General features: G+C 38.4%; 1 protein-coding gene across 3 annotated transcripts; it reads left to right on the top strand.

Moving 5' to 3' along the window:
• The first annotated feature begins 59,830 nt into the window (after positions 1-59,830).
• Positions 59,831-119,582, top strand: ACVR2A (activin A receptor type 2A). Of its 3 annotated transcripts, XM_081312589.1 has the most exons (12): positions 59,837-59,919; positions 61,507-61,780; positions 84,986-85,193; positions 86,213-86,322; positions 91,292-91,446; positions 99,431-99,574; positions 100,950-101,093; positions 102,895-103,040; positions 104,770-104,884; positions 107,243-107,381; positions 111,214-111,344; positions 115,682-119,582. In XM_081312589.1, the coding sequence occupies exons 2-12, from the start codon at positions 61,726-61,728 to the stop codon at positions 115,874-115,876; spliced, it is 1,542 nt and encodes a 513-aa protein (XP_081168715.1). In that variant the 5' UTR covers positions 59,837-59,919; positions 61,507-61,725; the 3' UTR covers positions 115,877-119,582. The 3 variants fall into 3 exon arrangements, with proteins under 3 accessions (XP_081168714.1, XP_081168715.1, XP_081168716.1); XM_081312588.1 differs by having other exon boundaries at positions 59,831-61,780; XM_081312590.1 differs by lacking the exons at positions 59,837-59,919; positions 61,507-61,780 and adding an exon at positions 84,548-84,583.
• Positions 119,583-121,896: the final 2,314 nt, after the last annotated feature.

The raw sequence follows: 121,896 nt of genomic DNA on the forward strand, positions 1-121,896 counted from the left end.
TGTGAAACAAGTTTACATGTATGGTGAACAGATGGTACAGGGAGATGATGGTGAAGATTCTGTATGGCTCTTCAGATATTGTTGAACTGCAGCTCGCAGCCACCTGAAAACCCAAAGAATTTCCTCCGGGAAATAAATCTTATGTTTGGAAATGTCAACTAGAATGCAACTGAAGGAGGAGATTTCTGCGAGTCTGTGATGGCAAAAAAAATCTGATTACACTTTTCCCGCCCAACAACTTTTATGAAAAGGCATAAGCTTTTGTGGGCCACAGCTCACTTCATCACATGATATTATATATGATTCTGTTAGTTGCTTCATAATTATTAATGAAGCAAGAATATATGCCTTAATGATTTCAATCGAATTTCAAATACCTGAAGAAATGCAAAATCTGTCTGCATGCATTTCAAAATGTCTGCCTATGTACACATTAGAATAGGACTGTTATACTTTTTTTACAACCGGGTTGGACTTTGATATTCCACAATTATAACTCATGTATTATATGTCTTGCACAGTCCAATATGCCAGAAAAAAGTGTTGTTTTATTTTATTTTTTCTAAAAAAGAAACAGAATTAATCTGAAATATGACCCCTTTGAATATCCAGTAAACTAACAATGGATATAAACTTTAGCCGAGAACTTGGGTGCTTTAACTGTCACATATCATTGCTTAGATGATGCTGGACAAGGCATCTGATTGTATGAATTATGGCAACTCCAAAATTTTGTTTCAGATTGAAATCCAAAGCACGTGGTAGAGATGTTTGGCTGTTTAGTGTTGTGGGGTTTTTTTTCCCTCTCATGTCTGACACTTTTCTGAAATGTAAGATAATAAGAAACACAGACTGACACATTGCAGTCAACAAAGGACCAATGTTTGCTTACAAAGATTGCATTCATTAATGTCCTAAAATAATGGAGATACTATTTCCAACCACTTAAAAATAACTCATGGAGCAGTCTTTTCTTGTTCCTGTTGTGGGATGTGAACAAATATAGACTCTCAAAGGAAAGTTTGTCATCAGACCAGTATGCTACATTATTTTTAAAATTCATGACAAATCTGTGGTTGTCCGGGTCATCTGAAGGAAACTTCAGCAACTCAAGAAAATGACTACCAGTGCACAATATGGAAGATACGTTGTATTTCTATTAATAGTATTAAAATTCACATCAGACTTCCAAGAAGGAGCTTGATCATCTGAGAAATGCTTGTGATAAGGATGAAAGATAAGTAAATAAATACAAATACCAAATTACTAATCAAATTGAACTTAAATATTCAAATTCAGTACAAAAGCAAAGAGAGAGAGCAGTTTGCTGTGTTTAAATAACTTCCTATAAAGCAGGACCAGTTTTAGGCTAAGGCCCAGCAGGCACTAGCCTAGGGCAAAAGCTTAGGAGACACCAATGCCATCCCTCCTTCTGAAAACAAAGCCTATTCTATAAATGTAAATCATTGCCTTAACAGGTGGTGGTTCCATCAGTCAATGTGGCCTGGTGCACCATGTACCCATGAGCTGACACCACCCATGAGCTGACACCATGTACCCATGAGCTGACACCACCACTTTGTAGTCTACAGCTCTTTCACTGAAAGCACATAGTGGTTAAACTCTTTTAGGATTTAAATTGGGATTAGGTGGGGAGAGAAGGAAGAAGACAGGAAGGTTATGCAAGTTACATGTGATCCAGATTGCAAGTACGTTATCAATTAACGTCAATAGCTCTAATGTATTAAAAACCCATTGTGCTTGCTGATCTGAGATGGCCTGAAACCTTTTGATATATATGAGTTCAGCAATGTTTTGTTCAATTGGGCTAGTAAAGGTTCTCTGTTCCCAAACAGATACTCTGAGATTCATAATTGAATGTATAAAATATAATTTATAGTATAGTATAGTATAGTATAGTATAGTATAGTATAGTATAGTATAGTATAGTATAGTAATATAACGTAACATAACAATGTAATATAATGTAAAATATAAAATAAAATGTCAATTTGGTGTAGTGGTTAAAGTGCTGATTAGAAAATGAGAGACCATGAATACTAGTCCCCTTATAGACTTGGAAACCAGCTGTTTGATTTGGGGGCAGTCACTTTCTTAGCCAACTAGCCAACCATCCTCAGAGGTGCGTTGCTGTGGGAAAAGAGAAGGAGGCAGCATTATGCACACCTTGAATCGTACAAAATAAAAGTGGCACCAGACATCTTCTGATATCTGGCAATTATCTACTAATCAGCTTGCCTCCTACAATGTCTTTAAAGTGTTTTCATATGTTGCTGTACCCTATTTTCAATTGCATTCAATGAATTTTTAACACATTTCAGTTTTATTTTTGCATTTGAATACTGTATTGACACTTGCAGGTAAGATGCAGATGCTTCAAAGAACTCCAAATATCTCGCTTTAAAAACATCACATCCACAATTTAATTATTTAACTTAGTTATTGCCTTGCATCACAGGAGATATTACAGAGTTAGTTAAGCATCTTTAAATCTTGTTGAGTTCCTAGTGAATTCATGCACAGATCCTCACCACCTTTAGCATTACAGTAAGTGGCAGCTCTGCTATTATTTAGTTTTTCTAAAACAAAGTTATAGGATAGGGTAAAGTGATAGCAACTCTTCTTTTTAACAGAATAATAGAGTTCTGTAAAGTCGCAGATGTTTCATAAGTAGGGGATGGATGGATGGATAAACAGATAATTTACTACTGGTTCAGACTCCTATTAATCAGCCACGGAAACCCCATCTTAATGATAACGATGCTCCCCGAGCGGCTGCTGGCCGTCATTCATTCACTCCATTTTTGGAGGGTTCTCTTTGTGTCTATGAGATAAATAGCATGGTATGGACACCTCCCCTAAATTGCACCATTTAAAGTGCCTTCCTGGGTTAAAGGATTCAAACTAGGACAGCAGCAAAATGCAGTAAACAACCGGTCACATGGCAGCACACTGTAAACTCAGAGGTCATTTCTGGAGGGGGAGTGCAAAGCTTTAAAAAGATCTCAGAAGAAACGAGAGACTGAACCAATCTCAAATGCAAGGGATGATCTCATCCCTCGTTTTGAGCCACCGACTGTAGTAGAGGGGGAAAAAGGGAGCATGGAGACTATTTTGGCTGCAGGTATGCTCACATGATTGGCTCGCTGTCTAGAGAGGAATGTGCTTCTTTTATAAATGGCCACCCAGCTTTTGAAGTGAAATTATATCACAGGCAGCAAGTGACTAGGCTTACCCAGATCCCATATTTCAGGTTTCTGAGCTTCCACTCCACATTGTATTTGAAATGGAGCACATGCCAAGCATTTATGAGCAGGCAAGTGACTATACAGTCAGTAAAAACAAGACCAGGAGCTGACTGTGGCTCAGATCATGAGCTTCTCATTGCAAAATTTAGGCTTAAACTGAAAAAGTAAGGAAAAGCACTAGGCCACTCAGGTATGAATTAAATCATATCCCTGTTGAATATACAGTAGAGGTGACAAATAGATTTAAGGAATTAGATCTGATAGACAAAGTGCCTGAAGAACTATGGACAGAGGTTCACAACATTGTACAACAGGTAGCAACCAAAACCATCCCAAAGAAAAAGAAATGCAAGAAAGCAAAATGGCTGTCTGAGGAAGCTTTGCAAATAGCTGAGGAAAGGAGGGAAGTGAAAGGCAAGGGGAAAAAAGAAAGATACGTCCAATTGAATGCAGAATTCCAGAGAATAGCTAGAAGAGATAAGAACGCCTTCTTAAATGAACAGTGCAAAGAAATAGAAGAAAACAATAGAATAGGCAGGACCAGAGATCTTTTCAAGAAAATTGGAGAGATGAAGGGAACGTTTCATGCAAAAATGGGCATGATAAAGGACCAAAATGGCAGGGACCTAACAGAGGCAGAAGAGATTAAGAAGAGGTGGCAAAATTACACAGAAGAACTATACAAGAATGAGCTTAACATCCCTGATAATCACAATGAGGTGGTCACTGACCTCGAGCCAGACATTCTAGAATGTGAAGTGAAGTGGGCCTTAGAAAAGCTGAGCAACAACAAAGCTAGTGGAGGTGACAGTATTCCAGCTGAGCTATTCAAAATCTTAAAAGACGATGCAGTAAAAGTGCTACACTCAATTTGCCAGCAAATTTGGAAAACTCAACAGTGGCCACAGGATTGGAAAAGATCAGTTTACATTCCAATTCCAAAGAAAGGCAGTGCCAAAGAATGTTCAAACTATCGCACCATTGCACTCATTTCTCATATTAGTAAAGTTATGCTTAAAATCCTACAAGCTAGACTCCAGCAGTATGTGGATCGAGAACTACCAGAAGTACAGGCAGGATTTCGAAGAGGCAGAGGAACTAGAGATCAAATTGCCAACGTACGCTGGATCATGGAGAAAGCTAGAGAGTTCCAGAAAAACATCTACTTCTCCTTCATTGACTATGCTAAAGCCTTTGATTGTGTGGATCATAACAAACTGTGGCAAGTTCTTAAAGAGATGGGCGTACCAGACCATCTTATTTGTCTCTTGAGAAACCTATATGCGGGTCAAGAAGCAACAGTGAGAACTGGACATGGAACCACTGATTGGTTCAAAATTGGGAAAGGAGTCCGGCAAGGCTGTATACTGTCGCCCTGCCTATTTAACTTATATGCAGAGCACATCATGAGAAAGGCATCACCCTGTCAACAAAAGTGCGTATAGTCAAGGCTATGGTCTTCCCAGTTGCAATGTATGGCAGTGAAAGTTGGACCATAAAAAAGGCTGAGTGCCAAAGAATTGAGGCCTTTCAACTATGGTGCTGGAGAAGAATCCTGCAAGTGCCTTGGACTGCAAGGCGATCAAACCGGTCAGTCCTAGAGGAGATCAACCCTGACTGCTCTTTAGAAGGCTAGATCCTGAAGCTAAAACTCAAATACTTTGGCCACCTAATGAGAAGGAAGGACTCACTGGAGAAGAGCCTAATGCTGGGAAAGATTGAGGGCAAGAGAAGAAGGGGACGACAGAGAATGAGGTGGCTGGATGGAGTCACTGAAGCAGTAGGCATGAGCTTAAATGGACTCCAGAAGATGGTAGAGGACAGGAAGGCCTGGAGGAACGTTGTCCATAGGGTCGCGATGGGTTGGACACGACTTCGCAGCTAACAACAACAAGTGACTTGGAAAGGCGTGTCTCTCTTCACTCTAGCAAAGGGTCCAACTAGTTGCAAAATACTGCAGCCCAGGGATGCAGCTAAACAATTTAGAAAACTGAACTTAATATAACTTGGATGTGTATACATACAAGCATACACACTTAAGTTGCTTAATTCACACAACTTTCATTTCTTGCTTGTCCCGTGCCCCTATGATCCCCTGTTTTATAACTGGTTCACATACCCACAGGGTTGCATGCCCTAGTTTAAAGCAAAAAGGAAACATTCAGAAGAAAAATATATATACAGCAAGTGCCACATTTTTATATTTTAAAGTCAGTTAGGGATAAAAAGGACTTTTTGTTTCTGCCACCCTAAAATATATGAACCGGGGGAGGGCAGCAGGGGGGAATCTACTGTATGTAGATTTCGTTTTGTTTCATTTTAGCAGAACAGGGTAAATAGGGTAGTTCTTAATTCATCATCTGTGGCACTTCAGCAGAAAAGACACTCAAGATGCTGACAGTTTCAAGGTTGCAAGAGTGAACCATAACTGGTTGGTGTTCACACCATATAACTCCAATTTATATATTCAGAAATATAGACTTTTTGTTCATTATTAAACATATACCTTCACTCCTCCGCATGCATTTATCAGATGCACTCAAGGTCAGACTACCTTAATTCAAAACTATTATATCCATCCCCTTTCTCTTAGGTTTATCGACATGCAACATATCTATTGTTATTTCATTGCTTATTTTCTGCTTTTCCCCACTTCCCACTCCTATATTCCAAGTCACAATATCCCATGTGCCATAGTGGGTACCAAATGAACCATATAGATTTCCTCATACCTCCCATCATGGCTTTGGTTAACTGTGGGTTTTACAAAATACATTTTAATAAGATATAGAGCAGACTTGGTTTCTGGTATCAGTAACACTTTGTAATCAGTAATCTCTGCTAATGGTAACAATAGTATTTATTTATGTATTTATTTAATATGGCCAACATCTATCCACTGAAACTCTGGGCCAAGGGCCTATCAGATGTCACTGTTTCAGCAAACAGACTTTGAACATGCCCACTATGCCAGATCCGGTGGGACACTAGTACCAATCTCCTTTAATACATTTTGACCAATATGCTGAAACACAACCAAAGTCCTATGTTTCCCCCCCCCCCAGCATGCTTTCTTGCTGTTCTACACAAGATACAGTCTCCAGTTGGAAGATGGCCTTGCAAATCTACATCTACATACTGTCTGATCAGCTAACGAGTACGTGCAGTGTATTAACACACATCTTTGCTAATGGAGGCTTTTCTGCTGTAGCTGAATCCAATCCTAACAATGTTTTCCCATATAAGCTATAAGTTATAAGATAAGAAGATAGGATAACTTTTATTGTCACTTTTTTCTGTGAACACACTGGCACACGTTAGAAAAGAAATGTTTGGGGCCTGAGTCTAGAAGAGCATGGGCCCATTGATGGACCCACTTTCATTAAGAAAGCAGCAGAGGGAGGTGAGATGGCGAAAGACAAGACAAAAAAAGAGGAATAAAGACAGGGAAGGAGCAGACAGATGGGACGGGTGGGAGGTTAGTTGCACCTTCATCTCTGCTCAATTTTTTTCCATTCCCATCTGGGGTAGGCTTCCAATATGGCTGGCTTTTATCTTGATTTTTTAAAAAATTAAAAATCAGGTCAACAACCATCACATTAAGTGCCAGAGGGTGAAACTGCTCTGTATAAAGAATGGTATGCTCTCAGTATCACAAGCCTTTTCAATATTAAGTTGAAAAACGTTTGCTCATATCATTAATATTCTAGAAGAGAGTTCCCCAATCATTGTGAATCGTCTGGAAGGGGGAAGAGGGGATGGTTCCACGCGAGTGGTGGACAAACACGCACCCGCAGCTCCATTTGTGCGAGGGGCGAGCAAGCATGCCTGTTGCTTGCCCGTTGCTCACGCAAGTGGGGATGCACATGCACATTCGCCCACCACTTCTGTGGCCTGGTTCCGAAGAGGCCTAGTAGTGGGTTGCAGCCCAGGGTTTGGGAACCCCTGTTCTAGAATAAGAAAAATACCATCCTATCATCAACATAGAGGGATGAATGGACACTCACTAAAATTAATGCTGCCTTGTATTCATCCCACCCTAAATCTTGTGAAAGTAAAAATATAAAATTTCATTTCCATCCCTGCCTACAAGGTTTCTCAATTAAAATTGAAGAGGGAGGGGGGGAGGGAGGGAGGGAGGGAGAAAGGAAGGGAGGGAGGGAGGAAGGAAGGAAGGAAGGAAGGAAGGAAGGAAGGAAGGAAGGAAGGAAGGAAGGAAGGAAGGAAGGAAGGAAGGAAGATCACAATAATATTTATTTCATTTTATTTTTCCTGAAGAATTATTGCATGTTATAAATTAATTATAATTGTAGCATTTTGATGCAGGATTCATCTCCAGCCCAGTGATTACTAATAGGTTAAATATTAGACCTGCTAATAATGAACTGTAATGATATCATTAGTGATACATGAAATATCAATATGGCTTCCAGGTTTGTAAAGGTCTTGTAGTACATTCCAAAGTCAGCAGAATTCTAATGCACAAAATTACTCATGATACTGTATATCGTATACTAACTTACAATATACAATATACTTACTTTCCAGCACTGAAGTATAACAAAGCATCCCCCCACCACCAAAGGAAGACAAATTATCAGGCTGTCAAATATTTGGCTGCATAGTATGGCTGCTAACACCTGTTGGCCTGCTATTTTTGGCAACAGGCAGAAGAATCTGATTTAAGAGCATATTTTACTTCTGTTGCTTGGATGGTAAGCTCATTCAGAACAAGCCTAACTAAGTTTAGAATCCTGATATTACACTTTGTGAAATGCATTACAGAAATGTGGACAACATCATAAGCCATCACAGTGCTACTGCTGAAGCAACTGTTTTTTTAACTGAATTCTGTGACAGAAGAAGGTAGTTTGTATCTGTGGTTAATTTCTCTGCACTTCCTGAAATGTGTCTTGCAACCCGAGAGATCTATAACAGGGGTCTTCAAACCCGGCCCTTTTATGACTCATGGACTTCAACTCCCAGAATTCCTCAGCCAGTGTGCCTGCCTGAGGAATTCTGGGAGTTGAAGTCCATGAGTCATAAAAGGGCCAGGTTTGAAGACCCCTACTCTAGAATATTTCTTAACATGACCTTACATATTATAAAGGAATGTGTTAGAATATATTTACATCCTTTTGTTTAAAGACCATTCAAAGTTACAACAGCATTGGGGAAAAATGACTTATCACAATTTTTCACACTTACAACCTTTGCAGCATCCCCATGCTCACGTGATCAAAATTTGGACCCTTAACAACTGATTCATATTTATGAATGGTTGCAATGTCCCGGGGTCATGCGTGATCTCCTTTTGCAACTTTCTGACAAGCAAAATCAGTGGGGAAGCCAGATTCACTTAACAACTGAGTGATTACCTTAACAATTGCAGTGATTCACTTAACAACCGTGGCAAAACAGGATGTAAAATAGGCTAAAACTCACTTAACAAATGTCTTACTTAGCAGCAGAAATTTTGGACTCAATTGTGGTCATAAGACGAGGACTACCGGTATGAGCTTGAAGTCTTCTCACTGAAAGACAAATGCTATTTGATAGGCCTGTCTGAGAACCAATGGGAGGAGAGCATAGCAGACAGGGAAAACAAGCTGTTTAGAAGGGGAAAAAGTAATAACAGAAGGGCACTCTGTGGAATAAAAAAAAAGACAGTGGGGAGCTCAAGAGTGAGCAAACAGGAAGGCAAGGAGGAATAGGAGGTTTTGCTGCGAACCTTAGTAGGAAACCATGTGTGAAAAAGATCTACATTAACCATTCATCTGCAGATACTGTGTATCAAGGATATATCTACTAAATGAAGTAGGCAAGGCTCCCCACTCTGTAAAAGCACAAAGCCATATCGCATTCAACAAAAAAAAGTGAAGTTACCAAAAAATGTGAAGTTACCAAATTCACAGCTTTTCTGAAGGAATATTTAAACTAAACAACGGGGACAGTGAGTTAATTGATACAGAACATCACTGTCCCCGGCAATCTAAGAAAATAGGGGAACTTAGGCACCACACAAGTTATGTAGCAAGTAAACACAGGGTCAGTCATAAAGGACTCAAATGTCTGTACACCAATGCACAGAGTATGAACAGTAAGCAGGGTGAACTAGAAATTCAGGTAAATGAGGGCGGATATGATATTGTTGCCATTACGGAAACATGGTGGGACGAAACCCACAAATGGAACACACAGCTACAGGGATTTAAATTATTTAAAAGAAACAGACTAAACAAAAGAGGAGGTGGAGTTGCTCTCTATATAAGAAATAACTTTATCTCTACAGAAATAGAGCACAACAATGATGAAAACTGCAAACCTGAATGTATTTGGGTCAATATAAAAGGGGGGGAAAATGACATTGCCATAGGTGTATACTATAGGCCGCCCAACCAAGCAGAGGAAATAGATGAACTTTTTGCTAGTCAGTTAACTAAGGTATGTAGGAAGCGCATCAGAATAGTAATGGGGGACTTTAATTACCCTGATATCAACTGGGAGACAAATTCTGCACCAAGTGGAAGATCTAACAGATTCCTGACAAACCTAGCAGACAACTTTCTCTCCCAAAAAGTAGAGAAGGGAACTAGGGGATTAGCCATATTGGATTTAATTCTCACTAACAGAGATGAAATGATAGAAAGTGTCAAAGCCACAGGAACCTTGGGGGGAAGTGATCATGCAATATTGGAATTCAACATTATAGAAGCACAAGCAATAGAATACAGCCAAACTAGAGTCTTGGACTTTAAAAGAGCTAATTTCAATAAACTTAGAGAGACCATGGGAAGAATTCCATGGATGAGAATCCTAAAGGGGAAAACAACTCAAGAAGCTTGGGAAATTTTGAAAAGTGAGATAATAAAGGCCCAGTCTAGCACAATACCAACAAAGAAAAAAAATAACAGCTTTCAAAAGAAACCAGCATGGCTGCATAAAGAACTCTCTGATAAACTGAAAGATTAAAAGGATAAGTATAAGAAGTGGAAAGAGGGGCACATAACTAAGGCAGAATATCAGCAAACAGCCCGTGCCTGCAAAGATGAAGTGAGGGAAGCTAAGGCTCAAAATGAACTAAGGCTTGCGACCAAAGTAAAAAATAACAAAAAAGCTTCTTTCAACATATAAGAAACAAGAAAAAAGTTAAGGAAATGATTGGTCCATTAGTGGGGGAAAGTGGCAAGAAGGTGACAAGCAACAGGGAGAAAGCAGAACTATTTAACTTTTTTTTTGCATCTGTCTTTACACAAAGGGAAAAAATAGTCCAACCTACCAAAACCAGTGCCATAAAAAACAGAATAGAAACGCAAGTTAAGATAGGCAAGAAAATGGTAAGTGAGCACCTGTCCAGCCTAGACGAGTTCAAATCACCAGGACCAGATGGATTACACCCCAAGGTTCTCAAGGAACTGGCAGACGTGATCTCAGAACCACTGAACTATATTTTTCAAAGATCCTGGAGCACTGGGGAACTACCAGAGGACTGGAAGAGAGCTGATGTAGTTCCCATATTCAAAAAAGGGGAAAAAATAGATCCAGGAAACTACAGACCTATCAGCCTGACCTCAATACCTGGGAAGATTCTGGAAAAGATAATCAAACAACAAATCAGCGAACACCTTGATGCGAACAAAGTTATCACTAAAAGCCAACATGGGTTTGTCAAAAACAGATCATGCCAGACAAACCTTATTGCATTCTTTGATCAAGTGACAAAACTAGTGGACCAGAGGAATGCTGTAGATATAATTTACTTGGACTTCAGTAAGGCATTTGATAAAGTAGATCACAACCTACTACTTGATAAGATAGAAAAATGTGGGTAAGATAGCATCACCACCAGATGGATTCGTAGCTGGCTGACAGGCCGTACTCAGCGTGTGGTCCTCAATGGAACTGCATCTACATGGAAGGAAGTATGTAGTGGGGTGCCCAAGGGCTCTGTTCTGGGCCCAGTGCTCTTCAACATCTTCATCAACGATTTGGATGAGGGGATAGATGGGGAACTCATCAAATTTGCAGATGACACCAAGCTGGCAGGAATAGCCAGAAGATAGGCTTAAGATACAGGAGGATCTGGACAGACTCAAACACTGGGCACTATCTAACAAAATGAAATTCAATTGTGAAAAAAGTAAGGTTCTACATTTAGGCAGGAAAAAACAAATGCACAGGTATAGTATAGGTCAGGGGTAGGCAACCTCGGCTCTTTTATGACTCATGGACTTCAACTCCCAGAATTCCTAAGCCAGCCAAGCTGGCTCAGGAATTCTGGGAGTTGAAGTCCATGAGTCATAAAAGAGCCGAGGTTGCCTACCCCTGGTATAGGTGGTACCTTGCTCGATAGTAGTAACTGTGAGAGAGATCTCGGAGTCCTAGTGGACAATCACTTAAATATGAGCCAGCAGTGTGCTGCAGCTGCCAAAAAAGCCAACACAGTGCTAGGCTGCATTAACAGAGGGATAGAATCAAGATCACGTAAAGTACTAATACCACTTTACAATGCCTTCATAAGGCCACACCTGGAATACTGCATCCAGTTTTCGTCACCACGATGTAAAAAAGATGTTGAGACTCTAGAAAAAGTACAGAGAAGGGCAACAAAGATGATTGGGGGACTGGAGGCTAAAACATATAGGGAACGGTTGCTGGAATTAGGTATGTGTAGTTTAATGAAGAGAAGGGTGAGGGGTGACATGATAGCAGTGTTCCAATATCTCAGGGGCTGCCACAAAGAAGAGGGAGTCAAGCTATTCTCCAAAGCACCTGAAAGCAGGACAAGAAGCAATGGATGGAAACTAGTCAAGGAGAGAAGCAACCTAGAACTAAGGAGAAACTTCCTGACAGTTAGAACAACTAACCAATGGAACAACCTGCCTCCAGAAGTGGTGAATGCTCCAACACTGGAAGTTTTTAAGAAGAGACTGGACAGCCATTTGTCTGAAATGGTATAGGGTTTCCTGCCTTAGTAGGGGGTTGGACTAGATGACCTCCAAGGTCCCTTCCAACTTATTATTATTATTATTATTATTATTATTATTATTATTATTATTATTATTATTATTATTATTATTATTATTATTATTATTATTATTACCGTAGCTTTGTAAGCTGTCCAGAATTGCCGTGTGGCGAGGTGGATGGCAAACAAATTTAATAAATCAATAAAAATAAGTTGGAAGGTGGAAAAAAACACCAAGGCAATGGTGTTTTCTAGTTCACTGCATAATAGCACCAAACGGACAATTAGCCACTTCTTGGACATAAAAGGCGAGTTGGTGAAGAAGAAGAATTCTTTATTGGCCAATTGCGATTGGACATAAGGACTTTGTCTTCAGGGCATAAGCTCTCAGCATACATACCGTGTTTTCCCGAAAATAAGACCTATCCCGAAAATAAGCCTTAGCTTGATTTTTGGGGGTGAGCCTAATATAAGCCCTACCCCCAAAATAAGCCCTAGTTAAGGCCCCTCCCACCCACCTGCCTCTTCCCTTTCGCTCCTCTTCTGAGCCCCCTGACTGCTGGCACTTTCGGCCCCCTGGCCCCTTTCGCAGCTCTGCCCACACAACCACTGAATCGGCAGGCAGAGGCTGGAGGGTCAGGGAGGGTGCTGAAGCGAGTGGGCCTCCTGCCTGCAGTGCCCATGCCAGCTGCCCCTTTCCCACCAGAGGCGGAATGCCACCGCATTTCAGTAGACGCTGGCCTTTCCTCCAGCGGGCCTGGGCAGCTGCTGGAGAGAGACGGGCCCATTTCAGCGCCTGGTGCCCTTGGGGGGGTTTGCCTTGCCACCTGCTTTCCAGCTCCATCACATTACTCCATGACCGCAGAGCTGGAGAGCTTGTCCCCCACCCCCAGATACCTTTGCTTCCTTCAAGTGTTTCTTTGCTAACCTGGTTTTCATCTCCGTCGCATTTTTCCATTGCGCTTCAACATCACATTTCTCCGCTGCCACATGCAGGGAAACAAAAGAAGTTTTTGGGACTAAAAAAGAAAGTTGAATCAGACCTTCCAACTTGGTGAGACCTGAAACACAGCACCATTCTGGCTCTGGCAGGGAAAGGGCAGCTGGCATGGGTGCTGCAGGCAGGATGCCCGCTCGCTTCAGCACTCTCCCCGACCCTCCGGGGCTCTGCTGGCACTTTGACCTTGGGCTGCTGTCTCCCTGCTCACCTCTTGGATCAGACGGGCCAGGCCAGGAAGAAGGCCCCCAGCATCCGGGGGCAAAGGCCCCCTGGTCTGCCCGGAGGAGTGTCAGCCTGGCCTCCCCTCCTTCATTGCTCTTCCTGCCACTGCCCAGCATGGCCGCCTCAGAGCTGCAGGGGCTGGCCTGGCATGGAAAGGGTACGTGTGCCTCCCCACACCTTTAGTTATACCTTTAGTTGGTCTGCCCTCCCATGCTCTGAGGTTGGCCCATCGTTGCCGCACTTCGAAGCTCTGCATCTCCATCCCATACGCAGGCCACGCCATGTCCCCATGCACTCATCGCCTGCTGTAAGTAAGACATTCCCTGAAAATAAGACCTAATGGGTCTTTTGCTCCAAAAAATATAGAAGACCAGGTCTTATTTTGGGGGAAACACAGTACGAGGAACAAGTGATAAATCATGATCATAATCATAAAACACAATCATCATAAATCATAAGATACAACACTCAGTGATCACCATAGGTCACTAAATAACATAAATCATAATAGGATACTAAACAAAAGCAATCAACATAAATCATGAGATACAACAAAGTTGAAGTCATAACTTCGTTCGATTCATTATGCTCACTGCAATAAATTTTCAACTGTCGAGAAACAAGTCTATTTCCTTGAAACCATGGTGGCTTCAATTGAGGTGTCCAGACAGGCAACTATGTAGATCATGGCTAGCTGGTAAATTCTGGGAGTTGAAGTTTACAAGTCTTAAGGCTGCCACGTTTGGAAACCCCTGATGCAGATGAAGCCTTCTTTGTCTCACTCATAGGATGACACTTTCTGTAGGAGAGAACGGGGTTCGTTTTGAAGGAGAGATTCATTTTGAGAATAGGGGAGATGTTTCCATGGGAAGGACCAAGCTCTTGTGTCATGAATCCATATCTTATGCCGAGGCTGTTCTTCTGAGTGATGTAAAACTTTTAATTATAAATAATGCAATCATTAGAAACACAGACATGTAGGTGGTGATGGGCATGTAGATCTCATGTTGATTTGCTTATGTAATGGAAAGGATGCAGATTAAGCACACCCTCTAGATAAGCTGTTAGATAGTGTTGGGGAAGAGGCAGACAGCATGGTTCATATGGGTGCCAAATGAATCATCCTCATTAGGACTGTAGTCAGCCAGTCCTGGAAACCAAATTTATTTAGCAGGCTGAAATCCAGAATGGTCAAGGTAGCATTCTCAGAAAAGGGATGAAAATAAAATAAATCAAATCAAAATGAAATATGTAGCTAGGAGAGACACATAGTTTAAAAACAATATACTGTATGTAAAAATATATGTATGAGGGGAACCTTGGAGTCCTACTGGACAATCTTAAATATGAGCTAGCAGTGTGCGGCAGCAGCCAAAACAGCTAATACAATCATTGATTGTATAAACAGAGTCATAGAATCAACATCATGTGAAGTATTAGTACCACTTTATAAAACCTTAGTAAGACCACACCTGGAATACTGCATCCAGTTTTGGTCACCACATTATAAAAAAGATGTTGGGCCTTTGGAAAAAGTGCAGAGAAGGGCAACTAAGATGATTGAGGGCCAGGAAGACTAAAACATATGAAGAATGGTTACAGGATTTGAGTATGGGCAGTCCAGAGAAAAGAAGGACTAGGAGTGACATGATAGCAGTATTCCAGTATTTGAGAGGCTGCCACAAAAAAGAGAAGGTCAACTTATTTTCCAAAACACCAGAAGACAGGACAAGAAACAGTGGATGAAAACTCATCAAGGAGAGAAGCAACCTGGAATTAAGGAGAAGCTTCTTAACAGTGAGAACAATTAACCAGCTTGCCTTCAGAAGTTGTGGGTGCTTCATCATTGGAAGTTTTTTTTAAAAAAAAGACTGGACAGTGACCTTTCTAAAAGGGTATAGGATCTCCTGCTTGGGCAAGGGGTTGGACTAGAACACAGGTCCCCAACCTATGATCTGCGGCCTGGTACTGGGGCGTGGCCTGTTGGGAATAGCCTGGTGAGTTCCCCACTCACAGAAGCGCTGCTGCACGGGTACTAACAGCCCCGTCTGGACATGTGCGTGAGCGCCAGCACACTGCCAGGGGTGCGCACAGCCTGCTTGCGCATGCTCCTCCCTTTTCATAAGTCTTTTTAAAAAAAATTTCATTGTAATTTTGAACAGTCACTAAACAGGTTTATAATTTCCAGTTCTAGACTCTAGTATCTTTTGTACTGGCCGGAAGCCAGCTTCAGAACTTTGTTCATTTCTTGGTGGCATATTTTAAGAAAGATCCAGAGAAACATGGGCAGAGAAAAGGAGGGCAAAATTGACTACAAACTAAGCCTTGCAGGGAGAGATTGAGGGGATTGAGTAGGCTTAGCGATAAGAAAAGTTGACTGATACAGTAGCGCTTTTCAAGTTTCTGATGTCGTACAAAAGAAGGTCAAGACCCATCCTCCATCATTCAGGAATGCAGGACGTGGAACAATAGCTTTAAGTTACAGGAAGCCAGATTCCAATTGAACGTTAAATAAAACTTCCTGACAGCAAGAACAAGTTGACAGTGGAACTAATTATCTAGAGAGGTGATATGCTTCCTTTCATTGGATGTGTTGAAGCAGAGACTGAATGACCCCTTATTGGAGGTGCCTTAATATGAATTTGTGCGTGAAGCAGGTGACTGGATTTGATGGACCAATAGCTTATTGAAACTCGATGATTCTTTCTTTTAAAACATGAGGAATTGCTTGGCCAAAACACTCCCTTGTCTTCAAAACTTAACCTAGTATGAAGATCCTCATCATGTAGGAACACGATGTGCTTAGAGTCCAGGCCTACTGGACCTGCATTCCAAGAATAGCACAGTTCAAACTGAAGGCCGGGAGAGATTGCAGCTCTTTCAGTGGCATTCACTGTCAGAAATTAGGAAGCTCTCCATAGAGGCAGGCCAGAGAATATCTGAATGGTAAGTAACCATTCACGATGTCACGTGAGATCAGTAGGGAACTCATCTTAGACCTTTATCGTATTTGTATCATGCCTTGTTACTGACTTGAGAACTGCAGTGATTCACTTCATAACAGTGACAAGAAAGGTCACAAAATGGGACAAAGCTCACTTAACAACTGCCTTGCTTAGCAACGGACATTTTAGGCTGGGTTGTATAGCTACAAAAACTCTCTCTGAGCAAATAGCTCTGAGCAATTTTCAGATCTGTTGTCTCGGTTAGTAGCATTTCTGATGGATTAGAAATCATTTTAAGGCCTTAACAAGGGTTGGTTTGGGGTTTGGGTGCAGGTGTGAATACAATCCAAGAAAGTAACCATGAATAGAACCAATGGTTTACAGAACACTGGGGAGAAATTCACATAAAAATATAATCATCAATAAGATTCATCAGAGAGTATTCCTGAAGTAGCAATTGTTAGAGATCTGTGTTTCTGGCTGGGATTTATATCAGGAGGGGCTGCTGCATGCGGTTTTATGAAGTGAGTGAGTTCAGTAGGCCTTTGTTTTGAAGAAACTTGACTCCACTGAAAATAAAATTCTAATTGATCAAAGTTTATTGTGTCAATTTATATCACTACCACCTCCACCCCTTTTATACCCAGGCTGCTCGAGTTGGCTAAGAATCAGTAATAACCCAACAGAAATAGCTAAATCAATTATGAATGTAACTCATAAAGGGCTTAGTTGAAACCAAGTTTTAACTTCATCGAAATTCTCTTTAGAGAATAAGAAAAATAAAATTCGGTTTAGAGAATATGTTGCATTTGATATGCAGTCAGGATCAAAGGTTTTCTTCTCCTTTATTCTAGCACTGAAGTAGAGGTGGTGTTCAATGTGTGACCACAATTGAGCCCAAAATTTCTATCGCTCAGCAAGACAGTTGTTAAGTAAGCTTTGTCCCCTATTTTATGACCTTTCTTACCACAGTTATTAAGTGGATCACTGCAGTTGTTAAGTTAGTCACATGGTTGTTAAGTGGATCTGGCTTCCCCCATTGACTTTGCATGTCAGAAGGTCGCAAAAGGGGATGAGCTGATCCCCAGGATGCTGCAACCATCATAAATATGAGTCAGTTGCCAAGCATCCAAATTCTGATCACATGACCATGGGGATGCTGCAATGGACGTAATTGTGAAAAATGATAACTCATTTCTTCCCCATGCTGTTGTAACTTTGAACAGTCACTAAACAAAAAAAAAGTAAAATCAATCAAACACCATCTTGGAAGGCATCTAGAAAAAGAGGGAATCTATTGATAAGGCAGTAGAACTATACATGTTTCCTCTATGGCAGACATGTCAAACACAAGGCCCGGGGGCCAGATCCGGCCTGCAAAGTGGTTTCATGCGGCCCACGAAGCCATCCTGGAAACAGTGAGGGAACGGCCCCCACTACCTTGGCCCTGGCTCAGAGACCCTCCTCCTGCCAGAGACCCTCAGATCTGTCCCACTCCTGCCCAGGCCCCCCTTGATGCAAACGATGTAGAGCTGGCCATGCCCACCCAGTAGGCCATATGCACTCTAGCCACGCCCACCCAGTAGGCCACGCCCACCCAGGCCATACCCACCCGGCCCCCTGAGGGCAACCGCAATGCTGATGTGGCCCTCAATGAAATTGAGTTTGACACCCCCGCTCTATGGGATCTATTTGTACCTAGCACTGAGCAGTGAATATTAAATATGGTTTATTAAATAAATCATAATTCGGTAGAATGTCACAGGGTAAGGCTGGTTTGTCTGGTTTTGGCTTATCATGCTATACGATAAAACCACTATAAATTCAAAAACACTGCCTAATAGTTAAGTATGGAACTGTGGCCTAGATCTGATTAGGCTAATTTTACATTGATTTACATTTTACATTTACATTATGCTAATTTTACAAGATAGAAAGCTACTTTGGTGTCACAGTTAAAGGCACCAGGCTAGAAACCCTAGAGATTGTGAGTTCCAATTCTGCCTTAGGCAAAAAGCCAGCTCGGGTAACTTTGGACCGGTCATTCTCTCCCAAACCTAGGAAAGATAAACCACTTCCTAAAAACTTGCAAGAAAACCACAGGGACCGATTCAGGTGTTTTCCAGGAGTCAAGACTGACTCAAAGGCACACGCTCATACAAACTGTAATAACCATGCTCCAAAAGAAAGTACAGCATAGGGATAATCTGGGGAAGTGAAGAGTATCTGCTAAGATGATATTCTCCAAATGTGTTGGACTAAAACTCACGTGGTGTACAGTCATCTGATTTTGACTTTCAGTTCTGACATTTTAGCCTGCCAGATCCAGAGAGCATCGGGGTGGGAAAAGCAGTTGGAGGTTATCCCAGGTATGCACAGAAAGTAGAACAAAAAAAAACCTTGGCAGACTGGGAAGTTCAGTTACTTTCCTTTTGACATGTTTATTTTTTTAAAGGAGATCATCTAATTAAAACTCCCACTTTGTTGTATTTTCCCAGAGAAAAGAGTAGGTGAACGGCATTCGCAGATCTGCCTAGTTTTCCGGAACAAACAAATATTCAGATCATTTGGAGGAATATAATGATGTGATTGCCTAGAACAGGGGCATCCAACATGCTGGCTGGGGAATTCTGGGAGATGAAGTCCACAAATCTTTAAATTGCCAAGGTTGGACATCTTTGACCTAGAACAAAGGTAGGCAACCTTGGCTCTTTTATGACTAGTGGACTTCAACTCCCAGAATTCCTGAGCTGGCTGGCTCAGGAATTCTGGGAGTTGAAGTTCATGAGTCATAAAAGAGCCAAGGTTGCCTACCCCTGCCCTAGAAGAAACAGGGGTTGAAAACAATCCCCAATTTCCAAAGCTATTTTGCCAGGAATAATGACAGAACCAGATACAAAGAAAAGATCTCTGACTTAAGGGAAGGGCAGGAAGATGAGCTTTCCTAGGCATGGGAACCAGGGTGTGAAGGGAACCTTCCCTTTGGGTGAGTACATCTACCAAAGATCAATCCGCAACAAGCTGCTTATGTAGACAGAGTAACCTGCTGTCAAATAGAGAGTACAAGCCTCACGTGGCAACACCATTTTAGAGAATCACTTGGAAACAGAAGCCTGTGGAATAACACTGAAGAGAGAAATGTTAAATGCAAAATACCCAGTGTGGGAGCAAAATAAGCAGAGGAGATAAAAAATCAATCCTACTTCAGCTCCTGTATATGAAGGCCATCCATCTTTTATAAGTAAGGCTCAAGAATAGCACATTATAGGTACATGATATCCAGAGTGAAAGTTAGCTTGCAAATCAATCCTCTCAAGCTATAAACAAAGATGAAGATAAAACGGAAAGGATGCTTGCAAAACCAAGCAAGGAAGACAATTAAATTTCATGAAAGTCTAACTGGATTTAGAAATATATATATTTATATTTTTGCAGCATCTTAATAGCCAAGGGACTCGCAGGAGTCTTCTCCAGCACCATAGTTCAAAGGCCTCAATTCTTTGGCGCTCAGCCTTTCTTATGGTCCAACTTTCACTGCCATACATTGCAACTGGGAAGACCATAGCCTTGACTATACGCACTTTTGTTGACAGGGTGATGTCTCTGCTTTTTAGTGTGCTGTCTAGATTTGCCATGGCTTTCCTCCCCAGGAGCAAGCGTCTTTTAATTTCTTGGCTACAGTCCCCATCTGCAGTGATCTTGGAGCCCAGGAAAACAAAATCTGTCACTACCTCCATTTCTTCCCCATCTATTTGCCAAGAATTGAGAGGGCCAGATGCCATGATCTTGGTTTTCTTAATGTTAAGTTTCAACCCAAGTTTTGCACTCTCCTTCTTCACCCGCAACAAGAGGCTCTTTAGTTCCTCTTCACTTTCTGCCATTAGAGTGGTATCATCTGCGTATCTTAGGTTGTTGATATTTCTTCCGGCAATCTTAATTCCAACTTTTGATTCATCTAGCCCTGCCTTTCTCATGATGTGCTCTGCGTATAAGTTAAATAGGCAGGGCGACAGTATACAGCCTTGCCGGACTCCTTTCCCAATTTTGAACCAATCAGTGGTTCCGTGTCCAGTTCTCACTGTTGCTTCTTGACCCGCATATAGGTTTCTCAAGAGACAAATAAGATGGTCTGGTACACCCATCTCTTTAAGAACTTGCCACAGTTTGTTATGATCCACACAATCAAAGGCTTTAGCATAGTCAATGAAGCAGAAGTAGATGTTTTTCTGGAACTCCCTAGCTTTCTCCATGATCCAGCGTATGTTGGCAATTTGATCTCTAGTTCCTCTGCCTCTTCGAAATCCTGCCTGTACTTCTGGTAGTTCTCGATCCACATACTGCTGAAGTCTAGCTTGTAGGATTTTAAGCATGACTTTACTAGCATGAGAAATGAGTGCAATGGTGCGATAGTTTGAACATTCTTTGGCACTGCCTTTCTTTGGAATTGGAATGTAAACTGATCTTTTCCAATCCTGTGGCCACTGTTGAGTTTTCCAAATTTGCTGGCAAATTGAGTGTAGCACTTTTACTGCATCGTCTTTTAAGATTTTGAATAGCTCAGCTGGAATACTGTCACCTCCACTAGCTTTGTTGTTACTCAGCTTTTCTAAGGCCCACTTCACCTCACATTCTAGGATGTCTGGCTCGAGGTCAGTGACCACCACCTCATTGTGATTATCAGGGACGTTAAGTTCATTCCTGTATAGTTCTTCTGTGTAATTTTGCCACCTCTTCTTAATCTCTTCTGCCTCTGTTAGGTCCCTGCCATTTTGGTCCTTTATCATGCCCATTTTTGCATTAAACGTTCCCTTCATCTCTCCAATTTTCTTGAAAAGATCTCTGGTCCTCCCTATTCTATTGTTTTCTTCTATTTCTTTGCACTGTTCATTTAAGAAGGCATTCTTATCTCTTCTAGCTATTCTCTGGAATTCTGCATTCAATTGGGCATATCTATGTTTTTCTCCCTTGCCTTTCGCTTCCCTCCTTTCCTCAGCTATTTGCAAAGCTTCCTCAGACAGCCATTTTGCTTTCTTGCATTTCTTTTTCTTTGGGATGGTTTTGGTTGCTACCTGTTGTACAATGTCGCGAACCTCTGTCCATAGTTCTTCAGGCACTCTGTCTATCAGATCTAATTCCTTAAATCTATTTGTCACCTCTACTGTATATTCAACAGGGATATGATTTAATTCATACCTGAGTGGCCTAGTGCTTTTCCCTACTTTCTTCAGTTTAAGCCTAAACTTTGCGAGGAGAAGCTCATGGTCTGAGCCACAGTCAGCTCCTGGTCTTGTTTTTACCGACTGTATAGAGCTTCTCCATCTTTGGCTGCAGAGCATATAGTCAATCTGATTTCTGTGTTGACCGTCTGGTGATGTCCATGTGTAGAGCCGTCTCTTGGGTTGTTGGAAAAGAGTGTTTGCTATGACCATTGTATTCTCTTGACAAAATTCTATCAGCCTGTGCCCTGCTTCATTTTGTACTCCAAGGCCAAACTTGCCTGTTATTCCAGTTATCTTTTGGCTTCCTACTTTAGCATTCCAATCCCCCATGATGATAAGGACATCATTTTTTGGTGTTACTTCTATAAGGTGCTGTAGGGCTTCATAGAACCGGTCAATTTCATCCTCTTCAGCACTGGTGGTTGGGGCATAGACTTGGACTACTGTGATATTGAATGGTTTGCCTTGGATTCGAACTGAGATCATTCTGTCATTTTGAGGATTGTATCCCAGTATTGATTTTCCTACTCTTATGGCTATAATCCCCCAAAATAAATATTGTCAGCACAGTTTGAATGGTTTCATTACTAGGAAAGGAATGGGGTGCATTTTTTCTTTTTTTGTTTTGGGCAATAAGATGTACCTATATGCGTACCTTTTGGAGTGTATAGATACCTCTTTGATTTTGCTGCCTCATATACATCAACATTTGAATTTAGGCTAACAGTTGCATTTACATCCCTAGCTATCCTCTCACATATTGGAGAATACTATAAAAATAAAACTTCACATTATCTATGATGCACATATATATCAACATCAGTTGTGGCAAACATGAAGGAAGGAAGGAAGGAAGGAAGGAAGGAAGGAAGGAAGGAAGGAAGGAAGGAAGGAAGGAAGGAAGGAAGGAAGGAAGGTATTGGATAGGTTGCTAAGTTGTTGGTTGTTTCTAGAACTGATACAGAATTTCTAGTAGATGAAAATTTCGAACAAACCCGTTTATAAAACTTCAAGCAATGTCTCTAAATTGATGGTCTCCAGTTATTGACTCTGCCTTATCCAAGCAGCCAAAAATGATAGGATTGGATAGGAAGATTGAAGGTCAATATGCTAGCATTATATAAATACACAGAGACATTTCCTTTTCCTTTCTTCAGATATTTCTTTTTATGCATCTTCATAAATAGGCAGCAAAACCAATTCCTAGTCCAAAAGCTGTGCTTGTTTCAAACAAATGCATTTCATTCTCCAACCAATTAGAACGAATAGCCAGAAACACACCTCTGTTTTACCTATAAATTTATTAATCCATACTTAGACCTGCCAACGCAGATTTTCAAAATGGTGGGTTTTTTTTTTATATCTGCAACATAGTTGAAATAGGTAATACTCATGATTAATTCTTCCAAACACTGCGTTCCATTCCCATTTCCCCCTCCTATTCCTCCTTCAATAATTTTTGGAGAGGATTTTCTGCACATTTCCCTTCCACTCAGCCTCCTGATACCTTCCTCTTCACCTGAATATAGCTTTTTAAAAATTATAATTAGGAGCCCCACTTAGAGAAAATCAGTTCTAGGTCTTGTGCTATATCTGTCTTCAGAAGAATGCAGAAAATCAGTATCTGACATAGTACTGATTTTGCTAAAATTCAGGGAACTCATTATTCTGATAATAATACAGGCAGTCCTGGATGTTTCCCCGAAAATAAGACCGGGTCTTATATTAATTTTTGCTCCAGAAGACACATTAGGGCTTATTTTCCAGTTAGGTCTTATTTTGGGGAAAATACGGTACTAAATGAACCCATCTGGCTGACAATCTTAACTGGGGCTTATTTTTGAAGTGGGGCTTATATTATGAGCATCCTGAAAAGTCATGCTATGGCTTATTTTCTGGTTGGTTCTTACTTTCAGGGAAACAATACAACAGTTCATTAAGTGACCGTTCAAAGTTACAATGTCACTGAAAAAAAGTGACATGACTATTTTTCACACTTACAACCATCGTAGCATCTCCATGGTCCTGTGATCAGAATTCAGGCGCATGGCGACTGACTCATATTTGTGACGGTTGCAGTATCCAGGGGATTATGTGATCCCCTTTTGCAACCTCCTGACAAAGTCAATGGGGAAGCAATAGTCACTTAACTGCGTGACTACCTGAACAATTGCAGTGATTCACTTAACAACTGTGGCAAGAAAGCTCGTAAAGTGGGGCAAAGCTCACTTAGCAAATGTCTTGCTTAGCAACAAAAAATTGGGGGCTCATTATGGTCATAAGCTGAGAACTACCTGTATAGCTTTTTTTTTTAGTTATAATTGGGAGCCCTATTTGGAGAAAATCAGTTGTAGGTCTTCTGCTATTTCTGGCTTCAGACAGAAGATACTGATTTTGCCAATTCCATGCTACTGGAATGGAGCCTTGGTGGAGCAGTGGGCTAATGCCTCCTTAAGTAACACCAGCTGCCTGCAATTAGTGCAGGTTCGCGTCCCACCAGGCTCAAGGTTGACTCAGCCTTCCATCCTTCCGAGGTAGGTAAAATGAGGACCCAGATTGTTGGGGGCAATTAAGCTGACTTTGTAATAATGCCGCTTGGGGGTGTGTGAAAGCCCTAATAAGCAGGCATATACATAGAATGAAGGCTACTGCTAAGCTTGTAAGCCGCCCTGAGTCTTCAGAGAAGGGCGGGATATAAATGGAATTAAAAATAAAAAAAAATACTGCCGAAATCAGGGATCTCATTACTCTGACACTATTAATGGTATCTATTACAATCAAGTGGTCCTTCCACATTTCGTATCTTAGAAAACTTAACTCAATCAACCAGTTTGTTGTAAGTAAAAAGACAGAGACAAGGAATTCTGTATTGCTATTCATTCTCCCAATTGAAGTAGGTTCTAACCCAAGGGGATTTCTGAGACAAGTGGGAATTATAGCTTGCCAGCTTATGGTGGAAATGGTTTTATGCTAACTTTCCTACCCTCAGGAAAATGGCTTTAGTATTCACTGTGGTTAATTTGGAAGTACAAGGCCTGAAGATAAGATCTTGCTTAATTATTTTATCCAGGATTATACCCTGTTCTTTTGAAAGGGCAGTGACTCAGCCTTAACTCTCAATTGCACCTTGAAAACCAGATCGGTCTAGTGGTTAAGGCATTGAATGGGAGCAAGCAAATTTTCTAGTGCTGCCTTAGGCACCGGGCCAGCTGGGTGACTTTGGGCCAATCGTTCTCTCTCAACCCTAGGAAATAGGAAATGGCAAACCACTACCAAAGCAACCTTGCCAGGAAAAGTACAGGGACCTGTCTAGACAGGAATCAAGACTGACTCAAGGGCACCCAAAAGGTGGGGGGGTGGGGGGAGAGAGAGAAAGCAAGTTTAGCATCATTTTTGGCTGCTTTCCTGAATTCACCACCAACTTGCTATTTGTAGTGGAAATTTAAAAAAAAACAAAAACAAATTTTTAAAAAACCTGCAATCCAAAAGGTGGCTTACCTAAACTATTGAAATGAAAAGCTTGAGGAAGCAAAGCTTTGTCAAGTAGAGCATGAGGGGCTGCTTGTAAATGTGTATGGGGAATCACCCTAGGAAACAGGAGGAAGAGCTATAGATTAGACAAAGATTAGATAAGAGGCAGATTAGCCCAGAGAAGCAATGCATGTGGGAATGGGAAACAGCTCAGAAGGGACTTTCCCTAGTTTTTTTGGACTGTAAAGGGAAGGGAAGGGAGGGGGAGAGATAATTTCAGACGTGCAAGATTCTGTTAATATAGCCATACAAAAAAATTACAATTAGTAGTTCTAGGTGTTCTTCTTGTCTGGGCTATCTTGCCAGGATAATACTGTTAATGATTAAGTCTCTCTTATATATTTGCAGGAATGCTTCACCCATGATTATCTTAAATCCATGTGTCAAGGTTATCTCTTCATGCGGAACCATAAATTACTTAAGATGTTCTGAGTTGGTACGACACATTAGGCTAAAATGTTGGTACTACACGCTAGGCTAAAATGTAGATGGCTAATTTATAATTTTGTTGGGAACTGCAATTCTGTCTCTCAGAATGTGCTTCATTTAATAGCTGAAAATTTTTTGCCTAGGCCCTAGAGTGATTCAAAGAACAATCAGAGCGAAGGCTTAGGGAAATAGGAAGACAAGGTGTAATATAAAGTAAAGACAAGTAAGCAAGAGATGTTACAAAGCTGCAGTGATTGACCCCCAAATGCTCAGTCATCAAAGTCAGCTGATAAGGATGATAAGGATGTTGTTGTTGTTAGTTGCGAAGTCGTGTCCGACCCATTGCGACCCTATGGACAACGTTCCTCCAGGCTTTCCTGTCCTCTACCATCTTCTGGAGTCCATTTAAGCTCACGCCTACTGCTTCAGTGACTCCATCCAGCCACCTCATGCTCTGTCGGCCCCTTCTTCTCTTGCCCTCAATCTTTCCCAGCATTAGGCTCTTCTCCAGTGAGTCCTTCCTTCTCATTAGGTGGCCAAAGTATTTGAGTTTCAACTTCAGGATCTGGCCTTCTAAAGAGCAGTCAGGGTTGATCTCCTCTAGGACTGACCGGTTTGATCGCCTTGCAGTCCAAGGGACTCGCAGGAGTCTTCTCCAGCACCAGAGCTCAAAGGCCTCAATTCTTTGGCGCTCAGCCTTTCTTATGGTCCAACTTTCACTGCCATACATTGCAACTGGGAAGACCATAGCCTTGACTATACGCACTTTTGTTGACAGGGTGATGTCTCTGCTTTTTAGTGTGCTGTCTAGATTTGCCATGGCTTTCCTCCCGAGGAGCAAGCATCTTTTAATTTCTTGACTACAGTCCCCATCTGCAGTGATCTTGGAGCCCAGGAAAATAATGATAAGGATACTTAGCTGCTTAAGTTCAGCCCATGGCTGAAGCTGATCAGGCCCATCAAGATTTGAGCAAGAAACCAAATTTTTGCCTGCTGTATCACAGATGCAATTCTATATGTTGCAATCCAGATTTCAGCAGAAGTTAATTAGGCTATAAAATAAAAGCATTCATATTGGCTTCTCTCTAAACTCCATACAGTATAACACCAGTATTCTTAAGGACCTGCTTTTAAGGGGAAATAATCACTTCAAAATGGGCACCTTGCAATTAACTATGCAATTACCAATGTTTTTTTTAAAAAATATTTTAGAACCTTATCATGAATCTTAACCTTTTGCAGAAACACATACCCTGAACAGTGAAATGACTTCACAGTGGTAGAACAATCCCAAAAAAAATTTGGAATATCACCTGCTTTTTAGTTTGGTCTGGCTTACGTTCTGAATTCCACTGTTATTTTTGCAATATGTCCATATTATGCAACAGTAATTACAGTAGCAATTTTTGTCTGTTTATTTTGACAAAACATGGTATCACCTAGCACAAATTTAATTCTGAACTGTTATGTTTTTTTGCTAAATTATTATCTTATTTCTTAGCACTTCCAACAAGTGCTAGATTTGTAAGAAGGCTGGTTTTATTCTTTCTGTGTTGCTGTAGCATATAATCTTAGAAGCTGACTCTGAACCAAGATTCAGAATGTGCTATTCTGCTAACATAACCTTCTATTTTAAAAAAAAGTTATTGTACAATTTCCTCTTCCAGATGATCACAAACCTGATCATTTATGTGGAAAAATTGGTGTTTCATTGATAGTCCTCGCATATTAACATACTAAACACAATGGCATACACACATCTCTAAGCATATTTTCATCTCTTTAAACATCTGCATGACAGCTATAAAATTTGAATGTTATTTTTACAAGACTATATACCTTAGAATGGGTCAACAATCCATACTTTAGAAGTTGCTGCCTCTAAAATTTATTTCAATTCCTGATGTACTTCTTAACCACATATGAAATAAGAAACTGTAGATGAAATTACATGTATTTATCTCCAATCTACTAACTCTATAAATAGGTACAGGTATCCTTGACGTGTACCCACAATTAAGCCCAAAATTTCCATTGCTAAGCAGGACAGATGTTAAGTGAGTTTTGCCCCATTATATGACCTTTCTTGTTGTTGTTAAGTGAACTACTGCAGTTGTTAGGTTAGAATGCCAAGCATTCTAATTTTGATCGCATCACCAAGGATGCATCAGTCATAAGTGTGAAAAACGGTCATAAGTCATTTTTTTAGTGCCATTGTAACTTTGAACGGTAACTGAATGAATGATTATACATTGAGGATTATCTGCAGATGTATTTTAAAATTGTGTTTAAAAGACTTGTCCTGTATTCCTCCATCGCTCTGAAAGTTTGGGGGGATATTTTCATAGTTAAAAAGAACAGAATGAGATTAGGCTGGGAGCCAGCAAATCAACCCAATAGATCTTTTAAATTCTAATTAGAAAATGTCATTGTTATTAGGTTTCCATGTTTGTAATAAATTTGGAATGCATTATTTTTCTTTCTACATCAGCAAGATAATTAACTTTTTTCAGCATATATTTCACAATGATAACAATTAAAAATTACAATAGCTAAAGAGCCGTAGAAACATCCTACCCTAAAGTTCTTCATAGCAGCATCTAATTATGTGAGCAAGTTCAAAAATTAGTCATTAAAATATATACTGAAATGATTTACAAGTAACCAAAAGGGCATTAATTTATTTATGTTTTCTAGCTCAAAATGACTTCTTGATTAGTGTTAGGAAATTTGATGAGGGTTTTCTGTTTGTTTGCTCCTGGAGTAGATCAATAAGTGATAGAAAAGATAAAAATCTCTTTAGCGATATGACTACACATTGATACATACAGGCTAAGAAAGAAAGAAAAAGATTGAGATATTTAATCAGAACCTATGTTTCTGTGCTAATAACAGGCAGGAACCGTTGGCAAATTTAACAGAGCCAAGTTCTGAAACCTTGTTTTTAAAGACGCCCGTGTCACTTGATCCTTAGATCCACGGGGCTTTGACTGAAACTTTGACTCAATAAGAATGTACCAAATACAAAAAATGGAAGGACATAATTTCACATAAACAGACATTACAGGCAAATAGCAGCATTTTAGATAATGCCCACAAAGAGAAAAAAATAAATTAATACTTGATCTACCATAGAGACTGAAGGTTATTATTGGTCATATTGATACACAAGATGCTTGACCACGTGAGTTGAAAGTCTACCAGCCACAAGCACATATGTGAAGCTTACTTAATTTTAACTTTAAATGTGTGTATGTATATGTGTGCGTGTGAATTAGCAAGTTATGTGAGCCCTATTAATTTATGGCAAAATTAATTAATTTATCCATATACCTAATAACAAGGTGGAAAACCAGAAAAAGAAGCTAATTCAATTTTTAAAAAGGGCTGTGCTGCATGAAAACAATCATAAACATTTAATGGTTAATATTCCATATGCAAAACTAGGTCTCCTTGGCTGTTTTCACAAGACATGCTGAGAACCTGCAAGCTTTCCAGCTTTACCGGATCCTCCTGCATTGCAATGAGTAGAAACCAAGTGATGAGTTAATGTAAACACGGCAATTGTGTTCATGTGCAAATATGGTAAATGTTGAAATACCACCCACTCTATGAAGGGGAAACTAACAGATGACTTCTCAAATTATTAAAAAGAAGAATGTTTACTGAGGGGGCTCACCTCGGTTCCAGACCTAATTATTACCTATTTGGTATGCACGTTACTTAATAGTTCAATGGGCTCAAGCCAGCTGGCTTTTCTGATCTTGTATGCTGTATAAAGTACGGGTAGTCCTCGACGTACGACAATCGAGCCCAAAATTGATGTTGCTAAGTGAGACAGCTGTTAAGTGAGCTTTCTTGCCACAGTTGTTAAGTGAATCACTGCAGTAGTTAAGTTAGCAACATCGTTGTTAAGTAAATCTGGCTTCCCCGTTGACTTTACTTGTCAGGTCACAAAAGATGATCACATGACCCCAGGACACTGCAACCGTCATCAGTATGAGTCGGTTGCCAAGCATCTGAATTTTGATCATATATGCTGCAATGGTTACAAGTGTGAAAAGTGATTGTAAGTCCCTTTTTTCGATGCCATTGGAACTTTGAACCATCACTAAGTTGTAAATCGAGGACTGCTTGTATGTGGTGCAGGCTGAAGGCTTGTGAATTACAGAGGGGTGTTATTTGAAAGATTGCATTTTTGGTACGTATTCAACCTGGGTATTATTCTGAATGTTCCCTAAATTATTACTTTACTGGATTCATTCCGTTGCATGCTCTTTCCACATTAAGATACGGTGTGTTCTCTGTTGTCCCAGAATAAAGGACCCAGAGCAATGGACTTCCATCTGTCTGGAAGGCAGATAGTGACTGAATTTTAGGGGGAGGGGATGGGGTGGAACCTGTCCAGCCACAAGAGCCATATGACAGAATTTATGGGTTCCCTTTCATGCAGTGGTTCAATAGCCATCTATCTGGGATGTTATAATCTGGATTTCTGTACTGAGCAGGGGATTGGGCAAAATAGTGGTCCCATTCAACTCAATGATTCTGTGACCTAGCATGTCGTAGTTTTGGGCATTTCTTCCTTCAGATAAAACGAAATCATCATTTGGCAATGAAAACATGGGGTTCTCAGAAATTTCAAGTGATTTTAACAGAATAACAGAGTTAGAAGAGACCTTGGAGGTCTTCTACTCCAACCCACTGGTCAAGCAAGAAGCCCTATATCATTCCTTACAAATGATTGTCCAATCTCCTCTTAAAAACTTCCAGTGTTGGAGCATTCACAACTTCTGGAGGCAAGTTATTCCACTGATTAATTGTTCTAACTGTCAGGAAGTTTCTCCTTAGTTCTAGGTTGCTTCTCTCCTTGATTAGTTACCATCCATTGTTTCTTGCCCTGCTTTCAGGTGCTTTGGAGAATAGCTTGGCTCCCTCTTCTTTGTGGCAAGATATTGGAATACGGCTATCATGTCACCCCTAGTCCTTCTTTTCATTAAACAATTCCTGCAACCCGTATGGTATTTAGCCTCTGATCCCCTAATCATCTTTGTTGCTCTTCTCTGCCCTCTTTCTAGTCTCAATGTATTTTTTTACATTGTGGCGACCAAAACTGGATGTAGTATTCCAAGTATGGCCTTACCAAGGCATTTTAAAGTGGTATTGACACTTCACGTGACCACATGACTCTATTTATTTGTTTGTTTGCTGATCAAAGACTTCTGAAGACTGGTTGGTATCTTGGACTGGTTTTCTGATCCTATTAGTGCTAATTTAATTTCTGCCTTTTCTCCCACAGGCTGTTGTTCTTCAGGGAGTGATTTGGCAAATGCTTTCAAATACTAACACATGGTTTCAGAGGTGTGTCCAGGTTCCATGGAAAAGTGGAAGCACTCAGCAGTAACTAAATAACACAGTAATTGCATGCTGTAATTAGGGCAGAGAGTTCAGCCTCTATTTGTGCTGGAATTTAATACAGTATAGTAAAAGGAACATATTCATATGACAAGAGCATTTGCATTTTCGCAATATACGAGGGAATGTGTTTTTTCCTTTTTCCCAGAACAATGGAAACAACATTACAGATGGTTATGCAATGCTTAAAGTTCTAGCTGATCTAGCAAACAACAGAACAGAAATGAGGATTTGATGTAAAAAGGCTGTATCAGTGAAGCAGTATGAAAATAGGAATGTGTGCTCTGATTAATCAGGTTTCATGTGTAATCTCTTTGCTCCATGATTGTGTCATGAACTTTGATTTGACTGACATGGGAGGGGGGGAGGGGAGAGAGAGAGAGAGAGAGAGAGAGAGAGAGCACTTTTGGGCAAAAATTGAATAAAGGCAATCACATATCTTAAGATAACCCATTTCAATCTAATTCTTAACAGTTAGCAAGCTATACTAGGGTTAAGTAAGAATATCTCAAAGTAACAGCTGTGTGTGTGTGTGTGTGTGTGTGTGTGTGTGTGTGTGAGAGAGAGAGAGAGAGAGAGAGAGAGAGAGAGAGAGAGAGAGAGAGAGAGAGAGAGAGAGAGAGAGAGAGAGAGAGAGAGAGAGAGAGAGAGAGAGAGAGAGAGAGAGAGAGAGAGAGACTAGGTTGGAGATTGACTATAGCTCAGTGGTCTTCAAACCTGCCCTTTTAAGACTTGTGGACTTCAACTGGCTGAGGAATTCTGGGAGTTGAAGTCCATAAGTCATAAAAGGGCCAAGTTTGAAGACCGCTGCTATAGCCAGTAAATAAGTGAAGTTCATCCTCAATGGATTGTATAGTTCAGCAGCCAAGTATATATAACATTCATATCAATGATGGTTAATATATTGTCCTTACTGCATTATTTCTGCTCACCTTTGTATCATTTTTCATTAATAGCATGCTTGTACATCAAGGCCTGCATTCATTCAACTTTCAAGACTCTCTCCATATCTTAAGCCTTCAGTTCTCAAGATGGTGTCTGGGGTGAAATACATTCACTAAGTTCCCTGCTCTTACTGTACTTTTATTTTTTTTAATTAAAAGTAATGATAGGAAGCTAGCACATAATAAAGCAAAGCAGCAGCAGCAAGCCTAATCAATATTTCCAAAAACACCTTGGTGATTGCAGCACAATACTTTGCTTGCCTTCTGCTGTGTGAGCCTTTTGTGATTGGCCACATCCACTATTAGGATAATCACTTGGAGACAGTGCATATAACACATCTGCAGAACTCCGAATGTGCCCACTGATTTTAAATCCTTGAAGATTCCTGAACTTATGTCATAGGACTGATGACATTTTATATGAATGAAATGTTGCTGAGTTAAGGTAGTCCTTGAATTAGTGACTGTTTAAAATTACAGTGGCATTGAAAAAGGTGACTTATGACTGTTTTTCACACTTACGACCATTACAGCTTCGCCAGGGTCACGTGATCCAAATTGGAGCACTTGGCAACTGGCGTGTATTTGTGACAGTTGCACTGTCCCAGGGTCACATGATCATCCTCCAAGCTGTCTTCCCACAAGCCAAGTCAATTGGGGAATTCAGATTCACTTAATGACTGCATGATTCACTTAAGAACTGCAGTGATTGACTTAACTTTACCTGTGGCTGAAAAGGTTGCAAAGTAAGGCACAACTCCCTTAACAGCCTGCCTTGTTTAGCAATGGAAATTTTGGGCTCAACTGTGACCGTAAATCAAGGGCTACATGTAATTAGAATCTCTGATCTCCCTGGCAATATCCAGGCTCAATTTCTGGAATCTCCAGACAGAACCGAGAAAGTCACCATGCAGAATCTGCAAGGCAATGAATCCAGCATTGTGTTTGTATGTTCAATTACACGATTCAGCGAATGGGAAGTTTCTCATTTTCTGAAGTAGAACTTTGTAAGATGGTTTTGTGCTTGGATCAAGAAGAGATGAAAATGTTGGCTATTTTGGAATAAAGGTTGTTGTTGTTGATGATGATGATGATGATTTTAAAAAGAATTGTTGACTTCTAGTAATGATCCTGTTCCATTAGCATTGGCAGTTAGGGGAAATGATGAGTAGCAATGGGTATGAGTTCACTATAAAAATCTATAGGGTTGAAGGCCATGACACAAGGAGAAAGATGCATTTATGTTTCAAGGGCAGGGCGAAATAGCTTGGAAACCTGATTTGGGCCACTTTCCCATTAGTGGCATGTGTCTCCACAGCATCACCCAGCCAAGTGGCATTAAAGCCTGTCCTCATTACTACTATTTGACACATGGGTGCTTGGATGACTGTAGACAATGCTGTGCTTCTGGCGGAGAAATGACCTTGGATTCAGCACACAAGTATTCAGTGACAGTTCTGAAAAAGCAAAGTTATGCAATCTCACTGTTCTCTAATCCACTCTCTCTGAAGCACTGGCCACTTCTACGCAACTACAGCCTTCAGCGCTGTATACTTGTTAATCTCATTCTTTCGGAAGAAACTGTTGATGAAGCTTAAAGAACTGTTTAGAACTAAATTGTAATGAGCCAAACGACGAGTTTATCTATTATTTTCTGTCATTTTCACAAAAAAATAAATATGATTTTTTTTCTTCTAGAACTGGTACCCAGCCATTTGATAGGAGGCTTTTTAATGCACTCCTGAATAAGGAAGGGAGGGGGAGAGAAATTGTTACAGTGCCAATAATTGCATTTCAGCAAATGCACCTATTATAGTATTTTTTTCCAGAAAAGAGACATCTAACTTAAAATCCTTTTGGTTCTTCACACATTAACTTTGACAAATTTAACATAAAGATATTTTTATGTGATTGACAGTTCAGTTTTAAAGTGTGTTTATGCTGTGTTTCCTATGAAAGTATAAATCGATTTTCACTACACATAGTTCTTGATGTACAATCTTTGTTTAGTGACCATTCAAATGGCATGAAAAAAGTGACTTATGACCATTCTCCACACTTACGACAGTTGGAGCATCTCCACGGTGATCAAAATTCAGATTCTCGGCAACTGGTTCATATTTATGACGATTGCAGTGTCCCATGGTCATGTGATCGTCTTTTGTGACCTTCTGACAAGCAAAGTCAAGGAGGAAACCTTGTTTCACTTAACAACCAGGTAACAACTGTGGCAAGAAAGGTCATAAAATGGGGCAAAACTCAATAGCTGTCATGTTTAACAATAGAAATGATGGGCTTAACTGTGGTTGTCAGTCAAGGGCTACCTGCACACAGTGATCTGGCAAGAGTAAGGCCATTAGGTGATGTGAGATTATTTTAAAGCCAAAGTGGTAAATGCACAGCTATGGACCTACTGGAAGTACAGAACACAAATTCTTGGCTGTCTATCTTTATGAGAGTTTCTCAACCAGTCACTAGCTGGATCGTCATCTGGCCACAGTGTGGAGTCCATACTGTTGCTACTCTTCTTTACCTTCCTATTGTACCCATTGTGTTTCCTAATACATCTGTCAGCTATTATTCCATCTGCTTTGAGAGCTGAGAGTTTCACTCTTTCAGAATGATGCTAAAACTCATTCAAAAGACCAAAACTTTTAACAGCCTTTTGGATGAAGGGCAAATCCACCTTCAAAAACAGCTCAGGCAAGGGTCATTTTGCTGTGAAGCGGCAGAGAGCCAGCTACATGCAATTCTCCACCCATGTCAGCTGTTGTTCGGGCTTTCAACTCATCAACCTGATCCAGATCTCCAAAGGGAGTTTTAGCTAGGGGCTAACCTGGGGGCTAAACGGCTTCTTCTCCCCCTCTGCCTGCCACTTCCTGGCCTGGTAGCAGAATCAAGCCTGGAAGAAATGGTAGCTGTGGCGGATTGCTTCTGACATATGATTAAATCCAGGGGTCTGGCCACTTGTCAAAACTTCTTTACAGCACAGCTGAGGCTGGCAAGTGTTACACCGAAAAGCATAAGGAGGGCAGCCTTCTCTGCATGTGAGGTGAAGAAAGCCACTGTCTGGCCAACTGGGGTTGACATTGGGGACAGTGAATCTACCTTGGTTTTAGCTTTTTGCTGAGAAAAAATGAAGAGCACTTTAACTGAGTCACAGCAAAGAGCTCTAACACTTCTGCACTCCAGCCCAGAAGAGAAGAACATTTGTGCTTTCCATAAGAACAAGACGTAAGGAAACTGAAAAGCCCATCTGACCCCAAAAGGACCAGTGGTCACAACTGTAACCACAGCATGAAGTTTCACTGCATAAGAAAGCAGCAGGAAAAGGGAACTTTTAAACGAAAATTACACGATGAATCAGTAAGAAACCCATCTGCCTGTGAAAGCCTTTCTTTTCAGTTTGCAGTCTCTGCAACTGAATTGTAAAAATAAAAAAATAAAGTAAAAAAATCCATGTTTAAGTAGTGGTCTCTCTTAGGATGTTCTCTTCACAACTGGGTGCTTCCAGCCTTCAGCATGCCATCTCCAAGAACTTACAAGTTTCCTGTGTTCAGTAAACGTTACTGGGTTTTGTTTTGGGTTGTTCATCTTCTAGCCCATTATAGAGGCTATTTCAGAGCTAAATTGAGTTCTGATTGCCTTTTCAGAAGTAAACTGTTAAGTGAAAATTCACTTTTGAGCATCCATTCTCTCGGAGAATGTTTCTGAATACTCCAAAATATTATCATACAGAATCGTTTCTTCAGTGCAAGATTCTTTAGAAGAGTGTATCTCTCCACCGGCATTCTACCTAGATAATTCTGGAAGATGAAGTTCACACATCTTAAAGCTGCCAAGCCTACAAATCACTACTCTAAACTATAGTCCCTTTTGAGTGCTTTTTAAGCAGAAAAGCAGATGAAAATATGTCACATGAATAATGGTATTAGGCCCCCTAAGCATGATAAAACAAATACATAAACCACTGGAGAAATTCTGCCATACTGACTCTAGCATTCAACTTTGAAAACACTAGATGGTTCACTCCAGTAGAGCCAGTTTGATCCAGTGATTAAGGCACCAGGCTAGAAATCGGGAGACTGGGAGTTCTAGTTCTGATTCTAGTTCCGCCTTAAGCGTGAAAGCTGGCTGGGTGATGCTGTCTCAGCCCAACCCACCTCTGAGGAGAACAGGATGGGATTTTCACTGAGTTATTTATAAAAACAATGGAGATAAACAAATAAACAAAAATAAAACAAATGGTTCTATTTTTCCTTGTCATCAGATGAGGTGTGCTCAAATATCTGGATGCTGAATAAGAGCCAATAAATGGATATTGAATCTCAGAAAAATGCATTGGGCCCCGAATTAGGAAAATCTCCAATTCTAGTTTCAGTGGCCTTCACCCCGAAGAAGCAGACACTCAGCTTTGGTATATTCCTATATTTATTTTCATTGTTATTTGAGGCACAGTTAAATATCAGTGTCCTGGTATCTGATGACTGACTCTTTCTGGAGTGGAATGGGCTGACCAGAACATCCTCTTCTTCCTAACATCTGACTTTGTCAGGATAGACTCTACATGAGTCTGTCTTTGAAGGCAACTGTGAAATTACATCTAGAGTAGAATGCAGCAGTTACACTGTTATACAAGACATCTTCAGAAAATATGACACTGATAATAAAAGAACTGGCCTGACTGGCTTATATTACCAGCTGAACTTCTATGTTATGCTTAAGGTCCATAGCAGTTTAGGATCCTGCCGCTGGAGAGAGTTGCTATCCTAAGGTTAACATCTGCAGGAGGATCTCCTCAATGAACCATGGTTGGCAATGCTCATTATATGGAAGTGCAAGAGAAATCTTCTATGTTATGGCAGCCTATTTTAGGAACGGAGACCAGGCTGATGCAACCTTACCTGCTTGGAACTTTACTCTTACATATGGAACTTAATATCCATAGCCTGACCATTCTTTTTGTCCTTTAATCATTACGCCTCTTACTGTTTTATTTGCTTTCTCTTGGTTTCTGCTTTTTTGAGTGGCAACCCACCACAAGGCTCTGTGGATAGTGGAAGCAGAAGTAGTGGATTATAAATATTTATTTTAAAACAAATGCACCTAGCATGTAGTAAGAATGGAAGGGGCATGGACTTAAAAAAGAAATCTTCGCAGTTTAAGTAGGGTGAAGGAGAAGGGATTTTTGTTTTTCTAGGATCTGAGGCAGATTGGGATCAGCAGAAATTCTCTACCATCACTTCTGTCTGTTGATGGCAGTGACAGTTCTTCTTTTGAGGACTTGAGAAGTCGGGGTGGAAAGGACAGAGTGGTAGAAATGCCTCCAGAGTTGCCAATTAAAGTTTCCACTCCACTGAAGGAGCATGAGAAACAAGCGAAAAATCGCAGACATCCTTTTGAAGACATATCTTATTTCATCCCCTTTTCCCTTCTTTGTGACCTTCAGCCTATTGTGAAGCAAGAGCATAAGGAAAAGTGAACAGAGATACAGCCAGTTGTCATACATAGACAATCGTTCCCGTGATGGACTGCACAATATGTCATAATGATGTTCATGAGATAGCAACGAAGGTGCATTAGCATTTAATTTCATGTATTGCTTCTGGGCATCACCTGAATACTAATGATCAAGTAACCCATTGAAAGAGATGTGAGGCTACACATCTTGAGCAAATCTGCCCTAGCTGCATTCTGGAAACATCAATAATACAATTTGCAAGGCAAGGATACGTAATGTACTTTTAAACGAGAGTATCTGTCAGAAGTGTTTTAATGGATACGTTTCAGGGGTGGGGGAGAGAGAAAGGGTTAGATTTGTGTGTGGATTTCAGATTACTTGGGGGTAGGAATCAGGTTTGATATTGGAAGGACATAACTTAAGTGAAATTAGTCAGCGAGATGTCCCTAATTCTTCATTTTCACTTTTTCAGGCAAACCCTGGAAGCCCTGATCTATACTTTATAAACAACTTGCATATTTATTTATTTGAAATGAAGCACCAGATCTGATGGTTCAATGAAACCTCTTTCTTTCTTCTTTTAGTAAAGGAAACAATAGAGCAGTAGTGATTGTTGAAGCAGACTTTTAAACTACACTTTTAAACTACATATATGACTGCTCTTCTTCCTTGCAAGCAGTAAAGAGGTTAGATATACTAGATATAATATGAGTATTTGTATTTTTTTATTCTCTTTTTTATTTTTTTTATTTCTCTTTTACCGTGCCTATGGCTTCACTGGTGTTTACTTTGCATAAAGGAGAACTGGGTGAGAATAAAAAAAATGCGAAGGAATCTCCCTTTTCTAACCTGTTCCTTTCTCAAAAACAAACAGGTGCAGAACGAATCATTAGTTTGCATGACCTTGCTAAAAGACTAGGAGAAAATAGGATAAAAATTTCTGTTTTAATGAAAGCTAAATAATGAATAGCTTCTCTTCTAAAGGGGGGGAAAATGGCTAAAACCTTTGGCTACAATATATAAATGGAACAATGGGAGAAGGTATAGTTGAAAGGACTGCAATGTTATAATCTTAAAGAGAATTTTATAAAATGATGTATCATTGGTATGTCACCAGAGAAATTACCTAGAATGTATAAAGGCACTTCAAATATACGTTGGAAATGTACAAATAAAAACAACAAGAAGGGACATCTTATCATGATTGATGTATAAGTAAAAAATCCAGAAAGTTTTGGATTCTAATTCATACACTAATTCAGAAGATTTTAAAGATTAATATACAGTTAACAACAGAGGCTTTTCTTTAGGGACTGATGGAAAAACTGATGGAAAAAAAAGTCATGAAACTTTGTTTTTATACATGAAAATGCAATAAGATTAATATATGCACAACAGTGGAAAGATTCGACACTGCCCTCAATGGATGAATGGATTGTAAAGATGTAGGAATTGGCTAATACGGTCAAGTTTGACTTCTTTGATTCAAGAAAAGATATTTTCTTATGTTTATTGCTGACTGGAAAACATTTATAGATTTTTTTTTGCATGAAACAAAAAACAAACAAACTTCTGATTGATGGATTTAATGATTTTAAAAAGTAGATTATAGAAAAAAGTGAGTTATGTTGTAGCCATAGAATAAATTTAGACTTATGACTTCTGTAAAGAAAATTGGAAGCTGCTACTTTACATTATCTTTCTCTTTTTATTGCATTTTTGACTTTATCTTTTTTTCTTTCCTTACTTTTATTCTATATAAATTTCTGTTAGTTTTTATCTTTCTTATAAAAACTTTTAATTGTGTGTGTGTGTGTGTGTGTGTGTGTAAATTTTTTGGCTTGCTAACAAGCCAAAAAATTTACACAAATATGAGCTGCCACTGCTGTGGCTACTGCCTGTAGATGGCCTTGGGCTAGGAAATAAGATTTGTCCCGTGTCTGGGACCAAGCAAGTGTATTCTGAATGCTTAACAAACATTTTATATATATATAGGCAGCGCTTGGGACCCCACCTGCACCCCCTGCTCACAACTCGGCGGATGCCTTAGTGGAAGCCTGGGAAAGGGCAGCCACGGAGGCACTTGACCGAGTTGTACCCTTGCGGCCCTTGACCCGGCGCAGATCCCAGCGAGCCCCATGGTTCTCTGCGGAGCTCCGGGAGATGAAGCATCAGAGATGGGGCCTAGAGAGCCTTTGGAGGTCCAGTCAATCCGAATCCGACCGGTTGCGACTAAGAACCCATATTAGGTCTTATCTCGCAGCGATAAGAGCGGCGAGAGCCAATTACTTCTCCGCCCTCATCGCGTCCGCAGATAATCGCCCGGCTGCCCTGTTTAGAGTGACCCGCTCCCTTCTCAATCAGGAGGTGAGGGAGGAGCCCTTACAGGGTCGAGCTGAGGAATTTGGTCAATATCTGTTGGATAAAATCACTCGGATTCGAACCGGCCTGGACTCCAACTGGGCAGAGTCTGATGAACAGGACACGGGCGGTCTTGTCGACGTCATCTGGGAGGAGTTTGATCCTGTGACTCCGAAGGAAGTGGACAGGATTATGAGGAGGTTGAGCTCCACCACATGCTTATTGGACCCGTGCCCTTCCTGGCTGGTTTATGCAGCTCGGGAGGGGACACGAGGCTGGTTCCAAGCGGTCATATCTGCTTCTTTGAGTGAGGGTAACTTCCCCGCCGCCTTGAAGGAGGCGGTGGTGAGACCTCTCCTCAAGAAGCCCACCTTGGACCCAGCTACATTAAATAACTTTCGTCCGGTCTCCAACCTTCGCTTTCTTGCAAAGGTTGTTGAGAGTGTGGTGGTGCATCAGCTCCCTCTGGTCCTGGATGAAGCGGATTATCTAGACCCGTGCCAATCGGGTTTCAGGCCCAGCTACAGCACGGAGACGGCATTGGTCGCTCTGGTGAATGATCTCTGGAGGGCCCGGGACAGGGGATACTCCTCTGTCCTAGTCTTATTAGACCTCTCGGCGGCTTTCGATACCATCGACCATGGTATCCTGCTGCGGCGACTCAGGGGACTGGGAGTGGGAGGCACAGTTCTTCGGTGGTTCTCCTCCTATCTCCTGGGACGCTCGCAGTCGAGTTCCTCAGTGGTCGGTCCTCTCGCCTCTCTTGTTCAACATCTACATGAAACCGCTGGGTGAGATCATTCATGGTTTTGGAGTGGGTTACCATCAGTATGCTGATGACACCCAGCTTTTCATCTCAACCCCAAACCACATCAGTGATGCCCTCGACGTGATGTCCCGTTGCCTGGAAGCGGTCCGGGAATGGATGGGGAGGAACAGGCTTCAACTCAACCCGGACAAGACTGAATGGCTGTACATACCGGCATGCCAGGATATTCAGAATATTCCATCCCTTAATATTGGGGGCGAGTTATTGCCCCCCGTAGATAGGGCTCGCAACCTGGGTGTCCTCCTAGATTCACAGCTCTCCTTAGAAGATCACATAGGAGCTGTGACTAGGGGGGCTTTCACTCAGGTTCGCCTGGTGCGCCAGCTACGACCCTATCTGGACCTGGATGCCTTGCGTACAGTCACCCATGCACTTGTGACCTCTCGTCTTGACTACTGCAACGCTCTTTACATGGGGCTGCCCTTGAGAACCACTCGGAAGCTTCAGCTGGTACAGAGTGCAGCTGCACGAACACTTTTGGGGGCTTCCCGATACTCCCATATTACACCTCTCCTCCGTGAGCTGCACTGGCTTCCAGTTGCCTTCCAAGTGAAATTCAAGGTGCTAGTGATGACATACAAAGCCCTACATGGCATGGGTCCGGATTACCTACAGGAACACCTACTGCCAGCGTCAACACCCCTCCGTCCTGTGCGCTCTCACAGAGAGGGCCTCCTCAGGGTGCCACCGGTCAGAGAATGCCGGCTGGTGACCCCCAGGGGGAGAGCATTCTCGGTGGGTGCGCCAACCCTTTGGAACTGCTTGCCAGCCGAAATCCGGATGGCCCCCGACCTTCGCACCTTCCGGAGTGACTTAAAAACCTATCTATTCCAGCAAGCCGGCCTGGCCTGATAGATTTGGGGTTTTATTTGTTTTATTATTGCTTTATTGTATACTTACTTTGCTCTGTACACCGCCCTGAGTCCTCTGGGAGAAGGGCGGTATATAAAACAAATATGTATATATATATATATATATATATGTGTGTGTGTGTGTGTGTGTGTGTGTGTGTGTGTGTGTGTGTGTGTGTGTATGGTGGAGCAGTGGACTAATGCCTCCTTAAGTAACACCACCTGCCTGCAATTAGTGCAGGTTCGCATCCCACCAGGCTCAAAGTTGACTCAGCCTTCCATCCTTCCGAGGTAGGTAAAATGAGGACCCAGATTGTTGGGGGCAATTAAGCTGACTTTGTAATAATGCCGCTTGGGGGTGTGTGTGAAAGCCCTAATAAGCAGGCATATACATAGAATGAAGGTAAGCTTGTAAGCCGCCCTGAGTCTTCAGAGAAGGGCGGGATATAAATGGAATTAAAATAAATAATAAAAAAATATGTATATGTATATGTATATGTATATGTATATGTATATGTATATGTATATGTATATGTATATGTATATGTATATGTATATGTATGTGTATGTATATGTAACTATTATATAAATATTACCTCTACAGTATTTTTTTTTCACATTGATTATGTGTGAAATAGGTAAGTAAGCTTTTTTGCTTGTATATCTAATTTTAACATGCATTCAGATCTTTCAAGTTGTAAACTTATTAGATCAGTGTAAGGCTGCATACTTTTTTCCCCCGTACTGTAGGGAATTTCCATGATTAAAGAGGCAAACCCTAATTTATCTTATATTCTGATTTGAGAGTTTGTTTCTGTTTCGCACTCCATCCAGGCATTCTGACAAACTAACTGATAATAGTCTTTTTCCTGATATGCTTGAAAATATGGCGAGTCTAGTTAAATCCATTGTTGTCTTTCCATGGGGTAGAGTATTTTCAATATGCATCTTTCTTTTCCCTACTGATTTAGCATTTTATTCCAAACCCTTATTTTTCTTCTTTTCTTCCTGTAAGAGAAAATAGTTTACCTAATTAGTTATCTAGTTGTCAGACAAAACTGTTTGACTCTGTGTTGGAAAAAATAATTTTAGCGGTTAATCTAGTTTATTAAATAATTTAAATCTGGTGGGTTTTTTTTAAAAAAAGAGTAACTGTAGCATGCTCAAAAAGTGGAAGAACATTCAGAAAACCTCAGCAGAGAGTCTTACTTGCTATTTTATTCTTCATTTTCAGTTGGGTTACTTTTTGAAGTTTTAGTTTGCCTTTGATGATTAATTTTGGATATTTGCAAACCAAAACAATCTACAGTCAACAGACCAAATGGAAGAGTTTACATGGTCAGTGAGGAAAAAAACAGGAGAAATAAGATTCTGGATGTATTAAAACCAGAAAAAAATGAAAGTGGAATTAAAATGTTATTTAGGGATATGATCAGCAGACTATTTCTGTATGAAAGAATCTTTAGGAAGTCACAAACAAAACTCATAAAACATGTTGGCTGAGAAATTCTGGGAGTTGAAGTTTACAAGTCTTAAAGTTGCCAAGTTTAGAGACCCCTGTACTTGTTAAGGGGAAATTACACTTTGGCTCGTAACATTTAGGAACCTGGTAACTAGCCTATCATATATTTGACATATAATGCCTCTTCCAAAGTTTGCCTGTCTTAGTCATGGGTTTCATCCATTCTTTGCCCAGATTTTTAGGAGAGTGGCCCTATTCATTCAACCCAAATTGAAAGCAAGCAACTGCTTAGTTGGAATGAACTCTTCTAACTATGAGATTTTCTCTCCTGAGAGCTGCATAAGCTTTCCTAATACACTTTAATCCAGCTTGATATTGAAACACTAGACACTCTGGCACCCTTCTTCTGATTGCCAAATAAGATAAATAGTTGTTTTAAATGGCTGAGTGCACATGTTAAGATAAAGCTATCATCAGGCAATGAAAAAACATTGTTCAAACAGAGTGTCATTTCTACATCTCAGATTGAGGAAATATTAAGGAATCTTCAGGCAGCTGAGTTCCTGGCTTTGTGAGAAAAAGAACATCTGTCTGCCAAAACAACACCAGGATCTAATGAGTTGCTAATTAACTTCCAGGAAAATCCAGATTATCAGGAATCTGAGGATTCCATGTCCATATTGTTATCACAGGGTGGGAACTTCATTGCAGAATAGACTGCTTGTGTTTTAGAGAGTGTTACCATTTTAATTATATAATTGTTTGCTTATGAATTGGAAGATACCTCTTTTTGGTTGTGGGAAAGAATTATCCTCCCAGTGGCTTTAAAACATTGAAAGATTTGTAAATATTCCAAACAAAAGCTTTCCATCAGTCCTAAAGCTGGTTCCAGCCATTCAATTATAAATGTCTTTAGATAACCAATTCCATTCTTATTTTCCATAGAACTTCAGAGTAGACCTAAAGAGCTTTTATAACAAATTGTTTAAGTGGGACGTACTCGCTTAGATACAGAAAGCTGTTTTGAACTAACAATTTCCTAAATGTCTATTTGCATAGCACCCAGAGTTGCTCTATGAGGGACATGGGCAGTTTCTAAATGTGATTAGATAGATAGATAGATAGATAGATAGATAGATAGATAGATAGATAGATAGATAGATAGATAGATAGATAGATAGATAGATAGATAGATAGATAGATAGATAGATAGATAGATCTTTTCCTTGGTATATGATGTGATTTGTGTCAAGGTTAGCTTTTTACTATAAGGCATGTGACCCAATGTGTATAAATAATTGAGTCTAAAGGATAGGTCTGATTCAACCACTTGCGTTATTCAGCTACCATATGTAAAATACAGATACATACCCACAAACCCACTAATGTAGCCTATGTGAAATACCTCAATTATTTATTGTAAAATAGATGTGTTTACTGTGTGGTGATAATTATATTTAACACAATACTCATCAGTGAAAAGAATTACACAAAATCCTTAGCAAGCTTATATCATAATTTTTATTAAGAGCATGTTGATAAAGATATCCCAAATGTTAGGATATTTCAATCAGGGGTTGCAAGCCTGTATGTCATATGGAGACCCACACTCCAATATGGCCACACCCAATTTTGTGGAGCAAGATTTAAGGTCCTGTTTTGTCCTTCAACTTCCTCATCTAGATTCAAAAAATGTAAGAGAAGGGATGAAGGCATGCCACACCTTTTCTGTCCTACCCGTTTGTGGTATCATCTAAATTTTAGATTCTAAAATTCTTCTGCTAAGAAGAAGTCTAAATTCCACTTTCAACAAGACAAAGCAAATCTAAAGTATAATTACACTGTGGAGATGCTATCTTTCAGTGATGTTTTGTCATTTTAAGGTCACATTTTGCTGATTATATTCTAGCACCAAAGTAAGTCTTTGTACCTTTCAGTTTTCCATATGATCAATATTTCATTCTGTTCACTGAGATACTGTGGACAGACATGCATTATTCAAACATGCAGGATTGTCTTGGTTTTTGATGAAGATTATCGCATTTGCTTCATTCACTTGCACGAGTCACTTGTTTGCCCCTAAGGATTAATATGCCATTAAAAAAATCTTTTGTCATTGCCATCCTGTCTTTTAAATATTACATTTAACTTCCACAGCAACAAACTTTTGAGAAACAAACCAGGAAAAGGGATGGGGAAACCAACAGCAACACATTGAGAGGTGCTTCCAGGAAAAAGAGATTCAAACCTTCCATGTGCTGAAATGCTGCTTATTTTTGTTGTTTTGCTTTTGCTTAAAGGTGATTTCTTAATAAGGACATACCTGTGGGCATTGCAGCATTTTTTTTTCTTACAGAAGCCCCTTGCTCCTTTGTCTCTTATTCCCCATTACCACTTATGAGCATGTACATCCCACAACGGATTTGTGTACTGAAATCCAAAAAGTAGTGAGGAATGACACTACTGTGTACTCCTCATGTTTGTTCCTATAAATGGTTGGCCAGACTACTGCCAGACTAAACCAAAAGTCACGGAGCAGTTTCTGGGGGAACGAAATGAGTGCTGCACATACAGTCTCCATAGCAGGGATCAGAAGGGTTGTCCAGACACCTCATGTTTTCAGCAGTTTTGTTGTTGAATGAATAACCTTCTTGGCTTTTGTTGGGGAAAATGTTCTAATAGAATGGTAAGACATTCTGGTAAGAAAGTTAGGGAAGCAGGCAGACGTATATGAGAGTATGTATTTTTATAGGTTTTCTTGTGATTGAAACAAAACTTGGAATAAACTGCTTATTCCTGTCCATGTACCTTCCCAGCTTCAGGGTTGTCACCATTTCACGAGCCGTGGTGGCACAGTGGTTAGAATGGAGTATTGCAGGCTAACTTTGTCCACTGCCAGTAGTCAACTAATTTACTTAATTCATTTTCTTCTATGATTTATTTACTAACTGGAGTAAATAGTAAAATATTTGAACTATACCCCCTTTTTTTCTTAAGCAGCCTAACATCTTGCAAGTATTTTCATAGTAATCCAAAATTAGATTTATTATTGCATTATTTGAGCCGTGGTGGTGCAGTGAATACAGTGAATGCAGTATTGCAGGTGACTCTGCTCATTGCCAGCAGTTCGATCCTGACTGGCTCAAGGTTGACTCAGCCTTCCATCCTTCCAAGGTCTGTAAAATGAGGACCCAGAGTGTTGGTGGCAATAGGCTGACTCTGTAAACCACTTAGAGAGGGCTGTAAAGTGGTATATAAGTCTAAGTACTATTGCTATTTCTATTTCTATTGGGCTTGTGCATCCTTCTTGTTGGAACTGCAAAAAAGCCAGAAGGTTTGAGATAATTTTTAATATGCTGATCACCCACTAAACCTTCTGTACAGAAGTGTTGGAACTTGAGGTTTGCTTCTCAGTTGGCCTTTCCTAGGCAGTGGGTGACTGCTTTGTATCCTAATTGTTGTTGTTTTTTCCTTTGTAAGTTTTTGTTTTGTTCCAAACAATAACTACCTTAAATACCTTTCCAAGCCCCATTTTAACTAGTTTCTCAGTAGCACTCTTATACTTTTCATTCACCAAAAAAAGGGTTTCAAATCAGTGTGCAAATCAGTTTGCGATTATTAGTGATAAGCCTTATCACTATGGAAGGGGAAGGTTTTATTTTTTTGAGAAGCATTATTTTTAAACCAGAAGCTATGCTTCTGAAAATGCTGCAGCTGAATTCCTTGTTCTAAGGATTAGTCTACCTAATTGTACATTAAAAAGGTCAGAGGTGATAAATGTCATACACTTTCTCAGTAAAGGACTGTTTTAAGGAAAAGTAAAGATTAGTTGGGCTCCATCTACAGTAACTTCACTCTACTGTGACTTCGCAATTCTACCTATTAAAGAACTATCTTCTGCCCACCAGGGTCATTGGGCACTAGTCATCAATGGGGATAAAGCTGTAATTTTCCCCAACATCACTGGCCTTCTGTATTCTCTCTAGTCTTTTTTCCTTCCCCTCCACTCGGCTGGCAGGCTCATTGAGCTCCTAACAGCTGACATGGATTGGAAAGCGAAGCGATAGCCAAGGCTATCGCTGTGAGCCACGTTCACTGATTTTCCCCATAGCGAGAATAGTTCATTGTAGCTTCTCTCTTATATTTGTCATCTTCCCCTCTCTGCAATCAGTCCTGTGAAATATCCAGTCTATTTCAGAGGAAACAGCACTCTTGCCTTTTGTCATTAGATGCTTGTGAGAGAAGGAAGATGTGAATGGGTATGCATGCGTGCAGTTTATTTCTCAGTGAACAAGTCCTTCTGTTCAATTCAAAGTTTATTACAATCAAAGACCATTATAGAACAAAACAATCGACAGATTGCTTAAAAGTAGAGAGAGGAAGGTCAGACATGAAGCACAACAAAAAGGGTAAAAACAGAATATTATTACTACTATTGTTAGCAGTAGAAATTAACTAGCAAACAGAATGTCAGTTCTTAACATAAAACTAAGATTGAAAGGCAAACGTTGGAAGAAAGTAAAATCTATCTGATGTTGCTCTCTGCTGAAGAAGTGGATCAGTTAAGATCCAGTTCAAGATCTGGCTATTCTTCTTTACATACTAGCTGAAGGTATATTTTCCCCGGACTGTTGAGACCTTCTCCCTGACCTAGCAGATAATTGTAATGCTACATGGAAGAAATATCTTCTAGACAAATTGCACTTTTATGGCCTTTTGCAGAAGGCCCTCTTCCCTTAGGGATATGAACAAGCCAACAGTACTCTTGATACAATGCAGTCTGGACATGGGAAGACCACAAAACCAGTCTCTCCTGCCCAGGAAGGTTTTTCCAAGCAGTGAACAATTCTTGTTCATATGTGGTAGGAATGCAGGATAAAACCTCAGACCTGCATTCACTTCCTCAAATTTTCAACATGAATCATGAGCTTGTGGGTGTAAACAGTTATGCAACATCCATGCTGTCTGTCATAAGTTCTCCTTTAATTCAGTGTTGAGCAAATCACACGAATCCAGGTATCCAGATTAACAAATTGGTTCATGTCACCTGAATTAGAATAGGTACTTCAGCACTGCTTTTTGTTTTCTATTATGCAATTCTCCTCTAGAATTTGAATTCTAATGAAGGAACACTTCAAAAATTGCTGTCCAATTATTCAAATCATCTTCAGATGTTCTTCTGAAAGTAAACTCCTATTTTTTATCTTTACAGAAGACAATAGGCAGATTCCAACTTAATATTATTGAAAAGGTCCTAACAGTAAAAACTGTTCAATATTGAAAAGAATTATTATGAGAAGTGTTAATTTCCTTCACTGATTATGCCCAAGCAGAGGCTTGATACCTTTTTGGGATGGTTTGAGTTCATGCACTCAGCAGAAAATGGCCTAAAATGACCCTTTTCCAACTCTGTCATTTTTGGGTATCACACAATCACACAAAGAACATTATCTAGTTTCTTCCTCTCTACAGAATAGCCTTCTTATGGAAATTGACCTAATCTCACCTATGCAGACAGATACACATTTTTCCAACAGGTATTACAAACCAGTATTATAAAGAAATGACAGTCCCATTTGTGACTATTGCTGTTAGAACAAGATGAAATAAACTAAATAAATTGTATGGATTATATTATTTAAAGTAAATATTTTATAAATTGTTGATTTTATAATTTGTGAGCTAGAAGAGTATTACGTTGACACTTGCTTTTTGAGTTTTTAGTTTTGGCTTAAAAAGAACGTTGCCTCTATTATTGTCTAAGTTTTTAATTGTTTTTTTGCTGGCAAACATTCCAAGGGCATTTGCTAGTTGGGTGATATAAAAGATTGACTTAAATATGAAGTAGGAACACAGATATAAATTTAATCTAGTACAAGCTAAAGAAATTGTGTATTTATCCTCTGATTGTAGGACATCGGAAATAATATGTAAAATACTTTTCTTCTAATGATCTCTTTTAAGTGTGGGTAAGTTATCAATCTCAAAAACAGACAACAATGGGTATACATCAATCAAGGAACTAGATGTAATGAGAAAGATTCTTGGAGCTCATGCATATAAAGTGTGCTGTTCAATGCATCACTGAATCATGGGTCCTTATTGGGCAAGTTAATGTTACTAGCAATTAAGATACTCCAAAATACATTGAAACAAGCCTGGAAAACTGTCTTAGTCATTTGTGCAACAAAAATGTATATTAAATATACAAATAAAATATGCACTGGTTTCCTCCATCCCAGAAATGTTGAGAACGTTGATTTCATCAAAATTCTATCAATAGATTCATTAGCAAGGAAGCAGTTTAAAAACTAAGCCTATTTAAATACATCAATAGACAAAATATAAATTTGTTTAGAGATTCAAGGTATTGATTACTTCTGTTCCAAAAACAGATTGGACATAAGATTTTAATTTTTAAAAACAAGTGGGTAGCTGCATGACTGAGTTCTACATTCAATGGATTCTTTGCATGTTCAAGGTAAGGAAAGCAACAGACTTTACAGTATCACATACGTATAGCTGTAACATGAAGCAATTGTATGTCTATTTTAAACAATTCCCCCTTTTACATTGTTTAAATACTGTGTCACTGCACATTTTTATGCATTTCGCTATTAACAAAAAGATGTACAGAGGGCAATTCATTATGTGGTAACATAGGAATATAGATAAATGATTCTAAATGTTACAGTGAATTGGAAGTAGATGCATACCTACTATTTCTCCATTTCCCTGAGTTGAGAGTTGGGCAGTGTACAAACTGAATAAAATAAATACATTTTTCTTTAGCAATTCCATACAAAACAGCCTTGTGATGATAAGCGAATACACGTACCTCTGGATTGGACTGTTGGGTTGCAGGAATTCTGTTGGCTTGGTTTGTCATTTGCAGATTATTTCATTACCTGCACAGGTATGATCTTCTGGGCTATAGCTATAGTGCACTGTAATGAAATGTCAGCAAATGCACTGTAATGAAATGTCAGCAAATGAAATCAAGCACACAGATAACACTTACAATCCTACATAAGTCTTTCCAAATCACTGCTCTATGTGTCTTAGCTAAAATCGCCAGAATTCCTGCCAAACATGATTAAAAAAAATAACCAAATGGTATTAGATTGGGGAAAGCTATTATAACTTCTACTTAAGCCTTCTTCCATTTTAATGCTCTTTAGGGTTATGGTGTATATCCTGCCAAGTGACACATTTTAAAAACTATGCATTCATACAGTATTTGCCAATGTTACAAATCATTATGAGCAGTAAACAAAATCTGTAAAAAAAAACCACACCAATGTGGTATCTGTAAAAGTCTTTTACAATAATTTCTTAACAATTTAAGAGGGTCTGCGTTCAAATTTTCTTCAAACAGAAATGAACACACAATGAAGCCACCTTTACTGAAAACAGTTTGTCGTTATTTAAATGCTGCAGGCAAATATATACATACCTCTTTTGAGGCAAAAAGAAGTCAGTCCTGCAAATAAGCAATCCTCTTAGAAATAAACCACAGAAAAATCTGCCTGGTGGAAAAGTTAATATTTACAAGTTTTTCTGAAAGTAATCAGACCGCATGTACACTGAAGGCGTTTTACACTAAATTTGGCAATTAAAGTGGTCACTGACTACAGGAAAATCAGTTAACCTGGCTGTTAACTCCATTCCACATTGGCAACCCTCTGGAGTCCAGGGATGTGTAGCTATTTGAATTTAACAGAGAAATGAGCCTTTGGAATGGCTGCAGATATCCTTGCTGTATCTTTTGGAATGTCTTTTAAAAAGCTGCACCTTTATTCTTGCCCTGAAGAGAACAAGTAATAGTATTTCTGATTCATTATTGTAACAACAATCTTTTGAGTAAAAATTCAGGATTTAAATCCAATAAATAAGGTATGGCTTTGAAATTTCTAAAGCGTGGCTTTAAAAATTGTTTTGAAACTTATTCATTAATACATTCATCCAGAGGTATCATAACAAGACAGATATCCAATCATAGTGCCTTCCAGATGTGCCAAAATTACAGCTTTGAAAGTTCGCAAGAATTGTGAATTGCAGTCCTAACACATTTTAGAGGGCAGGAGAGGAGGGTAAGCTAATCAAAAATAATTTGTGATTTTTCCAAGCGATGACACAAACGTAAACACCATTCTGACATTTAGGGCTATTTTTTTCTCCAGCTAAAGATTCTTTTTAGATGTCACATTTTATCTGCCTTGGTTAAATTCTTGCATCAATCCATGCATGTTTCTCAAATCAACTTTTTTTTTTAACCAGACAGAAAATAACTGCCTTTTTTTTCATCATGTGCCAGAAAAATGTTCTTCTTTTTAATTGCTCGGAACAAAATGTAAGCACAGAGTAAAATCTGGCAGCATTTTTTTCTTTTTGTTCAGGCAGATCTAAAACTGTGCGCCCACGTGTGTGTCTGTGCATGATAATGTTTATTCTTCTAGTGTCTTCCCTGCGACCGATGAAGCAGAAGCCGGATCTGAACAACAGGAGGGTTCAAGATAATTGGTAAGGGAGGTGAGAATTTTATGGTTATGGTTATGGCAAGAAGCTGCTCAGCAAGGCTGTGTTGACCTTACATTCCTATCTTCAGCGTCCTCGGGCCTTTTGTTCCTTCTCATGGGGAAATCAGTTCTAATGGCCTCTGTGAGATGGGCAGAGGCATCCCAAGACCAGTTTATAACAGTGACCTGGAGCAGAGATGTTCTACCCTAACATCCTGGCTGTAATACAGGTAGTCCTCAATGTATGTCTAGTCGCTTAGTGACCGATTGAAGTTACCATGGATCCCAAAAAGGGTACTTATGACCTGGATTCGAAGTACCAACGATGCCCCCCCATGGCCATGTGACTGCAATTTGGGTGCTCAGCAATCGGTCCATATTTAACAGAATAACAGAGTTGTAAGGGAACTTGGAGGTCATCTAGTCCAACCTCTTGCTCAGGCAGGAAACCCTATACAATTTCAGACAAATAGTTATCCAATCTCTTCTTAAAAACTTCCAGCATTGGAGCATTCACTGCTTCTGGAGGGAGGTTGTTCCACTATTTATTCTAATGGTCAGGAAGTTTCTCCTTAGTTCTAGGTTGCTTCTCTCCTTGATTAGTTTCCATCCATTGCTTCTTGTCCTGCCTTCAGGTGCTTTGGAGAATAGCTTGACTCCCTCTTCTTTGTGGCAGCCCCTGAGATATTGGAACACTGCTATCATGTCACCCCTCGTCTTTCTCTTCATTAAACTAGACATACCCAATAAAATTTATGACTGTTTGCAGTTTCGCATGGTCATGTGATTTATAACATTTTTCTCGGAAACTGGAATTTACTTTCTGGCAAAAACCACCCCATAGTTAAGAGCAGATTCATTTAATTAATGCCACAAAAAGGTCATAAAATCAGGTGTAGTCATGTGATATCCCACTTAATGACCATGACTTACAGCCATAAGTGCAAACTCAGCAAGATACTGTCACTTTCCACCACAGACTTCTAATTAAAGTTGAAAGTCACAAAATATATTTATTTGAAATGCAAATCCAAAACTCTCATTTAGAAAATGGCTGGAGTTATTTTCTCTTAACCCAAAGATGTTCTGGAACAATGGCTGAAATTGAAATGCAAAGCATATAATCACTCTAGGCTTCAACTAATTCAGCTGGAGGAGAAAGAGGGACAGAGAGAAATTGAACTATCTTAAGCAAGATCAAATATAAACATTGCATTTCCAGGAAGGAAAAAAATTTATGTGGATGGACTCGGTGTCCACCAAAAATTAAATCCATGATCTCTTAAATAATAAAGCTAATTATTACACCAACTTCAGCAGAAATTAGTTAAGAATGAGATCATATAAACCACATTTCTCCCATACTGCACATGGGTTTGCAATCTGATGATGACATGTTACCTGAATGTCACCCCACCACTATTTATTTTTAAATAGGCATTACTATTTAGCAGCTATTTGGCATCAGCAGTTGATATTCAGCAAATTTGCAATACTGTTTTGCAGTGTCTGACTGCAGGTACAATAGCAACTTTTTAAGGGGAAAAGATCCACTCGGAGTTGCATATGTTGTGAATAACTACAAAACAGTAGCTGGCACTTGGTAATTTCTGTTTATGGCCATGAAATGCTATCCAACAGATACTCTGCCAGGCATCTGAGAATATCTGCTATGGCCATATAGTAGCAAGTAAGTTTACCTTACACAATAGCCGGTTTGTGAAAGAATTCACTGTGCCTGTTCATTCATCAAATGAAACCATTTTATTTAAAAAAATATTTCCTTGGGTTTAGGTAGATTTATTCTAATAATGGAAAATTATGTCTACATCTGTAGGTGGACATACCGTACATATGAAAAGAAAATGCAGATATTTGTGCATGCAACCACTGGTTATATGATCTATGTTTCAGCATCTTTTAAAGAGACAGGAATAGCTGAAATGTGAGGGGGGGAAATCAAGGTACAAATGTGGCAAAAAATGTTAAGACAGAAAAATCCAATTCCTATTGGAAACAATGAAAATAAGCAAGAATTTAATACTTTATTACTCTAGACATATGGATGGCATGCAATTCGTTGTATGCCACTTCCATGACATACAGGAAATCCTTATTGCACAATCATTTACACAACTGCTTAGAATTAATCTTTAATCAAAATATTTACTATTGCTAAAGGAAGTATTTCCATTAAAATAGATTTGAATATAATTTACTGAAGGTATCTTATATATAACACAACCAGTTTGGTGTAGTGGTTAAGGCATCAGATTAGAAACTGGAAGACAGTGAGTTCTAGTTGCACTTTGAACACAAAGCCAGCTGAGTGTTCTTGCACCAGGCTCTTTTACTCAGCCCTAAGAAGGATACAATGGTAAACTATTTTTGAAAAACTTGCCAAGAAAACTGCAGGGATTTGTCTGAGAGTTGAACAAGACTGAATGGAAAGTAAAAAGTGTTTTAATTTACAGAACATATGTTATATAAAATTGTATTGTTTCTGCAACACAAATATCAGATACTCTTATAATGAACATATATTTTATATTGGCAGCAACTAAAAAAAACAAGTTTATTGACAAGAATGAATTGTGAAAAAGCCAAGCTTTGCATTTTTAGGATCTAGAATAAGTCTGTTTCAGTATAATTCAAATACATCATACCTATTTTTAAACTGCATCTTCACTTTTTCTTTTTAATACATGTGTATCAAACAAACATTAAAGGGATCAAAATACTATGTGGCAAAAATAATATATGGCAGCTGAGGCTTCCTCAATATGTTTCTCTCTCTCTCTCTCTCTCTCTCTCTCTCTCTCTATCTATCTATCTATCTATATATATATATATATACATACATACATACATACATATATATAAATGTAAATTTTTTAGATTATATATATATATCCTAATCAGTGTAAACCATGTTCTGACCATGCAGGCTGAAGATCTCCCAGGATTTCCACACTATTTGTAAAGTATAAGAGTTGAAGTTAATATGTTTAGATCATACCTGAGATTGATAATAACTATAAATCTGTTTGTAATTTTAAATGTGTCATGGTTATTCAGAAGTAGCTGGACCTGATGTAGTTATATATAAACTTGTAGAACATGTTGGGATAAAGTATATTAAAACTGCAGGTTAAACAAGGTGTTGCAAGATTTAATTAATATTTATAAGTCAATTCAAATTAGCTGGCACAAATGGCAGCTGCCAAAGTATTTCAGTATATCCTATCATTTTTTTTGTACTATATAACAAAATGTCAAATATCCCAAGTTAAAGGAAAGGGAAGGTACAGCTCTTTAAACTTGGCCAACCTGGGATTGCAGAATATTTTTATTTATTATATACATTTTAATTAGGAAGAAATGACCAGTATTTGATATGTTCATTTGTTCTGAGCATGATCGTGGATTAAAATACTATTGTGCCATTAACATACGCTAATGGTTGTGATTAAGGGCACAAAAATATAAAAGTTCCATTTTATATTAACACGTTCCAAGGACAGATTTAATAATGATAAAATGGGAAAAAAGCCTATGAATTGCTTGACATTTTGATTTTCACTAGATCAAGTACAGGATGTTATATTTACAGTGTAATAAAGTTAAAGCCTTCAAGCAAATTTTTGTAGCAAAACCCAGAATTGAGACATAAAGGTAGACCATGACAAGAAAGAAAAAAGAACAAAAAACCCAGTGAAATATTCCTACTACTGACCCAACTCTTCACTAAAGTGACTTTGCTGTCACTTTAAACCCTACATTAAAAAATCCCAACTGCAAATAATAGGAGCAGGGTTGTTGGTTTTTTTAGAGCTTTTGGAAATATGGTTGCATTCCAAGTTTGGAATACTATGATAATGAAATAGGCCATGCCCAAATCCTTAACATTTGAAATCTTGTGACATGTTTGCAAATGTGAATGCAAACATTAGGTTTAAATTATCTTAACTGCAATAAAGGTATAGTACTTAATGTTGCACTTTTAAAAAATCTTAAGTTGTTTTGAGCCAGTTCTGACAAGTCTAAATACATACAAAATAAGTTAACATCTTCCTATATATTTTCAATCCTTCCCTTCCTTTTTACACAGAATTTTTCCTCAGAGATATTTAGTCTGCCATCCTTTCCTCATTGTAATACCTCACTAATCCGTCTTTCAACATATGTCAATATTTTGGAGGCAAGCATCTATATTTTAAAAACACACACACAAACATAGTAATGATGGATTCTATTCTGTTTTCACAAGGTCACAGTTAGAAACATTATTTTGTCAAAGGAGAAAAGGAATTTTTTTCATGATACATAAGTATATAGATATCCAAAGCAAATGCAGGTGTCAAGATGATATATGTATGGTGACAGCACAATACAATCTATCTGTTACATACTTGCACCTCAGTGTCTGCCTAAATACATAAATTTGCTTTTTTCATTTCACGGTACATATTTTGTAATGCACTCCCACCCACAATATGCCTATGGAAAATGCAATTAAGTCTGATTGTTGCACCATTTGATCATTGGGGTTTTGTTTTTTGTTTTTGGCTAAGATTATTTGTGTTGCAACATCCATGGAAGATTGTCAAAAGCTTTTTGAATTAAAATTAATTTTCTGATGCACTATCTCTGAAATATTGTACTGTGTGTTCTATCATAAAAAATGAATGCTGTAGGAAAAGGGAAAATCAGCTGAAAATAATTAGTATTTTGTGTGATTGTATCTTTGAGGTATTTGTCAAGACATCAACCACTGTTCAGTGTGGATATTTACTTTGCATTACCACATGGAAAGTTTATGAGTCCTTGTTGAACCTTTTAAAGGACTTATATGAAATGGCTATTCCATCTGGTTTTATTATTTGCACTATCCACCTGATGAATAACTCATATTACTTAGAAAGTTTCTGTAGTATTTCCATATGCCTGCATATAAAATACAGATCTCAAAAGTAATGTTGAGACTAATATCAACCAGAACATCTCCAAAATATTGATTACATCTGCAGCAAAGTACAGAATGGACTTTTCATTTGTCATTATTTAGCTGGGAAAGGCCATAACCATTTTTCAAGTAATGGTCTCAAAAACAAAAGGTTCAGCAAGAACTCAAACTTTCAACACAAGTGCAGTTGAAGAGAAAGATAATTTGGAGTTCACATTTTAAATTCAGGAAACCTTGTCTTTGCTGTCAACTTCTTGTTTACAGAACATATGTTATATAAAATTGTATTGTTTCTGCAACACAAATATCAGATACTCTTATAATGAACATATATTTTATATTGGCAGCAACTAAAAAAAACGAGTTTATTGACAAGAATGAATTGTGAAAAAGCCAAGCTTTGCATTTTTAGGATCCAGAATAAGTCTGTTTCAGTATAATTCAAATACATCATACCTATTTTTAAACTGCATCTTCACTTTTTCTTTTTAATACATGTGTATCAAACAAACATTAAAGGGATCAAAATACTATGTGGCAAAAATAATATATGGCAGCTGAGGCTTCCTCAATATGTTTCTCTCTCTCTCTCTCTCTCTCTCTCTCTCTCTCTCTCTCTCTCTCTCTCATTTTAAATTCAGGAAACCTTGTCTTTGCTGTCAACTTCTTGTTTGGAATGGATCTCTTAGTCTATTGTCTCAACATGATTATAATCTTGCATGTTCATGGAGGTGGTAATAATGTAAATGTGGTTAGAAATATTGAGTATATATTAGTTGATTTTTTTTCTTAAGAGCAGTTGTAAAATGATTCGAAAATCTATGTGCCAGTTCAAAAGCCTAGGCATAGCTTTAAGAGCCCAATTCAGATATCATGTGCCAAAAGGGCATTTTGTTTATAAAAGACTCTAGGTAAGATTATACATTTAACTCCTCCCTAAGATTGCATAACATCTCAGGCCCCTTTATATTCAGAATGAAAACTTCTGTCTTAGGATTTATTTCTACTTATTGAGGTTTACCCCATGATGTATTACTCTGACATGAAGATATAGACAAAAGATCTACAATCACACAGAAAACTGAAACTAAGACTCCTTCTTTTACTCTTAAAGGTATGACATTACAAATCAGATAAATGGATCTTGTTCTGTAACTTTGTTTTTTCTACTTTTCTTGATTATTTTTTGTTGTTCCTGAAAAAAAAATCAGTGTATTAATGACTGGTTTTATGGTTTCTAGGGGAAAAGGTATTATTTCTGTCTCAGTTCCAATGATAAAGAAAAAATAGATTTAATGCATATAATAGTGGGAAGAAAGCATTTTGATCCTTAATCACAGAAGGAAGTTAATGAACAGATTCTGACCTCAAATGACAGATTATTAGAGCTAACTGTTTTGTATTTGTTAATTGCATACCAAGTGCAAACAGATGTTTGGTCACAGATTATCTTTTTTAAAAAACATGAAATGGTTCTCTAAACAGAACCATTCTATAGCAAAACATTACAGTCCAATCCCATCAACTATTAGGGTTGAACCCAATTATTCTAATTTAATAGGCATAATATCAAATAATGGCCTGCTGGATATATTTATTCAGTCTCAATGCTTTAAAAAATCACTCATGAAATTATGCTCTAATCTTATTGTCTACTTGAAAAGTGTAACAAAATTTAACACTTTTCAAAACTGTACACTTAGTTTTATTTATAAAAGTTACATAATAAATATATTAAAATTCTGATAAGATACAGGTTAAGGAATAATAGTAATCTGTACAGGCCTGGGTTCATCACAGTAACTTGGACACTCATTTATATTGTAGCATTTGCATTAATCAACCCAGAACATTCTGGAGTAGTTAACCACTTCTGAAACAAAACAAACTTCCCCCTTACAAGCAGATTTAAGCACCTAATCCTAATAGGACCTGTGGCTATATCCAAAAGGTACATCTGCTACCCTTTCATATTGTAATCTTGCTTTTCAAAACACTTGATTATCCCCACCAGCATCACCCAAGCCAAAATAAAAGCTCTGTTGGAACAACACAAAGCTCTGCAAATCAGAATCCTGAGAGCATGCAGTGTTCAAACCGGTCAGTCCTAGAGGAGATCAACCCTGACTGCTCTTTAGAAGGCCAGATCCTGAAGTTGAAACTGAAATACTTTGGCCACCTAATGAGAAGGAAGGACTCACTGGAGAAGAGCCTAATGGTGGGAAAGATTGAGGGTAATAGAAGAAGGGGACGACAGAGGATGAGGTGGCTGGATGGAGTCACTGAAGCAGTAGGCGTGAGCTTAAATGGACTCCAGAAGATGGTAGAGGACAGGAAGGCCTGGAGGAACGTTGTCCACGGGGTTGAGATGGGTCAGACAAGACTTTGCAACTAACAACAACAATAATTCCATAGTTCAAATAATGTAAGCAGACAAGTCTGTTTTCACCTCCAGTTAATTGAGCCAAATGAAGTAGCATCCAACTGTTTCTCTATTTCTGGTTGGAAAGACAATAGCCCCGAGGTCGGGACGACTTCTTCCAAGAGTTTAAAAAATAAATACATCACAATTCGACCTTCTCAAGCGACCTGCGTTCTCGGAAGCCATTCCCAAGGAACTCAAAGACATTCTAAGGAAGTGGTCCCAAAGGTGTTTGTTTTTTTCAAAAGGCAACTGGACTTTCTTAGTTGAACTGAAGAAGCTTCTTGGATGCGAAGCTAAAAGTTTAAAAACCCAAGAAAGTCTAGTTGCTCTTTTGGGGGGAAAAAAAACACCTTTCAGACAACCATGACATTCCAAGGAAGCGCGAGGAGCAATTGTCCTCTTCACCCGATTCCCCCAGCAAGACTAAACGTCATACCTATCGTACGCATGTCTGTGTGTATAAACACATATGTACACATAGACGCACACATGCGCCTATGTGTCTGCGTGCGAGTGCGAGCGTATGCATACGCACATACGCACACCTTTCAGCACGTCCGCTCTGCTCTTAAAGCTAACATATGCAGATTGTTGCTCTGACGGAAAGATCCGAAGGAGTTCAAATCGCGTTTGCACTGCGCAGAAAACTGGGCTGCTTAGTTAGCTACGCGCTCGACCCGCCCTCCGCCACACCTGGAGCGTCGTACAAGCGGGAGAATGGCGTCTCCTAAACCCCGCGAGGCGCGGGAAAGGCCCTGAGCGAAACCCCACCCACCCTTCGGCCCCGTCCTTCTTTCAAATGGCTTAGCGCAGCCTGCCAATCAAGAGAAATCCCGGCCCATAAACGCGCGCACGCCCCTGGAAGGGCAGCGGTTAAGATTAGCGGACTGGGGGGGCGGGGCGGGGGGGGGGAGAAGAAGAGTGGGTCCGCGCGTGCGCTAGGAGGGAGCTGTTGGGGGGTGGGGGCAGATTAAGAAAAAAAAAGGGGGGGGAGAGGTGGAGGAGAAACAAAAACAATCGCTCGAGCGCCGCCATCTTGGCTCGCTTCTCTCCACCACGCAAGTGAATGGGTAGCTATGAAATTACCACAGGGGAGCAGCAAGGTACGGAGGGCTACTCAGCGCTCCCAGCCGGGCCTGCGCGACGATAAAAGCGGTGCTTTCCCCTTCCTTCTCTTCGTCTTGGGTTGCCGCCGCCGCCTCCTCGAGGGAAAATCTCGGCAGGGCCCTTTCTGGCCGTCGGCTCTTCAACTTTGCTACCCGGAGCTCAAAGTTGGGCATAGCCGCCTTTTCGCCTCCGCCAGCCAAGAGACCGCAGGGTTGGATCTCGGAGCAGCAGGCTTTTCGCAGTCTGGGAGGAAGAGTTAGGAGGAGGAGGAGGAGGAGGAAAAAAAAAGGCGAGGGGGCTGCTCGACCGACCGCCCGACCGCCTTCCCTTATTCTCGCTGCACGGGCTCCTCTGGTCTACGCTGCATGGGAGGCACAACGAGAGGGAGAGCCAAAGGCGAGCAAGGATTGACCGGGCTCCGTGCCCTCACCCGCCCCGTTCTCATCCACTCGCTGCGGGCGTGAAGAAAAGGGAGGAGGAAGAGGAGAAGGAGAAGAGAGGGGGGGGGAAAGGGAGGAGACGCAAACAAAAAAACCCAAATTGGACCGCGGACGGAAAAAAAAAACCAAAACCAAACCAACCCCGCCTGCCTCCGAACCGAGATCGAAGGGGTAAAAAAAACCCGGGGGTAAAACGGTGAATTGCTGAAGGTTGAGAGCGGAAGGCGAAACGAGAGGTGCCCGCCGACAAACGCGCCTCGGAAGAGCTTGAAGCGGGTTTTGTTGCTCGGGAGAGAAAAGGATCTTTTCTTTACCCACCGAGCCCGGCCGCTTATAAAAGACCGATATACCCGTATTTGACTTCCCGTGTTAAGAGCATCGCTTCACCTCTTTTATTGGAGACCTTTTTTTTATGCTACTACTTCTGCAAACCTCTCGGAAGGCTCTTGAGTCATTTTTTTAGATATTTTTTTTTTAAGAATCGTGGAAAAAAAATTCACCTTTTAACATCTGGAAAGAGCATCGTCTCCTTCCCACCCTCATTTTCATGTGATTTCAGATAACCAAATACAAAGGCGGTTTTTAAGTCTAGTCTGGGCACTTGAATGGGGGACTTCTTGTAAGAGTTGGGGAGTGCCTGAAATTTGTCGGGCAAATGAGAAAAGATCGTAAAAACGGATGGAATAAAGAAGTGGAAGTATTTTCCTTGTCTAGATAAGGACTCTCCATTCCTTCCTTAGATGTGTGATTTTACAGAGGACTGATTACCTCTTGTTTCTGCCCTCTTGTTTGCAAACATTTGTTAATAGGAAACTTGTTTTACGAATTGGTTTCCTATTGGTTGTTACATCGAAGGCATATTTATTTTGACACTTTGAAACGAAGACGAAACTGTTTCTCATCCAGATACTACATTGTGTAAAAGCAGCGTGAAGACAGTATTGTTTACTAATATTTGTGCGTTTTGCCTGTTTCCAGGACACATGGGAAATGCCGTTTGACACTAAAGAAAATACATTGTGTGCTTCAGGACAATTATTAGTTTAACATTCGGCTACTTCATTGTTGAATGTTAATTGTTATTTTTTAACCTGGATAGTTACATCCTCTTATGAATTGGATTTTTTGCCATTGCTAGGACAGAAGCCAAATGATGTATGTGTTTCCAAATGTACTGGAGGGTTAATTGAAAAAGAGCTAGAGAGACTATATTATAGAAGCTGGATTTTATTCTTATGGATGCATTATTTTCCAAATACATTATTATCACTTTGAGGAAGTGAGGGACGGATTTTCGTGTTTGTAAGATCTCAGAAGCTGGATATAGCATTTTTCCCCCTGTTGATTCTAACTATTTGGAAAATGGGAGCTGCTACAAAGCTGGTGTTTGCTGTTTTTCTTATATCTTGTTCTTCAGGCAAGTATATGCTTTTTTCATTATTAGTTCATAACAATATAACGATTCAAATGCAGTTTTACATTTTTCATAGTACTTTTAACAAAGTAATTGTTGAAATATAATTGAGTATTACTTCAAGCAAAGTATTGAAACAGGGTTTTTAAGCCACCTTTGCAACCTAGTAATTTGAAGGATTATACAATAAAGCCAAAAATTTTCCAGTTTTATAATAATTAACAGATTTTTTATATTTATAAATTTTTTAAATGAGATATGAAAATGTGTAACATTAGAATAGTTTCATTTAGGTTTAGAATTTTTTAAAAGCCTCTTTAATATTGGGAAGTGTATATAGTAGTAAACGCTGAGTTGTGCAGCAGAAAATCCACATTTTAAATTTGTAGTTTCAGGGAAGTACTTTTCTGGATAGCAACTAGTTGATAGACTTACTGTTATCTGGACAAAGCTATTCATGGATATGATCACCTGGGTTGTCTCTTCATTATTTAGAATGTAATATATGTTCTGTTTTTATTTCATTTCCAGAACAGTGCTGAGATAATAGAAAATTATAAATGAATTGATATGCAGAGTTATGGTTTCATATTACATATCTACTAGTGAAAGCTCTCTAAGATTCTGCTGAATGGTACACTTTTCTTGTGGTTATTAAATGGATGCAGTCTAGTCTTGTGTCTGTAATGTTATTGATTTGTTCTGTGTGGCCTGACTGCTGTGAAATGGCGATCACTAAGAGATTGTACAGGCTGAAGTTTGCTTAAAAGAGAAAAATGGGTAATCTTAGTTTTGGATAATAATTCTGACAAAAGTTATAATGGATTTTAAATAAAGTGCTATTAGTAAACTTGCAACCCCTCTGATACTAGTAAACTTGTAACCATTTTACCTTTCTGATAAAATATCTGTTGGGATATACAGTACTGTAGTTAGAGTCTTCAGTTGCTTTTTGACAGTAAGATTTGAAGAGGTTTCCTATGTACTTTATTTCTTATATTTGCATTTTATTTCAGTCAAGATCTACTCTTAATATGTGTTTTTAAGTATTGACAAAGCAGTTCAAGCCAACTAGGAATTTTAAGATTGATAGTAAAAAATAATTATCAGAGATGATAAAGATAATAAGTACCTTTAAATATACCTTACAAGTTTTTATAACTCGTATGGAAACTCATACATTTGCATAAATAATACAATATATTCATATTAGCTTTGTTATAAAGTTAGTCATATGTTAATTTAGTGATGATGAAGTTGCAGGGAGTAAATAATACTTCAATACTTATTCAGTAAGCTTGTTGTATATGTCTCAGATCTCTTCCAAGCAAACTGAAATTTAGGCAAACGTATTACATTCTTTGCAATGTTTTAATTTTTTATTTTTGCAGAAATGAACATTGAAAAGTTCTATACCTTTTAAGTGAGCTCCTGGGATGTTCTCAATATTTTCTCTGGTGCTCCAATTTGTTTTCTAGAATTTCTCTTTCCCTGTTGCATTGCTGTAGTAATGGAGTTGTATAAATACAAAGAAAAACATCTTGCACTGCTGTTCTAACTTTTAAGTAGTGATGGAAACTTGATCTCATGCCACAATAGGTTGATTTCACATATTATGCTAAACTGATATTTTTCTGATCATATTTAGTGAACAAGTCATTGTCTAGTTAACAACATGAATTTTGCACATTCCCAAGTCAAAAACAAATAACATGGGTTAGAAACTAAAAATCTAGTAAATCAAGTCTACTTTTGAGTAAATATAATTTTTAGAAAACTAAATTATGAACTTGAAAAATCACTATAAAATTATCACTAATATTTTTAAAATAAATTTAGCAATAATTTCTGCAGTATTCAACAAATGACTTACTGAAAACATGCATATACTGAGAAACTATGAAAAAGTACAAGTGCTCATTTACAGTAGCAAAGTAAGGGGAAAATATTGGGAGTGGTGACAATATGAGGTATCAATAGTACATTACGTAATTAGCTTTAATTTCAGAAGATTTAATTTAATAAAATGCCTGTATCTAAACATCAACTATACAATTTTCCTTATAAAATCTTATAATTGTTGGCTTGAAATATGTAAGTATAAAACTTCACAAAATTCCATAGGCAGTAGTCTTATAACCTAGGCCCTGTTCTGTTTTCCAGAATATCAGTCAGAAGCTTCTAATAACTTGTTTCTATATAATCCCTTGGACACTAAACTGTTTTGGCAGATAACCTATTCACATTTCACCAGAATTAGAGAAACATTCCTAAGAACGTCTTGTGTATAGATAAAAAATATTATAGGAAACCAATTGCTTCTTGCAGTATATTGTTTAGTCTTGATGTAACATAGTGGGTAATGAATGTGCTGTTGCTACAGAAACAGTGGTTGGGTATATGAATTGATATAATGTTTCAATCCAGTCAAACTGATCAATCTAAGAAAAGAAAGCAGATAGAATTATTTTTATTTTATTTTATTTTAATTCCATTTATATCCCGCCCTTCTCCGAAGACTCAGGGCGGCTTACAAGCTTAGCAGAATCATGTTTCCCTCTCCTTGGAATATTTATTAAAGCTATTTGGGTACTTTGTCAGTAATTAAGATTTATATCAGAAGCCCTAGAGCATAGGTTACTTGGCTATAATTGTCATGAACTTCAAAGGTATGCCTAGTATTGCAAGTTATTAATTGTAGGATCTCCATAGAACTTGAAGTTGATGAACACAAAGACTGTCAAATCCAGTTTACATTATTTGAGCTATTATTTGTATTCGTTTAGGAAGAATAAATAGTATAGGTGTATTATCTTTTTTCTATTTTTATCCTGAACAACTTAAAGGATTGTGATACAATTTGATAGTTTTCAATTATAATAAATAATATGCATGTAATGATGCTTTGATTATTTTTTTCATGAGTACTTTCAATGTTTTTGTGCTCAAAATATGCTGATTTTAATGAAAATGAAATATGCTTAATAAAATGATGAATATGGCTATAATTGGAATAGCTTCTTCTTTGCTGTATCTATCAATATATTTATTGGAGTTTAAGGGGGGAGTAAGATTTATATGAAACATTACATTTGATCTTTCTAGAAAACCTTGATTTTACATTTAATTCTATAGATTTGGGGAGTTCTTTCAGACCCCAATTATGATTTTGGAGAAATTACATAAAATAATGAAGAATTATTCTGAGAGGCATTGGTGTTTTTTAAGGAAAGTATAAGATAATCACAGAATTTGCCCTCCATCTATTGGTTCTACTATATATTTAGTCATGAAATGTGTTATTGTACATAAGAAAGGTAGCTTTACATTTTCTTAAGTTGGTCACTGGGAATAGCTGTTACTGCCCTGTTACTGTTGAGATGTATTTGAGTTAAACAAGGTGTTTGCTTTCCTCAGATACATCTCTCTTACTAACTGCTAGAAAACATACAGTTGTTTTGGGAATAAATCTGGAAGATTTTAGAAGTTTTAGAAGTTCCCTGTGAGCTTCACATTTAATAGAATTATGATTTTTAAAAATTCTATATGCTATATATGGCATATGACAACCCCCCCCCCCAACATTATTTGGCATTAAGTCTGGGTGGATTTGGATAATGTTAATAGTATGTTAATAATATCAATACTATTTTATTTACTAAATACTATATTAAATGCTACCAATACTAATCTTGACCTTGGACTCTCCTACAATCCTTATAGATGTTATGAAACATCTTACTTTTGGGCTACTTCATGCAGTCCTGACTATTCAATTGCAAACTTTTTGATATTGTATAAATCATTCTTGTTTTTTTCTTTACTGGTTCCTGGGAAGAGTTGTGAGAACTCATTTAAATAGGAATAAAAAGAGTTGTGAGAACTCATTTAAATAGGAATAAAATCTGCCTTGTGGCTTTAGACTACAGCTGTGTCTGTGAACACAACTTGGGGCTATTTGGAATATTTTTTTTAATTCAGTACAGATGTTGCATTGCCATAGTATTCTTCCCACTTGCTTATGTGCCTGTTGAGATCATTTGACATCATTAACTGTTGTACAGCACTTTACATTCAGTCTCAAAAAAGTGCTTCAGAGTATATGGGAGCATGAATTTAGCACCTGTTTTATTTCCTCAGCACAGCCTAATTACGTGTTGCAGTTAGGCACTAATCCACACTCCCAAGTTTCTTTGGGGAATTAAATCTGAAATGCTACAAGGTCTTAGTGATCATACTGATGCTAACTGCTAACCGCTAACCAAGAAATGTAGGATTATTGGTTCAGAATGAATGCCTAAATATTGTTATAGACTGGTTAAGAGTTAAGTATGAAGCGATATTGTAGCTTCAGGACTTATCAGATCAAATTTATAATCTAAACAGATTAAACTGGTTTTCCTTTATTCTTTACCCACAGGTGTTATTTCCATTAGAAGGCCTTAACATTGCATTTGATAGCATGGTTCTAGGATGCCTTATTGCATTGGGAATGTTGGGCACTGTTTTTGAGGGCTTTGTTCCTCTGTCTAGGTGGATTGTGGAAGACAGTGTTCAGAGACACAGACTTCATTTTTAATATATTTGTTTTATAACTTCTCTAAAATTTTATCTTGTACGATTTCATCACATGAAACTGTTGGATGAGAGTGCCTTGGGGATGGTCTTATATGCAACCTCAGTGATAAACTCTGAGGTTCTCAGTTCCTCTTTAAGAATTCAAATGCTCTCTGTGGTTAGCTTTGGTTTGTATGCAAATTAAGATGATTAATTGTACTGCTATTGAAATTGATAAGGAGTTTTTCTGAAAATTGTAACTAAAACTTAGCAAATTAAAATAAAACTGCATATTTATCATTATTATGGTTCAATATGGTAATGATTTTGAGGTAGTGCAGTGTAAGTGGGTACTGTACATTCAGAAACATGGTGGAATATCCCAACAGTTCATTCTGCAGACTCTGGATGATAGACAGACACACTCCTATTTCGGGTTGCATTAACATTTTAAATAAATGAGACTATCAGTGCCAGTTTAAGAAATAAAAATTGCCTATCTCATCCTTGGTGAGATGGGCACTTGAAGGGCCAGAGGTTTTGACAATTTCAGAAACAAGATTCAGTCTCAGAAATAGTCTTATTTTCTACTAACTGCATTACAAACCATTCTGTGAATCCACATTCAGTCTCTAGGTCCAAGTACATAATTAGAAGAGTTGTGACAAATGGCGCAGAACAAGTTAAATTATGCTAAATTCACAAATCGCTTATGTCTAGAATCTAGATCGCTTAAATACAAGGAGCAAGCAGGTTTGCTGTAGGAACATTATATAGACTTTACATTTCTTATAAGCACCTTCCTTTGCCATTCTTTACAGCAGCGGTTCCCAACCTTTTCTATAACCCGCACCCGTAGAACGCTTCTGATATATTCTTGTACCCCTTACAAAAGTAATACCTGGTTATGCATATACACTATAGTTTTGAAACTTACAAACCCAGGTTTTCGCACACCCTGGAATATCATCTTGCACCCCCAGTTGGTAACCCCTGTTTTACAGAGTTCTGATTTTTTTTTTCATGTTTCTGAGCAAGTCAGAAAAATAGTTGTGGATGCATTGTAAATGGACTTCTTAAAGCTTAACATCTTTTTCAGGTTGGTAAGAAGCCTTTTTAAAAAAGGTGGCCTGCTTTACTGAATAATAAAGAGATATGTTACTTGTAAGAGAGCCAAAACACTTCCAATCATTTTCAGAGTATGTACAGCTCCAGAACATACTAATACAAAACTAAAGGCTTATGAACCAAGAAGAGAGGTCTTAAAACCACAAGCTCTTCTATGCATCCCTCCCTGGTATAAATACAACTAGTAAAGTTTTGATCTAGGACCATAATAAAGTACTTTACTACTTACTAATGCCTTGTCTGCTCATTAGTAATAGTTATACTACTATAGAAATAAATCTCAATGAGGAAAACAACTTTTTTTCTGAGAACAGAGACATAAGATAATGCTGTAGGTTAATGATTACTTAATACTTCTGTATAAACGTAATAATATACACAAAGTGAGTTAAATCAAGACATTGTAAATAACATTGCAGATAATAGAGTAATTGTTCTACAGAATTATATTTACAACGTGCATCGGCAATAACATTTTGCCCTTTTACTTTAGAAAAGCAAAAATGAAATCAGTTGTTTAATTTGTGTATTTCAAATTTTGCTAGAAATTTATAATTTGACATAACACCAATTATGAGATTTTAAAAAATAGCCTTGAATCATTTGTTTACCTACAATTCAGAAAACAGTTTGAAGAAAACTTGCACTCATTTTGTACAGCCTTTCTTCTGCAAAACCTATTACACATTGGACGTATTAGTGAATATAGTAATATGAACCTTGAAAGAAAACCAAAACAGGTCTAAACCTGTTGTATTTTTAGAAGCTTAAAGATTTGGCATGATCTCAGAACTAAATCTGTTTGATAAATGGTTGTGGACTCAGTTCTAAAGTATTATGAGTATAGACTATAACATAGTTGAAATATATTTAGGAATTTCAAATAGGCCCCATTCTTATGGGCCTCTTAGTTTTTTAACTATGAAAGCTAGTTGTTTATTGCTTCACATTAAAACTTACTATACAAATAAGGTACAATAGAATAACATGATATGAAGTAGAGGACATGGGTAAAATTGGTTTCAGAAATCATTTATATACACCTTCCTTGTGTGTGTGTCTCTGTCCATTGTTTCCAAACCATTTTCATAGTAGATTGCCTCAGGATGAAAAAAAATTATGAACCACAGATTTGACTGCACAATATGTAGAATGCCAGTATTTTTATTTTTTAATTAGATTTTTATCATGCATTTATTACTTTATAAGTAACTCAAAGTGGCAAACATACCTAATATACCTTGTTCTTATTTTCCCACAGCAGCAACCCTATGAGGTGAGTTGGGTTGATAGAGTGACTGGCACCAAGTTAGCTTTCATACCTAAGGTGGGGACCAAAACCCATAGTCTCTGTGTTTCTAGGCCAGCTCCTTAATCACTATACAAAACTTTCTATATTTAAAAATATATTAGTTGATAAATAATCTGTAATCTCCAGATAGCCTTACTGGATGGAGGAGCTGTTAGAGGTTTTGTATAGATTGATTTAAAGTAAGGATATCCTGAATGAATCCATCATGAATTATAGCAGTTAAAGAATCAAGTTTCCCATTAGTAGTTAAAAATGTAACTTTATTTTCCAATTAAAATTTATTAATTTATAACTATAAAGAGTTTACTGTATTAATAGGTAATAGTTCAACCTGCAAGTTACAACTCATAGAGAAAACAAATGGCCAAAGGTTTCCAGAGAACTAATGGTTATTGAGTAAAGCAGCTTACTTATGGATGAAAGCAATGTTTATTTAGAGGACATATTTCTAATTTTATAAAATTCACCTTTGTAGTTGTTGGAAAACCTTTGAGGAGCAATAAAATGTAAAAAAAATTAATGTGCATTATGCTTAAATTTATTAGTGATGTATAGGATAAATCTTTCAAGCGAGGCTAGATCCCAATGCCTGAGATGGCTTGCTAGCCTCTAACTGCATAAAGTCGAAGTGCATGTGTTTATATGTGGGATTCTACTCTGAATCATAATTGGAAATCTGCACGTTGTGGCTGTCATAAGTAGTAGTAAACAATGCTTGCTGACAAGGCTTTACCTTTTTTGTTGCAATTTCACCCATGTGTCTTTTGTACTCAAAAAAATAAATCCTATTTTCATCTATAGAATAGGAGAAATGGGAATAGTTTATGCAGTGAACACAGTTTCAGGGAAATCCTCTCACCTAGTTGCTTCTTTGGTTGAAACTAGGAGGATGAAAACCTTATAGCTTGAACAGAGCTTCTGAAGCCTTTGTAGTTTCATCACTTTCAAATTCAAGCAGGAGGATAAGTTATGTTCTCATGTACTAACAGAAAAAAAAACAAGAAAGAAATGGTTGAAAGCTGTTTGAAAAAGTTGCCTTAAAATGCTTTCTTCTGGCTTTTTGATAGAATCTCTTAATTCATCACTTGAACATACAGGATGAACAGGCTTCTGCTTCCACCATAACTCTTGATGATTCATGACAAAGTACAACAATAAAATGTCCACAGTAACCTGGAATTAAAATTAAAGTCACAGAACATATTACCCTATGATATCACAGACCATCCCCAATCCCTCCAGAATAACTTGGTTTTAACAAGTTTCTGAAAGCTATTATTGATGGAGCCAGTCTCACCTCTATGGGGTGGATTCTGTTCTTGAGACTTGAGATCATCATGGAAAAACAGCCTTAGAGCCTCAGCTCTTCTCCTGAAAGTGGGGCACTACTAAAAGTTTCTTCCATATCTCAGATGGGTCAACTTTAATTTGAGGATGGAGTCCTGAAGGCACCATTCTATATACAAATTTATACATCTGAACAAGTTAGGTTAAGCTTCATGACATATTTTTAAAAATGCTGTCTATTATCCTCAACTTTTATATTAATCTCTATAAGAAAGCATCAGCCCTCCTAAATGTGCCCAAAGCAATTGCAAAGAGGGGAAGCCTTAAGTTCTCTGCTTTATGAGAAATCAACTCGACTGCAAACAATGGCATCACAAAAACATTAAAAGCTAGCACAACTGGGAATGACTGACGCCACCACCACAAGAGTAGCTGGACTCTCAAAATCTTGCAGGCTTCAGATGTTACAAAAGCTCTCAACTCAACTTGGAATGTGTACGAATTTTTTAATAAACTGGCAGAAAATGTGGATAATTGTGGAAAACAAATTGGCCAGAGTGGGGAACATTTAATGGTTGTCAACTGAAATTTTGATATAGTTTTTTCTGTGTGTATGTGTGTGAAGAAGATAAAATTGAAAACCTTGTATTGTTGGGCACAACTTTCAGATGAAATCTATCCCTGTAGTTCAGCCGATTGTAACACTGTCCTGAGATCTTGTAATTTGACCAAGAAGCAAAATTAACCCTATTAAGAGTAGTCAAAGAAATACCATTGTTCCAAACTCTGATGAAACTCATGATGCATTTTACAGTAGGCACTGAAAGAACTTTGAAACATGTGCAACTTAGTACTAAAAATAAATCAATATTTTAAAGCTATAGCAGTTTTTGTGAATTAATTTGCCACTGACATTTGCAATTCGGGCAATCATTGCAAGTCTGTAATTAAAAAGTATCAAAGCTAAAGGCAGATTTGGTAACCAGACAAATACTACTACTGTGCCATTAGAATCAGAACAAGCAGCCTTTGTTTTATTTATGAATATGTACGTAATAGAACAATATTTTTTTTGCTCACTTGTCTCCCTGTCAAACTGTTCGATTGGAGGCTTGATTGGATTCCACACATACTATTTCTTTCTCCCAGCTAAGGAGGAATAATTCCTGTATCTCTACAGGGCTTTGATAGACTACATGCAAAATAGCAGGGAGGTGTTTTTGTTAAATTGTCAGTGTAAATTATGTGCATAAAACAAAATGTTAGGTTGAGAAACTGTTGAGTTGCACAGAAAAGGCTAGAAATTATGTGTGTCCCTTTAAAACACGCATTGTGGGCCGTATCGGGACTTATTTTGCCTTTGCGGGGCCAGGGCGGGCGTGGCCTGCGCAGAGCGCAGCCGGCCCTTGGGCCACGTGTTTGACATGCCTGCTTTAAAAGCTGAATGTCTTTGTGGTGAATGCAGACTCTGCCATCTTGTGCATATTTTGTGCATCATGGTTTGTGTAAGTTACATATATATTAGAAGAAAATTGAGAGGTTTGTGTTAACTCTGCCATTTATTTATTCTTCATTGTTTGAAGTATGAGGTTTTTCCCCCCTATTTATCTTACCCTCATTCAGGCTCAGAGTCTCACTCCTTCAGCCTGCCTTTGCTTGTTACATTGAAGGTCAAAGGAGAAGGCAGAGAAGACAGTTCCTGCCTATATACAATACAGTGCTTCCATAGGAAATTGCTGGAGGCTGAAAACACCTTTACAGGATAGTTGCAACATGTTCAAGCACATCAAGCTCACTACTTTATGTTTGCACCAAGATTTCACTGTGTGTCTATACAGACAAAGTGCAAACCACATAAAATTGAGAGTGCCTTAGTCAGGTTACATAAAAAAAAAACCTACCAAACTTTATTATCATTGCCAGCTCTTCTGATGCATCGCTTTCTTGTTAACCAGATGAATATATGGAAAGAAAAGGATTAGTTAATAATTTTTGCCAATTGCAGATTCTGATAGAGCTGAGCCTTATGTTACATTACAAATTGTGGGAAATCCCTGCTGAGGGAAAATATTGCAAATGTTTGCTTTTGGATAGATTGATTGAAAGTAAGGATATCCTGAATCGTTTCTTGTTTCCTGTTAGCTAGCACCTGGGGAAAGTTGATTTTGAATTGCAGGGATTAGGAAAGATAGAGGTAATCCTTGACTTACTACCACAACTGAGACTGGAATTTTGGCCATTAAATCATGCAGACGTTAAATGTGTCATTATGTGACCTGACCCAATTTTATGACCGTTTATACTATGGTTGTTATGCAAGTCACCATGGTTATTAAGCAAATTGCTGGTCTTTAAGTAAATCACTTGGTTATTAAGCAAGTCAATAAAGAGAATATTTGTATCTCAGGGTTGAAATGATGTTCTCTGAACTTAGTTGTTTTTTTACAGATGTTTCATCTGTAAACTAGATAATATCATACCCAGTTTGGGCAATGAAACTATAAGAAATCAGCCAAGCTCAGAGAGTGTCAAGGACCCCTCATTAAGCAAATCCTGCTTCCCCAATTGATTTTGCTTGCTGGCTGGGAAAGATGCAGATCAAAATCACATGACTGCAAGACTGCAATTATCATAAATGTGAGCTGATTGCCAAGCGCCCAAATTGCAATGATGTGACCAGTTTTGAGGATGGATTGTATTTTTCCCCAAGACCATTGTAACTTTGAACCATTATTAAACAAATGATTGTAATCGAGACGGGAGGAAAATGGATTTGATGTTGAGATAATCTATGCATTAAAACAACTTTAAAGGTATGACAAGTTTGTAAAGGGAGAGCCATCAGCCACAGCATTCTAGATCTGGACTTTTCAACTGGTGGTACGCATACCACTAGTAGTATGTTGGGACCTGGCAGGTGGTATGCCTAGGATTGGTTGAACAGCACTGTAAAAAAAAATGTTAAAAAAAGTGTAAAAGTGGATGAGGTGAAGCCGCAGCGGCGCCACGCAGGCTTGTGGGAAAGAGCTAGAACTGCACATTTCCTGGGTCCTACTGAGAGCCTAGGATCAAAGCGCGCAGCTCCAGCTGATTGGCGGCAGCCTTGGGGGTGGCAGGCAGCCTCACGCAGTCTTCAGGCAGAGATTCAGATGGAGCTACGAGAGGCATTGCCTGCCTGGGTCCTGCGGAGAGCCCAGGATCAACAGGATCAGCGCACGCAGCTCTAGCTGATTGGGAGTGGCAAGCAGCCTCACGCAGTCTTCAGGCAGAGATTCAGCTGGAGCTGCGTGAGGCATTGCCTGGGTCCTGCTGAAGGGGAGAGAAGAGAGGATATTAAAGGGGGTGAGGGAAGAGATGTATTAAAGGGGGTGAGGGAAGAGGATATTAAGGGGTGAGAGGATATTAAAGGGGGTGAGAGAAGAGAGGATATTAAAGGGGGTGAGGACTACCTGTACTTTATCACTTTTTTCTGGGGTGGTGTTTTTTGTGTTTTGTTTTGTTTTGTTTTTTGGTGATCACATTTTTGACACCTTGCTAGGTGACTGGTGGTACTTGGATATTGCCATATTCCAAAAGTGGTACAATCGGTGAAAAGGTTAAAAAGGTTAAAAAGTCCTGTTCTAGATAGTCTAAACTTTTTACCATCAGGCATATCTGTTGATTTCTCTGTGTACATTGCCAGTAGTCTTTTCCATTACCTCTCAGCTTGCAAATTTTCCTGTGTTACTCTGGGGCTGGTGCTCTACTGATGTTACATTTTTAAAACCTTCTGATTCATACCTCAAGAGATCCAAAAACATACTCCTTAGTTTCACAGAATGGGGTCACAAGGCTTATCAGCCAAACTACAGTTTTGTTTGCCTAGAGTTGCTTTCCTGGACTATATTATACACCTGGGTGCAAGAAAATTTTTCCCTGGCAGAGTAGGTCTAATTCTTCAATTTCTACTATATTCTATTAAGCACCAGGTGAGAGCCTTACTTGAAACTGTAGATTTCTGTAAGATTTGGATACCAGCATTTGGCAGGCTAGCTAAACTTTTTGTGACTACTAAAGAGTGACCTGTAATCCGTTGTTTTGAACAGCACAGTAGGATATCTGAGAGCTTTGGCTGCTATTGTCCTTATTCAAATATAAAAGACTGGGTTATGGGTTTTCCGTTGACCATGATTTTGTTCCTCATGAGGATCCAGCCATTCTCCTCAAATGTCAAACTCAAGCTCAAACATCAGCATTTAGCTGCTTATGAAGCAGAGCTTCTAGCTCAGGGGTGTCAAAAGTCGCAACGTCACGCGACATGTCGCGATGTATCGTGACTTTTTCCCCATTGCCGGCAATGGGGTGGGCGCAGTTTTGGTATGACACATTTGGCCCACGGGCCGGCAGTTTGACACCCCTGTTCTAGCTACTCCAAAAGCGAGTTTGAAGTAACTTTGAATCCTGTAATTCTGCTTCCTGAGATTACAGATGAAGGAAGTTACCATCATGATTATTTGCAAACCATAATAATTTATTTATTTTGTACATTGCCTTTATTATTTTACAAATAATAAAGTTAACATATCCCACATACCATCTTCCTCCTATTTTCCCCACAATAACAACAGTACTGTGAGGTGGATTGGGCTGAGAGAGAGTGACTGGCCCAAAGTCTTAACCAGTAGAGAGAGCTCATTCAGATCTTACTAATATGGCCCTACAAAATCCTGACTTTTGAATTCTTCTCAGATGGGTCTTCGTTTGTGGTTAACTCTGTTCAAGAGAGACAGTTTTGTTTTTCATGCTTATTGTATTACAAAAGACAAAACTCTTAATGTTTTCAGTGACTTGCCTGTAAAATAAAATTGTTAGATTTCCTTTTTGCAGACTACCTGGAGGTAAGGGATATCCTCTTTTTTTCTACACTCTTAAGTGCTGATTGGTGGGCATCACATTATTGCATTTGATTTCACTATTAAGTAAGAACACTTCCAATGGCCCAATTATTTTTAGAGGACATTAATTGCCCAAATATGCAAGTGGTGTTTCTGGAATACTTGTATTAATTTAATTAATTATGAAGCAGTTTGGGATGTTAAAATGCAGACCTGCACAGGGCAAATAGCCAAACATAAGAGCATGTAAAAGAATGCTGCCAAGGCCTCGACGTAACACTGAAGGCACTAGATTACCTCTTAGATTGTGGTGGACTTGCTGCATTCATGGTTTTAAAACTCTTAAAGTCCTGGCAAAGAATTTGTTACAATGGTACTGAAAAAAGCGACTTACAACCATTTTTCACCCTTACGTCACATGATCAGAATTCAGCCCCTTGGTAACTGGCATGTATTTATGACAGTTGCAGTATCCTGACATTATGTGATCAACCTTTGCAACCTTCTGACAAGCAAATATGTTGGTAAGCCAGACTCAATTAACAGCTGTGTTACTAAATAAGTGCAGTGATTCAATGAACAACTATGGCAAGGAAGGTTGTAAAATGGGGCAAAACCTATCTGTCTCAGCAACAGAAATTTTGGGCTCAATTGTGGTCATAAGTCAAGGACTATCTGTAATCAATGTCTGATCACTTTCTGATGTAGCGCATATACTGAATGTATCATTTGTTTCTGTACACAATATAAAGACTTGGTCCCCCTTAATAAAAGTGGGGTTTTTTGCTTGAATAACTTGGTGATTCATATTTTCAGATATGCAAAAAAGCCACTTTGCAAAGGTAAAAGTATTTGTTCTCCCATAGGGAATAGGTCTTCACCTCCATGCAAACTCAGGATGCCTGAGTTTCAAGGCAACACAACTGAAATGATTAATCTTCACATATTAGATGAGGGGTCCTCAACTTCTGGGCTGTGGCCCATTAGTGGGCTATGAACTATGTGCAACCTGGCTGTGGAAATGGCAGGTGAGTGTGCACATGCACACCCCCACTTGCACAAGCAGTAGGTGAGCATGTGCATACATGCCCTGTTTGTAAGCTGCATATAGGCTTGCCAGCCGCTCGCATGGAACCATCCCCTCTCCCCCCCCCCCAAACGGTCCGTAAGGCCAGAAAGATTCAGGAACTCTGTATTAGATTATTCTATTACACTAAAACTGAAATGTATTTTCCTGGTGGCAAAATAAAACCGGCTGAATTAGATAATGATAGAAAATGTAAATTCTTCATCTACCAGGTTCTTTTCTACCTGTGCATCTGATTGCAAAGATTGGTTGAAATTTTATAAATGAAGATGCAGGACTGGTACCTTCAATTAGTTTATATTAGGATGAGTATTATTTTAGGGGATGGAGGTAGCAGCCCAGCTTCCTGATCTTCTGGAAAGCTACAGGAAGCCATGGTGATATTTTAGGAAGAGATTGCCTAAAAATATTTAGTCCATTGGGAGGTAATTGGGAGTAGCCTCTTTGTCTACGCCAGTTTGCCTTTTCTAAGATTATACAGTGGTGGATGTATAAATCTGCCCTCATTCTATGGACAATTGCAGGCAACAGAAATAAACTAGAATAAAATTTTAAATATTTTCATATCCTTCCCTCCCCAAAGATGTCTATTTAAAATTTGTCAGATTTATTATGTAGTCTCAGCTTGCTGTATACTGCATAGTTTAAAGAGAAATGACTTCTTTATTGCCTTAAAAGGACTGACTCTTTTGGTAATGCTGACAGTGAAGAAAAGATTTTCTATGTACCGTACTTTTCTATGGATCTGCTTAATGTCAGCTAGCAAAAAGCTCTGTTGCTAGCTAGGGGTTTACTTTTAAATTACTTTACCTAATCAGTTATCCCTTGAAGAACACAAAAGCTTAGGGTGATTATTACAATGATCACAGATGATCAAGTTGCATTATATTTTATAGATATGCTCAGGGTTTGTGCCATAGATTTAACCAAACCTAAATGGATTTTGCCATAATGTAGTTTTATACTAAGAGTTTGCATGCTTTTCAGCTTTTACAGTTACAGAATATTGAACACTACTTGAAGAACTAAGACCTACTATGTTAGTTTGTTTTATGTTAATGTTTCTGAATGGGATTTGTTAATTTCATAAAATAACTTTTAGACATCAGTTCCTGTTCTTTTTTCAAAAATGTTTATTGGTATTAACCATCCAGGTAGCCAGTTGATGCTTAGCTTGAGTCTTGCTTCAGGTCTCAATTAGACAGACACTTGCACACTTGAGGAGATGACAGTTGACAAGGAAGGCAAACCCGAACAGTGGCTGAAAATGGGAGCTTGCCTGAATGATTTTGCTTCAAAAGCCAGAGTTTCACAAGCGGAATCCACACAAACATCAGATAGTTGAATCCAACAAAAGAATTATGAAGTAGATCTGCATTTTAAATTAGGCTGGACTCAGCTATCTTTAGTCAAGAAATTTACTCTCTTGTAAGCAAAGAGCCTCCTAGAACAGGGGTCTTCAAACTTGGCCCTTTTATGACTTGTGGACTTCAACTCCCAGAATTCCTCAGCCGGCTGAGGAATTATGGGAGTTGAAGTCCACAAGTTCTAAAAGGGCCAAGTTTGAAGACCCTTGTCCTAGAATATCTTTGTTCTACTCACTAGGGAGGGTGTGGGGGGGGATGGAAGGCCCTACATCATCACCATTCCACCTGACCATTCCAGCTGTTCTGGTGGTGCCTGTGTTTTGAGTCTCAGGTGATTCTTAGTTTTGTGTCTCCTGAGGCTGACTTTCTTTTGGAGGAAATTTTCAGTTTCCTGAGCCATGACAGTTGCACAGTCAACCAGATGTTTAGCCTGCATTTGGCATTTTTGTCCACCTGTTTTGTTAGAATAACAACCTTTAATGCAGCTTTGAAATTTCCTTTTAGCAGGCTATCAATTTAATGTTAAAGTGTATTTTAATTTTAAAATAAAACCAGACACCAGGGAGGTAGTAGGCTCCCCATTATTCTAAGTGTTTCAATAGAGGCTGTGTTGCTATTTGTCAGGGATTCTTTTTACTTTGGATTTCCTTCAAAGCAAGGAATCATATCTTATGTAGTAATAGTCCATTAGAACTATGATCTGTGAAAGCTGGTTCTTCCTCATGCAATTCTTGGCACAGCCTCAAAATTTCCTTTAAGGTTTTTAAGAACTTGCTGGGGCAGAATAATGACACTTGAAGGAATATTGGGGATAGATTTCATTCTGTAAACCGAGAGTGGCAACACTGAGTATTTGTCAGTATTCTCTTTTTAAATTGCTGAATAAACATTAGGGATAAGGAAGATAGATGAATCTCTAAAGGTCCAAAATAGCGACGGAATATTACTATTATGAATAAGTATCAAATATTTTTTAAAAAATCTTTTAGCTTTACGTTATTTTGTTGAAGAAAGCAATTGACAAGTTTATATAGAGTAAAAAAAGTACCGTATATACTTGAGTATAAGCCGACTCGAGTATAAGCCGAGACCCCCAATTTCACCCCCCAAAACTGGAAAAAGTTATTGACTCGAGTATAAGCCGATCCGCCGTTCTGCAAGCCTGAATACACAGGAATACCCTGTGTGGCCGCGGCTCGTCGGCAGGTCTCCGTTCCTCCTGCCGACCTTTGGGGAGGTTTGGGCGCCTCCCCAAACCTCCCCAAACGTCGGCAGGTCTCCGTTCCTCCTGCCGACCTTTGGGGAGGTTTGGGCACCTCCCCAAACCTCCCCAAACCTCGGCAGGTCTCCGTTCCTCCTGCCGACCTTTGGGGAGGTTTGGGCGCCTCCCCAAACCTCCCCAAACCTCGGCAAGTCTCCGTTCCTCCTGCCGACCTTTGGGGAGGTTTGGGCGCCTCCCCAAACCTCGGCAGGTCTCCGTTCCTCCGCGCAGACCTGCCGACCTTTGGGGAGGTTTGGGCGCCTCCCCAAACGTCCCCAAACCTCGGCAGGTCTCCGTTCCTGTTTGGGGAGGTTTGGGCGCCTCCCCAAACCTCCCCAAACCTCGGCAGGTCTCCGTTCCTCCGCGCAGACCTGCCGACGTTTGGGGAGGTTTGGGCGCCTCCCCAAACCTCCCCAAACCTCGGCAGGTCTCCGTTCCTGTTTGGGGAGGTTTGGGCGCCTCCCCAAACCTCCCCAAACCTCGGCAGGTCTCCGTTCCTCCGCGCAGACCTGCCGACCTTTGGGGAGGTTTGGGCGCCTCCCCAAACGTCCCCAAACCTCGGCAGGTCTCCGTTCCTGTTTGGGGAGGTTTGGGCGCCTCCCCAAACCTCCCCAAACCTCGGCAGGTCTCCGTTCCTCCGCGCAGACCTGCCGACCTTTGGGGAGGTTTGGGCGCCTCCCCAAACGTCCCCAAACCTCGGCAGGTCTCCGTTCCTGTTTGGGGAGGTTTGGGCGCCTCCCCAAACCTCCCCAAACCTCGGCAGGTCTCCGTTCCTCCGCGCAGACCTGCCGACCTTTGGGGAGGTTTGGGCGCCTCCCCAAACGTCCCCAAACCTCGGCAGGTCTCCGTTCCTGTTTGGGGAGGTTTGGGCGCCTCCCCAAACCTCCCCAAACCTCGGCAGGTCTCCGTTCCTCCGCGCAGACCTGCCGACCTTTGGGGAGGTTTGGGCGCCTCCCCAAACGTCCCCAAACCTCGGCAGGTCTCCGTTCCTGTTTGGGGAGGTTTGGGCGCCTCCCCAAACCTCCCCAAACCTCGGCAGGTCTCCGTTCCTCCGCGCAGACCTGCCGACCTTTGGGGAGGTTTGGGCGCCTCCCCAAACGTCCCCAAACCTCGGCAGGTCTCCGTTCCTGTTTGGGGAGGTTTGGGCGCCTCCCCAAACCTCCCCAAACCTCGGCAGGTCTCCGTTCCTCCGCGCAGACCTGCCGACCTTTGGGGAGGTTTGGGCGCCTCCCCAAACGTCCCCAAACCTCGGCAGGTCTCCGTTCCTGTTTGGGGAGGTTTGGGCGCCTCCCCAAACCTCCCCAAACCTCGGCAGGTCTCCGTTCCTCCGCGCAGACCTGCCGACCTTTGGGGAGGTTTGGGCGCCTCCCCAAACCTCCCCAAACCTCGGCAGGTCTCCGTTCCTGTTTGGGGAGGTTTGGGCGCCTCCCCAAACCTCCCCAAACCTCGGCAGGTCTCCGTTCCTCCGCGCAGACCTGCCGACGTTTGGGGAGGTTTGGGGAGGCGCCCAAACCTCCCCAAAGGTCGGCAGGAAGAACGGAGACCTGCCGAGGTTTGGGGAGGTTTGGGGAGGCGCCCAAACCTCCCCAAAGGTCGGCAGGTCTGCGCGGAGGAACGGAGACCTGCCGAGGTTTGGGGAGGTTTGGGGAGGCGCCCAAACCTCCCCAAACAGGAACGGAGACCTGCCGAGGTTTGGGGACGTTTGGGGAGGCGCCCAAACCTCCCCAAAGGTCGGCAGGTCTGCGCGGAGGAACGGAGACCTGCCGAGGTTTGGGGAGGTTTGGGGAGGCGCCCAAACCTCCCCAAACAGGAACGGAGACCTGCCGAGGTTTGGGGACGTTTGGGGAGGCGCCCAAACCTCCCCAAAGGTCGGCAGGAGGAACGGAGACCTGCCGAGGTTTGGGGAGGCGCCCAAACCTCCCCAAAGGTCGGCAGGAGGAACGGAGACCTGGGGAGGTTTGGGGAGGCGCCCAAACCTCCCCAAAGGTCGGCAGGAGGAACGGAGACCTGCCGAGGTTTGGGGAGGCGCCCAAACCTCCCCAAAGGTCGGCAGGAGGAACGGAGACCTGCCGAGGTTTGGGGAGGCGCCCAAACCTCCCCAAAGGTCGGCAGGAGGAACGGAGACCTGCCGAGGTTTGGGGAGGCGCCCAAACCTCCCCAAAGGTCGGCAGGAGGAACGGAGACCTGCCGAGGTTTGGGGAGGTTTGGGGAGGCGCCCAAACCTCCCCAAAGGTCGGCAGGAGGAACGGAGACCTGCCGACGTTTGGGGAGGTTTGGGGAGGCGCCCAAACCTCCCCAAACGTCGGCAGGTCTGCGCGGAGGAACGGAGACCTGCCGAGGTTTGGGGAGGCGCCCAAACCTCCCCAAACGTCGGCAAGTCTCCGTTCCTCCGCGCCCTGCCTGCCTGCTTCTTTCCGCTGCGGAAAGAAGCAGGCAGGCAAGGCGCGGAGTTTGGGGAGGTGCGCGCGCACCTCCCCAAACCTCCCCAAACTTCGGCAGGTCTCGGACGGCGGTGGCTTGGGAGAGGTGCGGGCGATCCCGGAAGCACCAAAGCCTCGGCCGCGCACAAGTCCTCGGTAAGTTTTTTTTGTTGACTGGAGTATAAGCCGAAGTGGAATTTTTCAGCCCAAAAAGTGGGCTGAAAAATTCGGCTTATACTCAAGTATATACGGTATATGCTTTAATGATACTAAATATTTTCTCTTTTTTAAATATCACAATAGCTCAACAAGTAAACATTTTTAGGTTTTATCCAATGTAGCAGGACTTTCTTTTTGTAAATCCCCAACTTTCTTTCAAATGTACTTAAAAGTTTTATTTAATTTATATGCTGGTCATGCAATATTTGCACAGTGGAACTAGGAGAGCTAAACAAAATGATTTAAATTTTCTTGAAGTAGAATTCAGCATGCTATATTATTTTGTCTGCTTATAAAATCCATTTTGTTTGAAGTGGACATTTTAAAAGGCCATGAAACAGATAACCATTATTTGGGGGAAATGCATATAAAAAACTGGTTTTCTGGGAAAAAAGCAAACAGAAGTAACAAGAAACAGAGTTGAAAGTAAAAAACTCAGGGGCAGAAAATCAATATTTGCATATATAATTTACTTGTATGTATACATGATCTACAACAGTAAAATATAATAACATTGAGGAAAATCATGAATAATTAAGGCACTTAAAAAGCATTTAAAAATAACAAATTGACAGGTTTGTAGCTAGGGATGAAAGTGGGAGAGGGCATTAGGCTATAACCTGTTAAGAAATTTAAAACTACTCATCTGTTATACTAAAAGTAATTTATTTGAATTATATTATGTCATTCTTCAAGGATCTGGAATAAATCTGAACTTTCTTAATTCTGTAAAGTAGACTAAACTTTCAGTTTTTAAAATATAATTGAAATGATGACAAATCCTATGCTTTTTTCATTAATCTATATTTGCATCCTTGGAATGACAAAAGAACAACTTTTCCCTTCCCTCGAGGTAGTACGTAAACATGTGGCAAGATTCATGGGAAATAGATGAGATAATAGTGTTCATAAAATACAAAAGTAAAAAAAGGTGGGATTTAGATACATCGATGCAGAGATTTTTAATAGTCTTGAGTGACGCTACAGATGTATAATGGCCATTTGTTCTGAGTTGCCCTAGCTGAAAAAAGTGATAATAGGACCTCAAAGCTCTGGCTGTCCCAGCATACCTGTGGTCACCTGATCATAATTTGGGCACTTAGCAACAGCTCACATTTAGAAACGCTGCATGTGATAACAATTTGCAACCTTTTTAGCCATCTGCCAACAAGCAAAGTCAATGGGGGAAAGCCATCACAAATTGTAATTACATGTCTCGCTTAATGACCATGATAGCTCCCTTAAAGATTGTGGCAAAAAGGTAATACAATTTAGTGCAGTCGTGTGATGCCTCACTTAACATTCACCTTGCTTAACAATGAATTTTCCTGTCCCAATTTTGGTCATAAGTCAAGGGCTACCTATATCTGCATAACAAAGAGTTGAATTTCCGGGTGGTTATTACTAAAGGATAATCTTATCTACAGTAGTTCATGTTGTAGAAGCTTGCTATATGTATTGCTGCAAGGCATAGTAAATGAAGGTGCCCTTAAAGATGACTTGGGAATTGCACCTAAACAGAGTGTGGCAGCTCCTATTAGATACAGAGAATATAGGTAGTTCTTGACTTACGACCACAATTGACCCCAAAATTGCTATTGTTAAGTGAGTTTTGCCCCATTTTACGACCTTTCTTGCCACAGTTTTTAAGTGAATCACTGCAGTTGTTAAGTTAGTAACATGGTTATTAAGTAAATCTGTTTTCCCTATTGATTTTGCTTGTCGGAAGGTCGCAAAAGTATATTGCAACTGTCATAAATATCCAGGCATCTGATTTTGATCACGTGACCATGGGGTTGCTGCAACAGCCATAAGTGTGAAAAATGGTCATAAGTCACTTTTCCAGAGCCATTGTAACTTCAAATGATCACTAGATGAATTATTGTAAGTTGAGGACGACCTGTAGAAATAATCTAACATTGGTTTTGCATGAACTATATTGGCTTCCATTATTTCTGGACACACTACAAGATAATGTAGGACTAATACTGTTGAGAAATCTTGTCACTGACACAAATTTTTATTCCTATCTTTTGTTCCCTGTTTAATTAGTAATTGTTTTAATTACTACATTGCCATGTTTCATTTGCTCTTTCTGTTGGAAAAACAGAGAAGAACCTGTATATATTCATGGATTTAAAAGTGTGTTTAAATGTCATACATTAGTTTTTTATTTTTATGTTTTTGCCTGGTTGAGCATGTTCCTTTTAAAAAAAAAATCTGTTTAAAAATTATTAAGCCATATGGAGTTGAGTACCTCAGATCCAATAAATAATACAAATCCACAGCCCATGTTAGTCTATTTTTCCACTTTTGGTTTACTTTGGCAAGGGTTATGCTAAAAGAAAGAAAGAGAAGGAGACTGAGTTAGTCCATACCAAACCCAAAAGTGGAAATGACTCTTGATATGACTAAGTTCCACTGAAATCTCTGCAAGTTTTTAGAAATTTAGTTTATAAAGTACTTTTCCTTAATTATAAAAAAAAATTTGAGTCTTCAAATATGAGGACTGTAATAATTTTTTTTTAAAAAATACATTTAGGATTTGAAATTAGAACCTTTGCTCTTGTAGTAACCTAAATATAGATTGTATCACTTAATAATTAGGTTATACCAATAACATTGCATTAGTTCCCATTTGCAGCAGATCTACTACTGCATTTTGTGGGTTTTATTAAATAGAAAATAAGTCACTTGCACCTGTTTAATTTGTGTCCTGTCTTTGCTTCTTCCTCTTGTCTATTCCTTCTCTTCTTTTCTCTAGCATAATAACAGTATGCCTGCAGTAATTCTATCAGGGTATGAAATACAGTGTGCTAATGACATTTTATGTTAGAAATATGAAGTCTAGTCAAATATGCTTAAATGACTTTCAAATGAAAATATGAATTCAGATAACTCGACAGTCAGTATTTATAAGACATTGTCCATACATATGTAAAGGTTATAGGAGAGATTGGCTGTTTGTCCTTCCTGCCTGAAATGAAAGAAAATTGATGGCTAGAAACTTAAATGGAATATCTGAAACAAATGTGCTTTAATGAAAAATGTAAAAACAGATAGAAGATAGAAACATAGAAAGATTTAATACAGATTATTGGACATGATATCATAGTTTAGATTCAGTATTAAAGAGCTGCCAAACATTTTAAGCTTATGCCTGCATTTATAGATGTTTATTGATTTTATGCTAGAATGTCAGAAGACAAGAAATACAACATACATTTTCTTTTCTGTTTTACATGGCATGAGGAATTATTAGAATGTCTCAGTATCTTACAGGAAAACTAGGAGGTGATATTTCTGTATAAAATCATATTCTTCCATCAAAAAGTAATAACATCCTTTATGGGAAAGAGATTTCACTAGATTGGCAAGTGACAAGTAATGTTTAGAGATAGGATTGTATTTCTTTGTTTCTTAAGAGAGAGATTATTATTACCTTTGCTGTGAATACCAGAAAACAATGAGTTTTGACATCTGAAAAAATTGCATTGCTAAATTAAAAACAGTAAATAAAAGCAACTATTGTTCTGCCCAAAGGGGAAAAAATGCAATGCATACCAGATTGAAATGTAAACATAATATTTATTAGTAAAGATTACAAGACTTTTTAAATACAGCTTTTGTTTTTAGTATTTAATTATTTTTCCAAGGTTATCCAGAATTTAATTCTTAAAAACCAATTCCTTGCAGGTGCCATACTAGGCAGATCAGAGACGCAGGAGTGCATCTTCTACAATGCTAATTGGGAAAATGATAAGACAAATCGTAGTGGCATTGAACTTTGCTATGGTGACAAAGATAAAAGAAAACACTGCTTTGCAACATGGAAGAATATTTCTGGATCTATTGAAATTGTGAAAAAGGGCTGCTGGTTGGATGATATTAATTGTTATGACAGGCAAGCAAACACGACTATTTTCATATTTCCTGTTTTGTAAAATTTAATCTCTTTCTAAAGTCTAGAAACTTCATGATGTGTATAAGCGTAGACTATTACACAAGATTTATACAGACTAAGATATCAAACAAATCCTTAAGGTAAGTGACAGAATGATCCTTCATTGTTTGGGGACACTGCCACATAACTTTTTAGATATTTTTATTTTAATACCAGATTTGTTTGTTCATTCTTCTGTGTAGAAATTGGCTAGTTACTTTTATGTATATTTTGTGAGGCTTTGTTGATAAATAATAGCCAAAACTACATTGGAGGATGAGCAGGTTTTTTCCCCCCCATAATAAGTAAAGATAAGGTAAAGGTCCATTTTTTTCCAAACCTGCTTTTGATTTGGTAATCAAATTGGAACAGACTAGTGCTGAGCTAATCTGGTGTGGAGAAAACTCTTCAGACCCACCAATCTGACTGGTGAGACGGTCTCTGCATAACTGAGCTAATTGCATGAACTGCTGGCTGCAGCTAATGCAGTATTAAACTTAGGCTAAAATGCTGTTGGGATTCATAATTTAAAATTGGGAGTGAGCTGAAACATCAGTCATTTCTACCTATCAATTTCCTGCAGGCCTTTTCTCAAAGCAAAAAGCAAGAAGCTCAAGTTAGATATGTAGAAGACTTGTACTGTTGTTTTAAGAGATGCCTCAGGTTAGCATGATTAGCAACCACTTTATAGGAAGCAGTAGGCAGTTTGATGTCTGCTGGTATCATTCTTTTGATGCAACGTGTGTGATTTGTGCTGCTTTTTATGTAGTACCTTCTGTATTGTTCCCTTTCATTATGGAAGCCAAATGAAAGTTTGATGTACTTTTGCACAAAATGGTAATTACTCAGATATTCAAATGTAGATTCCAGAATGCCAAACTTTTAAATTCTGTATTAATTTACTAGTAGCAATTTTGCTGGATGTTTTCTTTAATATAATTGTAACATTTTAATATTTAACTAATTTTAATCTCTTACAGGACTGACTGTATAGAAAAGAAAGATAGCCCTGAAGTGTTTTTCTGCTGCTGTGAGGGCAACATGTGCAATGAACATTTTTTCTACTTTCCAGAGATGGAGGTCACACAACGTATGTGATATAACTTTTCCTAAAAAGAGTCCTGCAGAGACATTTGTTTAGAATTTAAAACCTCTATTAAATATTGAACATGCTTGTAGATATTTTTCTGTTATCCTCATTGGATGATAATAATTGTAATTGAAGAAACATAGGAAGGGTCCTGGACACAGCAGCCTTGATTAGATACAATACTAAGCAATACAGGTAGCCCTTGACTTACAATCACACTTGGTATCAGAATTTCCATTGAAGGTCGGTCTGATCATAAATCAAGGCATCACGTAACTCAACCCTACTTCACAACTATTTTTACCACAGTTGTTAAGGGAATCACCAGTGTCATTAAACAAGTCACAGATTTGTTAAGCGAAACACACAGTTGTTAAGTGAATCTGTCTTTTTCAATTGACTGCTTGTTGGAAGCCAGAGGTCATGATGATATGACTGCAAGACACTGCAACCATCATAAATGTGAACTGGTTGCCAAGCACCCAAATAGCAATCATGTGACTGCAGAGGTGGTGTAGGGGTCTTCAAGGATGGGTGATAAGTCACTGTTTCCTGAGCTTGTCATAATTTTGAATCTGTCAGGCCCAAACCGAAAGACCATATAGTGCAGGGGTGTCAAACTCAATTTCATTGAGGGCCGCATCAGCATTGCGGTTGCCCTCAGGGGGCCGTGTGGATGTGGCCAGGGTGGGCGTGGCCTACTGGGTGGGCGTGGCTAGAGTGCGTATGGCCTACGCATCAAGGTGCCTATGGGGACCTGGACAGGAGTGGGACAGATCTGAGGGTCTCTGGCGGAAGGAGGGTCTCTGGGCCAGGGCCAAGGCAGAGGGGGCCGTTCCCTCACTGTTTCCAGGATGGCTTCGCGGGCCACATGAAACCACTTCGTGGGCCGCATCTGGCCCCCGGGCCTTGTGTTTTACATGTCTGATATAGTGAAATCCAGTCAAGTCCAATATATTATGTGTTTACACTGCCAAGTACAGAATCTCGCCAAACTAAAGCTATATCTCTCTTCTCTAATAGATATATCCTGAGAGATTCTAAGGTGTGACTACTCTAAAGTTCTTACACACACACACACACACCGCCATGTAGTTTGGGAATGTGCAGTCTCTTAATTTGGGCTTCTCTCTGGAATATACTTCCTCCTCACTGGGAAATTTCTGTGCCACCAAATCCCTCTATTGCTTTTCCAGATGCACATTCGATCATTAAATGAATGGTTGTAATACAAGGACTGTCTGTAGTTGGATTAGATTGGGAAAAGCCTTGCTGAATTTTGACCTTATATATTTCCCTTTTATCCCAACAATAATCTGTATCAGTGGTCCCCAACCTTTGTGGCTTGGTGGCCTGGCTGGAGGGGGGAGAGAGGAATTGGGCTGCGCAAGCAGTGAACCAGCACATATGCAGTCCTTGCGTGAGTGGCGGGCCAGTGCGCGTGCTCCAGCCAGCCACTCATGGCCCAATTCCATATAGGGCAAGGCCTGGTAGTGGGCCGCAGCCTGAAGGTTGGGGACTCCTGATCTATATGGTTGCATCCAAGAAATAATAAATAATAAACCTTTTTGGTTGTTACAGTAACCCAGCCGGATTATTCAGTTGTAGAATTGATGGAGATAATAATGCAATATGGGAAAGTTTCTGGATTTAAGATCAACGTACAAAAAACTAAAATATTGTCTAAAAATATGACAGTATCACAAAAGGCTGTTTTAGAAGAATTGACGGGATTTGAAATAGTTAAAAGGATTAAATATTTGGGGATATATCTGTCAGCCTCAAATGTGAAGTTATATAAAAATAATTATGAAAGGTTATGGGGAAAAATACAAAAAGAATTAGATAGTTGGAAAAAACTACAACTATCTATTGGGAAGAATTGCGGCTGTGAAAATGAATGTTTTGCCAAAATTTTTATTTTTATTTCAAATGATACCTATACTTAAAAAGGATTTAAATTTGGAGGAATGGCAAAAAGGAATTAATAAATTTGTTTGGGCAGGGAAAAAGCCACGAGTTAAATTTAAGATAATGCACGATACGCGTGAAAGAGGTGGTCTTAAAATGCCTAATTTTAAATTATATTATGAGGCTGCTGCTTTGTCAGCGATAAGTGACTGGTTTAATTTAACACAAAGGAGATTATTAAATCTTGAGGGTCATGATTTGTTATTTGGGTGGCATGCATATTTATTGTATGATAAGGTGGATAGTGTGTTTAAGACACATATTTTAAGGTGTGCTCTGTTGCGAGTGTGGAAAAAGTATAGACATAAGTTAAGCTACAAGATACCCATTTGGGCAATACCTAAACACGCAATAGAAAATATAAATGTGGGATTTAAACATGATGAGACTACATATAAGGAAATTTTAAGTTTAGAAAGGAATGTATGGCAATTAAAGCCATATAATATTTTAAAAGAAGAAAAGATTGTACAAACTTGGTTTCAGTATGGGCAATTACAAGCTAGATGGTTTTTTGATGACTGATGAAAACTTGGTAAAGCAAATTAGAGATCAAGGACAAGCACATATAAAGAGGATATATAATGCATTGATAGAAATTGATTCAGAAACGGAACTCGTTAAAGACTGTATGATAAAGTGGGCTCAAAATTTTCAAGAAGTTATAACAATGGATACTTGGGAAAAGATCTGGGTTAGAAATGTGAAATTTACACAGGCCCAAAATTTAAGAGAATTTTTATAAAATGTTTTATAGATGGCATTTAGATCCTAAAAAATTAGCAAGTATGTATCCGAATTGCCAGCCCAAATGTTGGAGGTGTGGTTGTGAGGATGCAACGTATTTTCATATATGGTGGACTTGTAAAAAGGTTAAAGCTTTTTGGATTAAAATTTGGTGGAATATGCAAAAGATATTTAAGAAAAGGATAAAGTTTTCTCCACAATTGTTTTTATTGGGTATTATTACAGATACTACTGTTATAGATATTAAGTTGATGTTGAATTTAATTACGGCAGCGAGACTTTTAGTAGCGCAATATTGGAAGAAGGAAGAACTGCCGACTATAGAAGAGTGGACTTTAAAAGTTTCTAAGTTGGCGGAGATGGCAAAGATTTCAGCGTATTTGAAAGACCAATCGCAACAGAGATACATTGTGGAATGGAGGAGATGGATTGATTATATCCAAAATAAATATGGGACTAAAAAGTTTCATTTAGCATTTGAATAAGTAGTGGATCTATATGATGTATAAGTAGTTAGTAGTTATTTTATTAATATTTTGACGATGGAGAGTTAAAGTACGATAGAATCTAATGTCTTATTGTTGTTAGCATATTTTAGATTATGCTTGTTTGTATTTTTATACCCTGTATTCAGCTCTGGGAAGTCGGGGAGGGGAGGGGAGAGAGGGGAGGGGTAGGAGGGGGGTTTTTTGTATTCAAAAATCTATTGTAAAACTTTTCAATAAAAAATAAAATAAAATAATAAACCTTTATTGTCAAAGTACAACATGTGTACATTGAGATTAGCTGAGCCTCCCCCCGTGCTCTCTCCCCCCAACACCCAGTGACAACAAACCCTCCATCCCACCACACTATGTGAACCAACTACACCACACACCGGCCTCCCAAGTCAATTCTGCATAAGATTATGGTCCCATTTAAAAGCCTAACAGCCCACGGATAAAAGCTATTTTTCAGCCTGTTGGTACGGCTGGCTATATTCCTATATCTCCTGCCGGATGGTAGGAGAGTAAAGAGATACCGTCTAGGGTGTGAGTCATCCCTGAGAATCTTTCTCACTCTTCCAAGGCAACGAGCCCTGGCGATGTCATCCAGTGGTGTCAGGGAACAGCCCACAATGTCTTGTGCTGTGCTCACTACCCTCTGTAATACTTTCCTATCCGCGACCAGCATACCAAAACCACAATACCATACGAGAGGATGCTCTCTATAGTAGACCGGTAAAAGAGGGTCATTAGCTGTTGTTCTACCCTGTTCTTCCGCAAGACCCTAAGAAAGTGAAGCCTCTGTTGGGCCTTTCTAGCCACCTGAGTTGTGTTAACTTTCCAGGTCAGATCTTCACAGAGGTAGACTCCCAAAAATTTAAAGGAGGAAACTCTCTCTACACAGTTCTCTCCGATGTAAAGTGGGGCAAGTTCCTCCTTTTTTCTCCGGAAGTCTAACACCATCTCTTTCGTCTTGCCGATGTTTAGGTGCAAGTTGTTGTTACTACACCATATGGATAGTTTTTGTACCTCCGCCCTATATGCTGTCTCATCCCCACCTGTAATAAGACCCACCACAGTTGTATCATCTGCGAACTTGATTATCGCAGTGGATGGGTCACATGATACACAATCATAAGTGTATAAAGAGTACAGGTAGGGGCTAAGCACACAGCCCTGTGGCGTGCCGGTGGAAAGCTTCAGGGGGGTGGACAAAGCAGAGCCAACCCTCACTGTTTGTAACCGATCCCTAAGAAAGTCTTGAATCCAATCGCAGATGGCGGGGGAGAATTTCAAATCAGTCAGCTTCTCGATGAGAATGCTCGGCAAAATGGTGTTGACTTACTAAATTACAATAACTACAATTGTCAGATGCAAAGAATTGAGAACATTCACTGAGTTCAAAGCACTGATGAGATTATTATTGTTACATATACACAAGAATCTGGTCAACTAAAGGTCAAAGCTAAATTGGTGCTAGATAAGGGACAATGGAATTCCAGGGAGCTGGATTTGGGTCTCTTGTGGCTGCGCAGTGATTCCAAACTGATGATATAGTTAACCCTGCCTTCCAGCTCATTGTGCTCATCTCCTACAATAATAGGCAAAATACTAAATTTTAAATCTAAAATTTAAATGTTTAAGCTTTAGATGTATCATCATAGATAACTTTAGTGTGTAGATAACTTAAATTTCCTCAGTTTTTAAGAATTGCTTATATTTTCTGTGTTAATACTGAATTATAAGAAAACTTTTTCCCCTTGCAGCTACTTCCAATCCTGTGACAACTAGACCACCTCTGTTTAGTACCTTGCTTTACTCTCTTGGACCTATAATGGGAATAGCAGTGATTGTACTCTTTTCCTTTTGGATGTACAGACACCACAAATTAGCGTATCCTCCAGTACTTGTACCAACCCAAGTAAGTGGATTATTTTGAATGGAAGTAGATTTGTTTCTTTGTCAGATTTATATCCCATCTTTTTGTTAGCTTTCTCAAATTAATAAAGACTTGTTACTTTTGACGGTTGCTATTTGAACTTTTTAAGATTTTTGGAAAACTGTTGGCATATGATCTAAGAGTCTGTAGCTAGAGGAAGAAATTAGTTGAAATTAGTTTAGTTTCCCTCTTCCACAATTCATCAAAAGACTGTCAGTATCCTACAAAAGGCACAGCTTAAAGTAAATATTTTGAACTTTATGATTTGTACATGATATGTTTTAAAATTACTCATTTATGGTAACAGGATGTAAAGTATAACATATTAAATTTAGGAAAACACTTTATTTTTTCCCATTATTTGAAAATTTTATTTTGAAATAATTTTGAATATCCAGTTGTATTGTAGTTTTGTTCAGGTATTTAAATAAATCAGCTCTATCACCATTCAAATTATGCCAGGAGGAAAAAAAAGTCCTTCATACCTGTTGCTTCCCTTCCACTGGTGTTTATGCAAGTCAGTAGCTTGCTGTTGGAAGGAATTGTTTTGCATGTAGAGGTTGAAGGCTCTTTTTGGATAGCCATTTGCACCAAGAATGAATGTTTGCAGGAGATAATTGGCATTTGAAGTATATTGCCGGTTCCATTGTAATTTGTTGACTTTGTGCACTGGATCCTATTGTTTAGAAAATCTAGGAATGACAGTCCTTGTGGAAATTGGCTAAAATTATTTTTAAGATGATTTTTATGAATATCCGTAACTTTTACAGAAATATTTGTGCACGCTTCACATTCTCACACAAAATGTAATGCTGTCTTCTTTACTTGTTTTTTGTTACTTGTTTAAAAAATGTAACGTGTAAGCCTAGATTAGAATATCACTTGAAGAAAAGCACTAAGTTGTTAAAATATGAGCTCGTATTGAAGTGAGATCAAAATAACTTACTTTTATGTGGTTAAAATGTCAATGCAATAATTTGAATCTGCACCACTTATCTAGTACTAGATTGGACTTTTAAATAATTATAAGAGAAGCTGTTTTACATTTTATAATTTATTTTAAATGGTCTTATCTATTTCAGCACAGAAATAAAAGTTTGAACAATTAAATATATAAAAGATAGACTCATACTGTAGCTGTCTTAAATCCCCCTTTTTTGCAGAAAAGAAACTTTTGGCAAGGAAGGAGACAGTCTTAGTAAAACTCTGCTTTACACAATTCAGCTTTCCTAATATTACCAGAGATTGTTTTTGCTCATTGGAAATATTAAATATTTATTTTGACACATTGCCTTGAATTTTTTTCATTTAATTTTTTTCTCTCTCTGCTGATTGTTATTTTTCTGATAAAGGTATATTTAAAATACACATAAAGTATCTTTGGAAACTAAAAATGTTTTCTACATCTATTAAAATAACGAGATTATAAATTACATTTGAAACAACAACTGCTGAGAGGTTTCAATACAATGAAACATTTGAAGCAGATTCTGTGTGAAAAGTGCTATGACCAATCCTATGATACAATGTTAGCCGCCCTGAGTCCTTCGGGAGATAGGGCGGCATATAAGTCCCATTAAATAAATAAATAAATAAATAAATTACAAAGAACTGTATACAACATATGCGATCCTTTTCATAAATTCTGTGTATATTCCGTAATTGTAATTTTGATATTACCATTTTTGTCAGTACTATTAATCATGAGTATTTGTAAAAAACACTTGTGTATTCAGAGTACAATCTAAAAGTTTGAGCAAAAAATCATGATCTGACTAGACATGGAACTTCTAATATAAACCTATGACTATAGAGTATAAACCAGATTATCAACTAATTTCCAGTAGATACAGTCAGTGATACATATGTTCGATTGCAAGGACATTTCTTCATGCTGTAAGCAACCTGTAGCTGAGAAAAATCCCTTAAAAATCAGGAAAGGCTCATTTTATGAAGTTGAGAAAAAGCTGATTCATTCAGTATAATTTGAATTATTTATAACAGACATGTCAAACACAAGGCCCGGGGGCCGGATCCGGCCCGCGAAGTGGTTTCATGTGGCCCGCGAAGCCATCCTGAAAACAGTGAGGGAACGGCCCCCACTGCCTTGGCCCTGGCCCAGAGACCCTCCTTCTGCCAGAGACCCTCAGATCTGTCCCACTCCTGCCCAGGCCCCCATAGGCACCCTTGATGCATAAGTCATATGCACTCTAGCCACGCCCACCCAGTAGACCATACACACTCTAGCCACGCCCACCCAGTAGGCCATGCCCACCCTGGCCATACCCACCCGGCCCACTAAGGGCAACCGCAATGCTGATGCGGCCCTCAATGAAATTGAGTTTGACACCCCTGATTTATAAACATAGATTTATATCATCTTTAGAAAGAATATCCAAAGTAATTTGTAATAAAAGATCAATACAATTTAAAACTGGGGTTTTACTTATACAGGGATAAATTTAATTTTTTTTTTAAACTTGTTTTAACTTTTGTATTTTGGTTTTTAATTACCCTGTAAACCGCCCTGAGTCCTTCGGGAAAGGGCGGTATATAAATGTAATTAAATAAATAAATAAATAAATAAAAAAGCAAAAGCAAAGTAAAACTGACATATCAGTCTAGTGCAGGGGTAGGCAACCTCGGCTATGCTGACTCAGGAATTCTGGGAGTTGAAGTCCATGAGGTTGCCTACCCCTGGTCTAGTGAAATCAAGTCTCAAATAAATTTACCTGAACATTGTTTAGATTAAGACATTTTAACTTTATTTAAATGCCTTTCACAATCCTGATTCCTTCTACTTGCCCAACATTATTTTAAGTTGCCATTATGATGTCAGATATCCACTTCCTCATTTTTCTAAATTGTGGCATTAACTCTTCTGTCACCATCCCACTCTCAGACTTGTTAAATGAATTGCCATCTCTCCTCCAAGCAGCTTCCCACAAATACATTTTCAATGTTGTGAATTCTTTTATCCAAAAAAATTCCACAGAAGAAAAACATTTTCATGGTAGAACTGTTTTAAGAATTATTTTTCTAGAAAGATTATATAGTGTTATTACAAATTTATTGCCAACCTTAATTCTGCATACTTATTTGGTTTATTTGAACTAGTGCTCATTGTCCTCTTCACAAACAAGTAGCATTGGTTAATATATTATTAATATTTAGAAAGTATATATAGAATTTAAAACTGGTGGATTGCATAGCAGTATCTGGTTAGCTCCTCAGAAAATGGTACCGTCATACTGAAGTTTGCAAGATGTGCATCTTGAAAAGCAGTATCTTCCAAATTAAAAGTGTATTTATTGCAGTGCTTAATAACTTTTTGTTGGCAAATTAGATGAATTCAGTACTTCTTGATCATCGTTTTGTATTTGGAGCAGTTAGCACAGTTACTCCGCTTCTATTTAATTTTACACCTATATTTTGAATACCGTGTTTTATTAGCCATATTCCCACAAATGCAAATCCTACACTGATTTTTTTTGTAATTTTGTGTCAGATGTTCCTGACATCAAGAGGTTGATAACACTGAAAGTAATTTCTTTTCACTTTCAATGAGATCATACATGCTGAACTGCTAAGCACTATCTTATGTTTTTACTGTACAATAAGGCTACGAAACTCCTTTGAAAGAGGATGGTAATTCCTCTTCAGATTATCAAAACCAGTGCATCAGAAACTGCTCCTGCCCAATGTAGCCTGGTTGTAACTATTTTACTTTGCAAACTGGCAGGCATATGTGAATGAAGCTTGATGGGAGCAGTTCTCAAAGCAGCCATGCAAACCTGAAAAAAGATGTGGTCACTTTCAAAGGCCTTTGTATGCCAAATTCTGTTTCCTGAGAGAATTTCAGCAGGCTTTGCTGTCAGGACAGTTTGTTATATGGTCAACATTGTTTCGGTTATTTCTGTGATCCCATCACCAATAATAATCGTTGGAATAAAATGGACTTATTTTAATCCAGATGGTTGCACAAGTGACGTGAAGGAGGATTTCTTTCTCTCATTTTGCATATTTTTCCTCCTCTATAAAGCTGACGATTTCTGATTTTGTATAGTGTTAATATAAAGCAGGGGTGTCAAACTCAATTTCATTGAGGGCCGCATCAGCATTGCGGTTGCCCTCAGGGGGCCGGGTGGGTATGGCCAGGGCGGGCGTGGCCTACTGGGTGGGCGTGGCTAAAGTCTGTATGGCCTGCTGGGTGGGCGTGGCCAGCTCTACATCATTCGCATCAAGGGTGCCTATGGGGGCCTGGGCAGGAGTGGGAGAGATCTGAGGGTCTCTGGCAGAAGGAGGGTCTCTGGGCCAGGGCCAAGGCAGTGGGGGCCGTTCCCTCACTGTTTCCAGGATGGCTTCACGGGCCACATGAAACCACTTCGCGGGCCAGATCCGGCCCCCGGGCCTTGTGTTTGACATGTCTGATATAAAGGATTAAGGAAACTCCTCATTTTGAGGGACCTGCTGGCTGTCTGGTTGGACCTTTAAATATTCTTTTATTTGGGGGGAGGAGGATTCAAGAGAAGAGAATATCCGGAGTTTCTTTGTTATTTTATTAGCATCTTGGAAGAATAGAAACTACAGTAGTAAGGTTGACAGGGAATGTTTATCATATGAGCGATGATTTTTCCCAATCCACCCCCTTAATGTTTGCTCAGTGTGGCACACATGATTGGGAAGTAATTTTGTATCTGTTCCAGTTGTCTATATTTTTGCTTGCTTTGAGTCTACATTTTTGCTTGCTGTGGATTTTTTAAACACAAATCTCTGCCTTGTGCAGAAAGAAGAGTTTTTTTTTCTTTCATTGCTTTTATTAAAATAAAAATATTTCTTGATTGACTACTTGTTGGTTTAAAGGGAAAATCTAGAGCCATTTATTTTAGAGGAAGGGAAGGGAGATTTTCTGTTTAGCCCATCCCAATTCCTGATAAATGGGGAAAGGTCCCTGTTGTAGAAAAGGCGGTGGCAGCAGTATAATTACTTGCCTGAGTAGTTTTCATCTGGGAATGGAATACACTTAGAACTTAGGTAGAGGGTTTGTGAGGGTGGTATCACGGACTGGAATGAATGTTGATGATAGAAATCTTTCCTCCTGTTTTCTTTTTTGCTATTGTTGGTTTTTAGTGAATTTTATATTTCCCTCAATTTATCAGCAGTTACATTTTGCATATTATAATAATGCCTTCGCTTTTAAAAAATAAAAAATTGAGGTGTTTCATCTGTTAAAATGTTAATTCAGTGTTAATTTACATACTGATATTTCCAAATGGAAGCAGCCGATCAAAAGGAAGGAAGAGTGATATTTCTAGAATTAAATTAGCTACCAAAATATTATTGAAAAGTAAACTATGCTTAGCAAGTTTAATGGTTAAATGAAGTAAGATTAGGATGAGGGTTGTGTCTGTCTGCCTTTTGTTTCATAGTTATGCTTTGTAGTTTTGTAGGTTAGATGATGGAACACTGCCCTCTGGTGTAATGTACCAACTTACATTTTATGCACAGAATATTACCAATATCTTAACTAAATTACATTTTCCTGCATCTTCTAACTAGTTACATCATACTTATGGATCAGTTTTTGGAAGCTTCAATACTATTTTGAGCATTTAGTAACAAAATCTTTAATGTTCAAATAAGTCAATTACATTGTTGCTGTCTTTTATTGTCAATAAAGAGGATCAATGCAGTACACATTTGAGAATTTCATGCATGCTGAATTTTATCTATAACTTTTAGTTACTGACAACTCTCACTTTTCCTAAAATGCACTTATATCTGCTTTGTATTATATGAAATAATTCTCTTTTGCCTGTGTGTGTCTTTTTTTTTACAAGCATGCCTTTCATATAATGATAGAGGTAAGATGCACTGTTTTATTTGTAGTCATACATTTGTGGAGTTACAAACTACTTATAGGAGTAACATTTGGAGAAATGTGTATTTGTATCCAAAAATATTGGATTCTTCCATTTGTTGAATTTTCTACAGTGTAACATGTCAGTATCAAAAACAATTTGATGGCCTATTATAGCAAACATTGTGATATTGCATTAGCTTGGGTGGAAAAATCTAATACAGTGCCTAGCCCTAATATATTCATATGATACTGAACTTCATATAAACAAATTGACATAAAAAACTTCATAACCATCATTGGATGTCTGCTAAGATATAGAATCTGCATATGCAAGAGAAAAATGTTTTTCATTTTGTTTTGGAAATTTGAATGGTGTTTCAAAATCAGTATTCTCCTTCTCAAAATATAATGCATTTGTAAGATTCAGAGCGTTACTTCAGGCATATTTAAGAACCTGAGAATATCAATATTAATAGCAAACCTGCATGCTCTATCAGTCTATTTTTGAGAGTTTCTTTAAAATCAGAAGTGATAGACATGGTAGAGTTCATTTTAGAAACCAGATCTTGAAGACCCACTACATACGTGGACTTCATCAGGCAGTGTTCATTTAATATTAAATGTATTGTTAAATACATATTTTCTACTATTATTTCACATTACTTTTTGGAATGGTGGGATTAAATTGGCATATGCAAGATTATAGGTAACCCTTGTTTAGTTGTTTAGTATTAGCAATACAGTAGTATGCTTAGGAGAAAAAAGACAAAAGGAGGCAAAGTTTGATTAGTTAGCTTGTATAAAAGCCTAATGCTGGGAAAGATTGAAGGCAAGAGAAGAAGGGGATGACAGAGAATGACTTTGCAGCTAACAACAACAAATAAAAGCAAAGGAAAAAGAAAGTGACACTCTTCAGTGAATATGAGAAGCAAAATATAATCTTATCCTTTGCTTATGGTTGAGAACTAAAGAAAATACACACTTTTTGATCCCTTTCCTGTGTATAGTAAAGGTGAATCCTCACAATATTTTATGTTGCATGATGGATCCATATAGATTAAAAAGGGATTCCTTTGTTGTACACTTTATTATCATGTCATTATAAAGCTATTTACCACTTCTTTTGATCTGTTCTCCCAATCCATCTATTGTTACACCACAGCCTATGTATAAAATTTCTTGGTAAGAAAGATTTCTCGTTGTATTTTCAAGCAAGAAATATAGAACTATGTATCTTTACAATAATTTATTTGTTACAAAGGGAAACATACCATTCTGTAATTATATCTAATTAGTGTATACTCAGTTTATATCATGCCCTGACACATGTAACTCATAACTGAGGCCAGTTCATCATAGTTCACTTCATGTATACCAAAATATTGAGTCTTTTTACATCATATAGGTCACTTAGTATTGATGAAAGTAGATTAAGTAGTGAGGACCAGGAAATACAATCACACATAAGTATCTTTGAGGTCCCAATCAGCATTGCCATAATAGATGATTTTAAACCTTTCTTATAATGCTTATAATAAATAAATGCTAATAAAGATAAGTAGTTCCTAACTGCAAAAACTGATTTTCCCCATCTTTCAAGTGATATTTGGTCAGTAACTGGGTTGGTAAAGTAGGAATGGATCCTCAAGAATTATGTATATGCGCAGGAAATAACCACAGGCTGCATGAAGCATATAGGTTTCCTATACAAGAATTATAATTCCATTAAAAATAAAATATTTAATAACCCTTTTTACAGTTTCTTCATTTAGGTATTTTTCATAAAAATTTAGTAGATGTATGTTGCAGAAGCTCTTTATTGACCATATGTAGAGACTAAAGATATTGGATCAGTTTAAAGAAATGTTATTCCTTCCATATTTTGTTTGCATGCATTTGTTTGGAATCATATAATTTAAGTGTTAGATTTACTCATTTTTGCTGAGAAAAAGTTGAAAATTAATAAATTGTGAAGCATTTAACATTTTTGTTTGCATTCTAGTAAGATTTGTTGATATAATTTGCTTCCTAAATTGTTGTCTTCAAATTGGTGAATGAGATTATACTAAAAAATGAACTTTTGTTGACTGTTGTTATTTTTAGGACCCTGGACCACCACCTCCATCACCACTGATGGGCCTAAAGCCATTGCAATTACTAGAGATCAGAGCTAGAGGAAGGTTTGGCTGTGTCTGGAAAGCTCAGTTGTTAAATGAATACGTTGCTGTGAAAATATTCCCAGTGCAGGTATACAAACAACAAAATATTGTACTATAAAAGACAGATTGTGTGTGTGTGTGTGTGTGTGTGTGTGTGTGTGTGTGTGTGTGTGTAGACACTGCTGCCAGTTCAGGTTTATTTTACTGTGTTTCTAAAATACCAACACACATACGAATCTTATCCAAACCTTGACACTCTTTTGTACATCAGTATGAATTATTGAAACAGTATAACTTTCAGCCTCCATCTAAAGTTGTCAGTTTTTTAATATCAACGTTTAACATAAAAATTTTGTGGGGAGGGAAACTTAGTGATAGCTTACCTACTTCAGTATAAATATTACATAAGCCTTTTGAAAACAGGAAGGAAAAAGCTTGCTTAATATGGCTCAATCAGTATAGCAGCAAAAAAAAGCCTTCATATAATATCATTCTGTATTAAAATAATATAAGCCAGTGATCTTCTCTATGGTCATTGGTTTAATGATATTTATTTCTGAGTTAATGGTGCTATCAAATCACCAGTTTGATTTTGGAGATCTCTTTCCTATGATTTATTCATCAGAAGTCATTCAATTAATGCTACGAACTTTGAAGGAAGGAATAGTATATTTTGCTGTTATTTCAGTCTTAATGTCTGCTACTTAACAGGTTTTTTTTTACTTCATTCTCAGTTTTGTTATATATAATTCCAAAAGGCTCTGCAGATAAGGTTTTGCAGTTAGCATGGGGATCCTAGATTAATATTTTTGTCACCAGAGGGTTTTGTTATGTTTTGTATTCGGTTTTATTCCTGTCAGCCATACAGAGTAACTGTGAGAGAGTTGAGCGACCATATAAATGTTCTCATTAGTAAACACAATACAATGCAGAACTAAATAATTATAATCCTTATTTAAAAACACTGTTATTTATGCTTATGAATTATGTACCAACTATTTACCAGCAGCCTAAAAAACATTCTAGAACCTGGGGGGAAATAACCAGATAAAGACGAAAAAAACTGATGATTTAATTCTGTCTTAATGTCAGATGAACTTCATTGAATTGTTTACCTCACTTTATTATCTATATTTATATGAAGAAGCAAACCAGGAAAAATCTTTATCTTTAGTCCAGAGAACTTGCTTGGCAAATATTAATTGCTGATGAGATTTATCTAAACTTGTCTGACCTCAATTTAATAATCTAAAGATTTGTGCACAGTTCAGAAATTGCTAGGAGCAAGAGTTCTCTTAATGTGAATTTGTCAGACTAAAGCTTTTTTTGTCCATCACCCCATACATTTGGACAAATTTCAGGGGTAGCATATCAGATATGATTTTCATTATTTGAAATATTTTTGAATATATAGAAATGTATTATTTTTTTAAAAAATATTAATGTGGTTCTTTTTGTTCCAGGATAAAGAATCATGGCAAAATGAATATGAAATATACAGCTTGCCAGGAATGAAGCATGAAAATTTACTGCAGTTCATTGGTGCTGAAAAACGAGGCACTAGTATTGATGTTGATTTGTGGCTAATAACAGCGTTTCATGAAAAGGTGATGTCTTAGTTGTGATAGCTCATGTGATAATGGTTAGAACTTTTCATTGTGTACAAACAGGATATTTTCCAAGCAAATTTTGAGGCAAATTTTTAAGCTTGTGAACTTTAGTAGATTCACTTTTAAGAGCAATGCTAAATTTTAAAGGGGAATTCAACACAAGACAGTGATTTCAGACCATTTTTCAGAGTGGGGATGGGAGTGATTTGGCTCCCAGAGGCCTTCCTCTTCCATGTCTGCCTGTAAAACTTTCTTTGGAGGGGTGGGGAGAATCAAGAGACAGAAATAATTGCCATTGTCTCTTATGATGGCACAGCACTAGGTAAGTGTAGCACCAAACTCCTCAAACATTGTCTACCCATATCGTTGTTTAAAAAGGATGCCCACTGAATTATTTCTATCTTGGTAATGATAGAATTGAGGCCTTTGAGCTATGGTGCTGGAGAAGACTCCTGCGAGTCCCTTGGACTGCAAGGCGATCAATCCAGTCAGTCCTAGAGGAGATCAACCCTGACTGCTCTTTAGAAGGCCAGATCCTGAAGTTGAAACTCAAATACTTTGACCACCTAATGAGAAGGAAGGACTCACTGGAGAAGAGCCTAATGCTGGGAAAGATTGAGGGCAATAGAAGAAGGGGACGACAGAGAATGAGGTGGCTGGATGGAGTCACTGAAGCAGTAGGCGTGAGCTTAAATGGACTCCAGAAGATGGTAGAGGACAGGAAGGCCTGGAGGAACCTTGTCCATGGGGTCGCGATGGGTCAGACACGACTTCGCAGCTAACAACAACAGTGATAATGTTACTTTGAATTCTTTTTTAATTGATTATTGGAGTTGTCCAATTATCTGTCCCTGTATTTTCATTTTTCTCCTCCAAGATCAGATTGCAAAAAGATTTCAGTAAATTTTGGATATTCCAGGTTCTAGAATAGCAAATGGGATATTCTCTCCAAGTGTGTGTTTTCTCTATTTAGGCTGTGTACCAATGTATATTCCTAGTTCTAAAATTTTGGTTAAATATGTCAGTGGCTAGTGACATATTCCTGCACAAATTTTTTCATAATGTAATAGGTAGGAAATTTAACTTAGGATAGGCACAGGATAATTGTGTATATCACAATTGGAAATTTTACAATTTTATAATCTAGTTCACTTAAATCACAATTATTTATACAAAATATGTGATCATATATTTATATTATGTGTGTCCCCCACTGAGATACAATCCAGCCAAAATAAAAATTAACAAGAACTAAACAAAGTAAAATTTACAAAGAAAGAATATATTTACTATAATAATGAAAATAATACAATTATAAAAGCCTAAATTTACATATGTAATTTTATTGATTTGATGTAAAGTGGATCAGCCCTACGTTCATTCTCTGCATTTGCTCACAACATTTACATAAGTCAATTGCATTTATTGAATAAATAGATCTTTATATCCTTGTTAAGCACACACAAGGATATGTGGCTCTGGTGATAGTCGGGGAAGAGAATTCCTTGTTTGAGGATGCAAAACCTGAACTGCCTGCAAATGTTATTGAACAAGATACAAAAAGCACATTGAAAGAAGCCTGTTATAGCAAGTTCTAGAAACAGGATCATGCCAAGACCAAAGTTCAATTTTGTCCATGCATCCTAAATACTCATATGACACTCTTTTGACACTGTATGTAGTAAATACAGAAGTCTTGTGCTACCTAGAAAATGTATAATATTTAAATTTCCTGTGAATTTTTGTAGTTTTTAAGGAGAATAAACAGTATTTTTTTTAAAAAAAAAATCTTTTTTAGGGTTCACTTACTGACTTCTTGAAGGCTAATGTTGTTTCATGGAATGAACTCTGTCATATAGCTGAAACTATGGCAAGAGGTTTGGCCTATCTCCATGAAGACATTCCTGGTCTAAAAGAAGGGCATAAACCAGCTATATCCCACAGGTATCACCTCTATCTATCTATCTATCTATCTATCTTATCCTATTTAAAGGTAACATACCACTTTACAATTACAATAAAGGTAAAGGTTCCCCCACACATGCGTGCTAGTCGTTCCCAACTCTAGGGGCCGGTGCTCATCTCCATTTCAAAGCCGAAGAGCCAGCGCTTGTCCGAGGACATCTCCGTGGTCATGTGGCCGGCACGACTAGACGCCAAAGGCGCACGGAATGCTGTTACCTTCCCATCGTAGTGGTCCCTATTTTTCTACTTACATTTTTACGTGCTTTCGAACTGCTAGGTTGGCAGAAGCTGGGACGTTACGCGGCACTCGGGATTCGACCCGCCAAACTGCCAACCATATGATCGACAAGCTCAGCGTCCTAACCCACTGAGCCACTGCGTCCCTTGTAAAATTACAATAGTTACTTGTAATAAGAGGTTTAAAAAGTGTATAATGGCTCCTTGATGAGCCATTATAATGTATCCCAGGCCATTTGTATGACATTTTTCCAGAGAAAATTGCAATCTAAGGGAAAAGAGCTGTAGCTCAGGTTTTAATTGCTTTCCCAGGCATCTCATACTCTTTTGGAGTCTTTTCCAATCCTCAAGGGCAGCCTTTTAGGTGCTTGCAAGACTGGTTGAGAGCAGTCTTATCAAAACCACAGGTCTGCTATATTGAAATGTGGATGCAACCCAATTTGTAGAAGTAAGAACAAGTCATCAGTGATCAGAATGCAAAATTAACTTGTAATACAGTTTGATTATAGAAATAATGCAGTGACACATTAGAAAAAAATACCAATTTTGATTGATTCCTATTAAGATGTCATTCACAAAGGTACTTATTCTCTATTTGTTATCTTTCACATTTTTTTGTCCTCTTCTCAATTTCTGCAATGTGAAGCAAAACCAATAACTCAATCTCTGTTTGAAATGCATCTGCTATGCTTCTTAATTTTTGTCAAACCCCCCCCCTCACACACACACACTTTTACCTATGGTAGATCAAATAAAGTGTTGCTTTAATTATCCAGTGGCATGAAGTGAACACAAGTACAGATTTACTTACTGGTTTATATATGGAAGTTTACTAGCCCACTTGTTTTATCTACGTGACATAAATTGCAGTCAGGGTGCTTTTGCCATCGACTTTCCCAGCAGTGACAAGTCTTTCCTGTACATTGTGTGGCTTTGGAAAAGAATGTACCCCTCTTTTATTTTTATACTGTGGAGAGGCAACAGATTGTTTTTATCTGAAAGCTTGGGTTTTTGCAAGGGACTCCACCATTCTACATCGTCCTGCAAAAATTATGTTACTTCATTCATGTCAGGAAGAGAGCAATGATGGTTTTGTCTGATGCAGCAGCAACCTCAAAATCACTTTTCTACTGATATTTCCTTCTCCACAGAGCATTGTGAAGAAAGGTATTTTGCATTCTGTTGTTATTTTATAAGAGGCAACAGAGGTTCAAATGACCTACCTAATTAGGTAAATCTTTTCAGTTAGTCTTTTACATCTTTTCCTCCATTAGCTAAGCACTCTGTGTTGTATATCTGTATGAATAGCAATGGTCATTGTTTTAATTATAAATAGTTGCTATGCTCAGTCACCAAGCAAAATTACTTCACCTCTGCAGCTATAATCAAATAATAAATTATACTGTCAGTTAAACATGTCTGATCCCCTTTAAATATGGCAGCTTTCAATTTTGTACTTCCTTTTTTTAAGGGACATCAAGAGCAAGAATGTGTTATTGAAAAATAATCTTACGGCATGTATCGCAGATTTTGGACTTGCTTTAAAATTTGAGGCTGGGAAGTCAGCTGGTGACACCCATGGTCAGGTAAGTTTAAACTAAAATAAAAATTAAGATACCTTATTTTATTATATACTTTGCCATCTTTTCCTTGCCAGTAAAACCCTGAAAGCACTTTTGTAAAAATGGCTAGTACTTAATCATCATCAAGGGATATTTTTTCCCTATAATTAAAATCATATGATATTTGAAGTTATATATACTAGATCTGTACCAGCACAAATTAGCATTTCAAAAATTAAATCTTCAGCAGCCCCTACTCTGGCAGAGATCTTCATAATAAAATCAAACAGCAAAATTAACATTCACTTGTCTAATACTATAATTATATGTATTATAACTATAGATACTATAGATCATTTCAAAAACTACATTTTTTGTGTTTATGTAATTTCACATTTGAAAAAGTATCAGGTTGGTCACTTCAACGTGTGTGAATATATCAACTAAAAGTTCTATGAGATATCATAGCCATGAAATTATTTATATTCCCCCTGCAATCTCTAAAATAATGCAAGCTCATAGGGAGAGACCATGCTACCTATGGACAAGTTGAACAAACAAAATGATAATTAATGAGTAAGCTGACAAATGATTGATCGATTAAAAATGTTGTGGCAACAGGGACCTGGCAAATAAAATGTTGAAAGATTCCTACATGAGTCTTGAGAAATAATTTAGTAAATCCAGAATATTCCAGGACAAGATATATGTAATAAATCTAATAAATGAAGAAATTATGATAATAATATGAGTCCTTAAAGGGCACAGACTATCCAATATGGATAGTAGAAATGTGATTCCTGATTAAAGATAATCTATTTTACTGTTTGTTAATTTGTATGCATTTGTGTATGCACAGGTATGAATAGACACTCTTATTAAGTACAGTATACAGCTGGATGATATTCACTGGTGTGGATTTGTTCACCTTTTCTTGAACAGTTTTGGGAGGGCTGATTGTGAGATGCAAGAACAAAAGAAAATATTGCACAGAAAACCCCCAGTAGGTGTACATTGTATACCTACTGAAAGGTTTTGATTGATTGATTGATTATATGCCATTGACTATATGATTATATGCCATATGCACAGAAAATATACTGAAAGGAGGTGAATATAATTAGACAGATTTGAATATGGAACATATTACAGACAAATAGGTATAGAAGAACCCTGAAAATTATTTATTTTAGAGAGTGCTTTGGATCTTTCAGGCCAGAAGATCAACATACTTGAAATGATGTAGCAACTGAGAGAAATGAAGACAAGAAAACAAATTTGATGGTCCAGAAATACACTCAAAGAATTGTTAGCACTGGGTAGGACAGTGGGAGCTACTGTATTCCAGTAGCATATAGGCTGGGCTGATTTGGCACAGACATCAGTTATTACTATTTGTTAGAATAATATGCATTAAGGATCTCAAAATGACAAATATAAAACACTCTATTTTTTACTTAAGTATCCTGTGAGGTAACGTAGATGAGATTGAGGGAGAGTGACAACCCCATTCATCTTGTGAGCTTCTCCCATTCCCAGGCAATATTGAGATCACTATATATACAAGTAGATGCACTTATTCAAAATTAATTAATGCATATTGAGTGAAGGCCAACATTGACATGCTCTTAGTCCATTTATCAAATCTCAGAACTTACATTTTAAAGTGACTGAAATCAAGCAAACTAAAATCTGAGGTAAAATATCAGTTAAGGACGACGCGTTAAAGAAGAAATCTCATTATCCTGCAATTCAGACACTGTTCAGGAAGGTGGACTTGGGCCTGCCCCTCTGTTACTTAATGATAAGAGTTGCAAATTCTAATGAGCATTCAAAGTTTTGAAAATGTGCTTATGTGTAGGTGAAGATACCATTACTTCAAAGACTTATGAGGTACAAGGTGTTGTAAACATTTTAAATTAAAGAACTGTAGGACAAGAAGAAAAAATATTACTGAGTATGAAACTTGTCATGAGAGTTTGTGTTTTGTATTTATTTTGCAATGTGACTTATATAGGCAGTGAATGCTAACTTCAATCATTGAAAGCACATCTCCATGTCAAATTTGAGATGTTGCTAATAATTTTCATTCTTTTTAGTTCCTTGGCCATTTCAAAATAATGAAAGCTATCTCTTTATTGTATAAAGAGATTTTTAATGGTTTTTTAATGTTCCAAAGGCTACGTACTTCTTTAAGAAATATTGTTCGGTGTATTTTTGGATTTGATAGTAAACTATTCCAAATTAAATTATAGGACTCCAAATTCTAAGCACCAAGTGATTTTGATGTTGTTACTTCTCTAGAATACATGGTGAGCATCTAATTAGTTTAAACTTTGAATGTTCATATCTGTAAGCCTAATGATTATTCTTATTTTCAAGGTTGGTACCCGAAGATACATGGCTCCTGAAGTTTTAGAAGGTGCTATAAACTTCCAACGGGATGCATTTTTGAGAATAGACATGTATGCAATGGGATTAGTTCTGTGGGAATTGGCATCACGATGTACGGCATCAGATGGTAAGCAGTTGACGGTGACAGTGTAAGGACTGTAACAGCCACTATGTAGGACAGATAGGCAGAAGAGTAGTGGAGAACATCCATGAATATCGATTTCACAACATACAGACATATTCAAATACAGTTTCACCTGGGAAATTGTTAGCATCTTAGACCAAGCCAAATCCAGAAACGCTTGGGAGTTTCTGGAAGCTTGGCATTCAGATAGCTCAGTCACCAGTAGACACATAATGATAAACAATATTTACACACCATTCAAAAGAGACAACAAAAAAATCTTAAGAAGGAAACAAAAAGACCAGAACATATCCTTTCCAGTAGTTAATATCCAGATAAATAGGGATTACCAGGCAATCTATCAGTCAGAAAACAATCTCCCATCAATGAACTATCAAGGAGAAAACCATGCCCCAGCAAAACTAACAAAGCAAGCTACTGTTTATAAATGGGCAACAACCCCCCCCAACACACACACACACACACACACACACATTGATGATATTCTTAGTTGGATAATGAAATATCTGCAAGCAAACAACCAAACCCAAAGAGCACCAAGGACTCCACATGTTGCTAAGTTGTTTCTATGGTTTTCATTATCTCTACTCTAAGGGCAGACCCTCTTGCTTAGAGATCATTGCCTCTCATGAACCATTGCACTTTACCTCTTAATGGAATATACGAGGGCAATTCGGAAATAAACCTGTCTGGTTATCAATGACAGACACTCACAGATACAGAACTTTTATTATATTCATTAGAAAACTGCAACATTACATTACTTTTCGATATAATCGCCATTCAAATTGAGTCACTTATAACGTCTTACAAGGTTTGAAATTCCTTAGTAGTAGTCACTCAGTGCCAAATCTGGGCTATGGGAGTGGCTGATCAAAAACATCCCAACGGAACTGCTTCAAAAGTTTTTGGGTGCATTTAGCGGTGTGCGGGCGAGCATTATCGTGAACCAACACCACACCAGAAATCAGCATGCCCCAACACTTGTTATGGATGGCTCTTCTGAGTAATTTGCTGTTTTTATACTAAATGAGTTGCTGCTGATGCCTCTGTTTATTTGATTTCTTCAATATTGTCACCAAAATTAAGCATTTAGCTCTTCTTTGTAAGGCTTTAGCTTTTGCAGTGTATAGATTGGAATGATGGTTCATTTTCTTGAATTGAAGCATAGAATTCAGCTATCTTCTCAGATAGTTGAGATGTAGTGTCCTAATTAGTTAAGTGTATACTGCTTTGCTAGCTCTCCATACAATATGTCCTTCACTTCAGACTTCCTCCAAAATATCCCTTACCAGAACTATGCTGGATAATTGTATACACGCAGCCTTCCATGTTCATTCAGTTTTAGAGATGGCATTTTTTGCCCAGAGAAAATGCAACTTTTAGAAGATGAGTTGTCTCTGGTCACTTGCAATGATTACAGTATCCTTTAAGTTTGTCATCTACATGTGAATCACACGTTTGTCATCTACGTGTGAATCACAGAAAACATGAATCCTTACTTTATCTGTAATTGCAGCTATTCAAGTAGTCATCTGTTAATTCATCCAACCAGTCCCCTCATTGTGCTTTAGATTACACATAGCAGTCTTAGGAATTATAACCGTTCAGGAGCCAGATTTACACAGATAGTATGTAGGGGATAAGTATCTGACCGAATATGTAGCTAAGCTGTGGAAGGTTCGCAGTAGGACCTTAGGCAGGCACATACTTGTGTGAATTCACAGATGGCTATTTCAAGAACTGTAATTACAATTGAGTTAATTCTTCTAATACTTTGAATAACTCACTGTGCTGATTATTTATGCTAGTTTTATCAGACTTCATCATACTTACAAAAAGCAATCGCTGTATACAAGTCTGTTATTGTACAACCACTGAAGATGTTTTATGTAGCAATATTTAGCCTTAAAGAAAGATCCTTATGAAATCATAAGTTTTATAATTATATCAAAGTGTCATATAAAATATAGACCTGATATTACAGCATATGTGCAAAAAACACTTTATCCAGCTTTACTAGTACAGAATACCACAAATGTCATCTGCCCAATCAAAGCAAATACTCAAAAAACAAATGATCTCTACCCATGTATTTGAAGTTGCTAATGGGAATTAATCGATATACTATTGAAGTAGATTGGACATTTTGGTTTGCTATTCCTTTTTTACTTGATTTTGAAGAAGTAAATAATGTCCTTACACTGTATGCACAATTATTAGGCAGTCAACATTTTCATACATATTTTCCACTTCCGAGCTCTATAAACTTGAATGCTTAGTGGATACAAGCATATCAGGTGATGTGTGTTTCTATAATGAGGGAGGATGTGGCCTAAGGAGATCAACACCCTATATCAAGGTGTGCATAATTATTAGGCAGCTGCTTTTCCTCAGGCAAAACGGGCCAAAAAGAGATTTAACTGACTGAAAAGTCAAAAATTGTTAGACGTCTTTCAGAGAGATGCAGCACTTGAAATTGCTAAGATATTGGGGTGTGATCACAGAACCATCAAACATTTTGTTGAAAATAGTCAACAGGGTCGCAAGAAACCTTTTGAGAAAAAAAGATGCAGATTAACTGCCAAAGATTTGAGGAGACTGAAACATGAAGCTACCAGGAACCCATTATCCTCCAGTGCTGTCATATTCCAGAACTGCAACCTACCTGGAGTGTCCATAAGTACAAGATGTTCAGTGCTCAGAGATACGGCCAAGGTAAGGAAGGCTGAAACCTGACCACCACTGAACAAGATACATAAGTTGAAACAGCAAGACCAGCCCAAGAAATATCTGAAGACAGATTTTTCAAAGGTTTTATGGACTGATGAGGTGAGAGGACTCTTGACAGACCAAATAGATGGGCCCATGGCTGAATCAGTAATGGGTACAGAGCTCCACTTTGACTCAGATGCCAGCAAGGTGGAGGTGGGGTACTAGCATGGGCTGGTATTATTAAAGATGAGCTAGTTGGACCTTTTGGGGCTGAAGATGGACTCAAAATCAACTCCCAAACCTACTGCCATTTTTTAGAAGACACTTTCTTCAAGCAGTGGTGCAGGAAAAAGTGCATATTTCAAGAAGACCCTGATTTGTATGCAGGTCAATGCTCCATCGCATGCATCGAAGTACTCCACTGCATGGCTAGCCAGTAAAGGCCTTAAAGATGAAAGAATAATGACATGGCCCCTTTCCTCCTGACCTAAACCCTATTGACAACTTGTAGGCCCTTCTTCTTAGGGTGGCTATATTGGTCACTGATATATATTTTTTTAAATGTTAGAAATGTTTATTTGTAAATTTTGAGTTGTTGTTTATTGTCACTTTAACACATGCAAATAAACAAGTGAGATGGAGCAAATTTTCATTTTTCATTTAGTTGCGTAATAACTCTGCACACTAATAGTTGCCCAATAATTGTGCACACACATTCTCCTAAGAAAGCCAACACCTCACTTTTACTTTCTTAAATATTCAGGTTTGAGGTTTATTAACAATTTGGATTGACCGAGAGCACTGTAGTTGTTCAATAAGAAATTTAACCCTCCAAAATACAACTTGCCTAATAATTGTGCACACACTGTATAAGAAAAGGCAAATTTGATATAGAGATGAGATTGTCTTGGGCTTTGGAAACAATGTTTTAGAGGAAAAGAAATAAAATAGGCTAGATGTTGTCCCATTATCTTGTTCAATATAATCTTATTTGGACAGTCATAAACCAGTTACCAGCTTTCCTTCTAGTCTCTTAATCTGATTAGCATGAAACTAGAAATGGAACAGAACTTATGTAACATTATTTCCTTCAACGCAGGACCCGTGGATGAGTATATGTTACCTTTTGAGGAAGAAGTGGGTCAGCATCCTTCTCTTGAAGATATGCAGGAGGTTGTAGTACATAAAAAGAAGAGGCCTGTCCTGAGAGACTGTTGGCAGAAACATGCTGTAAGTGACAAATAATGTGGCCAGTACTGAAACTTTCCTTCAGAAGATAAAACTTTTTTAACCTATAAAATATATTTAAAATCCAATGGAGAAATTGAACTTCAGTTTCATGCCATTTAAAAATGTTATATTTTAAAAATGTTAATATAACCCAGCAAGCCTATCTGCACTTCAGTCTTGTGAAGAAGAATTGGAATTGGGGAAAACTGCTTCATTCTATGATACAAGAAGTGTGAAGATTGGCCTTCTAAGAATATTCCTCCCTTATTTTCCCCCAGTGGTTTATGTTACCTCTTTCCATTAATTCCTGTAGCTTTGCTACCAATGAGAAGTACATTGGCAAAATGGGAGGTGATTCAGTCTTGTGGGTCCAAGAATACTTCCATTCTGATCCCAAAAGATACCGAAGCTATGAATTTTTCTAGAACGGTGATTCTGTTAGCTCAAAGTAACATTTTGAATTGTGGGAAGATCTTTCTTTCAGCGAACATAAAAATTGCATCTTCATTAAAATAATGAATAGAATATTGCCATAGGTAACTTAAAAATCCTTCTTTATTTAAATATAATTGCCTTTTTCAGATGAGGAAAACTCAATAGTTGAATTCTCTTAAGAGCAGTTGGAATTAGAGATGGTCAAAGTATAAAAAAATGTCTAAATGGATGTTCCAAATATTGGAAATAATATTGTCATCTTGGAATTTTATTTTACTTTTAGCTCTTTCCTTTTCTGTTGTCCAAAAGGAGAAAACCTTTATGGCATAAAATAGAAACCACTTTTCCTAAGACACACTTTTTCAGGAAGTTAAAAGATTACCGTATATACTTGAGTATAAGCCGAATTTTTCAGCCCACTTTCTGGGCTGAAAAATTCCACTTCGGCTTATACTCCAGTCAACAAAAAAACTTACCGAGGACTTGTGCGCGGCCGAGGCTTTGGTGCTTCCGGGATCGCGCGCACCTCTCCCAAGCCACCGCAGTCCGAGACCTGCAGGTCTCCGTTCCTCCGCGCCCTGCCTGCCTGCTTCTTTCAGCTGTCTGCCCATCAGCTGTCCATAGGGATGCTGCAAAGCTCTCCTTCTCTAGGCCTTGGACTCCCTCCTGGCTGAAGAGTAGATGAACCAAGCCAGCAAGGAGACAAAATGTTTCTGCAGCTGTTTTTCCTCTGAAGGTTTTTTTTGTTGTTTTTTTTTAAAGTAATCTCCGAAGGTTATGCCAGAAAATGGAGGACGCTGGGTCTTTGCAAGCTTTAGCTGTCCGCCTGGCTGCCTGAAGGCCGCCCTTTTCAGGCAGTCTGACAGACAGCTAAAACTTGCAAAGACCCAGCGTCCTCCATTTTCTGGCACAACTTTTAGGGATTTATTATTATTATTCCTACTACTACTATTACTACTACTACTACTTCAGGAGTAAAAAGTTGCAGAAAAAAATTCTCTCCTTACTAGCTTAGTTCCTCTACTCTTCCATCTGGAGCCAAGGTAAGATTTTAAAAAGGGATATTGGTTGGAAGGCAGAGGGAGAGTTTAGTTTTAGCATCTAAAAAAAGGGGGGGGGGAATCAGCGAGTACATCCCAACCAGCTTTTTATGTTTTTGTTATTGAAGAAATATGGGGGAGGGGGAGGGGTTCTGGGGTGGGTTGGGGAGGGGATAATATTGTAACTTCAATAAAAATTTTCAATAAAAAAAAAAGAAATATGGCTTTCTGGGGGAAGGTGGGGAGGGCGTTAAGGAAGGAAAGGGTTTTTGGAAGCTCGTCCTGAAGCTGCCTTTTGTGCAAGGGGCCTTTTCTCAAAGCCTAGAGAGGCAGCTTTGTTGCCTCCCCGTAGACAGCTGATGGGCGAACACCAAAAGCTCCAAAAGGCTAGGGAACTAGTCCCAGAACACCTTGGTAGGAGGAAGGGCAGAGGCAGAATTGGGAAAGAGGTAAGACAGGGTTTTCCTTCCCAGATGTTTCTCTTTGGCAAGACAGCCAGCTGTGCTGAAGCCCAGTATCTGGGGGTGGGGGAGACCTGAGGCAGGCGGGCTGGTGCTTGCATTAGGCCTCCCAGGATCCCAGAGGCTTGCAGAGCGCGGATCCAGCCTCCGAGGCATGCAGAACGGCGGATCGGCTTATACTCGAGTCAACAACTTTTCCCAGTTTTTGGGGGTGAAATTGGGGGTCTCGGCTTATACTCGAGTCGGCTTATACTCAAGTATATACGGTAGTTGTTTATTACTCCATTGTTTGATTTAAAGAATTACAAATGTACATAAATCATTTAATATATTTCTTGAAAAGCTTTTAGTGGTGATTGCATTCAAGTAGTGGAATGTGAGGAATTTTATTGCTTATGAAATCAGTGGAAATGTAGCATTGCTAATTTTTCGGTTATTTTGTTTGAAATTGATGATAGTGATATCATTGGTGATAAATCTAGCTAAATAAAAATAAACTTTTCAAAAGTGATCAGTTTACAGTCTGCAGGCACTTTTTAGAATTTGTTTTTTCCACATTTGCCATTGCTACTAAATATATAAATATATAATTAGTTATCTGTGTTCATAATTATAATTCACAGGAAGATTAATGAATGGCCATATAATTTATGTGCTACTTCTAATACTTAAGTTATTCTATTTAGCAAAAGGTTAATACATAGTTGCAGTCACTAAAGAGAGGTTGTTTAATATTAAGAGCCGTAGTGGCATGGTGGTTTAAATGCAGTACTGCAGGCTACTTCTGCTGACTGCTGGCTGCCAGCACTACGGGCGTTCAATCCTGACCAGGATTCAAGGTTGACTCAGCCTTCCATCCTTCCGAGGTCGGTAAAATTAGGACCCAGATTGTTGGGGGCAATAGGCTGTAAGCCACTTAGAGAGTTTCTAAAGCACTGTGAAGCGGTGTATAAGTGCTATTGCAATTAATCCTGTTTAATATGCTGTGTAAAAATATATGTTAATAAGTTATAGCTTGACACATTTCTATGTACTCCAGTGTTAAATCTGAACACAGATTCTATTAATAGAAATTAAAGTTGTTCTGAAGAGAATTTTTTATTCATATTATTCTCTAGTCTACACATAGGAAAGATATGCTAATTTAACTTTCATTTCTCCAGTTTCACTTTAGGTAGTTATCTGCATAATGTAATAGAATTGATATGCCTTTAATAACACAAGACTGTTGAAAACAGAATATTTCATATACAGTGAACTCTGGTTCTAAAATTAGGATATTTTTGCAACCAAATCATTTACATTGGGTAGAAATTCAGCCACTCAATATAGACTCCTATAAATCCTTGAGCTGATCTATTCCTGTTCATCTTAGTTTTGTACTGCTTCTGTTTGAGGTGGTAAACATTAGATCATTAAAAAAGATTTAAAAAAATATTTAATGCAGATGGAGTTAGCTGCTTTTCACCATGCTTTCTGAGATTTAACAGGACTTTTTTGCCTTCCACCTATAAAAATAGGATAGCTGATGTATTTGTAATTGTTACAGGCCATTATTTGAAGGGCATAGTAATTGTGTGCAAAAGTATTTCCCCCCCCCCCATATGTACTCAAAACGAGAAATTAATATCAGAGCATTTCAGTCTCCTTGGACATCCCATGGCAAGCATCAGTGCCCTTTTTAGAAAAGGTCTAAACACAATTGAGAGAGATTGCTAAAATCACATTTATCAAAAGGTTTCAGGCAATCTCAGAGGCTCTCAACAACACAATGGCTTTCTAACACATTACAGTTGCTAGCCAATAAAGCTATTTTAATCTGTCTCACATTTAACCTGTATCTGCATAGCCAATCTGTATTCCTCTCCTCACCTCCCCCATCTGACCCCGTTAAATCCTCCACCAGTTTAGCCAGTCTGTAAGACTGGAAGGAATTATAAAATGTAGCTAGATGAAAGTCTCCTGGCAGAAGGAAGAGCAGGATCAACCCTTGTTACAAAATCCTAATTTGAAATTGCATCAATTCAACTTTTGAAAAGGAGAAGAAACTGAAACGATATCATAGTAGCTTTTCAGATATACAGGAACCAGTGTTAGAAAGGTAACAATGACAAACCTAAGTTATATATTTGGGCTGATAGTTAAGGCAGATAAACAGTAAGTATTATATGGTGGTTTTTCTCTTTCCAAACTGATTCTGGATTTCAGAATTAGGCACTCGCTGCAGTTTCTCAAAGTCAATGTCGCATGGAAGGTGTTAATCTCACCAGATGTTTTTATTGCTATTGTTTTAATGTGGATATAACTTAGACATCGTTTTATGTATTTCAGGATAGTGTTGTATGTTCTGTCTGTTGTGTAAGAATTCCAAAACCGTATCTTTTCTTCTTGTTATTTTTAGGGAATGGCAATGCTCTGTGAAACAATAGAAGAGTGTTGGGATCATGATGCAGAAGCTCGATTATCAGCAGGTTGTGTAGAGGAAAGGATTATCCAAATGCAAAGACTAACAAACATTATAACAACAGAAGACATTGTGACTGTGGTCACCATGGTGACAAATGTGGATTTTCCTCCCAAAGAATCCAGTCTATGATAGTAGCAGGGTCACACTTCTTGACCAATAAGACTCAGCACTGAGACTGCCTAGTCAACTGGCCTGTTTCTGGCCAGTAATTTTCAGCATGAAATAGTGGTAAGTCTGCCTCTGAAGTATCAATAGGAGGATTCCTCTTTATTCTTCTCCAGACTTGGATCCAGAAGACTTACTGCATATGCCGGAGAAAATGGCAAGATAATGTTAAACGTATCTGAAGAACATGGACCTATCTCGGCTTGTCAGACATTTTAAAAACTGACATTGTATTTCTTAACATGTCAGACTAATTCCTTAAAATGAACTACTGCTATTTTTTTTTAAATCAGACATTTCATTTCAGATTTAAGAAAAAGGGTAACTTGTTTTTATTGCATTTGCTGTTGTGTTTATATAAATGACTATTGTAATGCCAATATGACACAGCTTGTGAATGTTTAGTGTGCTGCTGTTCTATGTAATCAAAGTGGGATCTAGCAAAAAAGGCTTCCAAGCATTACTTAACCTCCCAAAACAAGGTATACCTCAGTTCCACCTATGCTAAATTGAATTGACAACACTAATAAAATTGAAATAATAAAATTGATCCAGATTTTGTAAATGATGCATTAAAAGATTCATGGTGTATTTTTAAAGGTTATAAGCTGTGCTTCATGCCCAGAGTCCATGGCCATTCCTAAATGGTGTACTAGTCTTTCCTTGTTGTAGCTCATGTATAAAAAATGTATTGCCTTTTCAACGACGACTTCCCCAATTAGTTAAAAGCTTTATCTCCAGTTCCCAAAATAGTGTATATGTTTATTTTACTAAATATTTAGGTTTGCTGTGTCTGATGGGAATTTGAAAATTTAAGCATGATTTTTTTAATTATTATTTTATTGAGCTCTGGCACTGGAAAGCTCTTAATTCTTTCAAAGAAGCTTTTGCTGTTTCATGTATATTTTGTCTAGTGTTATTTTCTATTTCACTAAACAGGACACAGTGGGTTGATTCAGACAGAGACCCATGCGACAAGATGGTGGAAGCTACCCTTCCTTCCATTCCCCTTCCCAGCAGCCAGGCCCCTGCCCCATCCAAAGGGGTACAGAAGCTCCTCTAGTTATTGGGGGCTGCTGTGGGAGGAAGATGGCAGGAGGAATGTTTCCAACCACCCAGCGCACGGGTCTAGCTCTGGACATAACTCTATTTCCACTGTGTTGTTGTTTCAGGATCACCTCAGGAAGCTTCATGACCTTGAACTCCACACACTTTTTATATGTGTTGCCTTTTGTAGTTTCACATCACTTGATTATTTTTGGTGCCGGCTTGTCAGAGGAACATTTGATCAGTGATACATATGTTTAACTTGTGGTCGCTAAAGAATTAAAAATACACTCTTTTTTAAAAAACAAAAACAAAACACTTTTACCATCAAATATGCAATTATTTCAATGGAAATGACAATGTAGCATAGTCTAGCAAAAAAAACCAACTACAAATTTAAACTACTGTACTGAATTAAAGGAGTTATAGGGATTGATGATGTTGAGCCTATACATTAAGAAGGCTCTAGCAAAAGGGGCAGAAAGTAGACAGGTGCCAAAGTACTTGTAAAAGGCAGTAATACACTACGATTTATTTGACTACTAGTTTATAAGCCAAAGTGAAGTCTCAAAATGAAAGTACTGAACCAACAGTAGCCAGTATTATCAGATTCTAGGCAGTTTTATATTTAAATAATACATTAGATTTATAAAGGAAAAGGTGGTCATAATTAAATGTTTACCGTGAATGTTCTCTTGTAAAGATTTATGAAATCACAAGCGAATTTTTTTTTAATTTTGTACTGGTCTCCAAAAATGTAGAGGAAATAGTTATAAACAAGATTTTGGACATCCGGTTCTAAACAGAGACGAGTATTAGAGGATTTGTCCTCTGCAAACTGGCATACCCTGTAGAGACATGTTTTGTTTTATAGTTACCAAATCCAATGCCATAATTTGATTATGGATGTTGCTGGGCATAACTTGCTACTTTTGTTAACAAACATAACATTTGTTCTTCAGATGTATTTTTGAATAAAAGATGATTTGCTTGATTTTAGGAGTTGATTCGCAACAGCATCATCTAAAATAGTATGAATGATTGGCAGATACGGTTTTTCCTCAAAATGAAAATATTCATATTAAGAAAATGTAATTTATCAGTCTTCATCTTAAAAAGCACATGCCTACAAACATCATTTCTGGTTGCAAATCTCCCACCACAGCTTCATAGAGCAGGGTTTGTTTGTTTTTTAAATCAAATAGACTTCCACCAATATGACTCAAGCCAAGTAAGACCTTTTTACGGATGTTTTTTTGCAAATACATTTGGAATTGCAGGTCATGTAGGGGAAATATCAAAACTGACAATCAAGCAGAACAATGTCTTAAGTGAGAAGAGTTTTTAAAAAAAGTATTTTCCAAAACTTCCCTTCCTTGCTTCTCCCCAACTAGTCTTTGCTTTTCAAGATGCCTCTTATCCGAAAACACTTTTTTGGTAGACTCTGTCAAATTATTAAATTCCACCAAACTGCCAAAAAATAAAATCCACCAAAATAGTCCTGCACGAAATTTTGACTCCTCTGAAAAATTTTAAGGGTGGACAATTCTTTTAAAATGCTTAAGCCAAGATCTATCCTAGGAAATTAACCCATTCATGTCTGAGCTAGGAAAAGTGCTCTGCTTTCTGGCCGATATTGTGGCTGTTGTTGCTTTTTGTACTTGAACCATTCAGCTTGTATTGATCTGGCCAGCTCTGGTGATTTACCTTGTATCTTTGACTTGTGAAGGAAAGCCCGGGTTGAGGCTCGAGCTTTCGTTGTCCTTTGGTTTGCCTGTGACTACTTAGTTGGCTGCCTATATAATTGCCACAGGATTTAACTGATCGGTTTTGTGAACAACTTCAAAGTCTAAACTTTGCAATACCTTTTCAGTTTGTGTTAGATGCGAAGAACTTTATATCACATGATGCATGACTACTCTTTGTACAGTTGCTAAATATACCTTAGCATTTTGGAACAGATTGTGCCTCGTAATTGTTGGAGTTCTTTGACCTAGTGTTCTCATTCATGGTGGTATTCTGAAAATGAGTCTGGATTAAAATACACAACTTTATACTTTCTTTGATAGCAAAAATCCATGTGGAGTAGCTCTTGCATAACTAAGGTGTAATCAGATGTAGTAATAAATAGTGTTCATACTACTGTTCTACAGAATAAAATTGCTGATCGTAGTTTAACAAAAGTGAGGTGACTGATTGGTTGACCTTTTTCCAATTCTCTTTTTAAACTTTTTAATGCATTTTTATTAGGAATATTTGGTATAAAATTCAGCAAGCTATGTACAGGATTACAAACAAAGGATAAAAATAGTATCCTTGTTGGAACACCATTTACCTCAATATATTCAACCAGCAGTACTTTTTTTTTAATGCACACCACTCAAGCCCATATAAGATGTTACCTCTCAAAATATTGGTAAGCAATTATTTTAGCTTTACTTGGTACTTGTCAGTGTTCTGGGCACAGGTTGTTGTACTACTGTCAAATTGCTCTTGCTATTTTTCAGCAAGTATTTAAGAATAACCCCATCCTGGATAAAAGTGATTGTGAAATATTGTATAAATGTATGCTTCTCTTTCCCTATTCCCACAGAACAATAAATAAAAAATTAAGTGACTACTATGACTTGCACACTGTTCTGATTCATTCTTTAAAATGTATCTTTTATATTGCATATAACAATCTTTTCTCAGATTTTGTTTTCCCAATTTGGAAAAAGTGTATTATAATTGTATTTGAGCAATCACAAATGAAATGCCCTTTGGCAGAAAGTCAGTCTTAAAAGCAGCATTTCAATTTATTTTTGTTTGCTTTTTTGCTACTAGAAATAATTAAAACTGAAAATATCTTTATATTGGAAATGGCTTTGGCCAATATTAGGAGCAACGTCTGTACATCACCCAGAACAAAACAGATACAGATAGGAGGTGCCACTGAGGGAATTATATTTAAGCTATGGGAAATCAGGAATTAAAGTCTATATTTAAAGAAATTCTCCCTTTTCTTTTTATTGTTTGATATAATTGAACTTTAAAAAGCTTGGTAGTTCTATAAACTAGACTGATAATAGTTTGACTGAATAAGTGCAAACTATGTAGCTCAATTCGTGTGATTCTCAGTGTACAACAGTCTATATGAAAAAAGTTATTGAGGGGACAAGGTGTCCTAATGACTGAAGACTGCTGCAAATGGTGATCCTATGATTACATATTTCATATTTTCAGATGCAACATAGGAAGCTCTATTATAGTTCAGCACTGCTTGTTCTAAGAATGAGGTCCAAATTATGACCTACCTTCCAAATGTATGGCTTCAAGGAAGCCCAGGACTTCTAGATACTGTTGAACAATTACGAGTATTATTTTTCCCTATTTTACATGCTAACCTGTGCAACTGACAGCCCCAACTTAGCCGCCTTCAAAAGGCATGGGCTATTTGAACATGCTGTAACAGACTTTAGATCTGGCATATCCAACCCACAGCCCATGCAGCCCTGAACTTCAAGTAATGCAGCAACACAAGATTGTAAACAGCATTATTATGTGATTTATATACATATATATTTTATAAGTGACCCAAGACAATTGTTCTTCACTCAATGCAGCCCAGGCAAGCCAAAAGATTGGACACCCATGCTCTAGACCAGGGGTCTTCAAACTCGGCCCTTTTATGACTCATGGACTTCAACTCCCAGAATTTCTCAGCCAGGCATGCTGGCTGAGGAATTCTGGGAGTTGAAGTCCATGAGTCATAAAAGGGCCGAGTTTGAAGACCCTTGCTCTAGACAGTACTGTTTTCACTCCCTTTCTATGGTAATTGAGAGGAAAAGTAGATTTTTTTTAGGAAAGTAACATCTCATTTACATTTAAAATTGTATCAAATATGTGAAGTATGGGAAAGGTTTGTATTTCAAGAAACAGTTTTGATGTTAGGTATAATTATGGGCCTTTTTCAATAAGCAATAGACCATGAATATTCTGAGGACAAAAGTATGCTCGCTTTTCCAAATCGACCCTATTCTATATTACATTATTAACTCTGTTTTCCCTTAGGGCATAATAAAAACGGTAAAGAATGATTTTAATTTTTACTGATTAATCTGATGGTAGGGAGGCAGTGCCCACTCTATGTTTAAAGTTTCTGTGATCACTCAAGTCTTCATTCTGATAAAAAGCCTGATTGTTGAAAGCTTTTTATGTCACAAAAGTTTTTGAGTTAAGTTACATGCAGAGTAACTTAAGTAGCAGCAATTAAGCGTATATATTGAGAGTGATGTAGTCTATTCAACTTTATATGACAAAATGCAAGTGTAGACCCTACACACTTATCTCCCCAATTCTTGCTTGAAGAACCTAAAAGTACAATTCTATAATTTTTTTAAAAAAAATCTGATAATTAACATATTCAGGATAGCAATAGCACATAGACTTATATGCCGCTTCACAGTGCTTTACAGCCGTCCCTCAGCACTTTACAGAGTCAGCCTGTTGCCCCCAACAATCTGGGTCTTCACTTTACTGATCTTGGAAGGATGGAAGGCTGAGTCAACCTTGAACCGGTCAGGATCAAACTGCTGGCTGTGGGTAGAGTTAGCCTGCAATACTACATTCTAACCACTGCACCACCACTGGATATTGGCTGCATAACTATTGCTGAATAAGACTGCTGTTAAAACAAGCAGCTCATTGAGCATATTGTCATGATACAATATTTGAAATATTTGGACATAACAGGCGATTATATTCATGTGTAATTGAATTATGAGGTTGTTTTTTACTTCCTTGAATTATGGACATACTGTTACTTTATCTCATGAGGCTTTAAAGATTTCCTGGAGATACCTCTTAGTAATTTAATTAATTTGATTAAGAGCTTGGTCGAATACAACAGTAAAAAAAAAACCATTATATACAGTGGCCATTTCATTCCTGCTTGT

This window comes from Vipera berus, assembly GCF_964194415.1.
Source record: "Vipera berus genome assembly, chromosome: 1".
Taxonomy (NCBI): domain Eukaryota; kingdom Metazoa; phylum Chordata; class Lepidosauria; order Squamata; family Viperidae; genus Vipera; species Vipera berus.

Coding starts and splice junctions, on each gene's coding strand:
- ACVR2A (XM_081312588.1), top strand. CDS start 61,726: ATGGGAGCTGCTACAAAGCTGGTGTTTGCTGTTTTTCTTATATCTTGT. Junction 61,781..84,985: donor TCTTATATCTTGTTCTTCAG/GCAAGTATATGC, acceptor AATTCCTTGCAG/GTGCCATACTAGGCAGATCA. Junction 103,041..104,769: donor AAACCAGCTATATCCCACAG/GTATCACCTCTA, acceptor CCTTTTTTTAAG/GGACATCAAGAGCAAGAATG.